This window comes from Daktulosphaira vitifoliae, unplaced genomic scaffold, assembly GCF_025091365.1.
Source record: "Daktulosphaira vitifoliae isolate Bord-2020 unplaced genomic scaffold, ASM2509136v1 Scaffold_3, whole genome shotgun sequence".
NCBI classification, from domain to species: Eukaryota; Metazoa; Arthropoda; class Insecta; order Hemiptera; family Phylloxeridae; genus Daktulosphaira; species Daktulosphaira vitifoliae.
The window spans coordinates 24,715,545-24,859,723 of record NW_026099574.1 but is presented as its reverse complement, the minus strand read 5'-3'; the positions used below and the strand labels follow the sequence as shown (position 1 = coordinate 24,859,723).

General features: G+C 27.3%; 7 protein-coding genes and 1 long non-coding RNA gene across 12 annotated transcripts in view; 7 read left to right on the top strand and 1 right to left on the bottom strand.

Moving 5' to 3' along the window:
• Nucleotides 1–19,738: 19,738 nt before the first annotated feature.
• Nucleotides 19,739–43,626, top strand: LOC126900268 (interaptin). Its single transcript, XM_050675860.1, has 10 exons — nucleotides 19,739–19,932; nucleotides 39,275–40,099; nucleotides 40,198–40,402; nucleotides 40,468–40,598; nucleotides 40,658–40,798; nucleotides 40,867–41,148; nucleotides 41,226–41,397; nucleotides 41,971–42,111; nucleotides 42,711–42,954; nucleotides 43,023–43,626. Exons 2-10 carry the CDS (start codon nucleotides 39,284–39,286, stop codon nucleotides 43,186–43,188), a joined length of 2,298 nt encoding a protein of 765 aa, XP_050531817.1. The 5' UTR covers nucleotides 19,739–19,932; nucleotides 39,275–39,283; the 3' UTR covers nucleotides 43,189–43,626.
• Nucleotides 43,627–48,740: 5,114 nt separating this feature from the next.
• Nucleotides 48,741–52,697, bottom strand: LOC126901000 (protein SPT2 homolog). The gene is made up of 6 exons (XM_050677084.1): nucleotides 52,442–52,697; nucleotides 51,994–52,270; nucleotides 51,494–51,648; nucleotides 49,864–51,416; nucleotides 49,591–49,679; nucleotides 48,741–49,188 (listed from the first exon to the last, which is right to left on the bottom strand). The coding sequence occupies exons 1-6, from the start codon at nucleotides 52,496–52,498 to the stop codon at nucleotides 49,121–49,123; spliced, it is 2,199 nt and encodes a 732-aa protein (XP_050533041.1). The 5' UTR covers nucleotides 52,499–52,697; the 3' UTR covers nucleotides 48,741–49,120.
• A 232-nt stretch (nucleotides 52,698–52,929) lies between these two features.
• On the top strand, nucleotides 52,930–55,327 carry LOC126901383 (rRNA methyltransferase 3, mitochondrial). Its single transcript, XM_050677795.1, has 4 exons — nucleotides 52,930–53,273; nucleotides 53,589–53,851; nucleotides 53,907–54,059; nucleotides 54,749–55,327. The coding sequence occupies exons 1-4, from the start codon at nucleotides 53,065–53,067 to the stop codon at nucleotides 55,216–55,218; spliced, it is 1,095 nt and encodes a 364-aa protein (XP_050533752.1). The 5' UTR covers nucleotides 52,930–53,064; the 3' UTR covers nucleotides 55,219–55,327.
• A 12,506-nt stretch (nucleotides 55,328–67,833) lies between these two features.
• On the top strand, nucleotides 67,834–103,423 carry LOC126900185 (transmembrane protein 132E). The gene is made up of 11 exons (XM_050675692.1): nucleotides 67,834–68,240; nucleotides 92,493–93,411; nucleotides 93,492–94,011; nucleotides 95,057–95,200; nucleotides 95,280–95,503; nucleotides 95,837–95,990; nucleotides 96,571–97,345; nucleotides 98,476–98,754; nucleotides 98,853–99,192; nucleotides 100,929–101,113; nucleotides 101,175–103,423. Exons 1-11 carry the CDS (start codon nucleotides 68,198–68,200, stop codon nucleotides 101,465–101,467), a joined length of 3,876 nt encoding a protein of 1,291 aa, XP_050531649.1. The 5' UTR covers nucleotides 67,834–68,197; the 3' UTR covers nucleotides 101,468–103,423.
• A 4,089-nt stretch (nucleotides 103,424–107,512) lies between these two features.
• On the top strand, nucleotides 107,513–111,084 carry LOC126901771 (uncharacterized). The gene is made up of 4 exons (XM_050678507.1): nucleotides 107,513–107,926; nucleotides 108,812–108,965; nucleotides 109,093–109,261; nucleotides 109,642–111,084. Exons 2-4 carry the CDS (start codon nucleotides 108,856–108,858, stop codon nucleotides 110,230–110,232), a joined length of 870 nt encoding a protein of 289 aa, XP_050534464.1. The 5' UTR covers nucleotides 107,513–107,926; nucleotides 108,812–108,855; the 3' UTR covers nucleotides 110,233–111,084.
• Nucleotides 111,085–113,287: 2,203 nt separating this feature from the next.
• LOC126901233 (protein scarlet-like) lies at nucleotides 113,288–121,582 on the top strand. 5 transcript variants are annotated; one of them, XM_050677590.1, is made up of 15 exons: nucleotides 113,290–113,470; nucleotides 114,033–114,243; nucleotides 117,029–117,077; nucleotides 117,144–117,193; nucleotides 117,252–117,385; nucleotides 117,451–117,571; nucleotides 117,656–117,842; nucleotides 117,909–118,068; nucleotides 118,138–118,169; nucleotides 118,370–118,475; nucleotides 119,025–119,249; nucleotides 119,307–119,430; nucleotides 119,502–119,607; nucleotides 119,672–119,772; nucleotides 121,141–121,582. In XM_050677590.1, the coding sequence occupies exons 1-15, from the start codon at nucleotides 113,462–113,464 to the stop codon at nucleotides 121,311–121,313; spliced, it is 1,788 nt and encodes a 595-aa protein (XP_050533547.1). In that variant the 5' UTR covers nucleotides 113,290–113,461; the 3' UTR covers nucleotides 121,314–121,582. The 5 variants fall into 5 exon arrangements, with proteins under 5 accessions (XP_050533548.1, XP_050533547.1, XP_050533546.1 ...); XM_050677591.1 differs by having other exon boundaries at nucleotides 113,288–113,470; nucleotides 117,451–117,842; nucleotides 119,672–119,782; nucleotides 121,141–121,311; XM_050677589.1 differs by having other exon boundaries at nucleotides 117,451–117,842; nucleotides 121,141–121,581.
• Nucleotides 121,583–127,689: 6,107 nt separating this feature from the next.
• Nucleotides 127,690–130,563, top strand: LOC126901405 (uncharacterized). Its single transcript, XR_007703041.1, has 3 exons — nucleotides 127,690–127,856; nucleotides 129,618–129,728; nucleotides 130,504–130,563. It is a non-coding gene; the product is annotated as an uncharacterized LOC126901405 (long non-coding RNA).
• Nucleotides 130,564–141,271: 10,708 nt separating this feature from the next.
• The window catches only part of LOC126902207 (uncharacterized), a 7,064-nt gene continuing 4,156 nt past the window's right edge, over nucleotides 141,272–144,179 (top strand). Inside the window, exon 1 of the mRNA XM_050679243.1 lies at nucleotides 141,272–141,359. The gene's annotated coding sequence lies outside the window, so the exon portion shown is untranslated. The remainder of the gene's footprint in view (nucleotides 141,360–144,179) is intronic.

Here is a 144,179-nt window from a genome sequence, read left to right as displayed (position 1 = left end):
AAAATAAACTTCCAGACAAAAAAATATTAAATTATTTAAGGCAATTTTATTCTTATAGTTTCTACATAAACTAAAGTTAAACTGAAAATAATCTAATTTATTCATAGAAACTATAAGTTACTTATTCTATGATGATCCAACCAAGTTAAGTTCTCATTTTTTATGAATAAATAAATTATTAAATGAATAATTATTCTACGTTGTAGATGTTCTATCTCAATTAATTAGATTAACTGCTGACAAACATTATATAAAAGAACTTTTAAACTACTCGGGCAAAATTACTTAATTCTAAAAATAACTTCTGTGATGTGCTTAATGCACAGGAAATTATTGTCGCTATACAATACTATACATTTCAATAGAGCTTTGAATGTGTTATTTGAATCAAATAATTTTTAAGAATTTAGGATCATTTACGTTAACTCTATTAATTGTATGCTTTTTAAGTAAATATCATATTGTCAAGACTTTATGGTAGTATAAGTAATTATATTTGTGTAATGAGCTGTATTTTATTAATTATTTTATTATAAATTAAGTTAAATTTGATTTATGTGTGGAGAGCACGTGTTTCCCTTTTCCTTCTAGCCAACGCTAAGGAGCGAGTGTCCAAACCGCTCCTGGTGTTTTTCATTAATTTCCGATTAACATTAACGGATTTGTTCCAATACCGTCCGTGATGTTTGTAATATTATTTTTTTTGTTTAAATATTTTATTTTATTTTTGTTGCCTCTATTTTCAGACATGGTTTTTAATATACACTCGTATTTTTGTTCATGTTTAACTTAATTTTCTTTTTTAACAATTAAATTAAATTTCCTTTATTAATTTTAACTGTAATATTTATTTTATTGCGCGAATAACTTAAGTACTCTCGTGTATTTTATCCCTGTTGCTTAATCTAGACACGAGCTACGGTATGTTTTACTTATCAACCACATACAACTTCAATTATCATAGTTGTGGTTAATAAACCACGAGGTATTATAATCATTTTATACATATAACGACATATCAACTTAAATTACACTTTTAATTAACTTAAAATTAAATTCCACCTATGATCCGGTAATTATATCTGATAGTTGTGACACCTCGCCTAGGTGGTAGGGACCCTTGTTACTATATCTAGTCGTTATGCAAGTGGCAAACCACGTTGTTATTGCAGGCCGACAAAAAGCCCACTTGCAGTAAGTCACATAAAAGAAATAATTAATAGTAGTTATCACAAAAAAAATATTATCTTCCATACATTTTTCAAAAAGTTATAGTATTATAAAGTTAAAAATATAAAAAATAATTTGTTTACAAAAATCATATTTTTTTATTAAGTTTGATGTCCGTTTTCACCATGAAAACAAACTAAAGCCCGAAATTTTTTTTTCATATTAAAGTATATTACATGAGCTTCAATTTAAGATATATTTCTTATAGAAAAATTGTATTGATCCATACATTTTTCGAAAAGTTATATAAATATAAAGTTAAATATGTAAAATATAAAATCGAGAATTTTTACACAAAAATAGCATTTGGTAGCCATTTTCACCGTGAATACAAAATAAAGTTTGAAATTTTTTTTCCATAATAAAGAATATTACATTTGATTTTATTTAAGTTTTACATAAAAGTGTCAGATTTTCCGGAACACTTTCAAAAGTTAAATTGAAAAAGTTGTCATTATGATTCCTCTCTGTCGGCAGGTAAAGGGTCAAATTTATAAAAAAAATATATAAAATGATAGGTAAATACCTTATGTATGTTTATAAGCGAAAATTATATGGATTTTGTCATTTTTAAAAAAGCTATGGCAATTTTAAGTAAAAAAAATTGAAAAAATTTCGAAAAATAGCGATCATTAAATTTGTAATTTTTTTAGAGATTTCCCCAATTTACGGGGAACGAGGGAATTTTTTTCAATTTTTGAAGGTAATTTCTTCGACTAAATACAATTTGTAATCTTTTGACGTATTGTTGTAAGAAACCGGTTCGATGAGAGCTGAGAAAAAGTGATAAAAAACACACAAAAAAAAAAAAAAAAGAAAAAAAACACATAATAGTTAAACTAATACTTTCTCAGCTTCGCATCGAAGCTAAAATAATTCAGAATCACCAACTCTTTATAGTATTTTAAATTACTTAATAAACAACCTTATAATTAATAACGAAAAAATAAAAGCTAGCTCCTATGATATAGCTAGGAATTTTCTGTTTAAATAACTTTGTACCTACTTATTAATTTGTAATTCATAAAAAAAAAACTAATAACAATTTTTTACGCATAATTATTAAAAATATCAAATGACTATATATTTAATTACTTTAATCGTTTGAAAATAATCCCTTGTTGTATAACTTATAATATACATTTAAAAAATACTAAGAAAGTAACTTTCAAGGAAAATTAAATCATTGATCACTGAAAAAAAATCAACTAAATTAATTTTTTTCAAAAATCAACTAAATAATGTTTCTTTAATTCTTCAGATACATATTATCTAAAGATTTACGTCAAAAAAATTAATTTTTACAAAGAATATTCTTTAGATCTTTTTATACGCGTATTTTTTTATATTCAGTACAATACTGATAGTTCATGTAACATAATAAAAGACAATGTTCTTTGAAACATTCATTTTTTACTAATTTCTACATTGTATACGTTCATAAAACAAGCAATTATAAGAATTTTACAATAAAGAAAATTGGAATTAAATTATCTAGAACTCATTGACTTTATTTTGTTCAACTTGTCTAAAACACATGACATCGACCTTTTTTTATCTAGAAAAGCTGTATTATAAAAATCGTTTTAGAGTTTAATTATTACCATGACAATAATGGATAAATGATTTTTCAATACAGGCAAACCGTTTTTTTTATATAGAATCATCACTACAATGTCAACCTAAAAACGTAATGCATTATAAAACAAAAAAATTGATAATCAATTGTGTAAACTAAAAAAACTCCGTATCTGTCTGAAGCTGATGATGAAAATATTGTTTTCGAAATTCCTTGATTTTTTCAAGAGTTTTTTGTGATTTTTTATATGGTAAATTTTATTTATTTTCAATTAATTAGCAACAAGTAACTAATTATATTTTTTTGAAGCTTAACTTAATTAATTATTTTTTAATTGTTTAAAATGTCTGCTCTATCTCTGACCTTACGCTGTATTCAATTGATTTTCGACTTGCAACTATTTTACGTTCCCTACAACATTTAACGAAAGCAAATCATTATACAGTCGTGTACAGATGTTTACCTATTAGGCTAATAGAACTAATGTTATTCTACTTATCATGCAAATTTAAGTTCCGATGCGCCCACATTCAAATTATATTAGTGTATTATGCACCAGTAGGGTATAAAATCAGTTTAAATAGTATTCGATGTAATGGGTAGGATAGGAGTAGAAATAAACAATATAAATTATACGATATCGGGTAGTCGACGGCCAAACTCAATTAATTATAGACTGAACAAATTATATCTTATGAATATATTCATCAAAAAACCACAATTTGATACCTTAAAAAGTAATGATCATTTCAAACATTTAATGAGATACCATTATATTTTATAAATTAACAGTTAAATAAAAACCAATTAAACCGTTTTTAAATAATCAAAATATTAAGGAATTTACTATGATGATAATAATATAGAAATCCTATTAAAAAATAATTCGTATAATATCCGCTATTGACACTGCCTATTTTTTTCCAAATTTATTAACTAATGCATTTATATGGTAATGGAAAGTTTTCAGTAAAATAGATTATATTTAAAAAATACTTCTCTAAAAAATATAAAGGTAATCGATATTTTATTCACTAGCAACATGTATATAAGAAACCTTCAAACAAATATATGACATAGTTTTGAGGCTAACGTTTTTTATAAATTAATTTTGTTTTTTAAAAATGTACTATTTTGACGAAGCAAACAGATAAAAGGTTCTCGAAAAGCTACTGTGCTTCCCAATACTTATACTGTACTTTTTTTAGTCGATTTTTGGGATTAATATTAAACTCAACTGTAATATCGTAAGTGTAATATTTCATTTGTTAGCTTTTCTTTAAATCTTATACAGAAGCCTCAATGCAGAAAACCACTTTACGATGATCAAATAGCGTTTGTAGTTTAATAATAAATACTTATCTTTAGCATAATCTTTATTCAGGGAAAAAAATAATCTTTTCATTTTTAAGTTTTTAAAAAACGTTAGATTATAAACAAACATTATGACTGAAAATACTTTTATTTTGAAATATAAGAAAGTTATGTGGGTATTTTTATTGTACATTTTTAAAACTATGAATCAAGTATAAAGTGCAAAAAATTAAAACATTAAAAAAAATTAAATCGTTAATTTTATATTTATATTTTTTTTAAATAATTGCTATTACATAAATTGAATAATTAAATGTATAAATGTGACATCGATTTCAATTTTTCTTAATCTTTATTGTTTTTCTTATCCACTAGCACTAATTTTAATACTGTGTGATTTTATATTTTTATTTTATTAAAAATAAAATTTTAAAAATTGTTACAAAGCTAATGTATATAAACAATGCAGTCGGCAAACAGTTTAACGAAAGTTTACTTAGAACAATTCTTGTCATTTATTAAAACAATATAAAAGTTTGGAGTATGTATTGAGTTGAGTGAAAATGCTTCAAGTATAACGTCTTTTCTTGATACTTATTCATTTTGATGTAGGATAGTTTAAAAGTTGTTCGACTCCCTGAAAACAAAGCATAAGTTGTAATATCTTAAGTAAGACACTTTAGTTATTTTTAAAAGATTAAAGAGTGCAAAATTTAATACATGTTCTTTAATAAAATACAAAACATAATACACACACTTGCGCATATATATATAATATACAGAATGATTGTATCTTATCGTGAATCACTTATTTAATGAGAAAGTAAAAAAAAGATTAATACTGATATATTTTTTTTCGTTTACACACACACATAAATATATTAATATATATATATTAATGGTATTAGTATATAATAAAAAAACACATGTTAATATCGATGCGTTCAAATATTTTATAATTACATTGTTTTACTGTCTAAATGTCCTAATTATTATTGTTTTAAATTATAATTAATAATTAATTTAATATTTGTTGTAATCCTAATTTTTTTAATGTATATCTGGTTACAGTTATTGGGAAACGACGATTTAATCATATGAAAACATAAATTAATCAACGTTATTTAAAAACTAATTGTCAGTTTTCTATTTTTTAAATATTAGGTATCTTATTCTAAAAAACAATAATAAAAATCCTAACGAATAAAATTCTTTACAAATTATTTCAATAGTTATTTAAATCTAAAACTAATGAAAATTAGAATTTTTTCAAAGTTCAAATGATTTTTATACAATGTGTTTTATTTATTTACTATAACCATATGATAATTGTATGAAATTGTTTTTAAAAATTATTTTAGATTGTTTATAACTTTAATTAATACTAACAACATAGGCGCTACCTGTTTCATGTTTAACATCAAGATCTTAATTAAATCGGTCATCCTCAAATTAAATTACATATTTATTGAATTAATACCCTTCGACATAGCTACAATATTATTAGTTTCCGCTACTGTAATTAATATTGGTGTTCAAGGCTTACTTTCAGTATGTAGATATTATCACGGTATTCAGTTTTAACAAATTTTAGTTAAGATGTAATCCAATTAAATCGTTTAATTAGTACATGTTTTGTTAAATTTAATTATAATATACGAAATTTCAGAAACATAAATTAAAACTTATAAAAGTGACAAATACATACATATCCAGAAAATTACTCAACGGTGATAATTATTTTACTTAAAAAATAAAACTCCGAAAATTCATCTAACAATATTTATGTCTGTTTATAAAACGGAATATGAATAACACAATTTTAAACAACGTCTACTATATGTTGTAAACTTTGTGTAATAAAATAAAATGAAGTATAAAATATCACGGATCTGGTATAAAACCAGTTTTATATAAAAAATTATGAATTTCCCGAGAAAGGATTTTAAGTTTTAAATATTAACATTTTTTTCTGTTATTTGCAATTGAATGGATATTTGCAGTAAACGTGCGTAAATTTTCATTATATACTATATTTTGAAGTAATATCGTTATTATATTATAGTAACACCATTTTATTCTAAAAACTGGGAACGGTAGCACTCCACTAAATTATTCAAACTAAAATAACGCTATAACACCCTAGTAAAAGTTTTGCAATACATTTCGAACTAAGCGATATGATACACGTTATTAAGTCTGGATTGAACTCAGACTATATGGTTAAGTACTTTTATTGTGAAATAGTTCTTTAAGAAATCTGTAAAATAAATAGTTTTCAGTTATAGCCCATGGGTATGGTTATAGAACTTAGATTCTCGTAAACTTGCGAACAAGAACAAGTATTGAAAACATGAAGTATTATAAAATTTTGTCTTCAAATTTTTGTAAAGCAATTTCATTCTACAATTTATAAGATTTTTATTTGAATAGATTAAATCAATATACTGCTACTGATCATTATATAGATTTCTTTTTAATATATATGTTACTTTAGATAATAATATTTATAATAATCTAAAAATTTTATAGTACATAATAATAATTCATAATGATGTATTATTGTAGAATTCAGAACATTGATAATATTAAAATCTCTTTAATTATTGTTCTTAATCTTCACAACTTTCTTGCAATGTAACATTTGTTCACCTGATGGTTCCTCAATAACAAAGCGTCATTACGGATGTTGACGATACTTGAATTTGTTTCAGTGATCGTTTTAACATATATTATGATATTTAGTAATTACAAAACTTAAAACGGAAACACATTTAAAATAAAGCTTTCTGTTATTAAAGGAGGTAATAATCCTTCATTTACAGACAATATAACTATTTATATAGCGATTATCCTATCTTTGGATATGATTCATTGTTGAACTTATAACTAGTGTTGCTAAACAATTTTGGGTAACATATTTGTTAACCGCATTAGTAAATGGATCACTTTTTCATATATCTTAGAACAACCATTAATACGGACAAAGCTAATTGAAAAGATGAATGAATTTATTACGGTCTCTTCAAATTTTTGAGTATGTCATCAATAACATTTAATACCTTTTTAAAAATTAATGATATTGATTCATTAATTGTACATACTAAATTAAACGCATTGAACCTATGAATCATTCTATTACATTTATAACTAATTGTAATGCTAAATCCTTTAAACAATATTTTTATCGAACTAGAAAAATATTATTTACTGCTAAAAAATTTTTCAGTTGCCGTTAACTTTGTTAAATATGTTAACATACCTAAGTTCAAAGTTTCCCAGTAACATTTACAAATTAAGTTTAAATAATTATTTTTTCAAGTAAAAGTTCCTATTTTGTAACTACACTAGGAGCAGGTAAAAGGTCGGATTTCAAAAAAAACGAAAAATAATAAAAAGGTAATACTTAAGGTATACATAAAATACCTTAGGTATTTTTTCATATTATAAATAAAAATTCATTATGGATTCCAGGATCTCTATTTACATGTGAAATTTAATAATATCACTCAGAAGAAATATTTAATTGGTAAATCTAATTTTTTTAATTTAAGAAAATTTATAACTCCCAATAGAAAAGATATTGATGGTTGGAATGAGTTGGGCTTAATACATTTTCCAGTTTAGTTTACATATATTTTTTATTGCAGAATATGCTAATAACTGAATATTTGGATATGTTATTTTTAAAGAAATAACTCATAATAGACTTGTATTATATTGCAATTAGTTGGACTATTAATAACTGGATAAAATTCTTATATTATAATTAGTAAATTTCATATTGCTATTGCGGCATATTCTATTGAATATAAATTATTAATCTGACAATAATTTTTTAACAACTATATTTTTCATCCCTAAATATTTTATAAGATTTTCAAATTTATAAAGATTTCTATACATATTCATTAATATTTAAATTACTTATGCATGGAGAACATGAGCCAACTCCTATTCTATTTGGACCTCGAAAAACTGACCTGGTGGAATATAGGGATTGGCTTCTCTTTTCTCTGACTAAGGAATATCTTTTAAAAGAGGTCGTTAAACATTAATAAATAAGTACAAAATAAAGATAAGTAGAAAGCATGTAAATATATATATATATATATATATATATATATATTATTATTATCATTGAAGAATCTTAAAGAGTTATTCGAACATGTATTTTTATTCAGTAAAATAATATTATTTTATTTTATGTTACATAAACCCACTTACTAGATTTAGTTTTTAAGTGAATCATACCGCAGACGCAATCATATTAAAACCACATATTAGCGATCTTTAATCCTCGTTGGATGCACAAAGTAATTTCTTTAATTGATCTCAATTTGTTTACTTGCCATATTTTCTGAAATGTTACTGTTAAACTTAAAAGTAAATTTTTAAGATGATAAGAAAATTTAATGTTTTATATTTTTTTTTTCATTTAACAATTATTTCTATTTAGTTTTTAGTTTGTTCAACATAATAAACATATATCTTACAATGTGCACTATTAAAATTACTACAAGTATCCAAAATTTTGCATAAAAATTGTAAAAAAATAAAAACACTAAATAAAATTTTCTTAAAAAAACTCTAATTCTCGTATAGAACGTAATGAATAATAAAACGTTAAACTTCTTTTTCTTCTTTCACCTTGACTTTATCCCAACTACTTAATGACCGGCCACCCTTATCCTAAACTTCCACCAGACACGATCTTCCACATCATCTACGCACACTTCAGTCGTCCATCACATTTTGGGTCTTCTACAACCTCTTCTTCCCTCAACATTCATTTCCATAACTGTTCTTACAATATCCGATTCCTCTCTGCACATAACATGACCAAACCATCTAAGTCTATTATCTTTCATCTTATCCACGATTGACACTACAACTATACTTTCTTACACTCATTCTCTGCTCTATTCTCTTATTAACCGCTCATCACTCTGAACCATAAATCATTGCTGATCTAATTACAGTCTTATAGAACTTACCGTTCAGTCTCATTGAAATTATCTTATCGCGTAACACATCAGACGCTTCCCTCCACTTCACTCGCCCGCACTTAATCCTATATCTTACATCCTCGTCAAAACCACCATTGCACAACTGATCACAAATATTTAAAACTTTCCACCTCTCCTAACACGTCCTCACTTCTTGTCAATGATCTCTTCATTTTACCTACCACGTGTTCTCCTTTGTCAAACTTGTAATATAAATACTGTGTCTTACTCCTACTTATTTCCTCTTATTAACACTATATCGTCAGCGAACAATATATACCACGGTACCTTTACTTGTATTTCTTTAGTAATTTCATCCATCACTATAATAAATATATAAATATAGCAGAACCTTGGTGTACTCATACTCTTACCCTAAAATCTTCTGTCACTCCGCTACACTTTTTACCCTGGTAAAGGTACCATCATACTTCCCTTCTATTATATTAATGTATTTTTACAGAACCTCTTTTTCTCAATAAAGTATATATATATCAGAAAGACGCCCCAACGGCCCGAGTACTTCATAGTTACTCGGGTCGCCTTGGATGAGGCGGCTTCTACCCCGTGGAAAGCCAGTGTAAAAGGAGGTAGGCCGAGGCTACTCATCATTCAATAGCCTAGACCCGGAAAAGCAGGAATATGGAACAAGTGAAAGGAAAGTGGTCTGGGCCTAAGGGACCCACAACTGGTGACGAGGAGGCTCCCGTGTCGCGGGGGGACGGCGATGTTCACCCAACGCCAACCCGCAATAAACTCTTTTTCTCAAAAAAGTATACTTTAAAATCTTTCTCGGTACTCAATCATACGCTCTCTCCAAATCTATAAATAGCATACATAATTTTTTCTTCTCTTCCCATACTTTTCTATTAGTTGTCTCACACAAAATAATGGCTCCATTCTTCACTTACTGGGCATAAATCAAAACTGGTTTTTAGATACTGATGTCTTACTTCTTATTCTTTAATCTTTTATCACTTTTTATACAAGTTACATTGTGAGAATCTTTAGACCATTTTTCTTATACTTTTGCAAGTCTATAGACTTCTTTTTCACCTTCTTTAATTTCTGGCCTATTATACAACTCATCATACCTCTTATACTTCGCTTTACTTACCGCACACTTGTCTTCTTTGCACAAGTATTTATAATTCATCCAATCTTCTCTCCTTTAGCTCTTTTGCCATACTTTTAACTGCTTTTTCTTACTTTTTATGATTTTTTGAACAACATCATCCCACTGTCATAATTTCATGGTATTGCAGTATTTTTAAACAACTAGAAAATCTATTCTACACATAATTTATGTTTCCCTCGGTATTCCACACCGTCTTTTCAATACTATTCACTCTTTTTCTTTATTTCCTGAAGAATTTCAATTGAATTGAATATTGAATTTAATAATTTTAGCTGCTGCAAAATATATTCATAAAATTGTGAACGAGTTAAATTTTTAAAGTGCTGTTATTGTAACAAAACTCTTTTATCGACTTTAAAAACTCTTTTTAATTTCCCCTTTCAATTTCTACAACCGGATCCTCGATTTTTCTCCTGTGATCTTTCTGTTTTTGTATATTCTCTTCCAACTACACCACAACTCCATTACCGCTAGTCTATGTTGTGTAATTTCACTCTCACCTGGAATATCATTACAATATTTTTCTTGTTCTACGCTCTTTCTCTTCCACATAAATAATCAATCCGTGATCTATTACTCTCACTCCTATAAATTATAAATCCAGGATTTTTTCTCCAACCTCATTCTTTCCACTAAAGCCATACCCTCCGTATACATTATAATATCCTCTCCTCTCATTACCTACATGTCCATTCATATCTTCACCTATCACCGCATCCTCATTGCCAGATACTCTTTGCAACACTTCAACCATCATTCTCCAAAACATTTCTTTGTCTGTTTCTTCACATCCTACTTGTGCATAAGCACTTATTATATTAAACACTTTTTCCTCGAAAATTAATTTTACAAATATAATCCTATCACTTTTCCTAGTTACTTCTACTACTTTACTTTTCATCTCCTCATCCATTGTTATCCCTACACTATTCTTTGTATTAGACTCACCTAAGTATATTATTTCATAACCCTCATTTATTTCTCTTGCATTCTTCTCTCCCTTTCACTTAGTTTCCTGCACACAACAAATGTAAACTTTTGTCCTCTTCAATACTTCTACTAGTTCTCTACTTCTACTACCGCACAAGTTATCAAACACTTTATTCTTTAGCCCTACTCCGTATCTTACTACTTTAATTCCTCTCACTTGTTATACCCGCGTACATCCGAAATGGGACAATCCGTCTAAATTCTGTTCAGGATTTTTCATACTTTTTGAAAAAATTTTACACCGGCTGTCGACCTGACGGAACCTCTTAATCGCCTCTCATGACTGGTAGAAGGGGCGTGGAAGTATTCTTACTTCCTCTCCACAGGAAAATAATAATACGTTAAAACAGTTCAATTTAATCTTTTACTTATATAAAACAAGTAGGTATAGAAAATTCTAATACGAAATTACTGAAAATAATATTTTTATAATACAATTCAAAAATCGCTGGGGTAACTATTAACCTAGATAGACCAATTGAAAGATAATTAAGACTTCACTAACAGTTAAAAAAACTAGTATAGAATCCAGTAGTAAATAATTTAATTTTGTAAGATTTTATTATTTATGGTTTTTTTCATTTTGTGCTAAAAATATTTATACAAAACTCAGTTAATAAAAAATTATTTTTTTAAAACTTACTATTTAAAATAGTATTCATATTAATTATTACTTCATATTATAGGGACGTTCTTATAATTCTTTTAGGGGCTGGATAATCCAATATTTTAATATAGTAAGCATTATATAGAATTTTTTTTATTAAAATTCCCCAGAAAAAATAAAATTTAGGCCATGTTTCGCAAATATCGTTTTCATCAAATATAAAAAGCGCTTTCAGAGAGGAGTCATCACCCCACAAAATAAGCTCTTATCGTATTATGTCTATGATATTAAGAGTTATTGTACAATGTATATACTATATTTATCGGCGGTATTCGTTATTTTGTTTAGCTTTTGGTTAAATTAAATTTCTGCGCTTTCTAAACAAATTTAACTTTCTAATTCCAAATGTATTTCAAAAGTTCAAGACCTTCTCAACTTTAATTTATTTTAAATTACGTTTGAACTCAAAATAACAGTTTATTAAATCAAAAGTACTAAGGAAATTAGTAAACAGATATTCAGCCAAACTAATTTTCCAAGTTTATATACCAAATAAACACGTTAGTTCCGAATAATTTATAATCTTTAATTATATCTTAAACTAATTATATTTGATAATATTTTTATACGCTAACTCTATTAAAATAAAGCTGCTAATATTTATTGACCTATTTATTAATCACTTTATTCCTGTTTTCATCCAAGTATCCTATTGGGCTTAACTTAAAGTATTAAAAGCTACTTCCATCATAAGATTACCTCTTGGCAATTACTCAAAATCTTTTAGTGATCACAATATATTTAAAAATAAAATCTATTTATACTCTACATAGCTAATATAAATAAATCGAAACCTCATTGTATTGGTACAAATGTTCGATTCCAGATAAATTTTTCTTCCTCTTAATCATCAACAGAAGCTTACAAAAACGTAAAAAGGTGTAGAGTCGTAGCGATACAACTTACCAATCTCCAAAATAGCAATTCTTAAATTTTTATCGTGGATTATCTTTTTTAATTTATTGATAGTCATCCATAGGATTTTTGATGTATATTTTTTTTTTTTTTTGAACTGAATTTTTATTAAATCAAAAATAAAAGTTTAAATTATTTAATATATTGACGTTAAATCTCAAACTTGATAATTAATTCATAATTGAGCAACTAAAACGCATTATGTATCTAATTTGTATCAAGATAGGCAAAATACACTGTCGGAACAATTCTGGCTTTGCATTGATTATATAGGATACTTAAAAATAAAAAAAATGACCTAAGGCGACACTATGTACGCTTATAGAACAGTCAAAATGCCGTGGTATAAAAAGAAAGTAAATAACAATAATAATAATAAAGGTACAAACAGAAGCCAATATCGTCAACGCGTTTTTCGAATTCCAAACGAAGCATCTATCTTTATTTTGGTACACAATAACATCATTAGTCATTCACCAAGAAATAGATCTGAATATCGAATTCCTGAAATTCAAATGTCAGTACACCACAAAAATGTACACAGAGACTCTAAAACACTTCAATGATCAAACTAAAAAGAAGAGAATCTTGCATAATATCTTTTTTGTAATTCAAAGTTGTACACAAGTTTAAAACTCTATAAGTTAAACTTTTCAATAAACTATAATAAATCATTAAATAACATGTACATCCGAAAGTACTTACAACGTGTTGTTTTTAAACAAATAAATATAAGCACAATCTGAACAAAATAATTTAAAGATTTAATAAAGATTAAATAATAATTATTTCTATATAAAAAGACTTGTAGTTTTCATATTATTTTTAGAAAATTCGCTAGATTTTGAAAGAATTAGGCCTTTCACATTATTACCTATATGATAAATATAAACAGTGTGATTAATTAAGAATATTACCCTCCATTTTTTAGTTGAATAACAATTTTTATATAAAATTTTACACGTTAAAACTTGATTTATAGTTATGAACCATAGTAAGTAGATTTATTGAAAAAAAAAAATATTTAGAATTTTATTAAATTATACTATTATTATGTATTATCATACGTACATATTATACTGAATTTTCTTTTGATTAAAATCCTCATTTTAATCAAGAATGATTAAAAATGTAATTATAATCTGCATCATAATGTTCTATAAAGACTTCAAAACTGCTATAAAATCACTTTTTATGACTCTAACATTATTATAAATATTTATACAATAACATCATCTACTTAATGAACTTTTTAAAAAATAATGTACAAAGTAGACAAATTTAAAAGATATGTCTTATACATAGTTTTCTTTATATAATTTGTTTACATTTAAGTAATTACTTTTTTAGTTTTAAAATTTTTTTTAAAAAGTTGCGAAATTATAAAGTTTTACGAAAATTTAATGACAAATATATATATGTATGTCTATTTTTCACTGATTTAGAACTCTATAATATCTAAAAATGAAATGTTTATTGATAAAAATAACATACCCTGCCCTCATCACCAGTTTAAATTGAAAATATTAATAACTACCAAAATACTGAGTTTAAAGTTATAACAGACTAGTTACTTTCTTAGTTAGATTATTTTCTAACATTTAATCTATTAAAATATATGTATTGGCATTTAAACAAATTAAGTTGACACCCTTATAAAGTATAAAAGATGAACTGAAAAAGTACTTGATAATTGATAAATCAAAAAATAAATTAAAATTGAAAAAAAAATTCAAAATTATTATTATTTTAGGTGAATTTTAATAGTAAACGATAAACCATCACCCTATAGTAATTAGTAATTTATAAGTATATTAATAATATTAAACTTAACGGTTAAAAAGTAAATATAAACCAATAATTTTTTTAATATGTGTCAAATTCAATTTTAAGCTTTATACTAAAACTCATTGTTTGAAAAATCAAGCATACTGTTATTTATTACTTTTATGCAATATTCCATTATTTAATTGTTAACTATGGTATGTATATATATTAAGACAATTTATTTAAAACATATAGTAAATAGAAAAAAATTAATAAAAATCTCTAGATTTATACTGTAGATTGAATTCTAAATTTACTTAGTTGATTTCTCTGCTGGATATTAAGTGTAACACAGTATAACTACAGTTTTATATTGTATTCTTCGGAAGATGTCACAATAAATCATGTAAATAACTGTAGACAACCTCATAATAATATTATTATAAAAATATATTTCCTTGGAGATTCACATCAAACTTTAAATATTACTAGGATATGTCGTTGTCTGTGATTTATTTTTTCAGGACTTCGTGAATTATATTGTTTTGTTTAGGATAAGTGTGATTACATTCAACTTTGGCATCCTTTAATATTTTTTAGTCTTTGTACAAATTACAATAAAAATCCATATTATCATTTCAATGAGAAGTAAATGCGATTTTATGATTTTTCGACAAACAACGATAATAATACTCTATTTAAGGGCATGCGTTTGGTTTGATGATAAGTTAACGAAAATATAAAGTATTCACTTAAAATTTATAAATTAAAAATGATAAAAATTTCTCAGGGACGTAATTTTTACTTTATAGTTAAACAATAGGAGAAAATAGTTATATAAAAAATAGTTTTTATTAAAATATTGCATACGATAACTATCTCGATAGAAAAATCGTATGATATTTCCAAAAAAAAACTAATTTGTATAATATGCAAGTTAATTTTTCTTACGTAACTAATTATAATTTCTCCCCAATTAAAAAATATATCTATATCAGATAATATATAGTTTTCTTAACATTTATATTTATAAATTATTATATTTATTCACAACATTAAAAAATGTATTTATTTCAAATTTTTAAATCAAAATGTTTATATATATATGTAAATATTAGTATTTGATTATCATTAAATAATTATTAGAATAATAATAATTATTGATTAAAAACTGTTTATCCTTTATTATCATAACAGTTATTATTATAACATTTTTGCATCATGAAATGCCCGAATAAAATAATACCACTAAATGTAATTATAAATATAAATTATAATTTATTTCATTTCGTTTTGTTGAGCATAACAACAGAAGCTAACAACTGTGACAGGGATAAAATTTGCATACATATGAATGCAAATTTTAATTTAAAAAAATGATCTTTAAGTTATTAGTAGGTAATAAATTATTACTTAATTATCTATAATATATTCATATAATAATACACTCATTATGAGAATCGAAAATCGTGTAGACATTTTCAATAATGAAACACTAATTTTCTATAGCAGTGTTAAAATCTATATTGAAAAAATATAATATTTAACTGAGATTTCAAACTTTGAATTCCACGCGCATTTTGCTAAAAAAAAGAAAATAATGACATGCTGTGGTCCAAAGAAACTCAAGTTTTATCTCGTAAAATATCCGAACATAGTCATCTGCCATGCCAGATGTTTTTGCTCGAGTATGTATTTACGATACACATTATATATATTGTACTAACACCTGGTTCTTTATCCATAAAATTGGTTCCCAAAATAAAGTAAATCAAATAAAATCAAATTTGTTGGTTGAAAAATAAATTCTATACTGGTGGCAGCTAATCATTATTGTTTTAAAATCAAAATTGTATTTAAAACGTTTTGTTTGTAATATACATTTCTTCTGCTAACATATAATCCTTTAATTATATAAACGAAAATATAAACTCAGATGTATCATAACAATAAAAAATGTGCATCGTGTATGAAATTATATCCTAATTGTAATTAAAGTTAATTGTTATACATAAAAGATATAAAAAAAATATTTATTTTTAAAAAATTTAGTCTTAACAAAAGAATAATTTTAGTCTTCTAATTTTTCATGTTTTAACTGAAGACATGCTATGCAATAGCAAATTGTGTTAAAATAAAATAAATGTTTGTTACCTTTACAATCATTTTACTTAGAAAGGGAAAATTGTGTATTTTACTCTCTCATAAACCTTCTCCAATATCTTTTACAACTAGTAAAAAACCGTAAAACTAGGCAAATTGTCATATTTTTATGTTATTGATAGTCATCTGGAATTCGAAAATCACTTTAATAATGAACTTTCAATCCTATTAATTAAACTTGAAAATATATAATCGGTTAACGAAATTTGAATCACCTTACACAACTTTGGATGATTTAAATTTAATGTGTAGTCCTAATAAAAAAAAATGTTTTAATTACATCTGTGTTAAGGACACCTACTTTACTTATTCAATATTTGTAGTAAATTAATTATTTATCGCTATTTTAAATTAATTGTCTTTTTAAACGGTATGGTTAGTAGTACGCCCAATTTTTATTCAATTAGTATACTAAATGACAATATAAACTTATCAAATGAAAAAAGAATATTGAATAGCACATTTTTACATGGGGAGTAATTAAGATAACATCCTGTTGACTAAACCACAAACACTTAGAATTTAAAACATTATAAATAACAGTGAGTTTCAAGATAACACGCTAAAGTTCTTTATAGGAATTCAATACGTTTTGTAAATTTACAATATTTACCAATCGCTTAGGTACCATAAATTATCTTTACATTCATAGTGATAAGTGTATCCGTAAATTCATTTGTGTATGTAAAATAAAAGTAGTTTATCTTAACTTGATTTTTTGTAAACTTAATTTTTAGTAGCATAAATTAATAATTAAAAAATTTTTCATATTGCTTTCTTAATTTATAATTTAAGTTTGTTGAACTTAAAATCTTTGGCGAATAATCTGATTAAGATTAAATTTTTAATCTAAAAGTGAATGAAAAATTGATTTAAACATATTTTTAATAATTTCAGCATAAACGTTTAGTGAATTTTTATTTTGTGTCAATTAAATAAGCGCCTTATAAATGGGTCATAACATTTTGGTATTTTTGGACGTTAAGCTTTAAAATGTTTGTTTTTTAAACTGCTTTCTTACTGAACCTAACAATTTTAAAATAATGTTATTCGTGCTTTTAAACAAGCCCTCTACATAAAACTGGTACTAGTATCCATAGCATTTAAGGGTATTGAGTTCATGGGTATTGAGAACAAATTAGTGGCGGCTCTAGAGAAAATATTAGTCTTAATATTTAAGTTAAAACATGCAAATTTCTCTCATTAAAGACTTTTTTTTGCACATAAATTACAAAAAAAATCAGTATAGTGGAGTCGCGGTATAATTGGAAAAAGTATAAATGACATCTGACATTAATTAATATCACTATCATAAAAAACACTTCGATGCGAATGAGTTAAATTTCACTTTAATTCGTATATTTATAACTTTACAATTTACGTTTCAATATTTTACTCAAAATGTTAAAAACTCTTTAAATTATTTGTATTATCACACAATATGCCTTGAAATTTTCAAAAAAATGTTGCATTTCAAAAAATAAATACTTTAAAAAAAAATGTTTTATACTCCTTGAAACCTTTTCTGTACTTAAGTTTTTCGTTAATTTTTAAAAAAAAAGCTTATTGCCTCTAGTATTCTTTATTAAAATTACTTTAGAGTCATTGTTTTTATAAAAAAGTTTTAACAGTTTGANACTTTAAAAAAAAATGTTTTATACTCCTTGAAACCTTTTCTGTACTTAAGTTTTTCGTTAATTTTTAAAAAAAAGCTTATTGCCTCTAGTATTCTTTATTAAAATTACTTTAGAGTCATTGTTTTTATAAAAAAGTTTTAACAGTTTGAAAATACTGATATGTTTTTTTTTCAATTTTCTATGACTGTAGGTTCACATAGATTAAAATCGGTCCAGTAATAGTTGAGAATTTTTATAGACAGACATAAAAAATACACACTATCTTAAGACCATAACTTCTCAGCTTCGTATAAGAACTAATAATATAAGTTTAATTAATATCGAAATAAAATTTATTGATGTCTACGAGCTAAAATGTAAATGAATATGTAAATATTACATAAATTTTTATGTAATGTTCAAAGACTCCTTTTTTTGTTGAACTGTTGTAACCTGAGTCAACTATAAATTCTTGTTTGGGGGCTTCACCTCTAATTGTAACCTACTACGATGAGTTGTATTTTAATTTACAACAATCATATATGAAGTAAATACCTAATGAAGTATTAGTATTATAAATATGAAAAATATGTAAAAATCAATTATTGATAGCATCGCAAATGATGATCCAGTAACATAATTATAGTGTTGAGTCACTAGTGGAATTATAAAGCCCCGAGCAATATTTTTAGCAAGTCAGCAAACTTAAATGTTTCATTATTCTAAGAAATTTTTTTTTTTTATAAAAAATAAATTAATACAACATAAATTGATACAAATCATAAGAACAAAATGTTCCAGAAAAAAATGGGGCTTTACTTCGTTGCTTAGATTGCATAATTTCAGTTCCGAATCAATATAATTGTAGATATAATTTAATTACGAATATTAAAATGATTATTTTTTTAAAGACTATTTTTAAGAAATTTGTAATTAGTCAAAATTAGTTAGGATAAAAATCTTTTAAGGTTTTAATGTTGATAACGTTAATTCATCTGTGATCACAGATATAGATATTATAACTTTAGTTATAGTTTATTATCAATATCTGTGGCTGTGATGGATTTCGGCAAGTGACGTGATAACCGCACACAAGGTCGCCTAGTGCCAGTTTTCATTCGCAACCACTCCGTCTATACCAAACTCGATTCGCGGTAACCGTGATAAGCATATACTTGTGAAACGGCGATAGCAGCTGTCTACAAAGAGCAATGTATATAGTAATAAAACGGTCGTGTCAACCGGCGGCCGACCAACCAACCGATTCGTCACAACATTGCTGCCGCCGCCCCTCCAACATATACACAACAACAACAAAACAACGTCCATAACGGCGACCGAGGCACCCGCATGCCACCACTGCAGTCTGTGCGGAACTATCGTGCGGTTCGTGTATGTGCACTGTGTAAAAAGTCCGACTGTAACCGCCGCCGCTGCTGCTGTTAGTGATTAATGGTGTCGTTTTCATGCAAAAGAAGTATTTACTATTCAAAAAGGATTATCAGGATAATCAAAGGCATAAGGAGTTTGCCGTTGGCTGATAGGTTTGTTCCGATTTCACAACACATATGTTTTTACTGTTAATAATTTGGTAAAACTTAAAAGACGATATGCGGTAGGCAGTGTTTCGCACAAACGACTTGAACCATGTCTAATCTTTTCGACAGCCTCCTCTGACGCTTTCGCTTAAATACGTAACACGGTCAATCGATTTGATAGGCAGCGAAAAAGGTCGACAAGACTCGATTCAACACGATTCTTAAAAAATATCGAGATTAAACTGGTGTGACGTTGCACGTGGGAGAATTTTGAATTATACAACCCCTACAAATACAAATACAAGGGCTTGATGTTACGGGTTCCTTGCCCAATATGATAAGTTCTAAGCAATAATCGAGGGTTTTCGCAAACGTGTAATATTTACGGTTTATTCGGATTCAAGTGATTAACGATGCAGTTTAACTAGTATTTCACGTTCGCATTGCCACTTTATTTTAAGTAAACTTAACATATTATTGTAAGTCTGTAGAAAACATTTGATATAAATTATGTATACGGCGTAATCGTTCATTATCAGCCGGTTCTAGTGACGTGCCCGTCTAAGGTTAATTAATCTTTTGAGATTATTAGTACTACTATTATTAATCTTTCTTTGATATTAAACATGTTGGATAAACACACAATAAACAAATGGCGGGAAAAATGCATCGTCCTATTTTCGTAGATCGTTCCTAGTTACTAAAAATTTTACAGATCATAATAATTCTAACGGAAACAGTGTTATCTTCATCGAGTTGCGCGATTGTTCTTACTTCCTACACAATCAACATAGTAAATCGTGATAACCCTTAAGCGATACGAATGGAATAAATCTGAAAGGTGGATGTTATCATTTAAAATAACGCTTATTTTCGTTGTTTTTATATAAATATTAATGAGTTCAGTGTTATTATTTCAATAGAAAAAAGAAATCGAAACCTTCATTAATTTATCGCAACCGTATCGCCAAAAAGAAAAGTGTTAAGGTTTATTATACTATCTTTTCTGGAATCGCTATTTTTCCAATGTTTATCGATTACCTATTTTTTTTTTTTCTTGACGTTAAAATACTGTTGATAGCTTTCACGTGAGATACTCTTGAATACTATCAGGTAACCAACAAATGAACATAGCATTATTTTGAACATAACTGAATGTTTTATTTATATTGGTTATTTAGAACAACCTATCGATAAATTATTACTACAATATATGTGACATTTATATTATTTGGGCCTTCCCAAATTATTGATAGTTGTAGTTTATAAGCGTGTTGTTCGTTTCACGAGGATGTAATAATTTGAAAGTATCAATAATATTTTACCGTGTTGCATGGACGACCAGCGGACAGCGCATCACAATGCATCGATGTATTTTGATGAGTAATATACTAATAAATTTATAGTTAATGGCTCGAGACGAATAACTACACATTGAAATGCCGCTTCGGTACTTGGTTATTTTAATAAAAAGAACGGACGTTGATTTTTATTCGTGTTGTTTACAAAGTGTAGAGAATAAACATGATTTTATTTTAACTGATCGATTTGTGTTTAGAATCGCTAAACATTGCAACAACTTAAAGTGTGGCGAGGGATGTAGTTATAAAATGTAATTTACTATTTTTTATTATTGACTATTGAACAAAAATAAACTCATAGTCTTATCGTTTCATTCATAACTCTTATGTATTGTAATAAAAATACAATTTTTATTGAAAGCGACTCGGTCGATGGTTATAAACTTCTATACAGTCTTGTGTCTGACGCATATATTTTTGACCCGACCCTCATTTTATACCTTCGTTTTATTTACGGATTGAAAAAGTACAAGCTCAAAAAAATATGTTAACATCCCGTCTCAACGTCGCTAAACGTTTTTTTAATTCACACTTTAGTTCAACGTAACTTTTCCTATGAATTTATTGTAAACCGGAAACGCTTTCCACGAACATATAAATCATTATTATTCGCAAACTATTTGTTGTACTCTATTTTTTGTTAAACGCATACTTCGAATTTATTATTATTATTTTGTGTGTTATGTATTTCAGCCAAAATCTATTACGTCTTACAATCATTTAGGATAAATACACATACCTGAGCACAAATTACTACTCTATGTTTCTTACATCTGTGTCTTAACAACGGTTAACCTTTTGTAAGAATTAAATTCCCTTTAGGTCTAAGTATCCAAAAAGACGCTCCCTCTTGGTTGAGGTTTTGTCCTGTTTTACAGTTGATATTTTTCTTCAATATCAATACCAAAATATCATGTTGTGCAATAATTTAAGGTTGTACCGTTTGGAACTCCTTGGTCAAATCTGTATAGAATTACCTGTTTTCTTTCTTCGTTTATGTTACAGCCTCTAACAATTGTATTTAGAATCTCTTTTAGTGTTCAGATCAACAAAATTGATTCATCGTGTCACTTATTGTTGTTGGCCGTTTTTATTCTCTGTTCGCTTGTAAAACGAAACCACTTAAAAAATTCGATATGGGTAGGTGAATAATAAAAAAAAAGTTATTATGATCTAAATTTACGGTTTATTAATTACTTGTGAAAAATATGATCAAGTTATTAAATCAGATGACAATGATGACATTTTCCCCTTTGTCATATTTTTATACAAAAAATTTCAAGTTATTATAGTTTTCACTATTTTCTGATTTGACAATCATATATATTAGTTTATTCATTTCGAAACTTTGATTTTATCCTGTATGATAGCTTTATGATAAAAAATTGTAATCTTTTTTTTTTTTTTTACTTAATTTAGTTAAAACAATATTTAATTTGTCCATACATATTTTCAAAGTCAACATCATTATTTATTTTAAAAAAATTAATTTTATAAAATTTATAATTCTCCTAAATTCAGTGTCTGCTAGAAACCCTACTTAGTCACTAGTGTATAATCAAATTATTATTAGTTTTTTTTTCTGCTCTTATAGAATTGTTTTAAAAAAAAAATTGAATTTTCTTATTAAAATAGCGTTGAATATTTAGAAATAGAAAATGTATTAAATTTGTTTTTGCCCCTCTCCTACTTTTAGTTTATTCTTATTTGTGTATTTACTGATTCAATCAATAAACCACATTTCAGTAAGTTTTTCATCCTTTCGCTGTTTTCGTGTTATCCATTAAATTAATATCATATGAGTTTTAATATGCCTATTGCGTGTTTTGTGAAATATTCATGAGATCATTAATGTGATAATAATATAGAGAGTTGTACAATAAATAGAATAATTATAACTGTCGTTATCTCTAGGGTTTTGATGTATGATTGTATCTATGTGACTTTTTTAGCTAATTTTCAACATTATCTGCCAAATAATATTATGTACACATGAATATAAATAAATAACGGTTTTGTGATATATTATACTAAAGGGAGGTATAAAACAACGAATAAATCGAATTAAATTACCTGTTCAGGACATATTAGAGCGGATTTAAGTTTCGGAAAGTTTAATGAGTGGCTTACATAATGTTTTACTGTTGTTAATTTTCAATATCGCACAAGCTTAGCGACGTATTGTTTAATTTAAATAATATAACTTAATATTATTTAACTACTAACGAGTGAATCGTGTTGAAAGTTTTTCCTTTTAGATCTTTTTTTTTTGTTTTTATGGATATATTTAAAATTCTCAGGATAACTTATAATTGAAACAAAATATTACATTATAGCAAAATAGGGTTCACGTGTGTTAAACAACTAAATAATACAAAGTCTGTATTTAATAAATAGCATCTGACACAAAAAGCTATTTTATTAAAATCTGTTTGTGTATTTCTCTGAATCCCGTTCTTTCATACATAAATTTCTCATTGCTATTGTTATGTCTTCACGTCTTTCCCGTTGGTTGTCGTTGTAAAAGTAAATTAATTCTAAGTTATAAATCGTAACGTACTACATTTTTAATTATAGTACTTCCGAAGGACACTTCTGAATCGTAGTATAATAATTGATCATTTCCTCTTGTTAATATTATGTAGATGGCTTAGTGTGTTAAACGTATTAAGTTAATAGAAGTCAAGTTTATCAAATTTCGTTGAAAATAACATAAGTGTAGCCGTGTAATTTATTTTACGTTGAAGTATATATTATTTACTATATAACTGTAAACTTTTTGAAAGGTAACAAAATTACTCAATTGATATTTTTTTATTCCAATAAATATAACTAAACTCTACAAAACTTATAAATCAACTGAAGAAATATTCCTAGAGTATTTATAACGTTAAAAATAGGTTTAACTGTCTGACACGAGAATAGATGTAATGGACAAATTCTTTAACTAGTTATTTTTTTTCCGTAAAAGAATAACCTTACTTAATTTTCCGATTTTTTTATCTGAGCGCTGATAGGAAAATTTCTGATATACATTTTACAAAATTTCTCATGTGAACTAACATTTTCCTCTCTATCCTCCATAAATGACCGGCAATTAGCCGAACCAATAGGAAGTAGTTTCAATCTTAAATTTAAATCATTTGAAAAACTATACAAAATTATGAAGGAAAATATTATTTACTTTCAATAAATATAGTGCGACTACTGAGTAAATTAGGAAATGACGTGAATTGACCCTGAACTGTTTAATGATTGTTTAAAACTATTTTATCAAATTGTAAAATTACCATATTTTTAAATGTCTATATTATTATATAGATTTTTTTTTTGATATTTAATTAATTAGTTTTAGTATTTATTTTATCATATTAAATGAAATATAACCTATATTTGATGTACAATATTTTTGAATTTTTCATGAAAAACAAAAATTTCCTTATTTTTGTTTGTATCCTTTAAAACTCAATTCAACCTAATATATATAAAATCTTAATCAAATATATTTTTTTTCTCAAATTTATTCATAGTATAAATAACTGAATAACTTTTTTAACGTAATAAAATTATATAAATTATATAAAAGCTTTTATATTTTTTACGTTACAAGAGTTACGAAAAAGAAATTGTAAATTTTCTTTAGTTGCTATTAATGTCAATATTATGAAAGTAACTTTATTATTTTGTCATTTTTAGTTCTTAAAAAGAAATTTTTAAAATCAAGTTTGATTTTTAGTTGTGTACAAATTTCTATCATAATCTTGTTCTAAAGTTCATCAAGATTTTATAAATAAAATCTTATCACTGTGTGTCTTGTCTCCGTAATTTTTTTTATTCTGTACTAGTTAAACTATAAACCTACCTATATTAACACAACCTATCAGTATTTATAAAACCTCTTCTATGTGTCCATCAAACTAATCCTGTACTATGTTTTAACGTTTCCATATAAACGTTGTTCTATGTAAATGAAAACCAGTTCTGATGGAAATTAATTTCACAAGGTATAATTTCTATGATGGCTAACAGTGTTCTTTATAATTAATTTATTGATTATGTTTTGTGGAAGAATGATTCTGAAAGCGATCATTCGTGATTCTTTTCAAATCGGCTCAAACGCATGTCAAAATAAAACGCTATTTTTAATGTCTAAAACGTGATATTTAGACTACAGTGTGATTCGTTTATCTTGAACCACTTAATAAATCAAAAATAAGAACAACATTAATATTTGTTTAATATTTTCTATTAATTCATTTAATGTTTCTCTCAATTTATCAATCGTATAGAAATTATTTTTTATGTGCATCCCTAAACCTCATAAAAGTGTCAACTTTAATTTTTCAAATAACAACACACATAGTTAACCAGCTCATTCAATAGATAATGAACTAATTATGAAAATGACTGTTCGATAAAAGCATTTGGACTAGCAGTTTGGAACTTATTGATATGATTAAAACCTATGCGGGAGGAAGAGTACGACCGGGTATTGTTTAGTTATAAAAATAGCAGCAACACTCTTCACCTTAAGTCATTACTTAAAATTATTAATAACTTCATGTGTGTGTGTGCGTGTGTATGGTACCAATTAATCAATATTACCCATCTGTCGTTTTCTTCCGTGTTATTGGGTTTAAAAGTAAGTAATCATTATTTCTCTCAAAAAAAAAACGAATTTTAGACATCTATCTTAAAGTCACCTAAAGCTAAGTCCCGACTTTCGCACGTTTTGTGTGTTGCAACAGCTATTGTCAGGATTACAATGGTAATAACGTATCGGCTGAACTGATTTCATCGGATAACAACTGCAAAGAAATGGATCGGAACGAATTGTATTTTTCCACGTCCTATGCGGATTATAAAGCTCCTGTGTTTTGTTAGAATAGTGTGTTTGTTGTACACTGCTATCCCATACGCACAAAATGCAACGTTGTGATATGGAGTACTCCCTCGTCTGTTGTTAACTGTGTAATACATTAGTTTTTTTCTAATAATGCCCCTGGCCTCTGTACGTTCTGAATGACGAGCGTGTATATATATTTATGCCAGTGAATAATAATTTTTATTATTATTTGCTGCCGTCAATCTGCGGATGCCGTAGGAAACGCACGGTCCACTGGCTGACTATCTGTTTTAGCTAGTAATTCCCCTCTTTCCTTTTATCTCCCTTCGAACCGGTTCCGGTGCTTCTATCGAGCATTGATTACATTAAAATAACAAAAACAAAAGCAACGCATTGTGTCCTCAGTCGTTCCGGAAATATTATCGAATTAAAAGCTTCTATATTAAATAGCAAATATAGTTTTGATAATGACTTTGTTACCCTAATAACATATTAATTTTTGTAAGAAGATATCTTAATATGTTTTTGAGCACTTTAACTTACACATAACTTCATTAGTTTCAGTATAAATATTTTAAATCTGGGTAATATTACTATACAATGTATGAATTGCTCACAGTATGATATTACACATGTATTATTTTGATTTAAAATATCAAAGAGGGTTAATACGGTGTGCATGTTATCGCGCTTATTATGATTAATAATAGCTCACATGTTGTGGATTAATATAACTTAATCGGTCATTTGATGTCATCGCGTGTAATTTTAACCCTTATGATTTATTAATCATACGTCAAACTAACATTTTTTGATTCATAACCACTCTACGCTTAACATTTAAACTGATTATTACGGTAAAGAGTGTCAATTTAAATTCAATTAATGGTGACTTCTTGTGATTTTTTTATATTAACAATCAACAGACATCAAGTAACACTTAAATATCGCTTTAATAATTTTTCATTAAAAAATTTGACCAATACTTAATTTTGTAGTTAAACAAATTTAATTACAGATAATGTAACATTAGTTACTGAATGAGTTTAATCGGTATCGTATATCGTCCCAGTGCGGCTAGTCAATAGCAGTTAATTATGTAATGTATTTAATTTCGAAAATTGTTATTTGTTAACTCAGAACTCATTGCCCAGGTTATAGGATATGTTTACTGTTACATAATGCGTAATAGTATTATTAAAAAAAAAAAATGTGTTTTTGGAGTTGTCAATTGACATAAAGAAAAAATTTCTTTTTGTAAAATTAATGTTCTAAAATTATATCTTAAGTCACCAACATAACTAAACCTTACAAAAAAAAAATGTTAAGTTGCTGTTCACCTCTATGCTATTTTTTTTATAAAAACTTGTACAAATAGTTATTAATATCCGGTGATTATTTAATATCTCTAACTTAATATGTCGGATTTTTTTTTTTTATTTATATACGTAATAACCACAATTAAAGAAAATTTTAGTAGATTAACTGAATGATTGAATTGATAAAACTTTAGTTTTGTACGTTAACTAATATTTAATCATATTTTCATCGAGAACAATGATTTCTGAAATCTACCTTAAAACCATAATTTCTATCAACGAGGAGTTTTGTAGTGTTACCGTAGAAAAAATGTTTTTTTATATGAGTATAATTTATTAGTTTGCAATTTTTTTTTATAGCGAAACTTAATATATTCTGTTATGTTATAAAACTTTTGGGCTACTTTCTGACTAACAATTATTAATGCAGTTTGGATGGGTTAAGCCTTAAACACAATGACCTTTACATGGCATTTTAATAAAGCTTCCAATTTAAAAATGACCCTTTCTATACTAATGTACGTACTTGGCATTCAAACTTCTTGCACGTCTGATATAATATTATTATTCTAATATTTAAAAATATTTCTTTTAAAACTGTTCAATATTTTATTATACGAGTATTTAATGGCCTTGGCTAGATCGGTTTTGACATGATGTGGTGTGCATAAGAAAGTACACGTTGATGTCAAACCATTTTGAATGCATAGTGTATATATTTTACCTGATTACTTTATTATTCGATTTTAAATTCGAATAAAATTTTAATTTAAATACTAATCAGTTATCTTTTTTTTGTAAAATTACCTTTGCGAATTATCAATTATTTTTCTAAGAAGATAAACTATCTTATTTTTATAGTTGAATTGTGTATAATTATGTTTGAAACTTTTTTGATTTAAAATTTTTTGCAATTGAATAATTTGGAAAAATTTTAGTTATTATACATTTTCACAATTTTCTTTGATAAATTGTTTACTATATAATGCACGAGCTACTGGTATTTTATTTTCAAACTATCACGATATTGTACCATGAGCTACATACTTAAAATATATTATGGCTTAGTTTTTATCAATAAGATGTAGGTAGAACATGCTTGTTTGAGATTTACAAGTAAGTGTGAACGAACATTTTGTTTGTTATTACAATAGATTTAAAGAGGTATTAGTGGTAGTGTGTGCAAACTTTTAGAATATAACCCAGACGGTAATATTAGTGAATATAACGTTAATTCAGGACAATCGGCTTACTGGTAAACCATTTCCGTTGCAGACCCTCTTCTGTAACATTTGCACAATAACTATGTATTGGCAATATTAGTTTTTACTTGTAGTCATTATTGAATTTATCTGCTCTATTTAGGGAGGTACGTGATTACTGGTTAGTGTCGGACGTTTTAACGTAAAACATTGTAAATAGATTCTATTCAACCTCGTCACATATTTCCTTTATACTATATTACTGCTAGCAGACTGTACAACGTAAACTTTACTAAAATTTAAATTTAAATTAAAAAAATTGATTCTACTGATTTTCTCAAGTAATAACTACATATTATTAGTTTGAAATATACAATCGTAGTTAGTAACTGTTGGGGTGTATACATATATTTGAAATACTAAATATTAATGGGTGAACTTAATGTTGACATTCTACTGATATTTATTTTTCTTGGATGTGTATAAGAGTGTTACAAATAACTTAAGTAGTAACAATGACTACTTTAAGCAATAGTCAATCATTCGAGAGGATATCAGTCACCATAGCTGGAAAAGGGTCGTGTCATCAAATAGACTACTTGATGATTAGTCTATCACCAAGCCGAAAATAATAATATTTAGTCCGTCAAAAGTCCCCTATAAAGCGTTTTAAAATCATCAAAAGATAATCGGAAACTTGGGTTGAGTCCAAATAAAAATATACGGCAATAACTCTTTCCTAAGGCACGTGGGAACGCTACGGAGATCTAGTGGTTTTACTGATGTATAACGGTGAAACGATTTTTCCATGTTTGATTGGACATGAGGGACACATAACAGCAACTGCTGCAGATAGTCTTCGTATTGACTCAGTTTCGTTTTGTTTTCACTCGATCGACTATAAGAGTAACGACCGTGTCGAACTCCCACGTTTGATAACGCTAATGTTGAACTTACATATTTTACCCGTTATAGTTGAGTATTATTTCTTTTTCATAGTTTTCATAATGGTAATGGGCTCTGTAAAAGTCACGTTTTTGTTTCAGAGTTTTTTTAAATAGTTTAATTAGGTAAATTAAGTGATTAACAATATTTTTACTTTGTAACTTTGTATACTATACTATTATCTCTTTTTTATGATTATATATGTATGCTGATAAACACATACATTTTGATGTTACAATTTCTTAGAAAATGGTATTTTAATCTAATCAAATTTATACTGTGGATTATTATATTATTTAATAATTCTCTATACAGAGCTTGTAACAATTACTTTCTGCGACTACATGTGCTTTTTAGCCATGAATATTTCTAATCACAAACGAAATACATTCAAATAATCCATGGTTTAAAATTGTGTACAGCGTTTTAGTATCGTTGTACCTAAATAACAGTTATATACTTAATATAATTCACTGTATTGTTTGAATAAGTCATATGAACTTGTGTAGTATTTCATATTTTTTATAAAGTATGTAAGATACTTAGCAAAATAAATAATTGGTTGTTAAACGCGTAGAAAATAGTTGTTTAAATTCCCAAGTTTATACATTAATGTTTCATTCGCTCGTCGCATCTTGAATTAATCTTCAAAGTTGCTAGTTTGTTCAAAATAAATCCCATTTGATGTTATATAAACCAAAGAGATTAATGAAACCCGTGAAATGGTTTTTTTTGATGACGTAGTAACGAAGGATTCTTTTATTTTTGTTTTGCAAGATTCTAATTCAGGTGATCAGTCTGAAATCCTAATTGAATTTCGATTCGTTATTTGTTCAAACGCTTTGTCCGCAGATTGAAAGTGTTTTAATTTATTTTATCTAAAAGAAAAATTATATGAAAAGAATTATTACTTTACTTGTTATATAGTATAAATTATAGCACTTAGTGTTAGCTGAGTATTAGCTGTATTATTGAATCATATGGAACAAGAGAAAAATACTAGCAATATAACTAGCCATAAACTAGAAAAATTAAGATTTAACCGACTTTCTTCATTTTTTCCATCTACTTTTTCTGATAAGCTCTGTTGATACATAACCATATGAACGTTTATGTTATTCAAACTTCGTTGATGTAGGTACATTGGAAAAGTTGCCTGCAACATGTACTGCAATGATTATTTATTGCGTCTGCAATGTTATACCAACTTAAACTTATACTTTTTATATGTATCATATGTTGGATGTCGACCAATAGACATTGGCAGCCGTTTGAATATATACGAAGTGGTATTTATAATAAGAGTATTATACCTAGTTGGTAAATAATTCAATCATGTTTTAAAATACTTTCGATATTTGAATTCAATATAAGCTATGAAACTTAATACAACATGAATTGTAATACTAATAGACTTTATAAGTAATTTTTTTCATTGTATTACTATTTCAAACTAAATAATACTTTGACATATATGGCTAATACATTTTTAAAATACCATATTAGTACAGTAAATACTCTTAAAATGTTATTTTATTTGAAAATTTTTAGTTACCATTAAAAGCCTTTGCATTCGAATAATTTTTATGGGTTATACTGCTAGTATATAATTTAATATCTTATCTTTCTTTACATTTACCAATTAATAGTTTATTCGGCTAAAATGTTAACTAAATAATGCACGTATATACTTTTTTTTGGTTAAAAGAAGTTCTAAAAGTTGACTCATAAATTACATAAAAAGTAGTTTTTTCTTGCTTAATATTTAATGTGAAATCGCAATGTATACCTCATTTTGGAAATCTTATTCAAGTTATTCTATTATTTATATTCGTAGATCAATTCAAATGTTCTACTCTCTAATAGTGATATCGCTTCGATAAGCTGAGTGTAAAGTCTTCAATTTCGAAGTACATGTTATGATACTTATCTGCTCTGAGATAAGTAGGTAAGTTGGTAAATAAGTTTCTTGTAAGTTTTTCCACAAAAATTGTTTATCCCATCATAATGTATTGTTATACTGAAGGACTAGCCTGTTCACTGAAGACCTGCATAAAGTTATCTCGAGGTTAATCGACCATTAGACAAAAAGGAGCAATTGTTCGTAATATTGGTATGTGCTATGAATAGCCATACACACGAATTTTTACCTTTTTGTATTGTTTATTTTTTAAAGAAAACCGGTTTTTTTAGACTAAAAAGTGAATACAAATTTAAACTAAACACCTGTAAGGAATTTTGTAAGTATTAGTATATCTAGACCGTGAAGTGCAGACAATTGAGGTTCAATATTGTTTCAATACATCTTAAGACAAGTTTCTACCTTATCCATCGGTTCCATCACTGAAAATCTTAATATTGTGCATATACGTTTGTTTGTTGACTTTGAAGAACTTTCTAGGGTAATGATAATGTTGAGTGTGTAGTATCCTTTGTGTGATATTGTCTTAATATATACATATATATTCGCGTTTTGCAACACGTATAGCTTGTCAACCCTACGGGTGATCAAAATCCTTGGTTGATCCTTTTCAAAGTCAATAATGAAGTCACCACAGCAAAGCGCCTCGGGACTATCGAGGTTTTGTTTCTCTTTGGCCTCAAAATAAACCAATTGAAATAATATAATATTATTTTGATTCTACCGGAATCAAAGAACAATAAACGTCAATAAGATAGTCTATAGGTGATGTAATATTTATACGATAATATTATCATAGTAATTGTTGGAACCTGCATAGAAATTCTTAGATAGTTCTAATTGTAAATTAAATAATGATAAGACATGATAACATCAAACGCCACATGATTTGTTCATGGCTAATTTTCAAAATACAACAATTGTTAGTACATGTACATTGATAACATCTAAATAATATGTGATTAATTTGCAAATAAATTCTAGATGTGTTAAAAACTTCAAAATTTTATTATTATTTTCTGAGATGCGTATGTCTATACAATTTAAAATTTCATTGTTGACATCCGATTCTTTATTCATGAATGTACCTATGTTTAGTTACTGACATTAGCAAATTATTTGTCTAAATCTCTGTGTGATTGTTTTTGACCGTTGTTAAAAGTATTCTAGAGTACATTAATCAAGTAAAGTACTTTGTTAGAGTTCCAGATCATTTTCAATCTAATCCGAAACAACTGAATAATGTACTAGTCGAGTAGTTTATTCTCTTCCTCACAGTACCTACGCAAAGCGCACGTGTTACACATATGTTGTGTACTTAATCGTCGCACGGCTCATTTTTTAAAGCTAAAATGCGCTATTTTTTTTTTTGTTCCAATTTATTTGGTTTTGATTTGCAACCTAAGTATAAACATAAAGTCAACGCTGGTTAAAAACATTGTGTATATTTTTTGTGTATCGAAAGTGTCAGCCTGGAGCTATTTATGTGATTAACGAGGTGGACGCAAGAAGCAAAATGCGCTACGACAATGATCATGCCATTACCCGGGCAGTAGTGGTAATTTCATCTTCGTTCTGGAAGTAATCTAGAGAAAAGTTATTACTGAGTTACAAACTGCGATTATTCAGGAAAGGCGTAATATAAAAAATATATTCATATTATAATTTTCTCAGTAAAAAAAAAAAAATTAAAAAGTAATATGAATGTTCTGCTTCACCCTCCATTCCGTTAAGCTCAACATCTCCCCTATACTGTTTTAGTACAAAATGACGATTCCACAACGTATTATTATATAAAAAAAAAAGGCAAAACTATTTATCTACATTTAAAATTAAAACCGCAAACATTTTGTTTTTGTTTAAATACTTCTACTGATGCCATATATCATGGTTTTATCTCAACTGTGTGTACACTTTGCAGATGTTTTACAAAAAATTTACATAAGCCCATAGTGTCTAAAATTCACCGGTATTACCTTATGATTAACGGACATTTAGACGAATTGTTTCTGTTTTATAAACAATGATAACTTGGAAACCACTATACCCGTGGAATATACATAATTAAAATAATAAAAATGTTAATAAAAAAAAAAGTTCTATTAATTTGTTTGAATTTCGAAGATTTACAATTCAAAATAAACTAAATCAATCAGATAAACAATATAAACAGTATTAATATAAAAATGCATACACATTATATATTTATGGTTCAAATAAATATTAAAAATTTACTCTTTACTTGCTTTAAAACCATAATAATGGTGATGATTTTATGAAATAAGTTCTAATTCAATTATTTATCACATACTGGTTGCAAATGAAAAAAACAAACGAATTGTTCTATGTTAACCACTTTCTATTTCAACGTTTTTTTTACATTTCCATTGACAAAATTAATCTTTATGCCCACGAATGAATTTCACTAGTCATAGTATGTAAAATTTAGGCGAGTGGGTGCATATAATTTAGGTCATTTCACACAATACTTTTAGTAATAGTTAAATCATTCAAATGAATGATTCATAGTTTCAAATTATTTTCCTAATCCATTGATGAAAAAATGGATTTAATATTACAAATCTTATTATAGTGATATACAATTGTATGTATGTATATATATATATATATTACCTAAATATTTAACTTGGCCTTGGTTAGTTTTCATGTACACTTTTTATATTCGTTTTCTATAACTTTTTTGAACCAACTGTTGTTACATTAAACAACGAAATCAATTTCAAGTGTTAATTGTAAACAAAACGCCTCATTATAGACAAGTAATAACGTGCAAATTAGGATTTACACGTGTCAAATTTTAACTAATTCTGTAGAACTGTTTATTGTGAATGAAGTCATCGGAGCTTAAAACAATGTTAAAATAATAAACAATAATTGGCAAGTAGATACTATTGATATTACTTAATTAAAGGGTACAGGGGAAAACAGTAATAGTCCATTTCTGTACATTTTTCAGTTGAGCAAAATCGAAATTATACCGAAACAAAAAGAGATACTTTATTATTAACATAATGAAAACATTTTTCACCGAATGAATATCCTTAATTAAGACTACTACTGTGTTAACAAATGAAGCCATAAAATTAAATTCGAAAAAAATGGGTTTCCCCTAAACCCTTCAATTGGTTTACCCGAAACAAATAATGTGTGTTACATGTTTAATTACCCAACAAGACTAAGCCAAAATGTTATTATTTGATGTTTAAATCTCTTTTAAAGGGTAAATCCCATCATTTTTTATAACTATATGACTATGTATAATATATCATAAAAAAAATATCTAAAGTATTTCATTTCTAAATAATACTATTGAAATAACAATGTACTTTGCAAAAATAAAATGAATTCTTTTAAGTTTTTGAAACTATTGTTATTAATTGTAATTATAATTGGTGTTTCGAACTTGTAAAATGTTTAAGTGTTTTTAATGAACATTTAAGTACTTCTATGGTTTTTGATAGATTTTTATGAAGTTATCGCTATGTTATAAGGTTGTCAGGTTCGAATTCTTATTATTTTTGTAGTAAGCATTACACTCTTTCAAGAACCCAACCATCAATTCGTTTCTGAAGTTTTATTGAAATTTAATTTAGTATCAGTTAAAATGCAATACAAATATTATTACAGAAAGATCATATAGTGGACTATTGTAATTATATAGAAATAATTAAATTATAATTACGATGACTTCATTACTACCTCAAATTTTATTTAAACTAATAATACAAATAATAATAATAATTTAAAACTAATACTGCAATTGTTTTAAATTTGAGTTGACTTGCATTACTTGAAGATACACTATCAGAAGTTAAACTAAATTCAGGTATACTAAAATATCCAAAAGTCAATTGTTGCCTTATGGTGAATTCTGTACATGGTTATTTTTATTCTAAATGGATCCTGAATTAGTTGTCTTCTAAATATGTTTTTAAATTCAATATTGTACTTTGATATATCCGGTATATACAGAATAGTACACGATTTTTTGCTAAATTTAATAACTATTCTATTCCACTGAATAAAAAATAAATAAATAGATTTATTGAATATTTTGCGTTATATTTTTTAAATTATTATTTTACTTTAGAACCATGGAAATATTACCAAAAATAATAATATTTAATTAAATGAAATAAATTGAAACTTTTTTATTTAAAACTAAAAAGCATGTAACTCCCCACAAGTCACAAAATATTACTAAAAAATTGCGTATACATATTTCGAGAAAAATTTAAAACGCTTACTATGACTTAAAAATTCAATCTAATAACATCATATGAATTTTTAAGTTATTTGATTTGTGAAAACTCCATTGGCTACTAAATTTCTCCTAGAATAATGATAATTTTGTAAAAAAAGAAAATTACTTAAAATTAATGCGAGATTAACATGCACACTTTATGGTTTTAATTAATAGTTACAATTGCATTATTGTTGTGATATTCGGTAGCTATTAATCAATTGTAGACTGGCAGTATTTTTACTTATAGTATTTTTTCACATGCCAAACTTTATATTTATATACTTCACGGGCTATGACTCGTGCTGGAAACATAAAACAGTTATTTTTGTTCCCTTTATACAGAAAGGATGGTATGATAGCGTTTTTGTTCTCCTGTGCATTAGGACAAAACTGGCATCTAACTGCATTTTAAGCCGTACATTCTTCAAATTAATTTCAAGTATTTAAACACTGAGTTATAATGTCTTGATTTGACTTAATTTAAATTTTTCTACTACATCAATTTAACTTTTAAATGAATAAGCTAAAACAACGAGTGTTTTAGAATAAAAAAAATCGAAATTATACGCGTTACCAGTTCAACCATTTATTTTTAATAAAGCACAATGTATTTATATAGATAAGACACATTATCATTGGTACAGGTGCTTGTTGTTTTATAATTAAATTTAAAATGACAACATAATCGTGATGTAAACATTTGACTAATATTATTTGTGTATTATATGTTTAATACATTTTGAATTATTTGGGTATCCAATAAAATATTTTAAAATAATATCAGTTTCACTTTTAGTGTATTAATGGTGTTTAACAGTTGATGAGCGTGAAAGTAAAATTGTACGAGTTTTAAGATTTTTATCAATAATAATGTGTTTTTTTGTGAGCATTGAAACTTTTTGAAATTTAAGTAATTACTTTATCCATATTATACATGCAAGTTTACGAATCGTAAAGAAGTAAAATAAGTATATTTAATTTTGCATTATCATCGTTTAAATATTTGTAATTTCTATTTAATTTTTATTACCCTTAAAATAATAAAATCAAATTAACTATGCGCCTTACTGAATTAAATAAAAAATAACCTATCTTATAGTATAATTGTAAAATAGCAACTAAACATAGTAAAAAAACTGGAATCGTTTTAGTTTTTATTCAATACAAAAATGTAAAATTTGTTACTGATTTTCTGATTTGCTCGTAGAACTTAAATAGAATTATGAGAACTTGTCGAAGTCATAATTAATGTCTTTTCAAAACTTATAAGTTAGTTTAAACCTTAAGCTTAACGATTTCACTGTGTTAAATCTGCATTTTATTTATTTGTTTTGAGATAAAAAATTACTTATACATATGTGTATTCTTTTGTTATTTTCAATCTTAAAACTTTTTCTGTGAAAAGCTATTTTCTTGCTCAAACATATTACACTGCTTGCAAACCACATCTTATCTCTTTTTATCTTTTATATCTCGTAGTTTCCATGTATTGTTTTTTAAATTGTTGGATGACAATTCATTATTGTTTAACGGTCGTCAAATTATTGCGAATTCTGTTCAAATCGATAAAACAACAATAGCATGAAGTTATTATTTAAAAGCTATACTTCGTCTAGTATTTAATATCCAACCTTATATTATATTTTCCCATGTATGGCGGCTACATATTTTACACCAAGAAAGAAGAAAATTAATTCCGTAATGAGATTTTTCTAGCGCATCGTCCTATGCCGTAAACCGTATAAATCATATGCCATAGTGTTTACGCCTTTTCTTTTTTTCTTTACATAAAACTATACGGTTCACGTGGTATATTGTCTAGGTCGTGTATGTGGGTTTGCCATTATGTAATAAATTGTACTCTGGGAAATTTAATGAAATCGTGTTGTTTTTTTCTACTAGTTTTCAGAGCATTTTGGATAGTATATCACCAAATAGAGTAACACGTGTCCTTGCCAGTATAATAATAACCTTTAAAACTTAAATCATATTTTATCGATCTACATTCTTTTAAATTACTTGCGATCTCAATCCAAAAACCATTAACGTATTTAGGTTTAATATTGTATCAAAATACCTGTGTTCATAGTGAGTCAACCACCTTCACGAATACAATGAAAATAGTAAACAACTAAAAAAAGTTCATTTGAAGTCAAATAAGTTGAAGAGAAATTTGATAATGCTCGGGAAAAATGTCCCAAGTAAAATTTGTTCAGAATTCAATAATCAACATTTTATATTGTAACTACAAATAAATTACAATTAAATTTTTTTTTTTTAACTTACGACAAAATTGTATGACATCTTATGGTTTTTGATTATAAAACCCAATTTAATCATTTAATAATGATAGATCTAATAATTTCATTAAAAAAAAAATTTCTTTATTTTTATTTTCACTTGCTAAAACAATTCGATAATACTAGAACCATCGAATTATTTTGATTGCTTTACAGATTTTATTCTTAGTTTACTGTTGTTACTATAAATTTGATATTTAATTTTGAATTCCAATTATAATTCCAGAAATTATTTGCAATAATCATAACATTGTAAACGGATATTACTCATTAGGTTCAAAACCATATTATTATTTTTGAACGCGCTGGATAGTGTTTCCAGAAAAACATTCTTTGCTCTTATCTTACTCAAAATGTAGGTTTCCGAGAATCGTCGACTGTGTTCATAGAACTTGTTCTCAAAATAGGAAATGGCGGGGGGTTGATCTTCGACCATAAAACTAATCAACTTTTAAACGTTTCTCCTCCGGGAACTCTTAATTTATTCACATAATTTATAGAGAACATCATGTTATTTACACCACAGTTTGAGGTTACAGCAAAACGACTACCCTATTTTATGTGGAACATAACAACCAGACATAAATTGGCGGCAAATATGATGTCTCGTCGACCGAATCCTCTCCTATCACATTTACGATCGCGTTGTAATGCAAAATAAACCCAGTCTGTTGAGTCATGTTTGCACGGTATTGGGGGCAGTGAGTAACACCCTGGCAGACGTCCTATAAAGCAACAAATCTCATGTCGCGAACACCCCGAATTATACCCTGTCTACATTCTATTAATATTGGCCAATGCCCTAGGGCAGTTGTTGCCGTAGCAACTCCCCTATTCAACAGGGTTTGTGCATCCCTTCACATGTATGACCGTGAAAATGGTTAAAAGTGAATCGACAGAACAGCTGTCTGAACCTATTTGTCATCTACTATTGTTAACTTATTGAAATATTATTTATACTTTAGAAAACTGATTTTTATGAATATTTTTATTGTTTCATAAAAATGATAATTTTCTTTCATTATTTAAATTATAAGTATTTGTTAAATTAAACTTACATTTTTCATAGTTTTATATGATGATTAACTTTTTAATCTATTTGTACTTTTTGTATTGAAAAAATATAACCATTTTAGTTGGGTTATTAGAAATTTCTAATAATGAAATTGTAATTTGTATGTTAATAGTTCCCAATTATGGAGGGAGCAGAAGAGGAAGGAAATAAAAAAAAACTGCATTTAAACGTAGAAGAAGCGACCTGCGGCGGTAGTGACAGTGGAGTAGATGTAACGCCTGCCGCCTCATGTGATTCCAGTTTAGCTTCTGGCTGCTATGATCCATGTAAAAGTCCTGTGGGCCCATTTAGCCCTACAAGTGCTGGACCATCTTCACTACCGTGTTATACTGCTGGCAGTTTTTCCAGTAGGCCTTCAACTCCAACATGGCGACGATCAGATCGTACTAAAATGTCTAACAGCATGTCTTCATCGTTTCATTTTGAATCCAATGGTAATAGAACTACTCCTCCTAAAACTGCAGACACCTCATCTTCTAGAAAACCAGATTTGAATGCAGTTGCCAAACAATCAAAAATCTCAACTGTTAAAAAACTTGTGAGCACTTATGACATGGTCAAATCATTAGATCGGTATGCAACATTACCACGAAGGAAGAGAAAATCTAAAGAAAACATAGCTACTGTTGTTCCTCCTGTTGCAACACCACCTAAAGAGCCTAGTCTTAATAGGGCTGCAAGCCTCAGGAGAAAACACATTGAACAAGGTGCTGCTGCAGCTGCCGCTTCTTCTCATTATAACTCGACACCATCACCACACAAGTCAACATTGCCTAAGGTTACAAGGATACCTCCAACAACACCTGTTAAGACCAAAATTTATCATGAAGTATATTCCCAAACTTGTTTAACGGGTAATGACATCACTAGTATTTTAGCTGGTAATGTACTGACACCAATTGAAAACAGGGTTGAAACCAATGATGCTCAAGTACATGTTAGTATAGCTAGTTCTAATTTTTTTTACATTGTTCAAGTTGACACGTAAACATTTATTTTTTTCAAACTTATATAGATACTTTACAAAAATTTCAGGTGGATTTGGTTTCTAAAAAAATTGATGCACTTGAGACTGACCTTAAGGAAAAGACTGAAAAATTAGACTGTAAAATGAAAGAATTAAATGAGCAACAAGAGTGCATTAAAGAGTTGCAACAACAATTAAATCAAGACAATGTAGAATCATGCAAGCAAATAGATGCATATAGCTTAAGACTGTGTAACATTTTCCAAATAAATGGTAAGATTAAAATATTGTCTTTTATTAGTTGTTAAAACATTGAAATGATTATTATTGTTTAACAGATTGTTTGGATCCAACACCATCAAATATATTACAAATATTAGAAAGACAGGCGACATCTACTACATGTATTATTAATGATCAACAGAAAGAGATTAGTAATCTTAAATGTCTTTGTAATTCTCTACATAGGGTAACACAATTTAATTGATTCAAAAAAAAAAAAAAAATTAAAAAAATGTATTTTTCTAGGATCTTGAAAAAAGCTATGCTGCTCAAAAATCTCTTTTACAAGCAAATCAGGCTGCAGAAATGGAATCATCTGAAATACAAGAATTTTTGCAAACTGAAAAATCGATGCTATTGGATACTATTAAGGACTTAGAAAAAGAAGTAAAATTCATAAAAACATTTATAAGTTAATAAAATAAAGTTTTTAATTTTAATTTCTTTCTTAACAGATTAAAGAAACCAAAGAACAATTTTCTATAAAAGAAAAAGAAGCATCTAAACATAAAGATCAATGTATACATTTAGTGAGAATATCTGAGCAACGTAGACAAGAAAATTTAACATTACAAGCCAAGCTACGAGCAATGGAAAATAAAACTCGAGAACTTTTACAGCAGCAAGATTCTACTGTGTCTGGTGCTATTGTTGGATTATCTAAATTAGGAAATCGTCTTGATTTATTATTAGACAAGCTTATCAAATCATATTCCATATCAGATAGTGATATTGAGGTTTGAAAATAAAAAAAAATTTTAATGTAATTAATCAAAAATAAATTTGTTGTTTTTTTTTTAATTATTTTATTTAGGATGAAGTTTATTTTAATGAAGCATATACAAATGGTGATAGTAATAGTGATTCAGAACAACACCTTACATCTAGTAAAACTGATTCTAAAAGTCTACTATCAGCTATTGTCTCAGCAATAAAATCTGCTCCTTCTAGTTGGCAAAAAGGAAAACCTAATAAACATTTTTCAAGTAATATTTTTTTTTATTACAAACCACACAAAAAAACCAATTTTCGAGTTCGGGAATCTGACCATGTTAACTATATGTTTTTGAGGTCACTGAATCCGAATTTGAGGTCTAAATCACCCCACCGGGTCAGGGTTTTTCATTACCTCAAAAAAACCTTTTCATTGAGTCATATAACGATAAACCTTTCACATCAAATGACATAATCTTTTAAAATCACCCCATCATACCTTGTTACTGTAAGTCCATAATCATATAACCCCATAATTCCATTGACCCCAAGGTAAGATGGGGTGATTGTGTTATGATTTTAAAAGGTTATGTCGTTTGATATGAAGGGTTTATCGTTATATGACTCGATGAAGTGTTTTTTTTTTTTTTGACGTTATGAAAAACCCTGACCCGATGGGGTGATTTAGACCTCAAATTCGGATTCAATGACCTCAAAAACATATGATATACATGGTAAAGTTCCTGAACTCGAAAATTGTTGTTGTTGTTGTTGTTGTTGTTTTTTTTTTTTTTGTGGCTGTAATTAAATTTAAATATATTTTATGTAAATTCTATTATTTTTAGGTAGTTCCAACATCAATGAAACTAATATTTACCCAGCAAAACGTTCAGTGTCTTTAAAAGAATTCCAAAATGGTGATTGTCAAATTATCAATGAAAATAATTTATCTGCCGATTTATTATCAAACAATGATTCCTTAGATGGTAATATCTTGATTTTTTTTTTATTAAGAAACTAATAAATCTTTTCATAAAATTATATTCGAATTGATCTTTGATTTTTATAACAATTAACTCTAAATATGATTTTTAATCTTTTTTTCCTCATTAATAACAGATTTATTTTGTTATATTATTGATTACTGTATTATAAATCAATAATATTAATTTATTCAGGGTAATCCCTTTATCATTCATCACTAAATTACACACTGAATATAAATGTGAAATTTTTTTTTTTACTGCTAATTACATATTGTTCTCAAATTATTTGCTGTGTAATATTTTTTTAATTTGTCTCTTATGCCTTGTTAGGGTGTCAATTTTATTTTTCAAAAGAAAGCATTTCATTACATTAAATTATTTTCTTGTTTGTAAGCTTGATAAACATATGTGTTTCCATATACTATTAACTTACAAAAAAAAGTATTTAATATGTTATATACTTTTTAATATAATCCATGAGTCATAATTAAACAATCATTCTGTATATCTTCAAATTTTTGCTATTTTTATTTGATTTATTTTATTAAACATTGAATCTATGAATTTAATACATAACATTTTTATTTAATTCATTTCAGATTGTAGTGATTTACAATCAGTAGGAAGTGAATCTCTCAATAATTTATCGGAGGCTATATTTGCTAGACAGAAATTGGAGTCTAGTGTGAATTTTGGTGTTGATGGTTTAGAATTTCTTGAAGATTTCAAACTGCCAGATGCTGATCTTCTAGATCAAGTGATTGAACTCGATAACACAGTGACTAGACTTTTAAAAGTTCTGACAATAGCACAAGGAAACAATAAAGAACAAATTTCAGAAAAGTAATTGGCTTAAATTAATAAAATATTAAGGTTATCTTTTATTAAAATTTACGTTTTGTACTCTACAGATCAGAAATAATTTATAATAATGGTATTAATAGGAAAAATAGACGATATTCCTCTCAACCTTCCCTGTTAAATGAAAATGATGAAACTAACTGCAAGTACACACCATTAGTATCTGTACAAGAACTTAATACTAATCCACATAAAACTTTAAATGGTATTATATAATACCATGTGTATTGTTAAATTATTAATGCACCATTATTGTGCAATTATTTTCATTTATATAGAATATTACATTAATATTGTTTATGACTTATTATAAAAAATAATTTAATTCTTTTAAATTTAAAGTATTGTTACCAATCATTAAAATGACCAATATTCAGTCATGTAAATAATTACTTTTTTAGTCTCTTCAATACAACTTATTTTTTTAATTTGATTATTCGGAACTAAAATATTTAAGACTTCATATCCTCAAACATTCATTCGATACAAAATTACATTTGTTGTTTTTTATAATAGTTATCAAAATAATAGTAAGCTTCCATAGTTTTTAAATGTGTCTTTTTAAAGAATTTAACACTTTAATCTATAGTGTGATTTATACATACAGTGAAATATTTGATATTTATCAACATACCTTTATTTTAATAAACACTTGTTGTTGTATAAATAATTCTTTCTGGACTTAATTTTGTTTTGATCGTTTTTTCCTATTGTATAGTTGTACTAGTAAAACAAAAAAAAATTTTTTTGTTAATGATGATAATAAATTATTTTCTTACATAAAATTGTATTTATTTTATTTTAATTGGGGTTATACTTTTTATTTCTATATATTTTTTTTTAAATTACTTATAAAGATTTAACTGAATCTTAATCATATACAAGTTTAATTTGTGTAAAATATCTATNGAATCTTAATCATATACAAGTTTAATTTGTGTAAAATATCTATAGAAATTTTGCTTGCATAATAAATTATACAAGAGACAGTCATTGAATCATATTAAAGTATTATAATTTAATTTTTAAATACTATTCATAATTAATAGTTGTAATATTGGTTTGCAAAAATAATGTTAACTGAGGTAAAAGTAATTAGAATTTATTCAGTATGTCTAGTTTATGAAACAATTGCTAATTAGGAAATATTACATACAAACAAAAAAAATTATTTTATTTTCAAATTAATAATATTTGATTTGTGAAAAATAATTTTAACCTTTTCCTTAATTTCCAAAAATGATTAATAATTTATAGATTTAGTATTTTATTAAAAATTAAATTTAACTTTAGTATTAAATGTAAATACTTTTAATAAAATAAATATAATATTTTTTTTATTATAAATACCTCAAATAAGGTGGTATTTATTATATTTCAATTAGGTAAAATACAATAAATTATATACTAAATATAATTTATTTTTCTAGTTGATGTTTGTTTACTGAGCAATTCATCAGGGGCGTATTCAGAAATCATTTTAGGAGGGTATTTAATTTTTTTTTACTTTAGTAAACATGCTATAGAAATTTTGCTAATAGTGATGATCAAAAAGTCTTCTGAGCTAATTTCTTAGATATCAGCCTAAAGAAATATTGATGGCACTGGTCTAAAAGGGGTAATCGCTTATATATATCCCTTAAATACGACACTGTTATACACAATAATTAAAAATATTCTAATTATTATAATTGTGTTAATATTATAGAATAATTACAGAGTTCAAAAGGTTATTATTATTATTCCTAGGACTAGGTCAATTTTGATAAGAATATTAATTACTGTGATTTGTCCTTGTACAGTATAATTATCATAGATGGGTCCCAATTACATGTAGACTATATCATATACGAGATAAATACTATTATTAATAGACTATCCTGTCCTGATAATGTATGTATAAACTTATATACTTACAATCGTGCTGAGATTTATATATAACTTATCATTGGTAAAATATACAAAATATATGCGCTAATGCACATATAACCTCGGCGTGGACACAAAAAAAAAAGTTCAAAATGAATAAATTATATTTGAACATTAAATTGATTATAGTGTATAAGTTTAAACAAATTAAAATATATATACCAATGAATTTGATAAAATATATATCAACAAATTTTGTATTACAAACATAATTAAAAGAAATTGATATAAAATATCTCGATACTTAATAATCCAAAAATGTAATATATAATAAATAACATAATATTAGACAAAAAGAGTTGTTAATAATCTAACTCGATCAATACATAAATGACTACACTAACTTGTATTAAATATAAATTAAAGAGAAAAATAGAATAGCCTTGAAAAATTTTATGAATTTCAAACGCTCTTAGCGGTTAAAGTATTAGTCGAATCTCGGATCTTTAGCGCTTCCACGACACGTGTAAATCGCCGTGGTAAAGTTACGAATCTAAAAAAAATCGTTTACATGTCTAATGTGTTGCAAGGAATTCGGGCATCGTCCCGAACATATAGAACGATGAATTTAGAATGGATTGAGTTAAATTATTTATGATATATCAGTAATATCTTTAGAGAGGGCTGGTGAAAATTTCAAACTATAAGTAAAATGCAATTTTCTCGTAAACGGACGAAATTCTAAAACGCTGCGGGCGAACGGCAAAAATTTCGCCAATAATTTTCCGGAATCTCGTGACCGAGTACTTTGGTTAAACAAAAATTGAAAATCAGAGCACGCTAAATAATTTTCCCAGAAAAGCTGTTTTTCCTTATTCTATTATATAATAAGATTTTCCAAAAATAACATTACACATATACGTCAGCTGTTGAATACAGTCATGAAAGTATACGGTAAAATTGTCAAATTGATAAGAATTTCGAGGCATTACCAATATTTTGTCATTACATTAAAACAGTTTCACTAACGTGCTAGATCCAATCATTTTTATTGTTTTGGCGTCGCAAAAAGAGCGGTCAACATTTCTTTTGGTGGTGGTGTTACAATGATTTCCATTAATAAAGTCTGTCTCCGAAACTATTTGTGTATCTCATAATTTCTGTCAGATAAAATATACTTTGCGCAATTTCAATAAAATAAATAATTAACATGCCATCATTCATATTTTCCATTATCTTTCTACGATACTAATTAGCGGCAAAATACATACCATATTTATCGGCATTCTATGAAGTTTTTCAAATTTACACAGCTTATCACATAAGTCAATTACTATTCTTCTGCTTTCTAAGGAGCGTACGAAATAAGATGTCTTAGTTCATCTGTTCAATTGTGGCTTCTGTTAAATTTTGTTTGTAATCATGGAAAATAATGACTACTTGATATTTTTCTTCAACAATGTCATGTTCATATTATGTTCAATAAAATTGCAAATTAATTTAATTATTCGACTTGCGAATATGTCGCGTTGATTCCAATATCTTCAAGATTTGATATCGATGCGACTGAAACTTCTAGCTGGTGAGCTTCCACAAAGGCGTAGATGTTCTTCGTTCGCTGTCAAGGCTAAGTCTCAATGAATTTTTGATTTACTTGGTCTTATATACTATTTTTTTTTTAACATTTTAGCCAACAACAAAAAACGTTGCTACAACCATTTTTTTTATACTATTTCTTTATTTCCATCATAGAATTTTTTTTAGCCAATATATATTTAATACAACGAGAATCAAAAATATTGTATACATCAAAATTATCACACGGTTGTAACTTAGAAAGCAAAATGTAGTACCGTTCCAAAAAACTTCGAATAATAAATAAACATTCAATAAAATAAAAATTTAGTTGTGTTTTTAAACATGTTTATTTTGTGTTATCCTAAGATGTTATAAAATTTATTTTACCATAATGTAAGCTCATTAAATTAAGAAAAAAAACTGTTGGCATAATTGTTAAAATAGTTAAATATTTTTTAACAATAACAGAATAATTATAATAAAACTTTAAAATAAACTAAATATTAGGAAAAGAGTTTTATTTTTGCATGAAATTAAAAATATATCCGATATCAAATACATTATGTTCTATTATTATAGTAATTATATTTTACAGTGATTATCAGTAGTTGAATTTCATTAATAAAAACGATAAACTTTAAAATTTTGTGCATTACTTCTAATTATCATACTTATTATATGCATATTTATTTATAACAAATTATTAAACAAATAAAGCTATTTTAATTAAATATACGGTAATTTAACAAAAAGAATAAACTTATAACTAGCAGGATTTAAAAGTACTAAAAAAAAATGATTGTGTGAAAAATTATATTAATATGGGAATTAAAGATTATTTAAATAAGTCAAATAATAATAAAAGTTGGATGCTATTAATTTGTAAGTATATAAATAAAATAATTTTAGGAAGTTATGTAAAAAATTTAAGTTTCATATTTTTTAATTTATTAATTGATACAATTAATAAAAAATGAACATTTAAATTCGTCAAAAATACTTCTCTTTTGTAATGCTATTAAAATTTTTATTTTTTTAACCATTTAACCAAATTTAAAACCTTTTAAGTTATTTTAATGTATTAATTAAACTTTTATGTATTCTGTACTATAATTATGTTTAATTAATATTAATAATTAAGCTGTACTTATTTTCCTTATGTGGGTGTAATTATTATTTATATTATATGTAATTTATAATTTTATTATATATATATATAAATTTTGAAAAAAATAAAAACAACTACAAAATATGACAATACAAATTGATAATCTTTAGTATTTTTATATTACCAATAGAGTTTAAAAAGTAATAATATAAAAGCAACACTAATGAAACAGCAATTGTGACTTAAATTAAAAATGACGTATTTCATTAAAATCTTTATAAAAATACTGAAAGATTGATACTATTTATTAAATGAAGTTATTTTTCAAAATATAATTATTTATTAGAATTATTATATTATTTATATCTACAAAAATTCTTGAGTATATACTTATTATTTTTAAAATGTTAAATTCTCAAATAAATAAAAAGTGTACCCTGTTAATCAATTAAAAATAATACCCTATTTATAAAAAATATGTTATCTTTGTTCATTATAGAATATTTAATATTATAATATCAGAGAAATGTATGATCTATAGATCATATATTTCTCTTGGAAACAAAATACTTTTAAGAGAGAATATACAAAAAATGTTGATGTAAATTAAGTTTTGTGAATTAATATATGATAACTTAATCAAGTCTCATTCATACAACAAGTTTCCCAACATGACTTCTGTAATAAGAAATATCTTAAGCTTGTTAGGTTAAAATTACAAAAAAAAAAAAAATTATACCACAAATATAGATTCAAGCTAACTATAAATCAATTTTACATTATTTATTTTTTGTTAAAATAAAATAATAATAATGCTTAACATTAAAAATATCTAGGATGAAAATTAATGTATTTATAGTAACACAAAATCACTTGGTTTATAATAGAAAAAAAACCAATTTTATAGCAAATTAAGTAATATTTTACTAAACTTACTATTCAAAGACACTATTTGAAGAAAAAGTTTCATTGTACATACAATTATTAAAAATGTAATAAGAACTATTTTATCAAATTTGTAACAACAATTAATCAATGATTATATCTATACAATTTGCTTTATATTTCTAAAAGTATACTTTTAGTTTTATCACAATTATTTAAGTTAACTAATTTTTAAAAATTTTATTCATATATTTTAAAATATTCTCTTAAATCAAAATTAAACCAATAAAAGTTAACGGCTAAAAAAGAAAAAAGTATGTAAACCTTAAGATTAACCTATTTGTGTTAAATGATTATTAATTGTCATTATTTGATCACGCAAATAATTATAAAGTAATTAATTGATTTTACAAATTTCATTGTACATAATTTGTAATCCAACAGTTGTATAACAAATGTAAATATTAATTAAAACTAAATAAGTTAACAATCAACTTAATAGAAAGTACATTATGAAAAAATATGAAAACTGATAATAAGAAAAACAAATAACAATCAAAATAATGAAAGTCATAAAAAACAAATTAATAAAAAAAGTGGTAACAGTAAAATCAATTTAAATGAATGTATTCATTGTATAAACAAATCAAGTGCATGATTGTAGTTTTCAAATATATTATAGTTTTTAACTGTATAAATTTATTTTAACTATAGTTTTTTCCGTTTCTTCGTCATCATTTTTTCTCTTCGAATATCTGCAAGATCTTCCAATAAACCTGTAATAGAATCAATATTTTAATTATAAATATTAATTTAAAAAAAAAAAAAAAATTATATAATAAAATGTTGATAGAAAATTCTAATTTTTAATTTACAATTAGTGACTTAAAAATTAATATTTGTTTTATTTAGATATTTATTATTGTATATGAGTAAAGGTGTTATTTATTTACCAAACTTAAAAAGACTTTATTTTTGTTACATTTAGGGAATGGAGAATGATAGAAAATTTTAAACAGAAATATATGCAAGATTAGAAAGAAACTAGTGAAGTTTTACCTCAATAATTAACTTATCTTATAAGAGGTTTACATTAAGCTACATTGTATCTTTATTAAAATTTATAATTTAATTGTTAACACGAGTTAATAATTTAATAAAAATAAAATTATATTTACCAGCTCTTGTACTACGATATTCTTCTTTTTGAAGAGTACGGAAATCTGATTCCATACATTCATCATCGTCATCATCCATTCCTCTATATCTATAAAAATATATACTAAATTTAAGTTCATTATAAAACTTAGACAACTACAATTTACAATATGTATCTTTTTATCTAGTAAAAACCTTCTAGTCAGTATTTAAATTGTTTTTAAAGATATATCTTCAAGTTAATTATTATAAAATAACTCATCATTTATAACAAATTTTTACTATTTACTTACTTATTTTTATCATATTTAAAAATTTCAGAAATAACTCTTGAATAGTCAGCTTCATCTTCTGGTCCATCATCAATAAAATCATCAAGTTCTGAGTCATATTCATCTGAATCTGATTCAATTACAAGTTGTTTACTTCGAATAGGCATAGAGCGATTATTTCTTCTTTGAACATCATCTGGTGGAAACCGTTTTGGTATCATATCTTTAGGTGGAAATTGCTTTGATATCATGTCTCTAGGAGGGAATTGTTTGGGCACCTTATCTTTAGGGGGAAGGTGTTTAGGTTTAGCTTCATAGGCAGTTTTTTTAGACTTATCAATTGTAGATGGAATATATTTTTCAGGATTTGATTTAATACTTTTATTTGAACATGATGAAGGCTCAGGATAATATTTTTCAGTAGATTGTGATTTTGTACTAGACAGATATTTATTTGAAGATCTTGAATTCTGCATTTGAGGTACATATTTTTCATGTGAACTTACAGATTTTGGTTTAGGGGAATATCTTTCTACAGAAGTATTTTTTGAGCTCGGTACATATTTTTCATTAAGTTTAGTAGATTTTGGTAAATGCTTATCACTAAAAGTTATACTATGAGGCTTAGAACATTTATCAGATTTTGAATTTTCAGAGTATTTGTTATTTGATTTTGGTTTAGGCACATATTTATCACTAGTGGAATTATATTTAAGACTTGGAGAGTATTTATCTAAAGAGTTATTTTTACTTCTAGGTACATACTTTTCATCTAGCAACATTATAACTTTAGGTTTTGGCGAATATCTTTCATCTTCGGAACTATATCGTTTTTTTTCTTTAGGTATATATTTTTCTGGAACACTTTGTGGAACATATTTTTGATGTGTTCCATTGGATTTTATCTCAGAATGATTTGGTTGTGAAGGTACATATTTTTCATGTTTTCCATTAGATATTATATAAGAATGATTTGGTTGTCGAGGTACATATTTTTCATGTTTTCCATTAGATCTTACCTCAGACTCACTTACTTTTTGAGGTAAATATTTATTCTTGTTGTTATTGAGCTCTTTATTGATTTTCAAATCTTTTGCCCAAACAGATGAACTCTTTTTAAGTTTTTCTTCTGCATGTGGATCAATCTTAGAAGATGGAAATTTCAATTTTTCTGTTGATTTTAGATCTTTAGATTTATCTAGTGAAGGTAAAATTGGTTTACCTTGTCTTCGAGCTATTCTCATGGCTTCTAACTTTTTCTCTTCTAAATATTTTTCTTTTTCTTTTTTAGTCATCATCGGAGTAGTCTCCTCTTTGACTTTTTTTTCAATAATAATTGGTTCATGCTGTTTCTTTTCAGCAATTTTAAGCAGTTCTTGAAAATTCATTGGAGGTGGTTGAGAAGGACGCTTTTTATGTTGGTCAGAAATAGAATCAGATTTATTTTTCTTCTGTTGTGGTTCACTATCACTACAAATATCATCTCCATTATCATTGTCTTTTGATTTTCTTTTACGTTTATGAGGTAACAGTTGGTCTTCTTCTTCTTTAAGTAAAGCTGCTTTAACTCGATCCTATAAAATAATATTAAAAAAATAAATCTAATATAAATGTTACACACTATAATGATAAATTAATCAAAAAAATTTACCTTAGTTCCAGAGATATCTGATGATTTATTGCTTGTGACTTTACAGCTTCTCGAGTCTGCTGGTGTGTTAACATATTTATTAATAATATTATTATAGATATCCATGGCATCTTTTGATACATAACCATAATCATCTTCATCAGGCTGTTGATGTCCTACAATAATACATATGTAAAAAAAGTATTATTTTATAAATTTATTGGACTAATTTTCTAAAGACATTAATACTTATGATTTCTTTGTATTTAATTACATGAAATATGCAAAATAGTTAGATCATAGGCACTACAATTTCTGAGTAAGAGATCAGTTAATTTATTAGTCACTATCCCTCCTCTAGTATTAGATTTATTGTCCTGTCCCAAATATACTCACATAAATAATTTGTTTAATGAAAGAGGTAGTGATGGTTTTAATTGGTTTTTAACATAAATATAAAAATTAATTATTTATACTAATTGAATTTAGTATTTAATTAGAAACAAATTCAGAAAACTTACCAGCCATAGTAACAGATGTATTAACATCATCTTTTGCATCTTCTATAACAGCTTTGTTTGCTGATTTGGTTCGATTTAACATGGACTGAACTCTTTTAAAAGACTTCCTATCTTGACTACGCAAAGATAATAATTCTTCTTTCTTTCTTCGTTCTTCCAACTTTTTTTGTTTTTCTTCTTCTTCTTTTTTAGCTAAGAATTTTTTTATATTATCTGATAACTTTTTTTCTTTAGTTTCCTTTTTTGGAGGATCCAAAGATGCTTTATAATAATTGACCTAAATTTAAAAAAAACTTGGGTATTAAGTGGATATAGATCATATGAATTTTCTTTTTTTTTATATACTGAACTATAAACTATTTTTTTATTATAGAAAATAACAAGTAACTTATAAGAATTTATTATAACAATTAAATTTGTTTCAAAATAATATTATACAAATACTCACATAGTTATCTTTGTGGTTATTTTTTTGTGCTTGATAGAGTAATGTATTAAAATCCATAGCTATCTGGATAACATTTACTTTAATTAATTTTTTTTATGTATTTTTTAGTATTTTCATATTATTAATATAACATACGGACAAATAACTTTAAAAAAAATTGAATAATTAATTATTTTTAAAACAAAAAATTAGATTTAAATATCACTAAAAACCAATTTTAATTGTTTTTTTAAATTCTGCAGTTGTGATACTACGTAAGAAAGTAAGCATAACATACGAGACGTTGTAAAAGTAATTTTCACTATCTAAAAAAATACTAGTAATATACATTTATCATTTACGCCACATGTCAGTCATAGTATAATGACAAAAACAGCTGTATAAAATGATAACAATATAAAATGACAGAGTTTCTGTGATAAAACTTTATCATATAATTCTGTAATTATTTTTCAGTATCTCTTATCAAGAGATGTGCTATTTCATTGATAATAGTACATGTGCACATAACATATTAATTTATTAATAATTTTGCTTAGGAAGGAATGCTTTTTTGATTTCTTTTGTAAACTTATTAAGCTAAAAAGTTTTGTGACTGATTTTAGTTTAAAAAGAGCATAAAAATGAAATCAGTTTGTCGCTGTGTTTTGACCACATATCGCACGATGATAATTAATTCTAGCAAAAATTTTTCATCAGAATCTAAAACATTTGAAGAAACATTACATAAACTGAAACCTCATGCACGAAGTGGAGTGTTAGGAGCTGTAAATAAAAGTGAAACAGGATTTCCTGCCTATGTCATTCTAAAAGAAACTAGTCCTATATTAAGGTAAATATTATGTTATGAAAATTCCAAAATATTATTTTGTTTATAAACAGATAGATGACTTGATATTGCCAATTAATGTTGTTTTCTTATATCATTTATACAAAATATTTTATCTCTAAAAAATATTATATTTTATCAACTATGATTTTTGTTGATTTATAGTCGATTGTTCTTTTGCTTAAAGCTAGATTAAATAACTTATTTAATTTTAATACAAATTTTTAAATATTTTTTTAAAGATAAAATAACTTTTTCAATTTTGAATAGAACACAAATTGTACTTATATGTAAATGTATTTATTTCTATAATTTCAGTCAAGCCATTATGGAAGTAAAAAATAGAAAAACACGTCAAAAGAAGGCTAGTATATTACTAGAAGGAAAACGATTAATTCAAGATGCATTAAATATTGGTGTTAAACCAAAAAAAATATTTTTTAGTCAAAAAAGAGTTTTAGAAAGTTTGTATTTACCAAACAATCTAAGAGAACTGTCAGTTATAGATACAATATTTTATCAAACCCCCTATAAAATGATGCAGCTTTTTTCAAACACTGAAACATCACAAGGAATAATGGGTAAAATTTTTTATCTATATGATCTACCAAATTGATAATATTACATGATTTATAGGAATATTTGAAATGCCAATGTTTGAAATGCCTACTTCAAAAAATTTATTTCCAATTACAGTTATCTGTGACAACATTCGTGAACCGGGTAATTTAGGATCAATTTTAAGAACTGTAACTGCTGTCGGTGTTTCAAAAATTATTTTAACAAAAGGTATAGGTTCTTTAATTAACCATTCCATTACTTTAAAAATAAATACAATTTAGAAAATAAACTTTGTTTTTTCATTTACATATATTTCTTGATTTATCAACTAATAATTACTTTTTAGAATCAACTTAATGGGGTGTCAACTTAATTTTTATAGATTACAACTAAAATGTTTAACTAGCTTATAAAATAGGAAATAATCTAATTAATAAAATAACAACTTTTAGACCAGTATTTCAGAAGTTATTCCTATTTTTATGCCTAGATAGGATGAAGAGTATAACCGGGAAGTGATTAATGATAAAAATAGCAACAACCACTCCTCACCTCCAGTCATTACAAATTGTTAATAAAATAAAGTTAACAACCCTTTAAGTTATAAAGGATATGTAACTTAAATAAATCAAAAATTGTTTTTTTTATATTGTATTTATTTAGCAAATAAACGAGTAGTTTATGATATACCAATCACTCTGTATAATTTGTCGCAAGTATGTGCTGAATTTATTGTAAATTACAATTTGTCATTGTTGTTATTAAAAATGTATGAACTTATATGTCTTTTTTAAATTAAAATTATTTTAAATAAAATTAGCCACAAATGATAAAATTTTACTATACAATTTGAATGTTCTCATGAATAATGAAGTTTATGTAAGAATTTTTTTTAAAATTAATATTGATTTTTATAGGTTGTACAGATATGTGGGGAGACAAAGTTTTAAGATCAGCTTGTGGTGCACATTTTAGAATAGACATCTCATCAGATGTATCTTGGAGTTCATTGGAAAACTTGAAAGGTCATGTATGTGTTGCTGATAATAATAACTTAAGTACAAAATATGATACAAATAAATCAGAAGTCAAAGTATTTTCTAAAACTATAAATACTCAATTAGCAATAATTCCATATCATGATGTAGATTATTGTAAAGGTACTCCATTAATTTTAATAATTGGTGGTGAAACACATGGCATAAGTGATGAAGCTTATAAATTTGCTGAAAATAGAAAAGGTATTCGAGTTTACATACCTTTATTAAATGAGGTGGAGAGTTTAAATTCAGCGACTACTGTTGGCATCTTATGCTTTGAAGCTAGAAGACAAATATTAAACTCAAGTAATATTGATAGTCAAAATAGTCTAGTATTAAACAATTGATTATCATATTTTTGCTTTTAATAAATATATATTATGTATATTTTATATTTGTAATTTAAAATAATTATTGATAATAATTGAATTATTATATTATAAGAATTATTAATTCTTCAGCAGTTCATTTATCAAAATACTGTTACACAGTAACTATTCTACACCATTTCTTCTGTATATACATGTGTACATATGACCATAATACTGTTGAATATTTTTAATTTTCCACTTAAATGTTTAAATTTATTTTTTATTTTTATAAATATTAAATATGTCAATAGAAGATGGGTAGTATAATGAATGCAAATACAGCTAAACATTAAAATTACAAAATATTAAATAATATTTTTAGAGAAACCACCCTTTATTGTGTAAAATAATCAAATGTTTTTTTTTTCTTTTTACTCATTAAGTAATGGGTTTTAATCTTTTGTAAAATTTACATTTATATAGTATGATTTACTGAGAAGACTATTCTACATTTTGTTATTACATAGTAATATTTCATAAAATTTTACAAATTAAATTTGATTTATTTTTATAATCCATGTATATTTACATGATATTTACAACGATTCATAAAAATAAATAAAATTTTAAGTAGTACATGCGTATGAACAATTAATTAACAAAAAATGGATGTTATTATTGATGATAAATCATATTGTATTTTGCTTAAGAAAAATGCATAGTTAGAAATGCAATTAAAATGAGTTAAAATGCTGAATTCTTGATAATTATTAGATTTTAAATTACTATATGTCTTCTTCTAAATTTCTGTTACCTTTTCTCATTCATTTGTTATTTACACAGTTAAAGTTATTAATTGTAATTGTATATTATTATTATCCTAAAAATATCTGTGTTCAAGAAAACTCCTGTTTTCTTTTATACAAAATTGGTAAACAAAAGCTACTGTTTTCTTGCGTTAGTATAACCAGTTAATAAACTTAACAAATTTATATGTTACGTTGTCCATTCATAAATCCTAAATTAATTCATTGTAGTTAAATAATTTTTCTTATTGATGTTTTTATTACCTCATTGAAGTTAAGTGATTGAAAAAAAATTGAATGCACAATAATAATTTTTATATATTTTTACACACATTTTATTGATATTTATCTAATTTTTCTATGTATTATTCTAATTTTTTCCAAACATATCACGATAAAAATAACTATTATTTAGTTGTAAAAAATACGTCTTATAATATAATTTTCCAGTTACGTTTAAGTAAGTATTATATTATAAATTCAATATTAATTGAATACTAACTTTATAATTTTACTATGATACGTTGGGTTTTGGTTATACTACAACTATTGTAAAATATTTTATTTCTATTTACTCTAAATTTTTATCGATTAATTTTAACTTCAATGCGAATCTGAGAATGATGTGTTTATTTTATTTTATTTTATTTTTGTGTCTGTCACTACTTTTTCTCAGCTCTCACTGGATCGATTTTTCTCAACGATACGTCAAAAGATCGTATCTAGTTGAAGACATTACCCTCCAAAATTGAAAATTTTGCCCTCGTTCCGCGTAAATAGTAAAAATCTACCCAAAAATTACAATTTCTAAAATCGATAAATTTTGACATTTTTAAAACTTTTTTCTAAAAATTGCAATAACTTATTAAAAAATGAACGAATTAAAATAATTCTTTTTTATATTGAAACCATAGATATTTCTCTTTCATTTGATATAAATTTTTTGAAAATATGACCCCTCTTCTGCCCACAGGGTAATTCAAAATAGCAACTTCTACACAAAAATTTTTATTTTTCAACTTGAAAATGTTTCGAAAACACTCCGAACTTCAAACATATACTAAAATAAAGCTAATATTATTTACTATAAGTTCAAACAAAAAATTGTCCCGACGATTTATTTCTATGTGAAAATGGTTGCCGTAGATAAAAAACATGCCATTTTGATGTTAAAATTTACAATTTCATATTTTCAACTTAAAATTACTATAACTTTTTGAAAAATGTGTGGATCAATACAATTATTTTGTCATAAATATTTTATGTTTACTTCTTCCATTTGATATACATTTTTGAAAATTTTCCGGAAATATGGACACTTTTAATTAATATTAAATTAAAGCTAATGTAATATACTATACTATAAAAAAAAAAATTTGAGGTATAGTGAACATGGTTATCATATTCTAAAATTATGCTATTTTTGTGTTAAAATTCTTGATATTGTATTTTAATATACCTTATAATGGGGTACACTGATTTTCATGAATATTATATAAAATTAATTGATATAGAATATAAAGTTAAACTTATTTCAATTTTTTTTTCTGTTGAGTCAAAAAAATTAATTTTAACATTTGAATCAGCTTAAATTGCCAATTTTATCAAAAAACGAATGCGACGAACGTTTGCCGATTCATTAAAAATCATTGTCTGTGGCAATGATTTATTTGCAATTTTTTTTAAATTCTTTTTGTGTTAGAATTTTGCTTTTGAATAATCCACCAATTTTTTAAAATTAAACACTATCTATAGATTTGCATTGAAGCGTTTCTTATGATAGTGATTTTAACCACTGTCAGATATCATCTATCCTAGTCCCAAGTATGCCACGTTCACACCGTGCTACCTTTTTTTGAATAACTCTCAATTTTGTTGAGATTTTTCATTTTGTAAGAAAAATGCAACAATTTTACAAAATATACATTGCATGTTATCTCTGTAAAAAATGTTTGTTATTTTATATATAAATGATATGACAAACACATTATTCACCCCTTGATGTTCTATAATGAATGAAAATGATAAAATACACCATACGACACATTCCAATTATCCCCTTCTCAACGATGTTTATGATGACTCAAATCATTCTCATTCGGTCAAACTTGCAACAGTCGCGGTCCTCCCTTCACTACATCCCTAAATGTAATTTTGAGCATTACTCATGTTATGGTCACACATTCTCTTTACTAAATTAAAAAAATGTCCGTTGGTTATAAAGCGTTCCTGTTCCATGTGTTTTGTATAGTTTCCATTTTCAGTATGATAACTTGAAAATTTTAAAAATATTTATGAAAACATATTTATTCACATAAATTGTATATTAAAATAATTCTAGTAAAATTACTATAATTACTGTAGAATTTACGGGACTAAAAAACTTGATTGGTGTTATGAGTTTCTTAAATAACATTAAAAAGTTAATCCTATAGTTTCAAAAATTGTATTATATTAGGCCTTGTACTTTATAAGGGTAGTTGAACTTAAAATAAAGTTTTAGTCAGATAGACCTAAAATAATAAAAAGGGAGAGTTCCCTGTCAACCCATGTTAATTCTTTAATGTTTCATTTTTTATTAATATTAAAATATTAGGAAAATAAAAATAATTTTGCTGAATATGGAAAAATAATGAGATTATGGGGATTTTAAATTTATAAAAAAAAAGACAAAAATGGTCGCATATTAATATTAAGAATGATAAAAATAAAATCTAAAAAATATTTAGGGTTAGAAATCTCTTCAAAATGTTTGTATTAATTTATTAACTTAGTCACGCATTGACCGATGAATATTTTTAAAGTAAAACTAAAATATTTTAAATTAATTAACACGTTAATATATTATTAATTAATTTAAAAAAATTAACGCCTTCTCAGCTTCACATCAAAGCTAAAAAAACGACAAATAAATAGTTAATCAATTTCAAATTAGATTATATTAAAGTAAAATAATTACTTTAATTACAAAACGAATTAATCTAATGAGATTTGTTTCACAGAAAATTCTTGTTTTCACTAATCTCTTAAATATATAAATATTTAATCTGTTCATTCATGGTAAATATTGTAAATTCAGCGTACAATTTAATAACAAATTAAACAAATAAAACGATTTTAAACATAATTTAATGTATATAAAAAATATTTTTAAAAAATGACGTCTGCTACCAATAAATTTAAATTATCCTAAAATTATTTAAGATAAACAACCTATGGCTAATGACTGTAGAAATTTAAAGCCGTATCAATAAAAAAATAAATAAGTATCAAAAACTGTTTGAATCGTATTTTTATCTGATTTTTTGAATTCTTAAGAATTGCAGAAAGATTAAAAAAGTAATTAGTTTTTTAAATTTTATTATTATCCTGAATTCTCAATGGTGTATAAATCGCTGAAAAACGAATTTGAAGCAAACAATCGATATTTTTTTATTATATCTTATGAACATTTCTTCGAATTTGTATTTCAAAATACTAAAAATAATTTCTCTTAATATAAAAAAAAACATTTTCCTTATAAGTGTGATCTCAAGTTAAATTGGTTGAAGATACATACTTCACGAAAAATAATTGATATTACATTAAAACTAGATTATTATTATTAGGTTGATGCTTATTTTTCTACTACTAATTGTTATCAATTAAACATTAAACAAGTTTCCGAATGCATGAGAAATTTCTTATAAATTGAAAGTACCTTATTTTTATGACAAAAATTATAATATCTTTTTGGTTTGTCAGAAAATCAATCTATTCTGAGATAGTTTTTTTCTTATTTGTTAGGGTGGTGCGAGTTCTTATTGAACTATTTCAAATGCTCGTCATCACTTACAAGATACAATTTCTTAGATCGATCCCCAAGAGAAAACTTGTCTTGACCCAAACTACTGCGCACCAACAAATCGTACCAGTTCTAAAACAAATTTTGTTTTATTATTTTCCTTTACAATAGAACTTTACACAGAAAAGTTTATTACATAACAGCTTGAAGAGAAACCTGTATAAAATCTGTTCATGTTCACACATGGTAAATAGATTTATTTATTTAAAAAAAAAATAAATAATAAAGCTCAATATACTTAAAAGAATTAAAATAATTAAAACAAGAAAGGGCTGTAGTTATTTTTGAAACAAATGGCCATAGACTTAATAAGATAAGTAATATGTCTTTGAAATTGATTATTGTCATTTTTTACTAAAACATATCCGATGTTCGGCAAACAAAAAATAAACTTGAAAACTCGTATTTCGAAGATAAATAATTTAAACGACCTAAAAAATGTCATGCAAATGGTAGAAAGGTAAACTTTTTGACAAAGGTTTCCTATATATTTGTCTTGAGTAAATACAATTTATATTTTTCTGCAATTCTATCCTTTGAAAGTTGTATACCAATGTATTTACTAACATTCACTGACGACCAGTGAAATTAGTTTCCCTCGAAGATATCATATCAAAAAGTGTACGCAATGTGACGATTCATAATTGCTTGTAAGATAAATATGTTTAAACATATACTATGAAAATTACACTTCCATATCATTAAACCATCTAAGATTAACGATAATATGTACAATATTCATTCTATATGTTAAATGATCTATAAAAAATTAATCATGCGTTGCAAAATATGTTTAATCGATACTTTAAAAAGGTGTATAATTTAAATTTAAATGTATATTAATTTTATTTAGGAATAAATTGATTTTGCAGTTCAAACAAGAACGACAAAATGATTTTATAGCTTAAGGGAATTTCAATGAAATTATAAATTAACTGAAACTCATAGTGAATGTTAAACTATTTTTCCAACAATTTAGTTTCTTCGTCAAATAACACAATGTTACCAACAGTAACCCACGTCAAATAGCGTCATCACTTATTAGAACAATATTGTCATCCATAACAATTGTTCTATTTTGATTGTTACTTCCATGAACCGTCGAAATTTTTTATTAATATCGAATTTAGTTGCAAAATTAATAAATAAGTTCCGGACACCTTATTGGCTTTTGTTCGTCTTCAAAATCAATAGTTGCTAAAGTGAGATATTTTTTAATAGATCCAGTGCGGGGTGATTTATTTATCATAAACCAGTTTATAAATTGAAAAATCAAAATAATTGTAGGAATATTTTTTTGTTTCTTTTAGATACATGTTTTTTCTTGGTTTATCAATCATGAGTTATTATTTATGTTTATCCCTTATACCTTATAAGGGTGTTAACTTCATTTTTTCAAATAACAATGTGTATAATTAACTAATTTATTTATTATTTAATGATCTAATTAAAATCTTCGTCTTCTTTTACTAATGGATCCTCTTCTTCGAAATGTTCTAATAAAGATTAAAGAAAATAGTAAATGTTATATTCGCATTTATAAAAAATATAGACGTAAAACTCATAAGTGAACAGAATATTATTTCGATTGAAAAGTGATCTAATATACACGAACCACTAAAAATGTTTATTTCATGACCAATATTTGGATCATTGAGCCAAAAAAACTCATCAAAATACGAGTTATCGCCTTTCGATTGCTCAATACATATATCTTCAGACGACGATATCTTCTGTGCAGGTTTCCTTATCAACCAACGTTCTTCGATTTTACATATCAATTTATCTGTTAGTTCGTTTTCCATTTCAAATAAAAAATTGCTATTTGAAATTCAACTAAATATATTTTTATCATAAATTATTTAATTTTAATATTACACAAAAATAGTTGACCAAAAAAACGTCTTCTATTAGCTATTTTATATGATAAATAAACAAATAAATAAAAAATATTGTAGTTGTTTCATTACCATACACCCAGAGAAAAACCTCGATCTATATAATAAATTCATTGTTCAATTTGAAAATATATCATTACTATTGAATCTATGATATATTTATCAATATGATAATTTTTTTTCTTGCCTTGAACAATAATTATTCATAAGAATAATTATTTTGTTCGTATTAATAAAACATTATCATAAACCCTTGATAAAATTTCTCTATCAAAATTGATTGAGGTTTTTCTTTGGGTATAGATACGTAAAATTACATTTTAAGTATTATTTTTTATTAAAACTGTTTATTTATTTTTTATTAAAAAAATTAATAATTTGTGTAATTTTTTTACGATAAGTAATTGTGCTAAATTACAAGTTTGATGTGTATACCACAAAAAGAACACATACAACGATTGAACTTTTACTAATAATTTAAGTTATTCCATAACATGAGAGTAAAAGTAAGTTGATTTTATCATAATTTTTTTTTATGAGTGAAAAAAAATTAAATAAAAGAATTTATTTTCAATTTACTTATTGACATGCGTATTCGAGATGACAACATAATACAATAACAAAAACGTATATTAATGTGGTTAAAAACTAATGTACAAAGGATTCTTTCAAAATGTTTAATATATGATCATGTTGGGATTATTTTTCCATGAATATATTCATTAAAACAATAATAAGTAGAAATGTCAACAGAATAATGTAAATTATTATTATTTAAACAAATTAATTATAATTACAATTTTAATATGAAAACATTTAGAGGGCATAATGTCATCACGTTTGTATATTTTAACTTATGAAGTCGTAAAGAAGACGAATTATTCATAAAATGTAGAGCTCTTAAAAATGTTTATCATAATTATTAAAAAAATAATTTGTTATTTTGATGATGAGTATACTATTTCAAAATTCAACTAAAAGGGTGGTAAAGTCTTTTTTTTATTAAAGCTATCAATGCTTGGTATTACAATAGCTTGGTTAAATTATTATAAAAAAAAACCCAGCACAGGGGGGTCGCGGCACAGTTGTGACGTGGTATAGTTGGATCAAGTATAATGATATCTGACAGTGATTAAAATCACTATCAAAAATAAACGCTTCGATGCAAATCTTTAGATAGTGTTTAATTTTAAAAAAATTGGTGTTTTATTCCANCCTGTTTATTGTTTTATAAATTATGAGAAAATATGAATGCATTATTTATTTGTATTTAACAATAATTAAAAGAAAAAATGAATTACATGTTCCAAGTTAACTAAAAAAGTAATAACTAAATAAAAAATATTTGGATAAGAATTTATTTTTAAAAATTATTCTGTTCAGGCTTTCTCTTAATTTTGTATGAATCCTAAAACAATAATAGTGTTTGGTATTTAACGTTTATTTTTTTTTTAATTCAAATTACAATGTAGGCACGATTTATAAACTTTTTATCAATCAAATACCAATAAAAAATTTTAAATTTGTTTAAGTATTTTTTTATTCTGTTCATTTTTTTAATGTCCTCTTTAAAAAGTTTATGTTATAGAGAAAGAGAAAATCTACATGGCTTAGCACTACAGAATCTAACTTCATTATCTATGGCGCGTTCCCAAGTACGATAACTAAAACTTAACCTTACTGAGCTATGAAAATTAAAATTAAAAAATGAAATTGTTGCATAAACTACGGTGTGTTTTAATTAAATTATTTTATTTTATCAGAATTTTTAAGTTTTATATGTATGAATGTATATGAAGTAAAGCAATAATTTTCTACTGTTGCATGAGGTAAAATGAATTTCACTGGTTCATAAAAATAAATAATAAGTATCTCAAAGTCCAATTATGGAAAAGCCGTTTTTTTTTTAAGAAACAGTATTCCTTTTTACAATACGACATCATCAAGTTACATTATTTGTCGAAATCAAGTAACACTACGAAAAATACAACAATTACTGTTGTAAAAAAAAATTGCTGAGAACATGACTGTTTTAATCTAATGACTAAAAAGTTAACACAATATTATCTCATTTTTAAATAATACAAAATTATTCGCAATTTTTATTTGTTCTCTTTACTGTCGATTTTAAAGTGTAGCTCCTTAATTATTTGTTGGCAAATTAACAGAGCCAAAAACACATTAACCAGCTCATTGGGTCAGAGCAAGTAAAAAAAATAGTTTGGTTATCATATTATTTTTCGTGAAACAATATATTATAAGTTTTGGCCAAATGATTTTGTAGGTGTGCGGGCAATGTCATATCTAATTAATAGAACACTTGCAATACCGAAATTCGAACAGTTTTCTATACTTAAATTTATTTTATACTCTTAGCTATGGTTGATAAAATGATAAACAATTTATTATCTGTACATAATTGCAACTAGATCAGCTTTTCTGGGGGTCCTAAAAACAGATATGATTTACAGACCGGTGAGGGTTTTAACATAAGTAAACTCAATGAAAACGAACACTACAATCATTATTACAATGCAATGCAATTATTATCGTTATCCACTAACGTATATAAATAGATTTAGATGTCTATGATTATCCGACAAAATGCAAGTTATTTTTCTGAATTATTCTAAAATTTTGTTAATAATGAAATTAAAAAAAAAAAAATAGAATATCAATTATTTTAATACTTGTACACCAAACCAAGAAATAAGTTATTTATTTGGGAATGCCAAAGTTGTCCTATCACTCTCCTAGTTGCGTCAATACATCAATATATATTTTGTATCTAAATTGATTTGATTAAATTGTTACTGTGATATACATACCAACTAAAGGTTTTCGCTATTTTTACAACTTGGATATTTTCCTTAATTACTAACATTCTATAGTACAGCAACATACAATCTACCATTTCAAAAACTTGAGATTTGTTAATGGTAAAATTAAGAATTGGGATTTGTGTAATGTTTGTTATGCTATGAAATGGAATGTAAAATGTTTCTGAAGGAAGACTATGCCATGCTACACAGAAAATAATAAAAATATAAGAAGAATTTATAAACATTTCTTTTCTTTGTTTACAACTATTATTCTTAATTTTTTTAAATCTTTTTTTTCTTATTAAAAAATTGAATAAACTAACTAAAAATATATAAAACAAATAACATTTTACTGAAGTTATAATTTATTTTTATGTCTTTGTATTATTTAAGAACGTTTACTATAATTTTATTATTATAATTAAATAATTGTGCACGGTAATTTTGAAAAAGCAGGATTGATTAATATTCAGAGATACAAATAATTTTTATTGTGTTTTTGCTAAATTTAAAATGTATCTTAAGACAATAAAAATAAATGTTTTAATAAAATTATGGTGTTTTTAAATTGAAATACAGGTATCACACTGACTATATATTTAAGCCTTATTATTAGCAATGACGCAACCAATAGAAGAAAAAAGGGAGTTGCAACCTCCCCAAAATTGTAGCGATTCCTGAGTAATAGACGTTTGATATTTTTTTTAGTTATTAAATTTATTTAACGTAACTATTCTTAAAAAAATTTATAAAATTAAAAAAATAACGTCTGGTTTTCCCATTAAATATAGTAATGCCAAATAATACATTTTTATTATACAAATAATTATTTTGGAAACGAATTGTTTGAATTCCCATCTGACCATACTTATCATGTGACTTATTTTAAATATTCTATTTATAGATAACAGTATAATTGACTTCTGCAGTATATTAAACTGCTTTTATTTACAATTTAATTTTAACTTTTACCATTTATTGCCATCTTAAAACCTTTTTTCTTTTATTACTTGATATAATTTATATCTATATATTCTTATGTATTTTCCATTCGAAATTCATGTATAATTTTATGTATATTATATAAATATATGAAATTATGTTGCATAACATTAGATAATTTATCACCATACATGTGACTTTTTCTTTTCTCTAACTTTATGTAAAAATATTTATGCTTAATATTATTAATTGAATATAATATAACTTATAGACAGTAGTTAAATTTTATTTTTTTCATCAGCGAGTCGTATTTATTGACACAAATTGAAAGAAATAATAGTTTAATATCATATATTCAAGTTATTTTTAAAGTAAAAGGTTCATTGGTTCTTTTTTCGTTGACATTAATTTATACATTACTTATAATTTTAAAAAAGTTTTAATGTTTTAAAGGTTTTTTTTTTGTGATTCTTTGTTTTTAAGTCTATAGTAAATAATTAACCCATAGTATTAGTGTATCCTTTATGTATATATATATATATACTGCTGAAATTTGTATTATTTTTATTTCATGTCAAGGTTTTACAGTCTATTTCATAACTTTTATAAGTCTAATCGATTTTTATGACTTGTGTTCTATCAACAATGAGAAGTCTTTCAGGAAAGGGCTGTATAACAAACACAGTGACCAATATTTGTATTGGATTTGTAAATCCACCTACGCATAGTGTCAACTATACAAATATCAATGTTAATAGTCATACTGGACAACAGTAAAGTCATCGCGGTAACGGAAAAAAAGAAACGGAGAAAATAAATATAAGTACTTACCAACAAATGTAATCATTTTTAAAGGAAATTGAACTTTTCAATAAATAGACGAGCATGATTTTTGACGTGTAAATATATGAAACCATTATTTTTACAAAATGTTTTCTTTTCTAATATTTAGCAATAATGTTTGATGATCAAAGTGTAGTTCCTTCTCGCATTTGTATAATATTAATTATAATCATAAAATTAATATAATAATAATATTTTTAAACAAATTTACAGAATAACGTTAAATGTACAAAATACCAAAATTAATCAATGCTAAAAGTGATCAAGGGAGTTCGATATTACTTTTCTATTTCCGTACTGTTGTTATTTGTAAGGGACAAAAGAATTCTTTAAAAACAATGTTTTCCGGTTTTTATTTTTGCAGCGTTTAAAAAATATTTTTTACAAACACATTAAATGTCAATGTCAATAACACCGTTAGTTTTTTAATTAAGAGGTAATGGTAACGATAACTATTCAAAACAGGATCCTTTGTAAGTAACAGTCGACATATGTGCATATGATCGATTAAGTAACCGGGTGATTTTGTCGTGGGTACGACGGCAAGAGGAAAAACTTTAGGGCGTTTGTAGATTTTTCTATTTTATTCCTGAAAATCACAAACATTCGGGTGATATTAAACTTTTGCGCGACAGCCGTCGTTCCGGCAAAGAAACGCTATGTGTTGATAATGCACCGTCGATGTTTATTATGTACATATTTGCTATGTGTCGCATGTCGTTATCGTTTGACAATATTTGTATCGGAAAGTTTGAAACGTGTAATATAAGGAAAATGCAGATTTATTATATTCTCGCTGTCGTTTCTCGACGAACCTAACAGAGCGATTAATTGCTCTTTAAATTATCCTTGTAAAGAATATTACACGGAATGCAATTGACCGTCGACTTTTCAGTTGTCGAATAAGCGCATTGTTTCGTTTTGTTCGGAATCGTGTACCCGTTAGTCTGTAGCTGTTAAAAAACGACGATATACTCGTTATGCCATTGATGACAACAATGGCGGTCACAGTGAAGTTTGCACAGAACACTTCCAAAGAAAGGCGTTACAAGTGACCAACGTGTTCGATTTGGTTGGCGAATTGTTCTGTCCCCAGACAAAACGTGCCGTCCGCGTGTGTGCCTAATCAGAACGGCGTTTACTCGACTCTCAGGTAAGTGCGCGTTACCCCCAAACGCTTATGTGTAACATTAGCCGAAGATCAAAGGTAACCCGCGTGCGTTTGAAAGTGACGAGTATCGAGATGAAAATATATTTATATATACGTGTACAACAAGTCGAAGAACGGAGATACTAGAGAAGAAAAGCGAACAAAAAATAATAGCGCCGGCAGCATAGCTATGTGTACGCTCGTGTGTATATACATTTATACGCACTCTCTTGGGTCAATACTTGATTTCGAAGGGAGCTGAGGCGGCGGGTCCAACTCTATACACTACACGCACGCACGCACACCAACGGCCGCCGACCGCTCTGCAACGCGCGCGGCAGTGTGTATTGCGCCCCGGTGCCGTTGAGTACCGCGTTCGTCTTGATCGGGACAACAGCTATCTTTTTACTAGCTCGGTAAAATAATTTATTGTGTCGATTGTGTTTGCGGGTTCACGTGTGACGACGCCGATAAGTGTTGATTGAAGAGAAATATCGATTTTCGTTAGTCAGGTTTTTTTTTTAATAACGATATGACACTGTTGGTCGCTTTCGGTTCGACCGGGCGCCACGATAGGCCGCAGTGTAAACCGGCGTAGTAATTTCGTACAAAATAACAAATTAGCCGCCAGAATATTTTGGTTGTTTTTCGTGAAGCCCCGCAAAATTACTAGTCTAAAGCAAAGAAGATTCGAGGAAAAAAGTAAAGAAATGGGATCGATTTTGTTGGCGTTGCAGTTGACTCTGCTCGTCGGTAAGACTTTTTGGGTTATATAACGTAACCCTGATTTATTCTATTAACGATAATTCAATAATTAATTTTGACCACTTGAATACATTTTTATTTCTATTACGCTATTTGATTGATCTTGACAAATCTCGACTCGTTACTTTCGTATTTTAGATTTTATTGATGTATCGTTGAGAAAATTATTTTCGTGCTAATTACATGAAAATATGAACTTTTCTTTGACGTGGGCGAATGGGATGCTCCTTCATTAATAACCAGAGTTGATCGATTTTCCATCTCCAACGTCAAAATATTTTACTCCAGCTGAATTTATTACCATATTTCCAGAGAAGTTATTATTTTATACAAAAATAGACACCCTATTCTATCGAGTAGCATTATGTTGTCGATTACACCCCCTGTTTTTTTTGTATATGCGAGTGTTCATTTTTTTTTTTACCTCCCTCCCGACGAACACTTGACCCAGTCTTGTCACGTGAATACCGTTAAACGTCGTCGTGGTGAGTTCTATCAATAGGAACTATTTCAATAGAAAAATATACCCAGTTTTCTGTAAAACAAATTCCATTTAATGGCATCGAATCCGCGAGGGATGTATTGAGCTGAGATTTCGTCACGGCTACCCTGTTTGGTTTAATCATAACCAACTCCGAAAATCCATTGCGGATAGGTAGTCGGTTTTTTTTCCTGCCGAAAAACTGTAACCGACCAGTGATTTATTGCCTAGGAAAATAGTAAACCATAACATTCGGTAGCCCACATGGTCTTACATTTTACCTATTCAACTTTGCATTATTAAAGCGTTTATTTTCGACTCGGTATCTTCTCCGAATCGTGATGTTTGCCTCTAAAATTTAATTCCGAAATCGAACGTTGAACATAATACACTCGCACATATCGATGATACTTTCTAGGTATCATTGTTCGGAAAGGGATTTGCTGTACAAAAACAAGGCAAACAATCACATCTACCCAAATGCGCCCGAATAAAGCGAAAATATCCTTTTCCAGTAACTTTGAACGCATTAGAGTAAATTAATATCATCATTGTGTGACGGCGTTTCTAAAGAAGTACAATATTTTATTGTGCTCAGACGTGTACTTAATTGATGTTATTTTAAATATGTACACTTGCTCGCATCGACTTCTCTTTTCTATGAAATACTATCGCGTTAGTTAATTTTTGTGTCGATATTCAATTATATGTTTCCAAGATCTGTGTATTCCAAGAATAAAATTGTGATTTTGATTTTTCAATTATTTCTCGGAGAACAAGTTGTACAGTTGTGTTGATACGAATGGTAAATACGATTTCGGCAATTGAAGTGTTTTCGTTGGATTTAGCCCAACGCTACATGTCATGGCAATACTAATAGATTGAACATCTACGACAGAATGGTGGCGATGTCGTTTTTACGAGCTTTTAGCGATAAAAATATTTGATTTTTTTTTTATTAAAGTGGACATATGACACAAACAGCTTATAATCGAGGGGAGCGCACTAATGTTAGCGGACTATAAACGACGAGGATGGCCAATTACGATACCTTCTAAAAAGGGGAGTTTTGAAGAGTCTATCTAAATTATTTTACTTTGCCTTAAGCGCAGATGATCCAAAAGCGTATCGGATTTACGGCCATTAACATTTTTATCCAAAGTCGCTATAAAAGTAATAGCTTTAATTAATTGTAAGAACGAGGCCGTTAACTCGAAGTTTAGAGCTTCTGTTTTTCTCCTATTTCATTTTATCTTTTTGTCACAATCGCTTATCGTTGTGTGCTTAGTAAAATAATGTTCACGTTTTCTGTGATATTCTAAATATTATGATATGACGATAATAACAGTAAAGCCGATCAAATAACAATATTTTTCACTGCGCATTACGCAAACTTAATTAACACATGAAATCTATTTAAACAGACTTTTCAGATTTTAACACATTTCTTTTGTTAATCGATTGTTGTAATTACTAGATAGTTTGATGGCGTATTTGATTTGATTTTGTTGATCCAATAATTTATTTGTTCTAAAGTAATAATTAACATTTATGCTTCAACAGTTATTAATTATACACCACATTTTTCATATTATTGTCGAGCTTTTTTATCTGTCTGTTTTATAAATATGCAGGTAAACGTACTAAATGAATTCACACAGTTAGAATTCCGATAACGTAATCGACATAAAAATACTCTTCTCTGTCTAGCAGAGTTGTTTTATTCAGTTAGGCACGCGTGTTGCTGCCTTTAGACATTGTGTTTATCAGTCACAACAGATATTATAAATAAAACTAGAATTTACTGCTCTGCATTCCTATTCATATATGTTTCAGAACTTCCGGTTTTACTTCATTAGACATTTTCTAAGGACGTTTCGTTCTCTTTCGTTGGAAAACAACGTTTTTATGGTTGTGCACGTCTGGAACAATTTTTTTTCAAATCCGATTTTGTAGAAAATTTTTCGTACGCTCAATGGACATTTCCCTTTTTAGTTTTACCGTCATTTGCATTCGGACGGTTTACAAAAAGCTCAACTATCTGTAAATGTTTACACACATAGACCCTTTACAGTGCTCATTTTAAGTCATTCTCAAGTATGACCAGTCTATTGTAACTAAACGGATCGATCGTCGGCTCATTACCTGTACTGTACGTGATTGGTAAAAATAAGTATTTTCAAGACGGTAAAAAGGAACAAGTGCAATCTGCAGAATGTAAATTTTACTAGAAAAATTCAAGTACTCGTGGTATTTTTTTCAGCGGTCTTAAATAACTCCCACACATTATTACATATTTCTGATGAGCTCTTCTTAAATGCATAAAATGAATAAAACCCACGTGCAATAGAACCGACAAACATAGTCGTGATGATTATTACATAGTATAATATCTTTTTTATTATGATTTTAATGTGTTTAAGTGTCTATTGTGATCTAAAATCAATTTAATTTGAAATAATCGTTACACAGTAGCAAAATGCGTCGTGATGTAATGTACTGCTGTCATTAAAAAAATCAATTTCCCGCATGGCGATCTACATCTCTGTGGTTGTACAGAGCTATCGCAGTAGGTCGTATATTTTACATAAAGGGATATAGAATTTACGCCGGTCATCTCGCATTATTATTTTTCAGTTTAAACATTTGTGTCGTGAGCGCATAACATTATGTGTAGAATAGATACCAGAAAAAAAAAAATCGACCCTAGAAATGCCATCCCCAACATATACAGTATTCCCAAAAGGATCTTATCCATCGCGCATCATCTATTGACTTTCAATAATAATATTATTTTCTGAAATTTCAATTTGAATATACTGAAAGGAGTACTATTTTTATATTTTTTTGCTAATTTTTCATCACGAAAACTTGCCAGTATATTTAACAGTATGGTTATATTCAATAATTAGTACATAATGTGTTTTAACCAATTCATCGATAATTTCTTCAACTACCTCGTTTATAAGCAGAGCTCAGGAATTTCAGAATTTATGAAATTCATTTTAGTCATCCCGAGTACATAAATGATAAATAGATATTCATTAATTAAAAATCTAGTTTTGAGGGACGTAAGGAGATCACTTTCTCTAGATCAAAAGATTTTCCCGTCGTACTGGATATACTTTAATTTTCCACTGAGTTGGGCGTCTCATATATAGTTTAAACAATTTTTTAAATGCATTAAGTCTGGCTCTGTTTATAAGTATATCAGTTAGATGATTTCATTAGTTCGCTTTATTTAGCAATAGTACACATGATATCCGTTCAAGTTAATTATTTATGATATCGACACAACTGAATATTTGCATCTGCCGATTGTTAAGCATTTAACGATTTCCCACAGTTTGCCCTTTATAAATCCTGGAATGTCATCGTCCAATTTGTAACCTACCGGCATGCCACCCGGGGGGTGGGTAAAGTACCGAATTGAACGATCCGAACCACTACATTATGTTAAGTATATATTTTAATAATATAGTCTCTTACGCGCACCTTGTTGCGGCATATACTCCCGCTCATGAGCACACTGAAAAATAACTACAAAACGAGTGAACAACCTAATAAAAAAAGTATCAGAATGTTCGTTCCTAGTAGTAGATAGAATTATTAATAGCTACTATAACATAACCATCTTAGTATAATACTAATGTTCATAAAATACACTTATTTAGGCCGTTGTAGTATAATATTCAAACAATTTGTTATTTATTACTCGACATTTTATAAGCCTCTGATCTAAAATTGTTATTGAGCTCTCAATCATAAAGAATCATTATTGACTGGAGTAAATATAATAAAATCATATATGCCTAAAATATAGGCAAGGTAATTTCGATTTTATAGTCAATAACAGTTACTTTTATTTAATAGAGTTAAAAAAATAATTAATCCAGCCGACCTTGTATACTTTACCAAATAAAACTATCGAATTTTTTCAGTAGCCTATCTATATGAATAAACTAAATAATTTTTTATAATAGTATTGCTTTCCAAAACAATAGAATGTAATTAAAAATGTTTATAATTGACCTGAAAAAACTAGTAGCACACCTTCCATTAAGTTACACTTTTGATTTTATTTGTATTAATGCTTGTACAAATAACATTAATTATTTTCATTGATTGTTTATTTTACCGTAATTGCCATGATGTTTTTGTTTTCAATTCATCGCTGTCCAATAAAACTTTAAAATTGATCACTTTAAAGCCAGTAATATTTGACGTATTATAGCCCAAAGATGGTTATATTTTCTGAATAACCTGCAATGGCAGTAAATGGCAATAATAAAAATGTCATCGCTACCAGTCTATTTGTTCCCGTGGGAAACTGGTGGTCTGCTACTTATCTACAGTAGTGTTGAAGTAGAATCCTGAAACCGTTAACCTTAAGTTTCGAATATAAATTTATAGCGTTTATTTTTGGAATAGTAATACTCAAAAATGGACCGGCTTGTTTTCCCATAAATATTCAATGTGTATGACGATCATCATTACTGTTAATGATCATTAGTCGCCAAGTCTATCCATGTCTAGTCACATATTATTAACCGAAAGAAAAGCGTCTCTCTAAGTTTAACTCGATAATAAATGGCGTTTACCATAACGCATTTCATTTAATCTTTATTCGAATGTAATATATTAACATCTCCCAAAATACAATTGGTCTTGAAGTGCCATTATCGAACCGCAATGGTTATGTGAAGTCATCAATTCATTCCCAGTCGGCTGGCTGTGTGGGACTACAGCTGTCGTCCAAAAGAGCGAATGCCTTAACCGCATCTCCGTAAATCTCTGCCAATCGATCATAGTTACACCGTTGGATACTATCGGCCCATAACAAAGCCTTTTTTCCATGTCAACTCATTATAATTCTGTTAACTGTAAAACTCAGTTACAGCAAATGTAATTTTGATTTTATAACAATGCTAAATATGTTATTGCTATGTTTTTATTGAACATCAAATTACATAACATAAACGTTGTGTAAATCTTGAATTTATTTCAATTAAAAATGCAATTTAGTAACCTCTAATTTAGATGAATCCTAAACGTAAATTAATATTAGTTGTATAGCTTGTAATTACAAGCAATATAGATGTAAATTAATTATTATTGAAAAAAACCATGTTTTATTTTTTCCTTGAAATACCAGTTATCGTAAGTATGCTTTATTTATTATTTAAATTAGTTGATAAAAAGTAAATGTATACACTCAGATTTTTAGAACATTCACAAGTACATTAATTTCAAGATTGATTTTAACTATTTTTCTGTACAGTTGCGACTAATTTACTTCTGAGTTATTAATAAACATCACTATTGTTCCATCACTATTATGTTTGACCTTTGACTGATGCAAGTCGCTTAAAACTTATACTTACACTAACGCATTAATCATTTAATTGTTAAGAGAATGAAAAATGCGTTTAGCCAATCCAATTCAGTGTAATTATATAGCATATTATACTGTACTTAGTAAATGATGCGTAACGGGCTGTCATGAAGGAAAGCCAGTCGAGCTGTATCAAAACACTCGATAATTAAAGGGTTAAAAGTTGAAGCTACTGATATGTGATATGCATAAATATACATACACTTGAACAGATGGGTATTTTTACTTTTGTCGAAACGAAACATTATTTAGTATGGGTCGTCGAGTATCTAGCGCTCAGTTATCTCTAGTGTTTTAATGAGTAATGAGATCCCGGTCTTGGATGACATTCAACTATTTTATAATGCTCGATTAAAACGTTTCAGTATAACATTATTTAAGAGACCGTATTGCATAGCAGCTTTTATAACAGCCATTGTTATTGTTAGTTAAAAGTTAAAATTAAAAGTGATAAAAGGTCATTTCGGATGACTTAGCACGAGCTTACGTTACCCTAAAAAATTAAGCGTATCGATGATTTGACTGATCCGACAAGGGTCATAATCGAGATTCTCGACACAAGGGGTCACGTTGAGTCATTGGAAATTTTTTGTGCGATACGAATACATGATTAATATCGTCATACTGTATACGCATCAAACCATTATCGACCTAAAATTAAATTAATCTTTATTTATAGTCACAATGTATGAATAGGACTAAACTCATAATATTAGAGAAATAAATATCTCTTTTTACCGTTTTACTGGTATCCTTAAAACTGAGTAATATCAAAAAAAAAAAAAAAAATGAACAATAATCCATAAAAAATAACGATGGACGTTTTTCCCTTAATGTTTACTAATTTTTAATGAAGTCTGAAAACTGCCAAGACATGTTCAGAAAAATATGAACAATAAAATATTAACGGTAAATTTGAAATTAATTCGTATACTTAAGAATTTAAAAATGTTTTAATGAGCAATTATGAGACGTGTGTCGCTTCTATTTAAACTCATTGAGTTTTTATGGCTTTTCTATTTCTTATGTCCATAAAAGACTTGACATGTGGTGCTGCACATCAATAACTTCAACAAGACCTTAACCGGTGTACAGCACTCGGGTTCAATTGTTATAGTTATGCGTACACTCAACTCTGGATAATCATATGGCCAAGGCATTGTCTATTCATTTTGTGCACCTGTTTACTCTTTTATTTTAGGGTTCAGTGTTAATAAAAAAGAAAGGCGTAGGGGCTTCTTGAATTTTCACGAGGGTGAGTGAATCGCTCATACCTCGTTATCTCCCCAACATTTTCTTTCCCTTTTTGATACAAATTGTACTAATAATGTATTTCGGAGTTTGTTTCCGAAATCGATAAGATAACAGTCGCCAATTCGTCTCGGAAATGAAAAAAGCACGTGCATACTGATAAATTGGACACAACGTCGTTGCAAAAACGCATTTGAAGTAAAATCCCGGTTTGATAAGTAGGGGCACGGCTATAGAGCCTCCCTAAAGAGAAAGTCATGATGTGAAGTTTAACTCCTCTAATGACGAAGGATTATCTACGAAAATATATCATAGTCGGTGCTGTTTAGTTGTCTACTTTAATAGCTGAGCAAGCATACCGCCCGTTATTTATAAGCGAAGAGAGACGTGTCCCAGGCTTAATAATTCATACGCCCCCCAGTAGCCTTCGCCGTTGTGTTGGAATACTCTAAAATCTATAGCGATTTCAAGTATAATTTTCCATTTTTCGATTAAGTTTCTTAAGCGTTTTTGGACATGTAATAATAAAAAACATTGCACTTTTCCAATGTTTGTTGAAGCTATGTTGACAGAGGCAATAACGCGAGTTAACTTTGCGTCGGCTCGCTGTTATAGTCTGTAGAACACATCGTTGTTCTATTATAATTGTTATTGTATTGTATACGGTTTTTTTATGTGTATAAACGCGCGAGGGCTAGAGACGAGATCACGTCATAACATTATTTTATGCGGCGCCGCCGCCACTGGTAGCTAACGAGTGAATGGGTTAAAATAACCAGTTTTCAACATCGTTTTTACCAATGCGTTGTGGATGCTCGATACTCTTTGATGATCTTGTCGAGTAATTAAACGGGTATTGTATACCGGCGGCACAATGCACTTGGGCAATAGGAGTGTATCTTCCCGCGTCCTATGTACAATTTTTAATTTCTTATAGGCATATTGTTGTATCTATGACATAGATACAATGATAGCACGTTAACTTCCGGTTGTTGTACTAGTAAGTATCGTGTGTATAGTTATTTTTTTTCCTTAAAATATATGCTGACGCTATCGATTTTATTATAAGCCGATTCTTCTAGTGTGTTCTGGTCGTGATAGAGCACTATTATGTTTTAAACAAAGCGTTTGTTTGTTAATTGAAAATCCTCCTTTTGCAATTTATACCACAAATAATAATTATTATGCAAAAAGCTAAGTGTGTCGCAAATAATTATGTTTATAATCATTGTAATATCAGAAAAAAGATTTATTTCATTTATATTTTTTTCTGTAAAATATAAAAATCAAATTCTGGTCAACTACAATAAATACATGTTCTACTTCAATGTAAAATCAAGTGATTTTATTTTTACTGCAGTTTCAATAACGAGGTCTTAAAGGTCCTTCAGGCTTAAATATTGATGTATAATATTCAATAATAATATGAGACGAAACGTAATGTGTTTTGTTGCATTCTAATTTTTCTTTATATTCTTTATGTTGTGCGGAGCTTGCACTGAAATTCTTCGGATAGAACTGTCGGTATTTCAAGGACTTGTCTTCTTTCATGTCTATTAAATCATTGCAATCAAAATGAAAACATACGATATCGGCATTTATTGTTAAAAAGTCCAGTAATTGTCTTTACTCTCTTCGCATTGTCTGCCAAAAATAACCTTTGATCCATTGAATTCTCATTACAATCTAAGGCGCACGGATTTTAGTGAATTCGCGCTTATGAGTTTTTAATAACGCACTTGGTGGGATATGACATATTTACTCGGATTTCGTATTCAATTGACGGGTTTTGTACACAATATCGCTTTTGTTGAGTGTTTACATAGCTGAAACTGGCCTAGAATTATTCAAACAGTATTTGGAATAATGTTACGTTCGATAAAAGAAAGTCTTTGAACGGAAAAGCAAAAGACGAAATGCGGCGCGGTGAGATTGCGTGGTATTACTTTTCTTTGATATTAAATTATTAATAAATACGTCTGACAGGAGCAAATTCGATTTTTTTGTCGCGTGTTTGAAAAATATATAAAAAGTCAACGAGACAAATGCCACGAAGAATCTATTGCGCTATGACTTTGTGAAGTATTGACATTTTATTACAAACAAATATGGTAGAATAATGTTTTTGATTTCGTTGAGCCGAGTAAAAAAAGAGGACTATACTTATTTAATTATGTCTCCCGCTTAAAAACTGTGGTCATCTCGTCGTGAGTCAAACATAGAAGTCATTCGTTTATTTTAAATAACTTTCAGCCTACTTTGATGCCTTGTAATTTTAATTGATTTGTCTTTTTAACGACTGTCCGCGCAGTCTAATGTTGCGGAAGTTTTGAATCGTTTGAACGTCACGATTCTCCTGAAGTGCATAATAATGCATTCACAATTTAGGTATTCTGTTGTCACTTGCCATACCATCGAACGTGTTTTAGCTAGGCCGACGACAGTCAAAACTACCAATTGCTGACAGACAAAAGGAAAAAATACAATACAAAACAAATATTTAAAAACTTTAAGTATTTTATTTGAAACGTTGTCATGTCACGCGATTGCTTTTTCCGCTCAGCCTTGGGGTTTTTTACGTGTTCTGCCGATACTCCAATAAATAAGTCAACTTACGCTTAGTTTACATTCCGGTAATCACATTCGTTGTAATACCTCAGCGCTGAGTTCTTTATGTACTTCAAGTAATAAGCGTCTAAATATTCCAAATAATCTGTACATTTATACGATCAAAAGGTTGAGTTTAAAACGTGCGCCGCATTTAACGATCGACGTCCAAGAAATCCACGAATATCAGAGATCATTATTATCTTGCACTCTTTAGATGTAATAGAATCGTTTGGAGCTGCAGATCAAAAGCAAATGGATTGTTTTTGTGACGAAGATTTCGTTTTGTACAGTACTAACGTTGAAAAACAATGTAATGTAACGTTATATTGTTTGTGCAATTCGTGTGGTTTAGTCGAAATGGTTACATTTTCTATGTTTTCCAGGTCGAAGTCGTTGTACGACAGTTAAAATGCGTTCCTATCGACCGTTCACTGTAAATGACGTGCTATCGGTCCGTGTGTTTGAACGACGTACAACAAGCACCCGATTAGTATGAAAATTATTATGGTCGGTGTTTTTTAATGGCCATGAAATATTAATAACGCGACTTGTACACGCGAATCGTCGGCGACCAAGACTTCCTCGGTGACTCCGAACACGTTTATAAATCTGTTGGATTGTAAAAATGACGTGATACCGTTAAGTTTATTGAAGCGTTTAAATGAAAACTTCCGGAAAAATTGACTTTTTTTCTCTTCCATTTTTTTACACAGCCCAATTGCTTTAGCTGAAACGTTTGTGGGTAAAAATACAACTTATACCAATTAAGTAATTTTTTTTAATTTTCCTTAAGACGTAATTTATCTTGGTTCTCTGAAAACCCATAAACTACAAGGCAGATCAAAAATGAATGTGTAAACTTTCCTATAATATTTAAACATATACATATTTTTTCTTCAGCTCATACTTATGTAGTTTATTGCGAATTATTTAAACAACAGAAATTTATACAAGTGTTATAACAAATAAATATCAATACTCATTTTTGTGTTGATTATTTCTTTTATATTGTTGATATTTTTTAAATCTTGACTTATGATATTTTATATAATCTCCCAAAAAGAAAAAGAAATATTTCATATAAAAGTCGAATTGCATTGGGTAAACTTTTATTTATTATTGTTTAATATTTTATTCGTTGGTGAACAAAGACTTTTTGTGTAATGCTGTTGTGTTGTACGCACTCAATAACTTTTAGAAGTTCAACTCCGGGCAATTATACTGTTTTTAATGAGTTTTGTTGCATTATAATTATAATTTTTTGAAGAGACTGGACTAGTTTTATAATCAGTTACAGAAGTAACAACGTTTCGACCAATTGCGTGGAAACTCGCGACCTTACGTTCTGTATTTTAATTGAACGATCATTCTTTTTACCGGATTACTTAAATCGATATTACATTCTATTCTACAGAAAGCTGAACAAGACGGAACAAAAATAACAACATTAATAAAAAAAATGTGTATACAGACATTTGTTTACCATGAACGTACCATTGGTATCAAAAAAACCATCTATGGACAACACAATTATCAACCTGGGGTATATTAATTACCCCTTATTCGAGACAGGGACTATTAATTAAAATTTAATTATCGTCACACATTAACACGCGTAGATACTATATTACCAACAAACAAACACAAAGCACATTACTTATTGTTGTATTTTATCGCGGGATGATTAATTACAGGTAACTTGGATATATTAAGATAGGCTTTATAATCGCTCGTGAATCGTAACAGACATAATAATAATAATAATAATAAAATCATTGTGTGTGGGCCTACGGCATAATTAAATAGTCAATGGATGGCTATTGAGTACATGGAGATTAGCTCGAATTGCAACGCCTTCAAAGAAACCTGGATCGGATCACAGGGCTCACCGACTGAGTGTATGTACTAATACAAATACCGTACCGCTTTTACTTGACGCTGGACAATATTGACCGCTGGGCTATCTGGGCCGAGTTCCAAAGCATATTTACTTTTGTGTATTGAAGACAATTCTATTATTAAAACTGGTGGCGGGTTAATAAAACGACGCGTGTGACAAAAAGCAGTTGACTAATTGGATTCAAAACATTTCATCATTCTGAAGAGTCTGCTCTACTTAACACGCGGTATAATTATACGTGCAGTAATAATTTGTCCGTTCACATTGTACGGGCGAGACAAGAGATCTTTATGAATGCACTACGAGTATTAGTAAACACACACAAAGGTGCATATTGTGTGCTTGTAAGACTAAGGGAGTTGATAATAATTTAATGACTCCCGCGGCTCGCCGAGGTGGCTATTATCGTTATTATCTTTTAAACCTTGTAAAATATTGAAGAGTCGCACGCAACTCGTGGGGTTGACTGTTTACCGCCGAGCGTCGCCTCCGGACCGTTTTTAATTGTTTTTACGCAAACAAATGAATTGCTTATAAGGTTCATTGTGAGCAATTGGGCCGTTTAATTTTTCAGTTAACAGCCTTGTCCGGATCAAGCGAAACTTTTGTACGCGTTTAAGACGCACACAATAAGATTTACAGACTTCTCGCGGTCGATTCTTTCAAAATCTTCTACACGCACTCGTGTAAAACAATACTATGTAGGCCGTCCAATTAAAAGTTTGATTCCAGTTGAAAATTGCCCGACATCGAAATCGCCCGGAGTCGTACGCCTGACTTTTTTATGTCTGTAACACATACGTTTCTGTATTATAATAACACCAATGTGCACGGATGTTATATATTTAGAAGACGTGCCCGTCGTACCCGTAGCATAATATTATGTATTCTGCGGATCCGAAATGTATAATTTGACGTTGTTCCATGCGGCAGAAGATATAACAATATGTGCATAAATAATCCACCTATTTTGCAAGTCTTTCCTAGAAAAACAAATTCAAACGAATAATTTATCTTGTGAAATATTCGTACTCGGCTTTGTCGTATACGGCATTTTAGTGTGACGTGCAAAAGTCGCTTAGACGAATACCACGTTTGTCTTTAACCATAAAGTAAAACATGAAGTATATCTTAACACCACATAAAATGTCGTCCACGCTCATATGTGCAACTGGATCGTTTTATTGCTGTGTTGTCGTTCACAACTAGAACAAACCCGATGATTATTCTGTCATACCGTAAGATTAATAATATATCTACTCGTATGGCTTTAAAAATAGTGTAGTCCTTTGAGGTTAGTCACGGGAGATAATTTGTTTAAAAACCGCGCTGGGTAACATTTTAAGTGCAAGTGAAATTTATCCGATGGGGCGATTTTGTGTTCATTAACCGAGTCGAACGACCGTCCGCATATTCTCATAATAGCATCGTATTTCAAAAAAGGGTGTTTGCTTCGGTTTATTGCATTAAAAAACCATTGACGACATTGATAAATTCCCTAAACAAATATTATCTGTATCGACTCTCCGCAGGGTAATAAAACTATAACGAACACCATTGAAATTTCATCCATTAACAACAATAGCCTATAATTATTTTGATTTTGTAAATTGGGTTTTATGTAGGCACTCAATTCACTCATCGCCCTTTTGGTTCGGATTATTTAATTTTTACGTACCACAAAAATTCAATCAATACATCTTCTCTAAATTTTGTTTTACTGAAATTAACTTCAACAGTAATAACTATTGCGTGAGCAGTAAAATTATTTATACGAATTACGTAGTCAATGTTTTACTCGGTTATTATGTCGAAATAAAATTTGGGTTTGATTCGACGTCTGCTGACAATTTGGTGACACGAATGAGGTAGTAAAAACAAAATCAATGAAGGCCTTGGCCAATTTTTTCCCCCTATTCCGGTAATAATTCTTCGGGTTTGTTTTAACCGTCGTTTTCTATTACCTCATACAACATTTAACTGTTCAAGAAAAATATTTCATTAGTGTCGGATCGATAATATTGTAATTTTTATTATTACATGTACATGCGCAGTCATAAAAAGAAAAAAACAACATAGTTGTTTTCAATCAAATCAAGTTGTGTCGGGTGCTAATGTGCCGTAGAGCTGACTCGAGTTTTTTTAGAACAACCAATCGCTGTTGTGTGTAGCTCCACGCGAACGTGAAAGTTATTTAAAATAAAATTTCGTTAACATTTTTTCACTTATCGATGGATGCCGGTTTATGTGTTTGCAAATGACATTGTTTGGGTAAAAACTAAAAAAGTACGCACAAAATTATAATGATTTATCGAATAACATAATGATGACGATGCCATCGTCTCCGAGAGCAGTCAATAGTAATTTTTCATCGTTTCCACCAACTAAAGTACAAAAAAAATAATAATGTCAGTAAAAGTTTGAAAAAAATTCGATAGAACACCGACTGTTATTGAAAATAACGTCTCGATGAAAATGTTTTCAAGTTATCACTGTGACATAATAAATACACAGAGTTTTTTTTTTTAATTTTCGTGTATCCAAATTAACAAATCATCTAAAAATGTAAAACTCGTCAAATAATTTAAGCCTACGTAAATAAATCGTTCAGTTTTCCAATAGCAGAATCGATTTCAGAATAAAGCTCTGTGTACACAAAAAATAAATATAAATCAAGAGTTGTGATAAAAAGTAACAATTGTTTAAACTTTGAAACAAATAAAAGAGAAAATAGTGCAGCTGAATCTCCACAAATTGTAAAATTTTATCAGTAATCTGGAGTAATAAAATTTATACTTGACCATTATATTTACATTAAACACGTGTCATTAAAAAACTGAAAGTTATTTAAATGAAAATTATAATTTCACTCGACTAACAGTTGATCAGAATCAAACTAAACTGATATTTTTTCTTAATGGCGTTACTAATAATTAGTAACGCCATTAAAATAATAAATTATTTATTATTATTTTATTTATGCTGTAAATCAAGATAAGAGTTATAAATTTAAAGAAAATCATATATAATTTATAATAATTCTAAGGTAAACTACAGAATACAAAGAACGATAAGATGTATTCTGGTTGTATGCATTGTTAACGATGTCATAATTATAATAGTGGTTACTATAGAAAAATTGAATTGGATAGTGAAACGATTAAATAAAATATTGTTGTGATTATGTAAACTCAAAGGACATTTTTAAACTTTTAAAAGATGTAACAAAAAAAAAATGAATGTTTAACCGTTTTCATTGTCGTTACCGAAATATTTCTTGCCAAAAGCAATAGCCCTATTCGTTTGAAAATATATTATTTTTTTTTAGGCGAAGGCGTGATCTTGTTTTTCTATTATAAAAGTAACAATTGGGAATATTAAATGGTTTTTAAGTATTCGTATTTTTCTCAACACAACAGTTCATTTCTATAATAACAACTCCTCGACATCACTTTCAAATAGATAATAGTAATAACTTGTTAATCTTGGCAATATGCTTGACAGATATACATTTTTTCAATGAGCGATTAGGTTACTGATTTCGATTTTATTCCTTTCCTTTTAGGTATATTACTTTTTTAATACACGTCAATATTTTTAAGCTGTGTAAACAAATGCATATTACTCACTACTACTAAAATGTAAACATGATTCTCCATTAATGCGCAGATAATATTCGTCGAATATAAAACTGATCCTTAAACGCAAAAGAAAATAACGTCAAATGCAAACGATTTCAGTTGAACGTCTTAAACTTAAATTTCTCCATAAATTTAAAGAGGTTCACATAGAAAAAAGATTATAGTGTAAATGACTTGAAAGAGATGGCGAATACAATCAAATGAGGCATTCTCCAATGCGCCACGAATCCCCGTCGGAAGATGTAAATCTCTCATTGCTCGGAGACCGTTATATTTAATAAAATCAAGTTGAACAATAGAGTATAAAAAAAGAAACATAAATAAACGTTAAAAATCCTAATTGCATCGGTTTGTGAGTGACATTTACGACGGCTTTGTGCATGCGCGCGCAACGTACATTATCATAAGCGTCTGTCGGTTTTATTGCATTATATAGGGACATATATAAAACTGCTGTTTATTGCCTCGTGCACTCAGCAGTTCCGGTCGATTTATCCGAAAAAATAATAATGCACTCAGGACCGAGAAAAGCATAGAGGAAATAACTGTGGCGACAGCGCTCGCACAAGTAGAATCAGATTATTTGTCCGAGCAGAGTTTATTTCAGAGTCCATAAAGCCAAACAGGATACTTCAAAGAATACTGTGTTATAATTCGACGTATCTCTAGTAACGGATAGTAGTTTCTTTAACGGGCGTAACTCGTTAATCGATACAATTGTATTTACAATGTTTCAGTGGGAACTTATTATGTTATATTATTTTAACATTACACCATTACGCCGTTTGTACGACGGTTACCTACGCAAAATTTGAACTGTAATTTAGTTTATTTGGCACTCCTTACTGAGAAACAAACAGGATATCGGCCCTGCCATTTTCGTGCACCTAATATGCGATTCAACATAGCATGTTTCATTTCGCTTTTTTCGCAAAAACACGCCCCTGAGGCAATTCCCACAATCAAGTGCCCATGAAATTGTCGAAATATGTTCACGTACATAAGTATAATACATAGTAGACTACGCTGTTAAAAGCAATAGAACGCCTGTAATGAGATGCTGGTTGCCGGGCAACTTAAAAGTTTAACTTAATCCTCTGACATATTATTATTTCATAAAAATTAAGACGAACTGCTAAGCCTCGCATCCAAATCTTTAGTACAGTAAGTATAGTACGGTGGTTGTCCAGTAAGAACCTCTGGTATCATTTCATATAATATTTCAGCAATAGGAAAGTAATTAATAGTAATTTAAGTTGGCCGTGTCGACAACATATTTTGATTAGTGAACCTGAAAACGTGTAAATTGCAATGATATTTACTTCCGACATGCGCTTTTACTTATAAAATAACTACCGTTTTCTGACGTTTGCAAATTATTCTCTTTACCTATTGTACGAATAAGAAAACGGTCGCGTAACTTTCACATAACTGGCACTTTATTCGGTTTTTATATCCGTTTAGGTCGGTATGGATATTAGGAAAAAACTTTAGAGATAACATTATGGCCACGGTAAACCCATTGAAGTTTTTATGTTGTGAATAAAAACTACTGGTCGCATTTACTGTACGCTCTTAATTAGAAACCAACGACAACCGTAACGCGATGTTGTTAAACTCGGACCGTTTTATGTTGTTTGTTTAATTTACCAAAAACAACTTTTAATAAGCCGCCTTCCGACTCGTTTTACGATTATTAGTGTATCAAATGAAGAAATCTCCGAGTAACGTCGGTAACATATTTTGTTTGAGTAGAAAATTGTATCCAACAGTAGTCTATTCGACAGATTCTTTACTAGAAAGGTCAACGATTGTCTATCTGCTCTTCATACATATGGTTTTGGCTTCCAAACTGGTTATGCGGTTTCGCAGTGTAGTAAAACGAGTATAGTCTACTTGGTTATTTTCGCGGAGAAAATACAAGAAGAAAATCTTCTTCCCGTTTGCTTAAAGATTAGACATTTTTTTTTTTTATAAAAACGGTCTTAAAACAAAACCGGGCGAAATGTGCATTGATAATCATTTTGTTACGCTGACATTTTACAGGGCGTTTGAGGATTTGAAGAAATAAACACACCTGAAGTGTTGGTCGTTACATGTTAGTATTGTGTATTGTGTGCGGTGAGAATGCCATGCGGCCAACGGAGGTGGTCGTATTGATTTTTCTTTAAGGGTAGCTAGACGCCAAAGGCGGCGACGCCCGCGGCCTGTCCTCGCAAACACGGGGGCACAACGCGCATCGCCGTCGTCGTGTCCCGTTTACAGACTTTGGCTGGTTGAGAATCTCTCCGGACCAACAACAGTTGAGACACACACATTGTCTCTGCCAAAAAATAACTCTCAGAAAAGTTTTCCATCGGCAAACGCCTGTAGAGTAAACAATTAGTTTTTAACGACAGTCGCCACCATCATTAATGTTTCTATAATAAAGTTCATAGCGCAAACATAAGCTTACCTCGCTCGCTTAGGGTCCTTACTCAACGGGCGCGTTTAATTATGCACATAAAAATTCATTATTGTGCTTACGGATTATTTAGCGCGTGTTCGACTTAATACAATTGTTGCGAAATGCTTTTAATCTGACAAAAACAATTATTTAATTTTTAATTTGTTTTTATTTTTACGTTTTGAAAATAGTAGACGACAGGAGTAGGGATTTATTTCAGCCTAGAATTCAATAAAATATATTTTACATTATTGTGTTTTTTCCAATTACAAAAGCACGGCATGTCATACCTTTTTTTATTATTATTATTATTATATTTGACATCAATTTGCTATGTGAATAGTTTCAAATATGCTAGAGATTTGTAAAGTAATACCTTTATTTAAAGTGTAGCTCGCAAAAATAGATTTACTATGACGTCTTGCATACACTATGCGTAGAACGAGAATCAACATCAAAAAATAAATGTGATGTCGTTGATGCAGTCAAAAACAAAAGTAATATAATACATTTTATACTCATGAACTGTATAATAAATCAAATACACATGCAAATATTGTCATTGTTATATGCGTTTTCGAGTAAACCGAGTTATAATTATTTCATAATTTATAGTGCTGTATAAATTATTGTTTAATGAGATGTCACTTGAAAGGAATAAGACGCGCGCGAATTTATGGGTAAAGCTGAATAAATAACTCTATTTTAATGCTGCAAATTAAAATATATAAAACACACATACTTTAGTTCCTAGTTTAGAAACATATTATTATAACAACACAAAAATGTATCCTGAAACTTCTTCAGTTATTCGTAATGGCTGATCATAATTGGTAGAATACACAGACTCTTGTTATGATAAGAGTTTTTATGTTTTATTTTGTCACTTTCAAGACAGAATTGACGTTGATTTTAATCGTGTATTTGTTGATATTAGTTTTAACATCTAAATCAGTAATGTTTATAATATACATGATTAACCAATATTTAATATATTAAATTTATTTTTTATTGACTTGCTAATTATTTTGCTCCAATAGCGAATTGTATCAAGTAAAATTTCATTATTTTTGTAATCATTTTTGTACAAACTTGTTGAATCTGATGTGAATAAAAATTTAATGTACTTTATTTTTTGAAATAATATTGCAACAGCTGAAACAAAGTTTCCTTAAGCATTTTAAAACCCTAAAGCAATCAGTCTCCGTCTAAAAATAACTGAATTAAATATTTTAAACGAAATATTTTAGTTAGAAAATATCTTGATGATTCGAAAGAGTTCACTTTTAAGTTTGTAAGTCTCTCTGTTTGTGTCAGCGGTTACTTATTTAATGAATGAAATGTAAACTTTATGAAAAATAGTACTTATCAAATTTATTATCTCAACTTTTGTGTAGAAATTCAGTCAGATTAATTAAAAACAAATCATTAAAACACAATTGTATAACCTTACGTGTATTATTTTAAGAAAATAATTATTAGTTTTTAAATGTTTATAACAATCATTTGTGTTGTATTGTTCTTTGAAACGTTTATTAATGATGTGCGTATTTAGCTGTAAGTTACACGCTCAAAACGTTTGAAATGACATTTCAGCAACACATTTCAAAAATGTTTAATTAGTTTACCTTTATCATGCCGAAACTATAAGTTTTAAATACATTTTAAGTATGGTTTTTCCATTACATGAATTAATTCATTTAGAGTTACTCAGCATCACGGAGGTAAAATTACATTATGTTGTTGGTATTTTTTTTTTTATGAGGATTGCATTAAATATCGTTCCTACAAAAATATCACAAAACATTGGCGTAAATATATTATATGAATTTAGTTACACATATTGTGCAGTTATGTCAATCGGTAAAGTTGTATACCAATTAATTGGCAAAGCCTGGAAAATGTTCAATATGTTAGTATTTTTCTTACAAAAGTTGAGTGTATGAACATTTTCAAATTATTGTAACTGGTACGAAAGAATTTATCCTAGACACGTACAAGTAAAGTTTATTACGGGAAAAAAATGCAATAAACAATATTCAAGGCGTTTTCTGTAATCTTATAAATTTATTAATTCTAAATGTAAAAAATCCGGTATTACGATTTATTAATAAACTATATCAACAACATAAAAAGTGGTTTTAATAAAATATACCTTAGCGCAATATGTGCAATTTTTGCTCTAGTAGTAGTTATAGTGTTTTTATTTTATTATTATTTTTTTTTTTTGTCGTTTATACTACACTTCAAGTGTAGTGGCTTACGGATGGGATTTTGTGCCCTCTTAAACCGAGGGGAATAACACCCACCCCCTATGTAAAGAAAAAAACACGACAGGATACCGGATGAGGGCTGTAACAAAATGCACCTTTGTTCTTTGTCTGGAATATCGTAGAAACGCGTGGAACATTTATGTGTTGTAAAAAGATTTTTTGATTATGCCAAATTTTTAATAAACCATTTATGCGAATGTTTTACAAACAATTTGATGAGCGTGTGTATAAAGTATTTAAAAATGTAAAATGTCGAGCTCAAGTACATTTTATCATATCAAAGAGGTCGCGGCTTCAATTTTACATCAGTTCGATCTTATCGATTGCGTTCCAACTCCAATCAAAAATCTGCTCAGCGACTCTTTATATTTCTCAAAATAATGTCAAGATACTATCTTTTAAGTGGAACGTCTTCGTTCTAGTACATCGACTTCTGATACGACTGTAGCGTACACCTTTAATAAATCGAGCGTCTTTATTATTGTTCTAAGAGCCTTTGAGCTGTTTTTGTACACGCAAACAGTAATGGCTGTCGCTCAACCACACCGCAGGACATTTTTGTTCTTTATCATGGCCTCTCATACTCCCAAGAAACGCATTGCCTGTAGCTAGGAATTCGTTTTTACGGTGATTTTTAACAAATACCGTCATAGTGTATTTTTCATTTTATTTCATGTTTTATCTATTCTTCAATGTAAACCCCACAGGGTCCATGGCGCCGCATATTGAAAGATTACAACGCATATGCTCTGCACTGCAACAACAATATAGTCTTTCTTGTATAACTTGGAGTCAACTGTCCTGTCGATTAATTAAATTCGGAGATCGTATACCGGCCGACAAACACCTGTTTGCTACTCGTTGGCAGGTGTTACGTGTATGTGTTACTAGTGTAACCCTTGCCCCCTTTTGACGCGTCCTCCTCTTTTCGTCTCCGACACATTTTATTTGTAAACGCATAATAACACGTTACGTACGTACAGACAAGTTCTCTATTATTATATTTTTAATCCTGTTTGGATTCACCGTTGCCACGTCAAGCCCAACCATTGTACAGTTGAATATGTAAATAATGTTATTGTGTAACAATCGAATACAAACGGTCGATAAAAATCGCGCATAGGCATTACAATAGTACTAATGGTAGCGACGTCTTTAGCTGCGTTTGGCACACGCCGCTCAATGTTGTGGTCGGTAAAAAATCACATGCTATTCTATATGTCGAGACATGGGAATAGAATTCGAATATTTCATTATGCGCTCCTCACTGAATGTTTCTTATTTCTTTTCTTTAATTCGAACGTTCTCTTTTTACTTGATAATCTATATTAAGTAGGTGCTTAAAAAGTTCTCTTTTTGTAGTTAAATTATCCGTGTCATAACGTCATTATTTTTTTAAATGCACAATCCTTGTCAATTCATTTAAAATAAAATGTTTAATGACCAATAAACACCTGTCGAATGGAACCGCAATCGACCGGTTTCAAACTTAAAAGATATAAAATATCGAGGTTATAAATAATTATATAAGAGTTCTGATTAATAATTAAATTTGAGTGATTAACATTGAAAAACAAGTTTTAATCCGGTGTATTTTGACATAATCTTAACGAACTCATTCAAACAGTGTTATATTCTACCAATCTTTTGACTGGCAAAGAATACATGATTTCATAAGTTGAATACTTCGCACATGACCCCATCGCATTATTGTAGATAAAAAATGATGTTGTCAAAAGGAATCACACGATTTTTAATGGCCATGTGGCAAATAGTACTGTTTTGTCATCTGCTTAAAGTACATATGAATGGTTGTATGTTACAATTCATTCGCAACAAAACATTCATTATGGAACATATCTTACTGATCTCGTTAGAAGATTTTTCAGTTTTGACATTTGGTTTTTTTATTTGAATGCGTACAACAGGTAATTACTAAATTCAGTAGCGAGAGTTTTGTTTATGCAATTTGTTAACATTATTTTCTCTCGGACGTTTGAAAACCTGATTGCCGAAGAGACATCGAATTAAAAACCATGTCAAACGCAATAATCGCAAAAAAAACTGGTCGCCGCAATTATTAAACAATTCGAGCCACCCGTGCGGTTCTCGTTGGTATCTAAATAGACGTGTATCATCTTGCGGATGACAATGTTTTCTTCTTTAGTGCAGATGACGACCGCTACGCTGTAGATTATATTATCTGTTATTATACAAAAAGTGTAATAGCACGACAATGATTACAACGAAAACTGTGGCACTTCCAAAAACTGTGGCGCGCGGTGTTTGTTCAACATGTCCTAAACTACTGGCAGTTGTTCCGAATAAATGTATTTCGAGTCGTTGTGCGTACCGTCTAAAGGGTTCAAGGGATATAACAATAATATAAATTATTATGTTAATATGAACTAACAACGCAGTACGTTTTCCGCAGATAATAAAAAATATGTACGCAACTGTAGGTCAATGCGATGGGATTTTGGTATAAACTAAACTATTCACTTCTGCAAGAGTAACGCTCGAGGATAATGCGGTTTGAATGTTTTTCGTTTTGCCATATGTTTGCCGCATCCTTTCGACGTTGACTAATAGGCTCATGTCTGTGTTTTATTTAAATGATATAACACAGGAAAAACACATTAGATCTTGCCTATGATACACAATAGTGTGTAATCGTTTATGTTATAAAATATCCTTGTATGTAAATTCGTGTACATTTGAATATTTTTTTAATCTACACTTATTACATTTTTGGGGGCATCTGACCATGACAGAAGTATCGAGCCCTCTGTCCCAATAATGTATATGATATTAATTCAGAATAAAGAATTATTTTGTGATTCTTAATTTTTTTACTTTAATTTATCATTTGTTCGGCCGAGTTATTACTATTTATTTTTATTTTTTTGTTTCTGGGAAGAAACAGATATTTTATCATAATGTTGCTCACTGAACAATTGAATACCTCATTCTCATTCTACTTTTTAATTTTATATAGTATTACAATATTTATTTGACCCGACGGAATAAAATACACAACAATAACTAAATAAATACAATGTTAATAATTTATTTTTGTTTTTAGTTTGCAACATTAAAATCAATTAATTACTCGTTTTGTACTGCAAAACATAACGGTGTATTTACATTTAAAACGGTAGTTGTGTTTTATTTATATTAATTTTAATTTGCATCTTAGTTCGATTTAAACTATAGTTGTATTAATTAAATTGATTCGAACCAAGTTCATCGTTCGATGAAAAAAATAATTTAAAAACGTCGCTTACAAATTCGATATCGCGCATGTTTAGACATGAGCGATGTAACACCAATAAACTTCCATCAGATGTTGGTGAGCTTTGAGCAATGTTTACGATTTTTATTTTTTTATCTAGTGGGAACTTTGGCGAAAAAGTTTATTGAGTTTTTCGAATGTTTCGTCAACTGTAGTCGTGCTCTGTTTTTCAATTGCCTTCCGCCTTTTATTAACGTGTCATCGTATCAATATAAATTTACTGGAACTCTGAGATTGCACAAACAATAATTTAGGTTCAAAAAAACAAAATAAAATTTCGATTTAATACACTTGTATTTGTAATACATATTTAAATGATTATTTTATTTTCAACTATTATCCGAACGTAAATTAGGTACAGTCGTATTATGTTTTCAAGTATACGAGTTTGTGTGGTTTTATAATAATTCTAAAATAACACCAGTTTTCAAATGTTTTCCTTCACTTACGGTTGGGTATTATAATTCGTACCACGTATGCCATAAACTTTTGGTCGATTGTGGGAACTCTGAGAATTAATATAGACTGTGCTACGGTATCAAACAAACGTACTTGTGATATTTGCCGTGCGTGCGCCAAATAAAATTAACTAAACACCCAAACCGCCCTCCGGCCTAACGTTGTGCCACAACAGTTTCTATTCGGTAAAATCCGTTCCATAAACGCACATTATCGTAACACTCCTTTTCGAACTCGATAATGGCGTTTAGTTTATACCATTGCAATATTATTTGCCAAAAGTTTAAAACAAGATCATTAAAATTGTTTCCTCCTCTATGGCACATATGTCCCCTATAAAACAACAATACAAGTTTGTTTATTATGCTGTAATCCTTGTTAGGCGTGCCTTTCGAAAACTACCCCAAAACTATTGACAAATACACGTTTGATTTTAGAATTATTTTTAGTTATTGACGCTTTATTTAATTAGGTTGTCTGTTTGTTTAGGTTATGTCACACCCGTTGAAGTTCATTTCGACAACCCAGACGGTGGCTTCTTTGTTCGTCACCCGCCGGGCAGTAGCCGCCAGCCGCAACAAACGGACGACGACGACGGCGCCGCCGGCGCTGTACTCAGTATAGACAGGTTTACTGTATTGCAGGATGTACCACAAACGTCAATTCGAGCCAGCTACGGTCCGTTTTCCACAAAGCAAACCGTACCGTCCCGTTATCTAATCCCTGGCCCCAACACGGTCATGTCCAACAATAACAACACCGGGTATTCGTCTTCGACTACGGATATCTCTTCGATGGACGTGTCCGCCCATCTTGTTCATGAACACGTGTACCGTGATAACCCTGTAGTCCGTATACTATTTCACGTTGGCTACAGTGTGGTCAGATCTCAAGCGACTGCTTCAGTTGTTATGGGTACTGGCAGCGGTACAAGTGATAAGAGCATGGCAGGTAGTAGTACTGGATTACGGTCAACTTACGGAAAACTGTGCGCTGTAGCCAAGGCCATGTTCGAAGGTTCTGACCGTCCAGTAACGGCGAGCTGCAAACCTGATCCTAAGGACGGAGTCTGCACAGCTCGTCTAGTATTGCCGGCTAAATGGTGGCCGCCATTGAATCCGCCAGACGCCAAGCCAGTGAAAACACCACAGCGACACGTGCAAATATCGTATGCATTGCTCGAGTCCGATAGCAGATGCAGCCAGTCGGATGTTCAGTTGCAGCCGTTTACCTTTATCGGACAAGCAGTTCTGGAACATGCTCAAAGACCGTATAAAGATCTCAAGACTGACGCTTACCTGCTAACTATGGTTCCATCTGCGCCACTCTACCCCAAATCGTATACTTACGTGCCTGTGTTCTTTGACGCCGGGCCAAAAGATCAAATCATTAAAGGGTTTATATTAAGGTAACATTTCATTATTGATAAATTATTTTTAATTCTATTATAATGTCGTATAATATAAATCATTTTTTTTTTTTCAATAGAGCTAAAGTGAAAAATGGATTACGAGTGTTAAGTGCCGAAAACAGCTCCCCTGATCGATGGACGATTAACTACACCTCCAACCCAAAAGGAACTCTTATAACTGTGACCGCGGTACATAAAGGACCACTCAGTAGTGGTCAAATGCCATGGCCAAACTCTAGGTACGAAGAAGTACTTCAGTGGTTATTACAAGTGGACACAGAATCGGAAGAAGTATGGGACGAAGGCCGAGTTGTATGGACTGTACAATACGTTCTGGAAGCGAATGGAAACACAACTGATTGGACGTCGGCGGCCGTACCTCCTAAAATGGATAGACACCGCTCTGCATACAAGCATCATCGTAGACAAGCAGCTCAGGAAGCCGGCCGACGTAGGTCCGCTAGACGTGCTGTCTCGGCCACTAAAATGTTATACTTAGATGGCGTAAATGGTATACTCGATGGCGTTAAGCGCAAGATTTCAGCTCGATTTGAGATACATAAAGACGATACCGAAGCGGTACTTCCCATTTCTAAGGTAAAAATTTATTTCTACTGTAGAAACAAGCGTTCTATTTTATAAAAATTAATTATACGAACGAGCAAAATAAAAATTAATTTTATTTTGTTGAAAAATATGTTTTTATAGACAACTGCAATTTATAGTGCGACAGAAGTCGTAGTATTAGAATTCTTTTATTGTTATATGTTTTTTCTGATTTTGTCATGTGTTAATAATATACACGTAACACATAGAATGTCTTTACAACCTATAATAATTAGGTATTCAGTCTTGTGTCTTTAATTTGAAACTAATTTGGTATCACTTTAAGTAACAAAAAAAAAAAACAAATATCTTTAAGAATTTTCAGTTTTTACTAAACTTATTTTACTCTAACTTGCACGTTTTGTCAAAATTGTTAAAGCAGATTTGTTCCAGTAAGAACGATAGTACTCACACGTGTGGAAAGTGCAATTAATAATAAATTCATCATAAATGTATTGAACTGTTTGGCGAGTCTCTCCGTCGTTCTGTTGCTGTATATTACTACCGTAGCTAATCTCGTCTCCCGCGTTGAATCCCCTCGAGTGTCGTAAATGCTATGTGTGGACCATGTGGTCTTCACACTCCCTGCGTATCATACCGATGAATCATGCTGTATTTTGCATCACTAGTACGAGGAAGGGTTGATAATCAGTGAATCTACATAAAATATTTTACCCAATATTTACGATCATAATGCACAAAATCAGGTAATAAAGGCACCGATGTGGCATTGATAGATCGCATTGTGAAAAACTAAAATTTGTCATTGTTCTAAATGGACTGAAAAGTTTTAAAGGCGACTCAAACTTGATATATCTATTATATGCCACAGAATGGCATGTTTGGCCGATCCTGGTAATTGGTCAGGAGGGCAAATCCGTAGGTTGTCCCTTGAGTCAAAATTAATTTATACTTTTAGAATCTCTCTATTGTAGTACGCCTACGATTCCAATGTAAAATAATAAATACAGCATTGTGCTAATTTACTTTTCATTGACAATTATTAATAAATAAATGTATTTATTTTTTTTTACAGAACTGGGAAATTATTAATACAGCTGTATTAACGGGTAAACAAATATCCCATGCCATGAAGGTATTCGTAGTGAGCTATTCTGGTAAAATTTCAGACGTTACTCGCCAGTCAACCTGTCAAATAGAAGACGACAGTGTTCTCAAAGTAAATATTGGATTATTTTACATTTGCATAATTGTTAGCTACATTAATTGACTTACTTTTCTTGAATTGTTTATTAAAGGTCACTTCATCATGTAGTTCGGTATATGTAGATGGCTCGGAAATTAGGGGATCGTCCAACGCTACCGTGATTGTCAAATATGAGACTTACACGGGTACTGCTCATTTTATTGTTTGGGTTCCAGAAATCAACGAAATGGACTTGACTATCTCTGATCAAAAATTAAATCAGATTAAGGGTTGGCGAGTACCAGCCAGCGTTGAAGCTGATGATGACGTTGACGAGTAATTATTTTTGAAACATTTAAATCTGTAGCTGACATCCAAAAACTAATATGTTACAAAAATGGGTTTTCGAGATTTTTTTATAATTTGTATAGAGGAAGATGTGATCTATACCAGAACACGAAAAATTACGATCAATTTATTAGGAACATTTGCTTTTTACACTTTAAAAATTTCAAATTCCATAAGACATTATTGGAGTTTTTAATTTGATTTGCTCTCCTGAAAAATTGTTATAAATGACATATTAACTTTTGAAAAATAACCTTAGATGTATTTATGTGAATATTAGTCTTATAGAATAATAAATTATGTATGATTATGTTTAATTAGGTATACAAATAAGCTCAAGAGGTCGGCCGACGGCAAGCGAGGTTTGAAACCTGAAGATTTCCGGCTAAATGAAATGATTACTGAAGACATGGTGGCAGATGAATATGACAGGAAGGCGAGCTGTCAGTTAAGATTCCAACAGACGTCTGTCGAGGTACTTGTCTTTTAATGGACCAATCCGGTGTTGATACTAATAAGTTTCAATGATTAAAGATAATATATTTTTTTTTAATAAAGTTTGTGTATGTAAGCCTTAATATGCGCATGAATCATTAAAACAATTGTTCGATAGAATTTATTGAATACTTCCGCTCTTATTCGAATCACTTGAGCAGATTATTATCATTGATTGAAATTGTGTTAAATTATTCGTGTTCTCTAAAAAAGAAAAAAAATAGCAAACCAAAAATTTGATTTTTATTATATAATATTCAAAAAATGTATTTATTCATTTTTATTGCAAATCAATTTATCTAAAAATTTCATTATTTTTCGTAAATATTTTTAATTTGTGAACTACTTAAAAATTAAATCGAGTTCGACAAATTATGTTCTGATAAAATTTAAGTTTTTAATCGTAGTTTTTGTGTGACTCAAGAATATTGTATGTTTTGAATTTTTTTACTATAAAAATGCTATGAGTGACTCATATAAATAGTTTGTTTTGAAACTTATTTAATATAAATTATTATGAATATTCATTTAAATATTAAAACAACTATTTTTATTTTTAGATATATGCTAGATTCAAAGCAACTGATCATGATTCGGGACGGGTGAGCTATTTTGTTAATCGTAGGACGTGGCTAAAAATCACAGACTTATTACTTCGCTATCTGCGGTCATCGGATCCACGGGTGGCTTCAATCACCGGCCAGATTGTACACGGTCACAATGTGGGCAGAACAGAGATTCAAGTGATATCGGCTCTTTCTGGGCACGTGCTCGTCTCCAAAGAGATCCGGGTGGTCAACGACAAAGTTAGTGTATCTAAGCTTGCAGTAAATGTGGTGTCCGGCTTGCAGCTAAACATCCGACCGGACACTACTGCAGAAAATAACTACATAGCCGAAACTTCGGTAACCCGCAAGTTGACGGCCAAGTACCAGGAGGGCTTACTAGATATAGACTTGTGGTTCTCGGACGACACGAAGACTCCACTGCGATCCATAGCCCTGGCCGATTATTCATTACGCGTCGAATCTACCAACCCGGACGTAGTAGCATTTGCTCCCATGGCCGCATCACCTCATCCTCGAGTTATAGCTGTTGGGTCCGGTAAGGGGCAACTGTTGCATGTTCTATTGGGTCCTCCGGAAATGTGTGCTGAAACCACAAGTGACGGCCGTAAAACTCAAATGACTCTAAGCGAAACGACTGCTGACGTTCTAGTAGACTTTTTGTTGTCGCCATACTCTGTCGAACAATTTGTGCAGAACGACGGCGGTGGCAGTGGAATACTAAATGTTGGGCCGCCAAAAGACAAAAAAGAACACAATGAATCATTAGGCATGAATTATTATTATTTATTTATTTAATAACTAAACGACTCTTTTAAGGGTTATGTGCTAAACTAGGTCACTAATTGAGAAAAGCCATAAAAATTCATTTTTGTAACCCCAGATATGTCAAATGTTTTGAAACAATTTAAATGCGCCATAGTTGATTGCTAACGATACCTTAAAGCGAACTTGGCTATTTCCTTTTCTATACAAAAGTACATTCAATATAATTTACCACCTTTGTTTCGTTTAATTCAATTAACGTTAACTGTCGTGTAGCGAAAAGGCACATCTTGACTTTCTTAAACTCATTACTGTCTTTGAATTTATGACTGTTTGTCTTCTGGGTGGCAACCATTGTTCGGAATAACTAGTAACTGGTCCGTTAATCGAATCCGTTCATACACTCAATTGAAATACGATTATAATTTATTGTGGTGCGTTGGGTTTTTATTGTATTCGCCTAAATGGTAGTCAGTCGTTATGAAATAATTAGTTTTGTACTATAAAAGAATATTAGCTCTGGAAATAACTACTATACCGTTTCTATTTATTGTTCTTATTGTTATCGTAAATTATTTCCTTGCTATATTAATCACTAATTATTGTACTCAAAATTCAGTTATAATTGTTTGTAAAACAACCGGTATACCACAATTAATAATTGAGCTTGGTGGCCGATTAAAGCAGACGCCATCACATTGTATAGTAAAACGATCCGTTTAAATAATTAATCAGAATAATCACAGATTTAGTCAGTTCATGATCGTAGAACGAATGACTATCTTAGTGCGAAATTTGATCACAGCATAAATTATGGCTTTTTTCCATTTTTATAACTAACATTTATTCGGTAAACTTCTTACGGCAAGGATGATATAATATAAAAAGCTTAAGGTTATTTATTTTTACTTTGAAAATATTCAATTTATCATGGGACATATTAATTATGGTTTTTTTTTTTTTGCTGTAAGTATAGTGTTTGTTAAATAAAAAAGTTCTGTCAAGTAAAAACAGGGAGAAAACACTATATTGTTTTCATGAAATTTTTGTTATATGGTTCACTTTTTATTTCAAAATTACAACTATTGTGGCTTTAATTTTAAAATAATTTAACATTCTTTTCAATATGTACAGGAAAAGGCGGTTTCAAGGATGAAAATAACGACGAACCGACGGTACAAGCTCGACAGCACAATAACAATATTATCAATAACAATATCGCAGGAATTGGTGGAGGTAGCACTACAGTTCATGCTCATAAAGTACCGACTCACTTGAGTCCTTTTGAGCTTGGTATGTACACTTTGCTGGCTGCATTATGTTTTGCCATTCTGGCATTTGTAATCTCCTGTGTCGTATATGCGTCAAAATATAAACAGTCATCGTTAGATATGCCAACCACTACGTTAATGAGTAAGCTTTCCTTGTTTATCAATCACTATGATTATTAACGAAAATCGCAACAATTTCTCTGTTTCACTAATTGTTTATTGTACCGTTTTATTTTATAGAAAAGCCGTTCATCGGTCACGTGAATAACGGCACTAAGGAGGGTGCAAGCTGCGGTGTAGGAAATAAGCCTTTGTCCCAAGAACAGACCATCAACGCTCATGATTGGGTGTGGTTGGGTAGATCTACGTTGGAACGGTCTTCCGGAATGCTAGTGCCTTCAATGGGTAACAAATCGCACAATAACAACACTGAAAATATGCGTATTATGCCTAATCCTGTGTATGGTGTTGACGATGTTAATAAACATTCCAAAGTTCCTCCGATCAATACGTCCACTTACAGTGTCAAAGACAGGCTTTCAGCCAATGGGAATGTCGTTTTCAACAAACTTTGGAAAGTGTGAGTTGCACTCATTGATTATATTATTTTTTTTAAATGTGTTCCTTTTCATTTAAAATTTTTTCAAGTCGGTCCAGTAAATGGAATGATAATCGAGGGGTTTCAAATAAAAGGGAAACACAGGCAAAATAGATTATTATCATGTGCCGTATATCAAACAAACAACTTTGCAATAGTACAAACGCTTATATTCTTTATAAAAATATTAGTTAACTGTTGAAAAAAACTGAAAAATAATAGGTAAATCAATCACTAAAAATCGGTGTAGTACATAGTTTGATTGGTATTTCGAAGTTTTTAATAGAATGAAGAGAAAATAAAACTGTATACGAGGAGTAGATGAAATACGAGTTATTTGATTTATGAGAATTTAAAATATGAGCGTACAAGGGCTGGTGATATTAAATGTTTTTAATTTTGCACACTGAAGTTGACTGACTACGAAGGCTAATTCTATATATTAAAAAAAATTGCTTAATATGCATAGGCCCGTATTTTCAGGCAGAAAAGCAGTGTCAATTTTAGGCAGCCATCTTGACATACGTTATATACATCATCATATATCTCTTTCTCGATAGATAAACAAAGTTTTTTAGCGGTACGAAGCTGAGAAGGTATTAATATAATTATGATGTATTTTTTTTTTGTCTGTCGCCACTTTTTCTTAGCTCTCACTGGACCGATTTCTTTCAAGGATACGTCAAATTATCACAAATTGTATCTAGTTGAAGACATTACACTTAAAAATTTTAAAAAAATTCCCTCATTCCCTATAAATGGGAGATATCCCTCAAAAATGACGATTTTTAAAATCGATAAATTTTGATATTTTAAAAAAAAAAATTGTCTTAAAACTGCCACAACTTACTTGCTAGTTAAAATAAAGTTTATGTTATGTATTAAAAGTTCAAAAAAAAAAAAGTTTGTCCCGACGACCTATTTTCTAAGTGCAAATGGATACCGTTGTTAAAAAACATGCTATTTTTGTGTTCAAATTTTTAATTTTTTTTTGTTTATTTTGTTTTTGCCCAATCCTCCAACAAACTCCTCGATAATTACTTTATTTTAATAATTTTTTTAAATATCACAGATAGTGCACTACAGACATTACCCCTAGACAAGACAATAATTTGAATGTATAAATATAATATATTTATACATTCAAATAATACATATTTAATAAATAGGTATTATATTTCTTATCAATAATCGATTAAAGATATGCTCCATATACCAAAAGACAATTGTTATGTTTTGAAATTATTTTACCTTAACGTGTATTCTATGGAGTCACTATCGTTAATTTTCGTAAAGATCGGTTGGCTTTTATGGATATATTAAATCTAAACGCATTACCTGCAATTTCAACCACCAAGTGAATTTATAACAATAATTAGCAGACTTAACCTTAATAGGTCACCCTATTTAATTGGTCCTACTCTTTTATTATCTTTTTTTCGACAGAACTGTGTTTATAGAAGCGTTATATTTTCTATGGTCAATTTTTAATTTTAATACTGACAGATTTAATAATCAATCATTAATACAAAAAAAGGCTTAAACTGGCTTTTTTGAAATTTTAGCTTTATTCAAACAAAACTTGTTTTCATCTCGACTTATCGTTTTTTTTTTCGATAATGTATCATAACTCACTTAATAGAGTTTTTTGAAATTGATGAACTCAAGTAAATTTATTAAATTATAATACATTTTAATTTGAAAATTTTATTCTTTAGGCTTCCCACACCTAATGATCAAAATTTAGAAAAACCCACTGATTACTGTCCACCAGTACCACCCCACAGAACCCAATCAAACATTTCAGCAAGAGTGACAGACACCTTAGATAATGACGAACCGGCACCATTGCCCCCTAGACGCCATCATCACCACCATCATCATCATCGCAATAAAAGTCATGGTATGTAATAACATTTAAAACGTCTGTGTAGTTATTGACAATTAAACTAAAAATATTATAGGCGGAAACAGGACTCCGAATAACACTAAAGGGCTTGAGAGAAACTCCGACCCTGTATTCGTTGAGAACTGTCATCGGAGATCGATGGACGTCAAACGAGCAGCTATAATTGGCAATCCAATGTTTACATTTGAACCTTCATCATCAACTACATCACCTGTTGGGCAACATCAAGCACAAGAACTAACGTCTGCTAGTAATACAGATACTATAAAGTTAGACGACCTCAACTTAGGTATGGACTACAAGCAACTTATGGAATACTTTGACAACCTCAAAGAGTCGAACGCTTAGTAACCTCTAAAGAAATTGTTCTCATAACTATTAATACGCGATTTGCGAATGCCTCAGTTACCAGTAATCACGTTTACCATCATGATAAAATCCGCACAAAAATTCACTTCCATTTTTTCTGCTCCTTTTATTTATAATAAATGCAAATTTCGTGTAATAAAAAATAATATAAAATAAAATTTAAAGATTTTACCGAAATTAATTATTAGTATAAACCTGTTATCTGTCTATTTTCTTAGCTTGTTAACATCAATTGTTATTTCCACCTGTGGTTGTGAATCTTTTGATAGTATCATAACATTTCTGATTAGGTTGTAATTACAGATTAATACTTTGGTTGTTACTGGTGTTCTCCAAGTCAGATTATTGACTACCAAGTTTTATTTTATCTTCTTTTTATCTGTCAGATATAATTATTAAAACATGTTCACAAAAATATAATTTTTTAAATTACATTTTTTACATAAACTTAAACTGCTAAAAAAACCTAACAGTATCCAAAGTTAAAATCAACGTTGTAAAGCTTTTGATAGATTTGATGAATAGAATTAATAATTCATTTTATATAATAGTTTATATAAAATTTTATAAAAGTTTAATATAATTATTATATTAAACTTTTATTTCCTCAAAATAACTTCCTTTTGTTGATTCTCTAAATTTAAAAGGAAAAATTCATTCATAATTTTTAAAAATAAAAATGAAAAATTAACCCTCTTATATAAACTTTCATTTTTTTCTACATTGTTCTTAATATGTTCCTATAATATAAAATTTGTATTATAATTTGATAATTAATTGACTATTCTTTTAAATAAATAGTAAAACTTAAGTATGTTGTGTTGATTATTATTATTGTTAAATATTATTGTTTATTTTTAATTTTATTTTCATTACTTTTGTATATAATATTTCAATTTGATTTATGTTTTTCACTTTTTTATTTTTATGTAGTTTATACACTTACTATAAGTTGTAAAATTAAGTAAGAAAACTCATATTTCATTTAGATCATACTACATAAATATTAAATTAAGGTACCTTTTACAGTTACCATAATTATAAAGTATAATTAGTGTAAAGATTATTTTATGATGTGAATGTAATGCACACGCTAATGCTTACAGGTACCCATTTTTTTCCTAATTACTGTAATTTTTGTATGTGCCATTTTTTGCATTTTAAAGTACAATTAGTTTGTTTAGTTTTTCTGTGATAATGTAAATAATACTTTATTTGTTTAAACGTTTTTGTTACAGACATTAATTGTGCCTATTTGTATTAGTTCTTTTTAAAATTGATAAATTTATTTTTATTTTGTTTTCCTTCAGTGTTTATTTAAGGAAACTGGTCGAGAAAAGAGCTTTTCATTATGTACCCAATAAGTGTAAAAAAAAAAATGTAATTAGGAAACTGTTTTCCTAATAGTCAAGTGTCATAAAGCCGTCCATTTAATATTTTAATGACTAATTATTATACTGTATTATTAATTACAAAAATAATATATGTTATTCAGAAATATTACAGTATCATGTTACTATTAAATTAGGAACAATCCATTGCAATTATTTTCAAAATGAGAACCTAATAATTGTTTTTAATTTGAACACGTTTATTAACTTAGTCTAACTAATATACATATTCATATCTAGTCAAATTTTTTCTATAAAGTAAAAAAATGTATACTAATACTTTTTTTATGTAAATATGAGTCACATATTATTATGCTCTTAATTTAAAGGTTGTAAAAATGTTGTTTATCCTTCTTTTGGGGCAAAACGTTCCATTTAAATGTTTGTATATCATATATATTTATTCATATGATTTTCATTATTAACATACTTATAATTGTATACTTAAATTATATATTTGTGTTCCATTTAATTTTTGTGAATTAAACAAATTTGCTGCACTTCTACGTCATATGTGCGATATAATGAGACTGTTTTTATTAGATTTTTTTTTTAATTTTCTATTATTTTATGAGCACAAATTTCATGTTTGTATAAATGTATAAGAAACATAGCTTTATAGCAATATTAGAGTCCCATCATCCCATTTTCCAGTCAAATTTATCAATATTTCCATACATATTATAATAATAGTATTGTACTAAATTTTAAGCTAAATTATATACGCTATTATACTACATATACATATATGAAAAATGTAATAAAATAAGAAAAATGATCATTGTTTTACTGTGGATCTATGTTACGATCGTAGAAAAAGAAATAATAATAATTATTATTATGTTAAGCTATATAATTTCACAGAAATATTGATTTATTATAATAAAAAAATTTATCGTAGTAAAAAAAATGAATTGTAGACAACACTAATTTTATGCATTGTTATGTTGTATGTGAGAGCAAATATTAATTTTAAATATACAGTTTATTGAACTTGACATATATTTTAGTATTCTTTTATCAATTTATATATTCTATGTCTAAAATTTAATTTAACTAACTTTTTAATCATAAAATATCCAGTATATTAACTCAAATAGTAGAAATATTATTATAAATAGTTAAAAATATTTATAAAAAATTTGTAAGCTTAATTTTCACATTATTTTACATTAAGATATCATATATCTTGTTTGTTATAAAACAATGTGTTAAATTACAAAAAATGATTGAATTTTAATTCAACTATTCAAATCATTGTATTTGGATTTCTATATCATATGCAATAAAAATTATAATTATTCTTTTTTTTTTTTAATAACCTAGGTATTTTTTATTGAAATGATTATGTATCTTAATCAATACAATTAAATGTTTTTTTATAAATATAAAATTAGATATAAATACATTAGTATATTAATTAATATATACACATACAAGTACAATATGAATAGGATTCAGACTTTACCTAACTAAGTGTAGTAATGATAAAATAATATTCAAATTTTAATATAAGTATTTATACATTTAAAACAAGTAGTATGATATGACGCGTTTTAGACATCTTAGGTCATTGAAATTGTCTAATAGTTGAATTGCCACTAGGTTTTCATGTTATTCTAACCTTATGCAAACCGAGTGACTTCATCTGCTACGATTGACAACATCATAATACAATGAAGTACATCATTTTTATCGAATCGGTAAGCCGCGACGATCGTATGAAGTGCAATAATTTGATAAGGTTGTATAACCGCTAAGTTGGACTTGCTAGCACAACCCCAAAATTGAATTTCGTAAGTCCAAATGGGTCTTACGATTAATACGAATAACAAACGTTTGTTCTCTAGTGAATGTTTTACAATTAACCAATAGAGTTTGCGCAGTTTATCTTTTATCTGCGTCTTTTCTGGTGTACATGGTGTCTCTAGTTAAGGAGACTATCCGTTGATGAGTTATTAGTATTGCAGTATCATCAGCAAACATAGTTGTTGTTGAGTTAGTGTAGGTCGGAATGTCAGTGTAGAGTAGATACAATATAGGGCCCAATACACTACCTTGTGGAACTCTAGCCATTATATTTTTTCAATCAGTTCTTCGTGTGTGTCTCGGAACTGTCTTTTAGTCAAATAGGACTCAAGAGTGTACACAAAGAGTTTGGTAATTGTTCTCATAATTTTATTAGCAAACCATTAAACCAAACTTTATCGAAAGCCTTAAGAATACTCCGCAACAATATTTTTTTTTCGAACGCGTTACTTATTACGTTTATAATACAAAAAATTTGGTCTATGATTGAACGTTTATTTCTAAAAGAAAATTTATGATATGGAATAAGTTTTTATTTCTATTAAAGGTTTTAGAGAAGCTTTTCTAAAATTTTAGCCATACTCAGGAGGGCTGATATTTGTCTATATAAAGGAGATTGCTTTTGAGGTTTGACTGGTTTCAGCAACATTATTATTTGCGCCTATTTCCATTGTTTTGGAATATAATGTGTGCATATTATAGCGTTATAAATATGTGTTAGATAGCTTTTTTAGGTAATTCTTTTGGAACACGAAGGCTATTTTTATCACAACCCGGTTTCTTTTTAGTGTTGATATTTGTATCAATTTCATGAGTAATTTCCAGTGGTGTAATGTGCCGTATTTTATAATTAGTTTGATTTGATGGTTGATACTGTACTTGGTCAAGTTCTGAGTTTATGTTGTTTAGTTAAAAAACATTTTCTAAGTGAATTGCATATACTTCTGCTTTCTCTATATCGCTACGAACCTATGTACCACATTCTTTGCGAATAGGAGATTTATAAGCTTGAGGTCTTTTAATTTTTCTTGTAGCTCTCCATAAAGAATAATCGATAGAAACTATAACAGATAATTCGCTTAAATATAACTTAGTTAATGTACTAATTTTTCTATGTCAGTTGCTATTTTCAACCGTACGAAAAGTGTAATAGTTTTTTCTAAGGCCATTCTAAAACGATCCCAACCTGTCTAATTATTTGTAAGTAAAACCTTCCGCTTTTTTAATATGACATTCGAGGTTGTTGTTAATAACACAGAAATGTCATTAGACGACAGATCTACCAGCTCTTCTGCTTAAATATAATCAAAAAAGATATCTTTAACTACGAAGAAATCTAAAAGATCAGTATTTTTATTAGTCACTTAGAACCAGTAAGTTCGTTTTCTATTAGAAATAAGCTGAGATTTATTATAATTAGCCGATTTTAATAGTGCTCGCCCTTTTGGGAGTAATCAGTCTTGATCCCCAGTGAGTATGTTTGGCATTATAATCACCACCTACAATAAAACAGTTGTATAATTTTTAGAAAAACTCATTGAGTTTAATAAAGTCAGCACCATCTCAAGGTAGGCAATGAATTGCCGAAAATGAAAAATTAGTATTTTCATTAATGACTCTAATAACAATTATGATGAAAAAATACCTCATGCTCCTTTGACGTATATAAACAATTAAATAATCGAGTCTAACTAAAATCATAATAGATTCATAAACATATTGGCATTATTCAGTTTTCTTTAGAGGGATATAGATATAAAAAGTAAAATCAAAAGAAAAACCCATCATGCTTCCATAAGTACGTTTTCGTCCTTATAAGAATGAAATTTATAGAGTATAGGTACTTATGATTTTATTTCAACCGCTTTTATTGGATATCACTGTTATTAATATTATTAAACTATTTTTTTTTCATACAATAACCAATAAACAACAAGAAGTGCAATTATACACCATTGGTATTGATTGATTGCTGTTTAAGGGATATCATTTTTCAAATGAGTATTAAGTGTTATTGATTATTTTTCTGTTGTAAACAAGAACTTAAATATTTAAAAATATACTAAAGCATACAAAAATAAAATTTATATAGAATCACCTAAGATGAAAATAATTAAATGGTAAAGAAGAGGGGTAGTTGAAAAATGTCTTATGTATATATCCCCCCAAAACGAGACCCCAAGAACGCCATTGATTTTGGAATTACTAAAACATAAATTACCATATTTTAAAATAATAACAATAAATTTTTATAATCATTTTATTTTTAATACACACTAATTTATTTTTTTTTCAATTTTATACTATTTTTAATTACATTTATTGGAATTTTATACTCTTATTGAATGAGTTTAAAATTCCACTTTATGCATGAAAATCCTTAATTTTTTTAATACTGTTATATTTAATTTAATTATTAAGACAATTTTGGTTCATATTTGATGTGACTATTATGTCCTATTTATATACCACTAGTAAATCAAACGAATTGACATTATAAGAAATATAATATAATTTACGAATACATTGGGATTAAACGCAATTGCTAACAGCATTAGTCAAATAATCGTGTATAATTTCTATCGGAGTTAAATTTTTTAATGCTAAACTATGGCACGAACCAAACGGACGAGTAAAATATTCATAAAGATTTTACAAACGCTTTAATAGGAGAATTATTAAGTAGATACTTAATTTTTGTACGAGACATAGCCCATAAGCTAAGGGTCATATGGCGTTCCCACGATTAACTCGCAACGTTTACCGGTTAAGATTAAGCGAGGGTCAAGTCACGCCTCCTCCTTTTTCTCCATTTCTTAATCTTTACGTCTACCTCTCCTGTTGATCCACAATGGTTTCAGTATTTGGTTGACGCTGTATACTATTGAACGATTAGGTAAACGTCATGTGTAGACACGAGGACGGGTACACGTGAGAGGAGACCTGACTTAAAACGCCCCTTAAACAATTAAATCCTGGCGTCGATGACGATAATGGATAAAAAAAGATAAATAAATACATAAAGAATAACAAAAAAATAATAATCAGACCCGGTTTAAGTCGTGTACGTGTCGGTTATTGGTGAGATCAAGTTTGTACATTACTGTTTGCTACTTTCAATGGTTGTGAATTTTATCAAGTAATGTTTCACAGTAAAAAAAACTTGATAGTTGCTTAAAGATGGTTAATGAAATCACTTTTGTTTTAAGTTCAAAAATGTTACTTGGTTTACAAATAGGTAAGTAAAAATAATGTACTTTAAATAAAAACAAAATTTTTTTATTTTTAATACCTTATGATTACACGCATTTTTTTTCCGTGTAATCATAGGGTATTAAATTTGTTCAAATAACATAAGTTTATTTTTTTACAAAATTCATTTTATTTGTAGACAGCAGAATATACAGAAGTGTAAATATGCTCCATGCTTAAATTAAGGAAATTATTCTACCATTTTATTTTTTGTAGTTTAATACGAATTAATCATTTAGAAACAAAACTATTACTTAGAAATTGTAATTTAATTCATTAATTTGAAAAATATCTGACAATTTTTTTTATATAATAATATGTCAAATCAAATAATATCGCTCGACAAAATTTGATCATAGAATATTTATGAAATTTTTTTTTATTGTTTTTGATAGTTTATTTTGTTGCTGATTATGAATTTGCTCTTAGTTTTGGGCTCTACCATAAATATTCTAACCTCAATTTAAGTATCTTATTTTAACTATTAGTTAAAGTATGGGCTTTTCACATAATATGTTAATAAAAAATATATTTTTTTTTTTCACTCACCATTAATTATATTTATAGTATTATGATAAGTTTGTGCAAATTTTTAAATCATTCTGTAATACTTTATCTTTGATGTGGACTTTTAAATTGAGTTTGACAGCGTTTTTCAAAAAGATAAAGCTGAACTGTTTTCTATAATATTTTTTTATTCATATTTATGTTATTATTCATTTTTATGTTCATAGAAAATGTTATGAGGATTAAAAAATACTAAATTATTGTATATTGTCACTTTTAATTGATATAATTGCTATAAATTATATTAATATATGATGATAGTGTTTTATAATTTTATTTTATTTAGTTTATATTTTTCTTTTAGCTAGTAGGTTTGTGTTTTATCGAATCTAATGAAAATCAAAACAGATGGGACTTCGTAGTTCATCACTTTCGAAAAAAAATAACGAATCGTTAACATGGGTATTGCACACAAAAAATCCTTTTGTGGACAATGGAAACAAGCAATTAAATAAAATGTAAGTAATAAAATATTCGAGTATTAAAAATTAACAATACTAAACAATATTTTCAAAAATGTAAATTGAGTCTCTAATATAAGGTGAAATAATACTGTAAATTATTTTAGTGTTTATTTTCTACTAGAAATTCACTAAATCTAGAAATTCCTGATTACCAAGAAATTAACTACAATGATCAAAAATCATTAGTAAGACGAAGGTCGTACAAACAGTCAGAAAAGGTTTTAGACTGCAAAAAAACTGAACATTCATATGGTTATGGAATAACGAACTTGGATAAATTCCTTTCAAGAGTAATTATTATTTTATATCTCTGCACAATTAAAACTAAGAGCTAAAGTACTATTGTCTAGGGAAATTTTCCACTTTTTGGCTAATATAATAACATAAATGTCTAGGAGGGCATAAAAATTGGAATAATTAAATTTCAATTTATAATATTGAATTTAATAACGGTTTCAACGAATTTTTTCGAGATATTTCTGATATCACAAACAAATTCTTATTATTTAGAATAGGCTTTAGATGTGTTAATTAAAATTTTCCGGCTATTAAGAAATTTAACCAAGAACAATCATTATATTGCCTGTTGTATTATAAATAAGTAAAATATCACTTTACGCACTTATTTATAGTTCATTATTATTAGCTTAATATTTTTTGTCAATTTTAGTCATCTATTGACCACCCAGGTAATATACCAATGGTGTTGTGTGCAAGTTGTCTATTATATCAAACCCAACATGATGATCAATACCAAACCGAAGTCGCACTCCCTTTGGGAATGGTCGTGAATGCTGTATTTAAGAATACTGACTGGCTTTACGTACAAACCCCTCATGCTGAAGAAGGATATGTTCCATACAAGTGTTGCTTGCCATTAAGTGTGATACCTTCGCTAATGGCTGACGATAAAGTGCCTTGCTGGGAGACACAATCGGATGTGTTTCCACGTCCTGTAGGCGTTCGTAAAAAGTCTATGATAACAAAAGATCATCCTAAAAGAGAATTCGAGTCAAATAAAGCCAGGGAACTTAATGGTCAATCATATCATGCTTCCACAAACATTTTATTAGTAGTCCGTCAAGATTTTCAAGGTTCATCATTAAATGGAACTCTGAGTGTATCAAAAGGAGACATCCTAACACTAGTCAATGATCATAAAGAACCATCTGGTTCACCAAGTGGATGGTTTGTTGTTAAAAATTCACAGAATTTAAAAGGGTTAGTTCCTGCGTCATTTGTTGGTTACGGTTATTTATAATTTTTGTAATTTACGAGTTAATCTCAATAACCAACAAATATCTACAAACACAAAAAAATTACATCTCCAGTGTCATTTTTTGGTTTCTTAATTTTATTTAATTTTAATTCGTTTAATGATATAAACATATTAGTTAACATTTTTACTGATAAATAAATAAAATAAATATTATTTTTGATTGATTTATTAAACATTAATTCTTTTTTTTTGTCGTAATTATTTTTTATTATTTTTACGTGATTATCTTTAACGTTCTCTCAAAGAATCTTTACTTGTATTAGTGGGAACGGGAAAACTTGTAAGATTTGGCGGTATAGATTCAACATTAATATCTGAACGGCCAGTTAGGAGTTAAAACAATAATCATAACTATCACTATAATGAACACATTTAAATCTCTTGAGTTGAAAAATAATTATAATAACTTATAAAGGTCACCTATAGTTGATTTCCCAAAATACTGACATAAGAGCTTAGATCCTTAAATATTTATGTAGTGTAACTTTTTTAGAATAATACCTCTTATTTTTTCATTAAATAATGTGTTTTTCATAAAAATGTACAAATTCAAATTTGATTTATTATTATAATTTATTATTTTTATTTTAATAAAATGTTGAGCACTGATAACGATAATATGTATCTACTACTAAAACCCAATTGATTGTTAAAATATAATTATTTTAACAACTTTATACAATGTTATACATTGTATAAAGAGGTGTCCTCAATTTACCGACTTCAAAATGCGATGGTATGTACACTTTGTTTTGTTCTATGTAGTAAATATAAAAGTTATAGTAAATTTTGAATGATCTAGGTCAACCCCTTCATATTTCTCTAATAGGTTGAAAATTGAAAAAAAGAAGTAGAAATATAGTTTTAAACGAAAAACTAAAAAACAATTATTTTATAATTTATGCAAAAAAATTTATATTTATATTTTTTTGTCAATTTCTCTTAATAATGAGAATTTATCAAAATTTTTGAAAGTTTTTCAATTTTTTTCCTTAAAATTACTATAACTTTTTTAAAAATAACCGAATCAATATAATTTTTTTTTTTATAGATGCATGATATCATTTGGTATTAATTATCATATTATGATATACCTTTCATTTGGTATATTTTTTTTTTATATGTGACCCTTTACTTGCTCACAGGGAGGAATTTAAAATGACAACTTTTTCACAAAAAATTAATTTTTTCAACTTGATTTTTAAAAATGTTCCGGAAGGTCTGACACTTTTATATATATCTTAAATTAAAGCTAATATAATATACTTTATCATGAAAAAAAAAAATTTCGGACTTTATTTTATCTTCACGGTGAAAATGGCTACCGAATGCTATTATTGTGTAATATAACTTATTGAAAAGTGTATGGATCAACATAATTTTTTTTTGAGAAATAATATTTTTTAATATTCCTTTTTTCATTCGACATACTTTATCTTAATTAGGATATTAATAATGAACTAGCAGATCATGTAGCTTTTGGTATAATCTACCAATTTTTTAAAATTAAACACTATCTAAAGATTTGCATCGAAGCGTTTTCGTTCGACCCCCCTTTGCTGGGTTTTTATTTCTATGGCTTCTTCATATTTTTTATTTCTATTGCTTCTTTATATTTTTCATTTCTATGGCTTCTTCATATTTTTTATTTCTATGGCTTCTTCATATTTTTTATTTCTATGGCTTCTTTATATTTTTCATTTCTATGGCTTCTTCATATTTTTTATTTCCATGGCTTCTTTATATTTTTCATTTCTATGGCTTCTTCATATTTTTTATTTCTATGGCTTCTTTATACTTTTCATTTCTATGGCTTCTTCATATTTTTTTATTTCTATGGCTTCTATATATTTTTTTATTTCTATGGCTTCTTTATATTTTGCTTTTCTACGGCTTCTTCATATTTTTATTACTTTGGCTTCTTTATATTTTTAATTAATTATATATTATATAATATTTATATTAAAAAAAAAAAAAAGAAACAGAAAATATTATAATTTTTTTACTTTTTACGTTTAAATTTCACTATTACAAAACCATTTGTATTTACTTTATTACTCTTATTTAAATAATAAATTTTGAAACATTTGAATATATTTAATTTATAATATTTACAATATAATATTATGAGATATTGACAAAAAATAAAAGTAAAAATTTTTCTTCATAAATTATAAATTAATTGTTTTTTTAGTTTTATGCAATACAGCCAAAGTCAATGATAAATAAATTTATATCAAAACCTTTCTTTTACTAACATACTTTCTAACAAAATTAGTTGTATACATTTTATTATTATTTTTAGTATTTAAAAAAATTCACACAAAAACAATATTTTTATACTTGTTTGTCAATTATTTACCTATTGAGGATGTTTTTTTATTTACTCCATAGAATCAAATAACGGGGTACAGACTTTTGAATTTTGAAAATCACATTGTTTATCTAAAACTTAATAAATTTTGAATAAATTTTATTCATTTGAGGAAACATAATTTTTTTGAAAATAAATTAAAGTCAGTTTTGAAAATTTCTTAAAAATTATCAATTTTTTTCTAAAGTTTGCTATTATTAATAATTTATTACAATAAATTCAAATTAGGCTACTATTGACTATTATTTAATAAAAATTGTATTATATATATTCAAAATAAGTTAACAGTCGTCCAAAATTAATCAATAATCAAATAGTTTTCTTAAGACACGGAAATTAATTTATTAAAATTTTATAAATTGTGATATTTAACTTAAGTAAGATTTCTCTAAATATCAAATAATATAAATTTAAGAGAAAATAATCTTATAATTTTATAGTTCACGAGGAGTACAAATAATATTACTATTACTTTTTACAAATTAAAATTTTTTTGAAAAAAATACATTTTTCATCTGTTTTTATTTTAGTTCTAGGTACATAATTGAATTTAGTTTGTATTCATCAATTTTCGCATGAATTTTACACACAATAATAAATAAACATTATCGTACATTTTATTACATGTATATGTGATTAGAAAATTATAAAAGTTTCCATTGTTAATATTCATAGTGCAAACGATCATCGTTTATATTAGTTCAGTCACAACTAATCTACTGACACGGTTCTTATGCTCGTAATTATTTTGTTTAAAAATCAAGACAATAAAAATAAAATTCTTGAATTAACCGAATGTTTTTTATTTATAATAACCAACCCAACTAGCAGTTTATCATGACACCGGTAACTAACAAATTTTTTAAAGAATAATTTCATAATTGTGATAAACAATAATAAAAAAAAAACCAAAAAGGTATCCTTACTACGTCAGCTCTTTGAAAAACAACACTGTTACTTTCATTATAATAATTTAATATTTTTTTATTGAAAAATGTAAGCGATTTGATAAAAATTATTTTTAAAAATTATAGTGTTAGTTTTATATTGATGAATGTAAATTTTTGTTTAAGGACATTTTAATCAATATAACATTATTTTGATTTATTACATTTTTAATTTTCACAAAATATAAGTAAGAGTGAAAAATAATTCTTTTATTTTGATCATTAAAAGTTTTACATTTATAGAGTATTTATCAATAGGTTTATATCTTCAGATAAATAACAAATTTTATAGATCAAAAACTCATCTAATTAAATTTTTTATCTATTTAATCTGATAATCTTTTTGAAATTTGTGAAATATTTCGATTTTTCGAAAAATAAACGATTTAATATTTATCAATAAAATTTCGAAAAAACATGATTAAAAATATTTTTTTAATCATTATTGAAACTTTTAACAGAAAAAAACTTTGGACTTACGATATAATGCTATGTGGAATGAATGGAATGGAAAGGCTGAGGAATTTCAAAATTTTAATTTTGAACCTCAAGTACTCCAGCATTACAGCCGTATGGTTTTATCGTGGAAACGGATAAATGTTTATTCTGCAAAAAACGTTTTTAGATTTATCAAACCTACAAAAACTACATTTAAACATATACTATGCAATAGTGAGTTCTTTGTATTAAAATTTTTGTTATTAAAGAAGTTATGATTGATAAAGGTATCAGGTAACCATTTTAAAGCTACTTTAAAATGAACACCCACTAAGAAAAGTCAGATAATTATTAACCCTCACTGATATATTAGATAAATGCGAAAAAAATTCAAAAAGCCTCAGTTATAAAATGAAAATAAATTCAGACGAATATTTACTTTACCCCAACTCCAATTTATTGTTTGGCTTATCCCGTTCGTAATACTTATCACCACGACTTAAGTTATTTTTTGTAGTTATGTCTGAGTTATAAGCAACATCAATGGATTATATTTCATTTATTTAATAATAACCACTATTTTAAATTTAATGTTTATAAAATATAAAAATGTTTGTACAAACTTTAATTAACTATAATAATAATATTAACTTTTATTTAAATAACTAATTAAAAAATTATTATCACATTCTCCTATTTCATCATCCATACAATAGCATAAAATTTATTAAGAATTTTTGTTTAGGAACTTCGAAAATTATGTTGATGTAAGTTAATTGTATTCATATCTGAATATTTAATTTTTCTGTTCATTTTTTTATTAATTAATTACATTTTCATTAATTAAAAATAAGTATTCTTAATCTTTTTTAATAAATATCACGTCACGTTTGTATCTCTCGGCGAGAGTGTTATTAATGATGATTCATTTTATAATAAATATCAAAATATTAAATGAAAATATACACAACAGTTTATATCGTACACAGTCCGTATAATTAACTTTCAAATCTATCTGAATTTGGCATAATAATGATTTTACTATTATTTTTTAGGTATAATTTTTTTTAAGCTATCATAAATATAAACATATAAAGTAAATTAAATTAATTCAAAGTATAAAGGCTCATAAAAATCGTCAATAATACTCAAAAATCTAAAAAAAAAAAAACTCAACAAAAAACTAATCATACCCGTGTATACAAAATCATTAATTGTTAAACAATTTTAGTGATCCCTAAGGTAAGAAACTTCATTAAAAAACCATCATTACATAATTAAATATCAATATCATATATAAATTTGACGTAATTCATTAAATTTGCACTTTGAAATTCTCAATTGTATATATATAAAATTGTGTTCAAAAGTCAAATGAAAATTTATTATATTACTTATGAATAGAAATATATTTATATAAAATTTAAAATAAACTAAAATAGTTTTTTTCAGTAATTGAAATCTTTTAATAAGTTTACATAGATAAATTTCAATTAAATACGCATGTGTAAATAAAAAATTATTTCAATAAACATATACTTGTAAATAACGCATATCTGTTTATCAATCTAAAAAGTTCATTAACATATTAACATATTAAAAATAAAATATATACATTTCAATTGTAGTATAGATGTAAGAATACTAAACTATTTGTTTTTTTTGGCTTCTAATAAATAATAATTTAATATAAAATAATTAACAATCTAAAAAATCACAAAATTACTTTATTTTCTTTAAATCATAGTTGTTTTGATAAACTATGATCAAACTTTTTTAGCAGCAAATAATTTAATTTTTATTTCGTGTATTTGATTAAAAAATAAAAACAAAAATTATTTTGCTCAAATAATCGAAAATTAAATATGGGTTTCGTGGACTTTAAAACTAAGTCATTTGTTGATATCGATAACTCAATGATTGTTGAAAAGACAACGTTAGTAATGTCAAATAATCAACAAAAATTAAATGCGCCATTATGTCATTTGGAACACGTAACTGATATCTGTTCACTGGCCAACATATTTAACATTGTTTTCTTTTCTAGATTTTATTCTTAAGTTAAATAGTTAAATAAAAATAGTTCCTTATATTGCATTCATCATTCATAATTCAATAACAAAGCTTAATAATTATTGTTAGTGTTGTTGTAGCATTATAAAAGAAGTTAATATAAGTTTAGTTGTGTTTATAGGCGATACAAATATCTTCATTTGATTGCACAAATACGTAGTTTAACTCGGAAATAAATTCATAAGTAAACTTAAGAGTTAATCATCCAAAATTTACTATAATGAAAATGTTGTCAAGTTTACTTTTGCAATTAATAAATGTATTATATTTGTTCATTAATAAATTCACTATAATCAGACTTTGACTAAATTTCAACCACATAATAAGAAGCGATTTGCAAACAAACACCACATTATCCACAAAAAAATGAACTTAATAAAAATTGTCTTTCTAAAGAATTTAAAATAATTAACCCAGGTAAAGTAGTTGTTGAGTTATATTAAGTTATTATCAGAGGAAGAGTTTTGAATCACTTTTATAACGCTTATTTTTAATTAAATATTTTTTCAATTATCACAGTTACACACTAAATTAAAAAAAAATAGATTTGTAAGATTCTGTTTTCACTACACACTTGAGTACAAAGACATTTGATTAAGCCTATAATTGATTGACTATGTTTTTTATAGCTTAAATAATAGTAAATTTAATAAAAATAACCAATTTTTATTATTGTTATATTTAAATTCCACTAAACTAGCATACTTCTTTATAATACTAATAATTTATATTTTTTATACAAAAAACTAAATAAATGTTTTCTTTGTGTTTTAAACGTTAAATAATTTGTAAAACTGTAACCTAATATATAAAATTATTCCCAAATAATTATTATTTAAAATTTTTATTAGTTCTTGTATAATTGCATCGCCTTTAAATTAATAATTATTACTTTACTTATTTGATTTTGAAATTATTTAAAATTTATTACCTCAATGTATTTCAGTCAGTGGTAATGTAGAAAGTGGAAATCTTTTAGGAATCATGGGGCCAAGGTAACAGCAATAATATTTTATCATTATATTCTCATAATATTTATCATTCACAATTTTAATTTTTAGCGGTTCAGGAAAGACAACGCTAATGGCTACTATAAGTCATAGAACTAAAGGTATATAATATAATTTAGTAATCATAGTATTAATAGCAATTAATTCGATATATTTCAGCAAATTTTGAGGGTGAACTTTTTCTCAATGGAAAACCTGTGTCTGAAAAAGTACTAATACAAATATCAGGATTTGTTCCACAACAAGATATACATTTCGAACATTTAACTGCATTGGAACATTTGACATTTATGGTCAGAATAAGTACTATATTATTCATTTAACAAGTTTGTTGGTATTTTAAAAGACTGATTTACAGGCCAAATTAAAAATGGACCGTACTACAAGCAATGAAAAGTTAAAAGACCGTATAGACCATTTAGTTACTACGATAGGAATGAATAATTTTTTAAACACCAAATTGATGTACTTGTCAGGAGGTGAGGGTAAAAAAGTAGCTTTATGCGTGGAACTGTTAAACGACCCTCCTATTTTATTTTGCGACGAAATCACGACGGGTTTAGATAGTTACTCAGCTGCTCATATTGTAAACATCCTCAAGAGCATAGCAAGGACAGGAAAAATTGTCGTTTGTACTATCCACCAACCTGCGTCTGGTGTTTTCGATTTGTTTGATGACATTGTACTGCTTACACACGGGCGACTGGCCTACCAAGGCCCAGTATCTTTTGTAAATCAATTTTTTGAAAAGTAGAAATATTTTACTTCGACTTGATCTATCGATTGTACAATTTCTTTTACTATCGACTTTTTTAGATTCGATTATGCATGTCCTGACATGTTCAATAAAGCGGATTATGTTATATCAATTTTAAACTCGGACGAGAAATTAACAAAATGTAATATTGACAAAATGTGCAAAATGTCCTCCAGCGATGAACAAATAGATAGCAATTACCATTCGTTTAACAATAGTGTAAGAACGATTTTCATAAAAACTAAAATTTTCAACCTCGTCCGTAACTAAATTATTTGAAAATTATAGGCACAACTGGAGTATGAGCATCTTTTGAATACGCAAGTATAATATTAGTATGGCACATTATACTTTTTCACATTAATTCAATGTAGCAATAAAATTTTAATTTATCATTGTAAAATTTATAGTTGAACTATCGTTTTTTTTTTAACATACAATTTTATATTTAATATATTATTCAAAATATTATGCTATGTACATTCATGAATATCTGTAAAATCAATTTTTTGCTTTATAGTAAAAAGCCACTTTGGATAACACAGCTCAAACTTGTCTTTATACGATCTTCTAAATCTTTTGTTAGAGACTACAAAAATCATGGACTAGAATTATTAACAATATTGGTAAGTACCGAGAACAATAGAATTAATTTTAATCGAAATATAGTATAATTATTTGTTTGTAATAATTAACTATAGTAATTATTTGTATAGATAAGTACTCGTGGCGTATTAATAATACTTAGTCATTTTAGGTACACTTGATTATCAATGATGAGTAATATGACGTGCTATACGATAGTACACAACAACCTTAGCATACATTTTGTTGTAATCGAAATGTGATTGTGGTTTTAAATTATTAAATGTAAATTTAAAAATAAATGGTGTAATGTATAGCACACATAGTCATCTGTGTAATAATAGACATATGTTTTGATATTTGTATTTAGTTTTTAACGCGAAATTACAAACATTGCATATCGATAACATATTTTTGATAAAAATTCTGTAATAAAATTCATATATTAATGAACTTTGACACAATTTTTTTTAAACAAAATTAAAAAAAAAAAAATTTTTGTTGTAAGAAAATGTAACTACAAATTTAAAATAATATTAAAAATAGCATAATCGTTATTTAATTTAAAATATTTAAAAAAAAAAAAACAGTTTTTGGGTCTTGTTATTGCAACACCATATGGAAATTTAATGTTCGATACGAGTGCTGTACAAAACTGGCAAGGATTTTGGTTCAGTTTCACCATTAACTCTATGTTCCAATTTTGTTATTCCTCAATCATAACTTACCATAAAGAATTTCCTATAATACACCGCGAAGTCAGTAACAAAATTTATTACTTGAGCGCTTTCTACGTTTCAGAAGTTCTCATTTCAGTAAGTATAATAAATACTAAGTTTTCATAGAGTACATTAAATGTTTTTTTTATTAAGTTACTGTGGACAACTTTTGAAGTATTTGTTCTCATTTTTATATCATTTCACATAGTGGGTGTCGGTTTTAAGTTTCTTCGAGTAATGACTTTCTTGATCATCATGTTGACTTGTAGAACATATGGTAATTTTTTTTCTTTAAATTTACGATTGAATTCATTTATGACACTTGAAACTATAATTATATTTTTTAAGGAAGTGTATTATCCGCCTATTTCGAAAGGATAGAAACAATAATTATGTTCTCATTGCTATATGATTACTTGACAGTATCCCTCAGTGGCGCATACATTTCTTTTAGGTAAGATAAAAATTATTTATATAATATTGATAAATGAAAAATACATGGAAAATTATCATTTCAGTTCCATACCACCATTACTAAACTGCTTCAAGAATTTTTCTTTATTTTTCCTTGGTTGTGAAGCTTTATCTATTTTACACTGGCAAGAAATACCTTTTATTCGTATGTTCAAGTAATATCAAATCATATACATTTATTCTCTGAATAGGCTTTGTTATTAATACAACGTAAAATATGTCATTAAAATATATAATTTGTTGGTGGCTGTGGTTTGAATTGTTGAATTTAATAGAAGGGTAATAATTTTAAGGATTTAGATTACACTTAGTGTTTTATTCAATCTTAATACGTTTGGGTTTTGAATATGGTCAGTTGTGTGAAATATAATCCAAACTGGTCTTATCGATAAATTAGAAGAAATCCAAAGAACATTTTTACCATTTTGGCACATACAATTAATATAAGTGGAAATCTATTGTTGACATTGAACATTACTGTAACCTGAACTCGTTAAAAAATTGACGTTTATACATGGATATACTTTATTTTTATTTAAATTTTAAATGGTTTGGTTGATAGTCCGAATCTTTTGTGTGAGTATACCAATAATCTCACTCGATACTATACTCGGCACAATAATGTTATTTCTGTTCAACATCAGTCAAAACATTATGTTTTAAATAGCTCTATATATCACATGTTAAATTTATGTAATAAATTGTGTTAATTTTAATTTTTTTTGTTGATAGTTTCTGGAAATTAAAATTAAGTGTCTTAAATGTAATGTGATTGTTAAAATTGTATACATTCTATAGTTCATTTGTACTCTTTTTATCACTACAGGATGTTACTTTTTCTAAATAAAAATTACAGATATTGAATTATTAATAATTATTTGCTATTACAAAATAATTATCTTACGAATTAACGGATTCAATCAGTGTCAATCCAGATTTCCTAATTTAAACACAAAAATCCGCTAATCTATGTTCTTTCTTGTAATCAAGGTTGGGTTAAAAAAATCTGTGAAAAACATAAATAAACAATTTAAAACTCCCTATAAGACCAATGTAAATTTTGACATTTTTGGTAATTTAAACAAAAATGTGTTTAAAACGTAACTTTTGTGCTTGTAACACAATACCAGAAAATTCTCGTAAATTATTAAGAAAATGGTGGTGTCAAGACTTGCTGAATTTTTTTAAAATAATTAATCACTAATATACTCCAATATTTTATAGCTTGCAAGCCAACCTCCTACTCTACTGTTTATACTAACTCTGTAAATATTGCAAAAATAAATAATGTACATCATGACTTATTATTGTTTTTATGCTTAAATACTTCCACTGGGAGGTTTCTTTAAACTGTTATACGGAAATATGATTACTATAATTCAGAAATTATGCTTATTGTTAAATAATAATTTTTTAAATATATATTATTAAAAAAATTACTAATAAGAAGATCAATCTTTTTAGCAAACACAAGGGATTTATTAATTTTTAATTTTGATTTATTTATGTTTAGCATGTTTCAAAGACGATTGTTTACGTAACGGAAAAGAAGTTTTATTGAGTTATGGATATAATATTCACCGATTTGAATTGGATCTCATCATACTTCTATTATTTTACTTAAGTTTTAACGTACTTGGTTATTATGGCGTATTATTAAGGGCTAAAAAGCAGCCAGCTTATTAGAGACAATTTTAATTAACCACTCCAACTTCACAATACAAATAGAAATCTCTAATATATTAGTTTTTAATTGAAATTTAAGAGTCTTTTCAGATCATATGTTTATATTTAAATAATATATTTAAGTATAATTTATGTTGCGACAATATATTTTGATATTACATTGTTAAAACATTGTAGTTTTTGTTTCGAGTATCTTGATCAATCATTTTACAATAATTGAGATAACGTGACATCAAAACTTTATAATATATCTAACATATTTTATTTAAAAATTAAATTTAAATTACTTCAGTTACCTTTATACTTAACACATTTGTAAATAGTAATATAATTCGTATTTATTATTACCTATGTTGTTTATTGTATCATTTTATACTAAATCTATTTTATAATAAATTATATATCATAATATTATACTGATGATAATTATTACTGATGATATTCAGTAATTATTTAATAAATACATAAATAAAAAACAATTTCTCAATTTATACGTTTTCTTTGACTATAGCTAAGCATTAACATGACTTATATATCATGATTAAAATTATTCTATATGAGGACAATACTCACATTTAATTAAAATTAAGTATAAACACTAAATAGATGAGAAGAGACACGATGAGATATTTAGTTTTCAAAATGCTCTATTTTATGTTTAATATTTATAAATATTAAAAAATATTTCTGTACTTTGGGTCCCGAACGATCTATCCACAAAAAAGGAAAAAAAATTCTATTTAACAATAACTATTGTAGAAAAACTAAGTATGTTGGTAATATCTTCTGAGTTATGCTATAAAAAAAACTCACATTCTACTGAAGTAAACCTAAATCATGTAGCTAACATATTTAAAAACTCTATAGTACAAGATTTTCTTCCTTTTATATATATATTTAAAATTTTTTTATTTCAATGCATTTTCAATACCATTCGGCACACATTTTTTGAAATGAATGAAAATAATTAAAAAAATGGCTAGCAACTTCGAATTTAAAATTTCAATTATATTTAAGTTCAATGGAAAAAAAAGTAGCACAGTGTGGACATGGCAAGGATGAGACAAGTATAGATGATATCTGAAAGTGATTAAAATCACTATCATAAGAAACGCTTCGATACAAAGATAGTGTTTAATTCTAAGAAATCGGTAATTTATTCCAAAAGCAACATCAACTTCTATTTTTTTAATTGTATCCTAATAAATGGTTCTTTGATTTAAAAGTATAATATATGAATATATACTAATTATAGTAATTAAATTTAGTATGAAATTGATATTCAATAATTTAATATTATAATTTATACAGCGAAATTATAAAAATAATAAACTAATTGTATATTTAATTACTTTTAACGCGTATAACAACTTAAAGGGTTAAATTATTTTTTATACTTATAAATAAATATTTATACAATAGACTACAAGAAATGTTTAGCAAAACAAAAATATACTTTTCTCAATCAACTTTTCGCGTTGTTTTGAAATCTGCAGTTTGACTTTTTCTATTACTTCTAATTTTTGATATTATTACTAACTAGTAAAAAATGAGTATTTATTTATAAAAAAAAATATTAAAACAAAAAAAAATAATTTTCAAATTATTACTGATTTTGATTTTTAAAATGTTAAAAATAATCAAAATGACATTTTTAACCTATTTTTTTAATCTTTTAAAGTCCATTTTTATAAAAGGTTATAATACAAAAAGTTGAATTTCTTACCATAATTTTAGTTTAACTTTGCAAGTTTGAAATTGATATCATTAATTAGAAAATTTTATGAGAATTATAAAAATGTTATGCATTCATATGTGGTCAGGAAATTTTATAATTATTATTTACAGTAAATTTATAAGAAAAGATCAACATTTTTTTGCATTTTAATCATAATAGATCACATAAATATGAATCATAGTAATAATTTCTAAATAATTTTTAGCGTTTAAAAAGATTTTAAAAATAAAATAATTCGTTTATTAGATTTACTTTAACTAAAAAAACAATCAAAATGTTAAAAAATATACTCAATTAAGCGTATTATAGACGTTGAATATTATTGTAAAAATTCATTGTTAAATTCAAGTGAAAGTAAAAATCATTTTTTTTAGAAATGATTGATATAGCATCATGTTAACAAAAAATTTAGAATACTATAGACAATTAGTAAAATACAAGTATAGTTAAAAAATTAATATATTACAAAGTAAAATGATTTAATTTTGTAGTTGAAACCTATTATTACATTAAGTATGATACATTAAGTAACAATAAGAGAGCTGAGAAAATGAATGTCATCCACAAAAAAACCATATAGTAAAATAACGAAATTTCAAATTAATTTTTCTCGACATAACAGAAGAAAAAAAATTAAACAGGGTTATCTTTTATGCTATTTCAATTAGATTTTAATTATATTTATGAAAATTAGTGTAGTCACCTTGTAAGATATTTTAAAATAAAATAAAATATAAAATCAAGAATTTTAACACAAAAATAGCATATTTTTGAAAACGGTAGCCATTTTCACCATGAAGATAACGTAAAATTCGATTTTTTTTTTTTTCAAATTAAAATGTATTAATTAATGTTTCATATAAAATATATATAAAAATGTCAGTTTTTTTGGAACATTTTCAAAAGTTTTGTTAATTGTTTGTGGAAAAGTTATAATTTTGAATCCCTCTCTGTAAAGAGTCACATTTTCATTAAAAAATATAACAAATGATAGGTAAATACCTAATATAACGATAAAAAAAAAATTGTTTCTATTCATCCGTTTTTCAAAAAGTTTTAAGTAAAAAAATTTGAAAAAATGTTGAAATTAACAATTTTTAAATTTGTAATTTTTTTCAATTTTTGAGAGTACTGTATTCGATTTGTTACAATTTGTGTCTATTGACATATTATTCATTAAAATCGGTCCAGTGAGAGCTGAGCATAAGTGGTTACAGACACACAAAAAAACATATCATAGTAACATTAACTCATTCTCTGCTAAAAATAATGATTTTTATTTATAATAGTTTTCTTAAAAATTATTATTTGAGTTTGATTGTAATTAAGTGTATTATTTTAATAATAACATTCTAAAACTTACAGCAACAAGGAGTCATAGCCTTAAACAGTACCTTACTGATTACTTGCAGCTTGGTTATTTTAAACATTTATTACATTCAACCAAGATATTAAGAGATCGAATTTTAAAATATTGTTATACACAGTGTTTGATTTCAGTTTAGACACTTATTATCTCAAAAACTATGACAAATTTATATTTTTGTAAAAAAAAAAATTATTAGGATCAGAAAACTGTATAACATTATATTCTCAAATCATTATTTTTACACCTCATTGGGTATAAAAATCTCGAATAAATTTTTTTTTGAATGGAAACCCCTATTTTTGACTAGATAAAATAATAGACAAAATATGACAAAAATTTTGTTTTTATAATATTTTTGTCCAATAAAATATTATAAATTTTTTTCTTTAAATACAAATTATTACTTTATAATAAAACGCAAACGGTTGATTTAATAAAAAATAAATCTAAAGAAAAAAATTATATAATAAATATTGATCACTTATGTCTACTATTATTCAAAATTAAAATTATATAAAGAATATTAATTTTAAATGTTTAACTCAAAAAACCACAAAAATCACTAAGGAAATTCTCGGATACGCATTTCCTGAACGAATTATCATTATCAATGCTAAACGCAAACTGACACCCCCCCTGATAATACCTCTTTATACCCATAGTGAACTTATCACCTAGAGACCTTATCACTAAGTAATATTATCAGTTTTTGCCAGTTTACACAAATTTTACCACTTTTTCTAAGCTATCAACAAACCGATTTCTTTCAACGATAAGTCAAAGATATCAAATCGTATCTAGTCAAAGATGTTACTCTCAAAAATTAAATAAATTTCCCTCGTTTCCTGTAAATGGGGGAAATCTCCAAAAAAATTACAAATTTAAAAATCGCTAATTTTTTCAATTTTTTTACTTAAAACTGCCATAACTTTTTTAAAAATTATCAAATCAATATAATTTTTTTTTTATAAATGCATGATGTCTTTACTTATCAATTAGTATATTTTTTTTTATATTGGACCCTTTACCTACCCATAGGAGAGGATTAAAAATGACAACTTATTTACAAAAACTTTTTCAATTTAACTTTTGAAAGTGTTCCAGAAAGTCTGACACTTTTATATATACATTAAATTAAAGCTAATGTAATCTACTTTATTATGTAAAAAAAAAATTTCGGACTTCATTTTGTCTTCACGGTGACGAAATATTAACCCAATTATTTAAAATTAATAATCTGAGTAAAGAATGATAAAGCAATAGATCATATAATTATATTTATATTTAAATTTTATTTGTTACTGACTAGTTCGTACCTTATACATAATCACATTACATGGTATTCGTGAGATGGCCACCGCCTCTTCGTTGCCTCAGTGTATTATTTCAGGTACTTACAAGTTAGATCATTTGTAATATCTCTATAGAGAAACTTTAATGATTTCTTTTTATATCTACTTGTCTTTATTGTTCTAAACCCTCGGACTCTACAACCCCGATAGAATCTCGTTGCTCCTGAATTGACCAAATCCCCAAACATCCAACATTGGTCAATATATATACAACCATCACCTAGCCTTCATCTTTTTTGCTTAATTTTTGTATTACTACAATTCTTAGATAAAGTTAAAGTCATTTTTCATTATTTGTTTTTTTTTTTTATAGTTTTCAACGAATTTTACATAATACATAAGCTAATATAATACAATTAATGATTAATGTAATTAAAATAAATAAAATTTATTTTGGTTTATCAACGATGAAATTAACTTACCAGAAATGTTTAAAATATTCAGATTTCTCAAAGCTATAAATATTTGTTCAAATTTTACTGTAGTATTGTATTATCTTAATTATGCTTATTAGTGAAAAAATTTAATACACAAAATACGTGTATTAAATAAGTTATATACATCATTGCTATAAAAATTAGAGAAAATGTGAAAATTCGACACATATTTTTGTGTTAAAATTTAATATTTTTTTAGTTTCCAGATTCCTTTATTTAAAAAATGTTTTCAGAAGGCGTGATTTCTAATTTAAATATTACCATAAGCAAAAATAAGGTAAATTTCTAAAAAAAAATAAAATGAAAAATATCCAATTTGTTCAATATTATTTAAATTTTAACGCCATAAATTTTCTAACGAATAGAAAATTTCAAACAATTTAGAAGAATTTTTAAAAAACCTCAATTAATAAAAATATGTTAATATTATAAAATCAAAAAAGTAAATAAAATTGAGTGGTTACAAAAAAACATAATATTTGTGATATCTATAGTTACTACGACAAAAAATACACAATTATAATAGTTTATTTCAGTTATTAATAATTTAATAAAATTTAGAAAAAAAAATATCTTTAATACAATTAATTTAATTTTTTTTTTTTTGTAATATTAAGTTTAAATTCGTCCGCGATAAACCGTTACTTTATAGAGAAGACTATTTTCATCAACATCCATAATTATAAGATGAAACAATTCTTTAAGTAAAATTTCAATCAGGTACTTATAGTCTTTTGATTAATTAATATAAAATTAAAAACTTAGTGATTTGTGTTAACTACTTTGATTTAACATACTTAAAAGTGTTTTAAATAATTTTAGGTAATTGAAAGTTTTTCTTTTTTTTTTACAACTTTTACTTTTGTACTAAAGGGTTCTCTCAAATAAACGATTTAGCAACAATCTCATTCTAAAATATTTCTTAATTTGGTGACATAATCGAAAGCACATCATAGTATAGCAATTAGTACTTAAAAATATTTAAGTAACCAAGTATTATTTTGACTTTATTTATCGAAAACATTAAACACCGTGATCATGTAAAATATACCCGAGTAGCATTATTTTGGTTCACGGTCGGTTGACCCACGAGTGCTGGGAGAGTTCAATAATGAACCGTGTAATTTTTATAAGTTCCAGGAAAGTTCAGAGTTCAATAAATAACCGAACAATTTTTAGTAAGTGCTGGGACCGTTCAATGTTCAAAATAATCGTACGGATTCATCAAAGTTCTTTCATTATAATAAAAGAATCGTTATAACGGTTATAGCCATTCAAATAGTTTTATTCACTTATATTGTTATTAGACATATTATCCCTTGATTAGCACATTAATAAAAAAACTTTAAAATAATAGTTATAAATTATTTTCATTGAGACTATAGCGCAAATTTAAGGTACGAACTTTTGGCGGGATAACCAGACGTGTCAGTAACTGTTGACCAACAGCTTTAGTTCGCGCGATTTTTATTTGTTATTTAATTTTTACTGTGATATTTTTTCAAATCATCAACGATCGTTTTACTCTCTTTACAAATTATGTTTTGAGACATTCGCCATTTTCACAGCGACTAGATAACTTGTCAAGACTGCTCTTTTTCCCTGTTCACTCTCACATATATATTTAACTGAAAAGTTCAATAAAATGTAAGTACATTTAATTTAAATTTAGGACTAAAATAATAAATAGTTATATTAATTAATTTTAATAATAGCATATATTATTTTTTTAAAAGATAATCATACATTTTAGTAACTACATTTATTGTAATTGTAATAGATACAAGTGGTAAATTATATATTAATTTTTCACATTTTGTATTATGATTAATTATAATTATAATACAAAATTATTTATTTTAATAAAGTACTATCGTTAGTTATGTTATTATGAAGTTATTAACGGATACCTCAAGATTTTCCATGAGCTTAAAATGTTGAACATTTTTAATCATATAACATTGCCGTTATCATCATATCCTAAGCCTTTATCCCAACTATTTAGGGTCAGCTCTAGCTTATTTTAGATCTTCTTATTTATTGATACATTTGATACAAATTACTTCTGTATTTTAATATTTAAAATGGTGCATTTTATATATTTCTCAAAATTGTATACATTGAAATACCATCTCTTAAAAAACTGTTGATTTTTAATGAAAATCCCTCTATTGTACTACTCAATAATTTAAATTTATCAAACATTTTANTCTCTATCGTACTACTCAATAATTTAAATTTATCAAACATTTTAAGTTAAAAAGAATTGCATCTATTTGAATGAAAATTATATTTCAATAATTCAAATTTTAAATAAATGAAAAGTATAAAGTTTAAGGTTTTCACCGTTTAACAATTAACAGGGTTTTACATTAAACAAGATTTTCATCACTCATTTTTGTAATTATTTGTAACCTACAAATCAACCTATAAAAGGCACATTTTAATCTATGAGGGACAGGCTTACATGTAGCCTAAGTAATTTTAAGATATAAATAAAACTATTCACAGTAGTTTCCCAAAACAAAATCTATATACCTAGGTTGTCTAAAATACCCAATATCCAAAATACAATTATTTTATAACTTAAATAATAACCAAAATAAAATACTTCTTATGAAATATTATGTTAATTTTACTTCACTATATCAAATTGTTATAATAAATAAATGTTGATGGATATCATGCTTTTTTAATTTCCAATATTTAAAAAATATGTCTTTTTTATAAGTATAATAAATATTTTACAAAGCATAGCCATGTACTTGATCAAACATTTGAATACTGTAACACTAAAAGGTTAATTTCTGTATAGTTTATTAACTGAACTTTATGTNATATAGTTTATTAACTGAAATTTATGTGTTGGCGCTTAATTGTAAATTGATATAACTCAATAAACATTTTTGAACATTGAGTTCATATTAACCGGAAGTTCAATAACTAATAATAATTTATCATTTACACAAAAATATTTGAACTCCCTATATTCTTTCTTCTCCAGAAATCTGAATAAATATCTATTGACATTTATGAAATAACTTTAAAACTTTATACTCTATTGTATTAAAATATTTTTATTTGAAATAATAAAAAATAAAAAATGTAGTATATTTACTATTATATAATAGTAAATTATAAAATTTTTTATACCCAAAGCATAGTTGTTAATTATTTTTTTATAGGTATATTATTTTAAATAAAATTATTCTTTGGGAGCATGTTTTATTTAACTTGAAAGGTTGTTCTATTGAAGTATTTTTATCTTCACTTCTTATTTATATTATTTGGGATACAATTACTAGAGCCTATATTAATACTGGTAAGATACCAACTATTTTAATAATGATTGAACTATAATTATAACATTGTATATCCTAAAAAATAATAATAATATTATTATTTTAGTGCATATACGAGGAGAACAGCATTTGATTTTTGTATGACAAGAGAAATGGCCGCAAATTTTAGTTTTTGTGACAACATCATCAAGCTTTTAATAAGCTTCACATTTTTTAGGTAATTCGTGGTATGAACATTAAACTGTAATAAAAATGCAAATTGAATATGTTAATATATTGGTAGCGCGTTAGTAAATCAAACTAAATCTGGAAGACTAATTTTGAAACTATAAAGAAAAAATAATTTTTTGATTTATACTACATTTTTCATAGAAAAACTTACTTGAATGATTTTGGGGTGTCGTGTGTACAGATCACGCTATGTTGGTTAAAATGCTGTCATTGAAGAAGCCATAAGGTTTCAAACAATATGAATATTGTTGGTGTAAATCCCAATCAGACTTACTCCTTTTTATTACAGAGAAAAAATACTGGTTATATCATAGTATAATTAGTATTTTTATTCTTTTCTAAATAGCAGTTAAAAAATGTATAAAAAGAAATGAAGATGATGCTACAACCTGTATACAGGAGTGATCCTAGTAGTAAATTTTATGGGGGTGTGAAGTGAATATTGCCGACAAAGTACTTTCATGGATACAAAATTCTACAATTTATTTTAAAAATTCCGTCTTATGATTTTAATAAACTTTGGGGGATATGACATCCCCACACTTTTCTATGAAATAGTCCCTTCTATACAACATGTTTTGCCTGTGCTCCGTCCATCTGTTGTATAGATATACTATGTTCAATAAATAAAGGGAAACAAGCCAATTGTTACGAACAATGGGAACCCTTATCCTTAATTTTTGAATCCTTGTATGTTCTATACAAATATATTTACTAGTTATCATGTATGTACTAATGTTTGATTATTTTTTATTTTTTAGATGCTATGTCTGGCCAAATCATAATACCTAAACACGAAAGAACATTTAACAAAATAATAGCTAATATTTTAAAGCATTCTGGTAATAAAGCAATAAAATCCTTTTTTTTTTTTATTATTCAATCAACATTTTATCTTTTTGTAAATGATTTTTAAAATTGATTTACTTAGAATATTTCAGTTTTTTTATTAATAGTGAAAACAAAATATAGCATTTAGGAAACAAAATAAAAACAGTAAAAAAAAAAAACATGGTAATCTTATGCCATCTTATTGAATGCTATTTATATGTTTTACTTCTTTCGTTGTACTTATGGCAATGATTTTCTTTTATTCAATTTCATGGAAATTAAATTAAAATTACTAATTGTTTTTATAAACACAGTAATATTTTTTGTTATATCAACTATTGCAATTTCACAATTTACTAATACTGTACTAATATTAACTATACAGGTTGTTCAGTAAGTCAGGAAACGGGTTTCTATTGTTCTCATTGTTTGTAACAATGAAAACAATAGAAACCAGTTTCATGACTTACTGAACACCCTGTATATTTCTTGTCTAAACTCTATAACACCTTAGTGATTAATTTATTATGATAAAATATTTTTATTGGATTTTTTTGATATATATTGTACAACAATAAATCAAACTGAGTTACAGTAAATAAATTGCTGACATTGCTAACATCATTATTTTTATTTAAAATTAATAACTATTGTTATTAATTTATATTAATTATTATCAAATTGTATGAATGGATTGTTTACAAATTATCATTTAATATAAAATAAACCTAAAATTCGAAAGTTAACTATTTTATTTTATATTCACATATAATATATTTTATTTTATACATTGTGTATATAGTAATACAATTCATTATTTTAAAATTATAAAATGTTTGAATATTTACAAAACCTATAAATTTAATTTAAAATACCGTAACTGCTAATGAACTAATGAACGCTTAATGAATCGTCGTAGAGTTTGCTTTTATTGAACTAATGAACGATTATTGAACTGTTATCGAGGGTTTTATAGTTGAACCGAGGGACGGTCTTTGAACACTTTCTGAACTTTTGTAGAACTCGGTTCACCCCATGTTAAAATCCGTATTCAAATCTCATTTTGAACTGTGCTGTGAACGGGTTTTGAACTGAGTTCAGCACCGTTGTTACTATATTAAATGAACCCAGTATGAACTCGAATTGCTACTCGGGTATTTTTTCAAATTGTAGAAAATTTTTGAAGAATAACTTTCTAATTATACGATAACGTTGAATAACGTATATTAGAGTAAAAGTATAAAATAAAAATAAAGATATACTTGTGAAGAACATATTAACTATTATATTATGATTCTACAATTTAAACCTTTCAAGACGGGCGGGACGTCTGAATCCAGTTCGAAAATTGTTTATATAAATTAAATGGTTACTATTGTCGTATAAACCGTCCGGTCGGGACATCTAAGGACCACTTGCAATAAGTATTTCAAATAAAAATGTAAACGGGACAAATAAGTGCCAGTCAAAAAAGTGGGGAAATAGGGTTTCAAAAAAAAAATTTTTTTAGTACTTATTTGCTTCATAATTAAATAGCCTGTGAAAAACAAAATGGATTATATTCATTTTTTCTGGTATCAGGGCTGAAAGGGTTAATGATTTGAAACCTAAGTGATGTCATTAATATTTACAAAATGTATAATTCTACTAAGATTATCGATTATTAGTTAAAATATGAGATTTACTAATTTCACGTGTTCATAATTTTATATGGTCTGAGTACAGAGCATATTAATTTTTATTAATGATCTGTAACCACAGAAACAATTTTTCTCCATAAAATAAATACAGATATAATTAAGAAAATTTGTATATTTATTTTACTTAATCATTTCAGTAAATTCTATTTAGATGACAATTAAAAGAAACTATATTGTCTGTAAATAAAATAATGTTACATTCTATCAGTTTTAGTTGTATCACGTTAGAATTATCAAGTACTTTGTAATTATCGCAAATTCTACGATGTACCTACAATTTTTAATGGATGTTCGTTAAGTCACTTTTAATTGATATTTTATTGCACAATACAGTATAATACGGTTAAAGTAACCATTAAATTATCAATTGACACCAAATATTGGATAAAAAAATTCTAATAAAAAAACTAAAATACTAATTAATTGGATTTTAAGTAATTCAAGCATGAATTTTTTCTTAATCTGTATAATTTTTACTTTTGGACTAAATGGGTTTCTCAAACTACCGATTTAATTAATTAATGCTTCCAAAATAAATACTTTAATCCAAAAGTCATGATTTTTCAATAATGAAAGAACATACAAAATTATAGGATTTCTATTGTCTACAAATAGTTTTTTTGAATATTCACAGCACATACATAGTATTTGTGAATTTATGACAATTTTAATATAATTAGAAGTCCTTCAAATTTCCTGAAATAAAAATGCGCATTCAATATTGAATGCACATATATGATCACTTTATGAATAATATAGTTATATTGTAACGACACAAATTCGAAGGTGGACTGTTTATAATTTTTTGTTGTGTCTACTTATTTATTTTATCGCACAAGAGAATGCGCGAATGAACCTTTTTCTGACAACGGTGTCAACAACTCATTATTTTTACCGCTGACCGTTAGATAAGGCAACAAAGGAGAATGAATATAATTAAAATCGAATAATTATTTATCGGTATTGATCTCTTCCAAAAAAACTGACCGTTACCGATTTAAAATAGCCGTTAGATCAGTGTTGGCTCATCTTCTTCTGTCATTGACTGTGCTAGATGGCACATGTTTGTTGTTTTCTTGTACCAATTTGTTCAATAATGGAATAGAGTCGTTAACGGCAAACGGTCGGGGATCTATTTTTGAATCGTCCGTTCACGAACTTATACGTTCAGATTTTATTTTATATAGGTTTATATGGCGAACATTGTTCGTGAACACGTTCGGAACGTATGAAACATCGAACGGACGACCATTTAGAACAATAAAAAACGTTCGTTCACAACGGATAATAGAAACCATCCGTTTACGAACGGTGGGTCGAACGGACAGTCATAAATAACAAAAGAAAGGTTTGACCCTTACACTTGCCTTTTAGACAAACATATTTACCTAAAATATAATTTTGAATTAAAATCGTTTTAATTAAATAAATTCATTAAACAAATCAATTATTCGTAGAAGTAGCTATAATCGGAAATAGGGAGCTAAGGCTCCTTCATGTTTGAGTGAGATTTCCTTATTAACTTATGAACATAAAAAAAATATTTAATATATATTTTTATTAATAAAAATATATTTATTATAATAAATATTATTTCAATTAATTATGTTGTTCTACAAAACATAAATTAGTTGAAAAAAATGATTGAAATTTACAAACAAAAATTTTTAGTTAAATATTAAAAATTGTTTTAAATAGAACTATTATCTAATAGTTTCCAAATTATTTCAATGCAACTTACAGCGCATCAATGATACATAATATTTGTTTACGATCTCATTAAATGCAGCGAGACCTTTTTTGAGATAATTGAGTAATATAAACAAAAATCACATTATTTAATAAAATTCACTTGAAAAATGCAACCATAAAATACATTGTATACAGAGTGATTTTTTTATCATTACCCACTCAATTACTTACAGAATAATAATAAACTAAACATTTTTATTTCCGATTATCTTTAGTTACACATTATTGTTGAATTATTAATTATGTAACACTTTAAGTTCATCCCTTATACTATTTATGTATAATATATAAGGGATTATAATTACAGGTAGCTAATTGGATTTTTATGACATTGCTGTCATAGTCACGGATTCTTTATTATCAATTATGACTATCATTAGATATACCTTGTGTGTTGTCAGTTAGTGTATTTATAAACTCACAACAATGTGCCTTACTACTATTAATAATAACAATGCTGTGTACCTGCTAATATCGATGTCATAAAAAACCAATTAGCTACCTGTATTTGTAAACCCTTGTGTATTATACATGTATATTATCTCAAAATTTTTTACCCCTATTGCTTGAACACGTGCAGAAAAAAGTAATATTTATGTTTTAAATATTACGTTGTCTAAAAAAAATGTATAAAATATTAAAATATTATATTCAGTATTATAAATTAATTTCCATTTTTCAGTTAATATGTTAAATAAATTGAAACATAATATTATATTATGATTACTCAGTAATATTAATTAAAACTCGTAATACGTGTAACAACTATTTTGTTGGTTGCATCCTTGCACCTCGTAATAAACCATCTTTTGAAAATTTACCTTAAGTTTTTTGTGAAAATTATTCATGAAATATATGTTTGTTATGTTAACAACTTTTCAAAACAGTGGCGTATTTAGGAGTAGACCGTGACCTAGGGTGTCATTTTTTCCAATTAAGAACTAAAATCTTATTAAATTTATTATTTATTTATATGTAACATAATTTATAAATTATATCAATTAATCTTAAAATGAATAAATAAAATAAAATTATATAAAATATATGTAACACTTTATTTTCGAAAATTTAAAAGTCAAATAAATACATTTTAAAGTAACGATTATATTAATACTAAAAGATGAGTCAAATCAATTTAATTTTTTTTTTCACAGAGTTCTCATAATTCCGATAAAAATTTCACCAAAGCAGTTCCTCCGAAAAATTTCCTCAAAAAATACTGAGATAAACAATACATATTATTCACAAAATAGGATCGAGGCGTTAGATTGGATCCAGAGAGTACTCGGTTTGTCCAGAAATATCAAGTTACCACATCGATCAACATTGCAAGGGAAAAATTGCGATGGACCATTTTTGTGGAGCTGGTGGAAACATTATTCAACTAGCCAAGTTCTACACCAAAGGTAAACATTATTACAATAATTTTGTATCCAATAATAAACGCCATCATTTAAGTATCCGTATAGCGTATGTTAATTTCAAAGGTTTATTAATGTTAGAAAAAATTAATTTATTTGACATAAATATCACAAAGTTACATTATTTTTTCAAAAATAACTGTTGGTACATCGGTCGAATATGCTGTCGAGAAATCGTGTTGTGATTATTCATGTTATCGTTGTGTGTTACATTGAGTTGTCGGTATTTTCTCTATGTCTGCATTGTCGCCGCCATCTTAACGCTTCTTCAGCTATAAACTCTATGGCGCTTGCAAACTACTAGTTTTGTGTTCGTTTTGTTGTAAAAAGTAAAATATCACTTTTGCGATTGTCGTACCTGTGCGCTCAGTATATCGCCGTTAGGTCTACATATTTTCTAAGATACATCACATTACCGTTCACAAAATATTGTATACATTGGTCAACTGCTTGCATTTGATTTAAATTGATTCTTTCAATGCACGAAAGTATCATCCGCCATTTCAACTAGTCGATAAGTATAATGCTTGTTCATCTATCTTTCTAAGACTTACTCACTTGTATAATTTAATATTTGTTTATATCAGCGCCTTTGTGCCATTAGTATTAAGTGTCTGTCCCCCTATCTACATTGGTGTATATACGATTTTATATTTCTTGTATAATACATTTAATTGTTATAATTATATATTGTTAAATTCATTCTACATTCAAACATACAGTCCACTCACCTTATTCCTTTCCTCGACATAGCTAAAGACTTATGACAAAATAAAACCACAAACGTTAACTAACCTGCATGAATACCACCGGGCGCTGCGTTCATTCAATAACGTTGATTAAGAATTGTGCTGATAGGGTTTTGAATACATTCCGTAAACATCTTTCATTGGTTTAATCAGTCTAAAGAATATCGAGTACCATTTCACTAAAACAATAGTTAATAGAGTACTTTTTATGATTATTGTAACTTTGTCATAAATATGGATTTTTGATATTTCAGTCATAGCGCGATCAACAAAAATCCTGAAAAAAATAGACTGACAATGCACGATGCATTAATATACGGAGTTGAGAAACATTGAATTTATAGTGAATGATTTTTTTGAATTGGCCGATCAACTAAAAGCGGACGTTGTTGTCCCCCTTAGGGCGGTCCTAATTATTCAAAAAAGAAGATATACACTTAAAATTACAAGTGTCAAGTGCATGGACATATCGGATTCAACATTTTTGAATTAGCCCGAAAAGTTGCCCCAAATGTTGTGATTCACTTGCCAAGAAATATTTACCTTTCAGAAATATGTTCTTTGACACAACATATTTATTTTTAACTGAATTTTTTATTTTTTAGTGGCAGTCTTATACGACGCCTATTAAATTTTTTAAAGTATTATTTTTTTTAAATATTTATTTTGTATTTAAATATTAGTTCTCAACTAGATTCAAGTTTTGTTAATCTCTTTTATCTTATTTTTATTTTCTTATTATAATGTTACCTTTTTCGTCGTTATGATTATATTTTTTGTACACCTAATTTAATTAATGAATTTTGTATAATCCAAATTTATAATTTTTTTCCTATTACATTTATCGTCTATGTGAATATGTCAGCAATTTTTTTCAGTCAAAAAAGTTAATTTTTTAATTCAATATTAAATGGCATTTGAATTTTTAATATAACTTTATTTGTTTATTAGATATAAACATTTAAAGTTTCAAATTTTTGAGTTAATATACATGTAAAATACACAAGGATTATAAATACAGGTAGCTAATAAGATTTTTATGGCATTGCTGTAACAGTTAAGGATTGTTTATTATCAATTATGACTATCAATAGATATACTTTCTGTATTGTCAGTTAGTGTGTTTATAAACTCACAACAATNAAGTTAGCGTGTTTATAAACTCACAACAATGTGCTTTACTACCATTGATAATAACAATGCTGTGTACCTGCTAATATCGATGTCATAAAAAACCAATTAGCTACCTGTATTTGTAAACCCTTGTGTATTATACCTATATATTAAATAAAAAAATTGAAACTTTATATGTTTATATCTAACAAACAAATTAAGTTTTATTAAAAATTCAAATGCCATTTATTATTGAATTAAAAACTCAAATATTTTATTAAATTAATAATATGTGTTACCATTTAAAAAAACAAAGTTGACACCCCTACCAGGCATAAGGGATGAACTTAAAAAGTATTACATAGTTAATAATTCAAGAATAATGTGTAACTAAAGATAACCAAAAAAAAAAGTTTAAATATATTTTTTCTGTAAGTAATTGAGTGGTTTATGATAAAAAAATCATTCTGCATAGGCGATTATTAGGGACAGACTGGCCAACTGTGCTACAACACTTCTTGAAAATCGGACGGCGGGCAAATTACTGAGAAGTGCTGTGACTGCGTTTTAATAATTGAATTGTTTATTTTGATCCGATTAATGATTGTTTTAAAAAAATTAATTTTTATTCATATTGGACAAAGTATTTAATATTTAACAAAGTATTTAACAAAGTAAATATTTAATTGACGTGTAAAATAAAAAGCCATTTTCTAGTAAACATAGCTATGCATCCCAAATCCGATAAAATTATTCAAAACAGATCAACTTTCATTTCACAGTGCTAGGTGTATAATTTACAAGAAATATGCTTTAATCCTTAAAACAAATGTTTCACTAAAAAATCTCGTTTTTTTAAATTTTAATTAAAATGCTCAATTCCATTGATTTTAATTTAGCCTATTCTGCATTTCTAAGTCTTATGCAGTAGCATATAATTGTATATTAGCCCTTCGCGACAGCACTGTTTTTAAAGTTAAGGGTAATTAGAAACTTAATTAGATTCCAAATAATCTCCTCATCATTTTTGACAGCAATTATAAATGCTTCGGTATTAAACATACTAAATATTTTTTTTAATTTTCAAAAAATACAGAAAGTACAAGGATACTTAAAAGATTAATAAATGATAGAAGAAAAATGATTCTCGACGGTCGATGAAAAACAGAGTGGTCTAATTGAAAACCAGTTGTCCAGACGCCAAAAATCAAAAATGAGCGTTCGATAGCGTCAGACGGATAGCACGTCTTTATTGAAATATGTAAATGCTTGTAAAATTACACAGTATCAATTTGGACCAGTGTTACCAGCGTAGTGTGAAAGCGGCTTTATGAAATGTTTTATTACTTATCAATAACGGGAATACATATCGTAGAGAATTCATGATATTAGTTAACTAAGAGGGTGTATGTTGTGTTAAAAATAAAATTGTGAACAATAGAAGAATTTCCGCGAAGATCGATAAAAAAAACCGTTTACTACATTAAAGTTCCATACAATTTTATTTTATCGAATAGATGATTGTTTTGCAGGTGGACAATTATTTTAAACGGAATAATATAGATGGGCCCTTAGAGTTTTATTTTACTGGCGAGTACTATTTATATATTTTATAGGATATTAAATTCTAAATATATTTTAGAGTAGAACGGCCGTACAATGTAATTCTCCGAATTATGCGTCGTATTAAATTGTTGTTGTTTTCCAGTGGTGGTAGGTCAGGGTACCATGAACTTATGTCTCAACGTTCTGATATATTTTTGTGAGAAACGATAAAAAGGACACTTAGCGGTATTATGGTAGTTTCTGAAATAATTGGAATAAATAAAAAAACTCCTTAAATGTTTTAAAGTGATTTTCAGTATATTGGCGTGTAATGATGTAAATCCAGAAAAATATGATCATGATGCAAAAGAAACTTTTATGGTGTATTTAAAATTATATCCGTGGTATAGAATTAGAGATTATATATCACGGATATTATAGGTCTTCCAAGTTTCCATAAGATTTTAATTCGTAATTATTGAACTTGTTCATTTTCCAATTAGTATTTTATTTGAGGAAAGATTATATCACATTTAGTTGCCAAAATACCCTTAAAAATTCCAGATAAGGTATCAACACTGACCTCATACTTATGCTTTGTATTTCTTCTGATCCTTTCATTATTCTTATTAGTTTGAGTATAAAAGTTAAAAAAAAAAAAAAAAAAAAAAAACCAGTACAGTGGGTTGCGGCACAGTGGTGACGTAGCATAGTTGGATCAAATATAATGATATCTGACAGTGATTAAAATCACTATTTTAAGGGAATTTTCTCAATTTTAAATCATTTTAAATCCTCCTTGTGGGCAGGTAAAGGGTCAAATTTATAAGAAAATATATCAAATGATAGGTAAAGACATTAAGCATTTATCAAAAAATAATAATATTGATTTGTTCATTTTTGAAAAAGTTATGGCAGTTTTAAATAAAAAAATTTGAAAAAATGTCGAAAATTAGCGGTTTTTAAATTTGTAATTTTTTTGGAGATTTTCCCCGTTTATGGTGAACGAGGGGAATTTTCTTAATTTTTGAGGGTAATATCTTCGACTAGATACGATTTGTGATCTTTTGACGTATTGTTGAAAAAAATCGGTTCGGTAAGAGCTGAGACAAAGTGGTAACAGACACAAAAAAAAACACATCATAGTAAAATTAATACCTTCTCAGTTTCGCATCGAATTTGATTGAAAATATGAGTTAACAAAAGAATGTTTATTAAAGTTAAATTATTTANGCTAAAAAAATATTGTGTTGTGAAGTATTTGTAGTTCCAAAACTATAACTCAAATGATTACTCTGGTAACTTGGATAGTGATTTAAGTCAAAACGAGTACATTGGTTTAATACAAAAAATATGTGTATATTATAAGTGACCTTCGAAAAAAAAGAAGTATAAATTTAATTGTTTTCACAGAGAGTTGTTTCAGTAGTAAAGTTGTTTTCTAACATATATTTCTCAAGGAAATTTTGTACTCTATTTTTTTTAAACAGTTGATTTATTTTTTTATTATTAAATACAAGAAAAAGCCCCGGATTATACTTACTTGGGTAACCAGAGTCAGATTTTTTAATTGCCTCCAAGCAGTGGCACAGCATTTTTAGATGACCATTTTTTTTTGTTCACAAAACAATTATTCTCTGAATCGCTAATTGCTAAAATATTGGCAATTAATTGCAATATTAATTTTATTGTATACATTTGACCAAAATTGAGTCATTAATTAGTTACTTAATTTAAAAAATTTAATTCATTATATTTTTATTTATTATATAAATTAAACTCGATACTTACACCATATATCTAGGAATATATTAGTTGTAAATGGACGTCCATTGTAGGGTAAGGAGAGGATATTCCCTTTAATTGATTATCCTAAATAATTCTTTTTAGATTTATCAGTTGTAATTATTATTAATTTATAAAAATATGTACAATTTCATTAACTTTTTATTAGTCCTTTCTTTAAAATGTTATTTTTACACGATATAATATTATACTTAATCACAATATATTATAATAATTTCTTAAATATTTAAAAATAAATTATTGTCACCTGGTATTTAATTTTTTTTTTAATCTTCACTTAATAAATATATATATATATATCCATAATAGACAGATATGAGTTGAAATTGTTATTTGAAGGAATTAAATAACAATGTAATAATATAATAGTACTTATACTATATTATAAATAATACTGTGTACTTACAGAAAATAGACAATTCTCGAGCCATTGGATTTAATGTATCAAATACAATATATTTAATAGATATTTTCTTTCGAAACATTAATTTTCAAACCAAGACTATATTAACACAAATGAATGAAGTATAATAAATAAATAAATAAACAAATAAATGAATAAATAGTTAAATAAAACTCAGCATAAGAGTAATAATCGATAGTTGCTAACTTGATAATCGATAGATTATGCCATTTGATTCTTCGGTCGTGTTCTGCACTAACATACTTCATTCGACGTTTTTCATTGTAGCTGACAAGTGTAAGTATTCTAGTTATCTGTTATTGTAAACTAGCCTTTTTTGTTGCGTATATTTTCAAATTAATATCTTTATTAATTTGTTAGTTATTAATATCTTTTCAATATTGTATTACTAATTGTAATACTATGTGTGTTTAATTCATGAGGCTTTACTAAAGTAAACTTTAGTGCCGGTGTTAGATATAAAGAGAGCCAAAGTAAATGTGTTTTTTGGGAGCCTTGTTAAATTTTTTGTTGTAATTGAGACCTTTTATTTTGCTTTTCCTTTAACTTTGACCAATGATTGGTTGCATTAGATCCGGTACAAAAAAACGCGTTGCCTTGTTCAAAGCAATTCTTTAACAATATTTAAAATTTGTTTTATCAAAAAAATGTGTTTTTGAGTTTTATAAAATACATACATGTCACACGTGTCAATTGTATTCTAAGACCCTTTATCGTATAGTTGGGTTGGCTAGGGTGTAACTTAAAATTTGTTAATTTTTTGATATTTCATAATTTTAGAGACTACATAATACGTTACTGCGTTTTAAAGAGCTTCATTGTTACCATAAGAAAACTCAAAGTTGAAAGATTTTGAGTTTCTACACTATTTTGTATTAAATATTTTTATTTTTCTATATCGCATACTGATTTTTAGCTTTTGTTTTTCTGTTTTCAAGGCTAATAGCGCTTTTGATAATGTTCCTAGACGAGTCCAGGCATTTTCTATACATATTCAGAAAGCTTATTAAATTTTCTGTAATTTAATATGAAGAACTAAGTGGTGAAATACGTCTGTGTAACTGAATTTTGCAAATTAAAACGGTAGAAATTACGTTTAGTAGCCTTTAAACGCACCTTTTTTCTTTCTAGACTTGCTGGATATGATACTCTTATACTTTTTAGAATTTTGTATGTTACAATTTCTGACAACAATAATTTTGGTATATTAATATGTTTATAATAATTTTTGGACATGGTTTTCTTTCTTATAGATTTATTCTTCTAGATACTTTTTATGTTTGTTTTGTAATGTATTCTTTGTGTTTAATTTCTATAATTGATACATGTTGGTATAGGATGGGTTTGGGTTAATCATAGTATACAAGTGAAAGAAGTTTTTCTTCTAGAATTTCTTTGGGTTTGATTTAATTGTACTCGTTAATAGAAGGACTAATTAATGGGGTTTCGTATCTAGAAATGCTTTTACAGTTTTTTAGAAACCATAGACAACAGTCATAGTAATTGTTTAATGTGGATGTTTCATATCATGATTCTTCATAAGCAAAGAAATAAGAAATAATCATCCTAACTGATTTCAAAACTGCTCAGTTTTAGTTGAGAATAAAGAAATATAGTAGTTGTTTTAATTTTTGAACATATAACTTTTTCAACATACAGAAATGGTTGATACAATCGTAATAGTACAATTATGTTGGTGATTTGAATGTCCTGATGATAGGTGAATATTAACCTAAGAAAGCTAGTAAAAAGCAGTATTGTTGTTGATGTGTTAATATATTCATGGATTTATTTTTGATATCGATTTATTTTTTTTCCTTTAACATAAGTAAAATAATAAAAATAGGTTGAAAAGAATAATATCATAAATAGCTATAAATCTTTTAAGTAAATTTTAAATCATAAAAATTAGTTAATTTTAACGTAAAATTATACATAATTATGATTGAAATAAATTTAAAAAGTTGTTTAAAGCTAATTTTATAATATAATGATAATTCAATTAGGTCACTCGTAAAAAATTTCATAATTTTTATGTAATATTCTAAGTATGACAATTGAAAATAATATATTTTTTGTTTTTAATGAACTATGTTTTAAATTAGTACTAAAAGTAGGTAATATTATGAAGTTAGAAAAAAATACAAATTATATATTTTATATTTTAATGAGAATTATAAATAATTAGTTATTATTAATCAAATCATGTAAATTAAAAGAAAATCATTTTTTTTTTTTAGTTATAGTAGCTAAATTAGTTACACAAGGGTATTCATTTTACTATGATGTGTTTTTTATTTTATTTTTTTGTGTCTGTTATCACTTTTTCTCAGCACTCGCCGAACCGATTTCTTTCAACGATACGTAAAAAGATCACAAATCGTATCTAGTCCAAGACGTTACTTCAAAAATTAAATAAATTTTCGTTTCCTAAAAATGGGGGATATCTCCAAAAAAATTACAAATTTAAAATTCGCTAATTTTTTCCATTTTTTTACTTAAAACTGCCATTACTTTTTTAAAAATTACCAAATCAATATAATTTTTTTTATATAGATACGTAAAGTACCTACCCACAGGGGGGAATTCAAAATAACAACTTTTTCAACTTAATTTTTAAATGTGATCCGAAAATATTACTGAAACTTTTATATATAAAATTAATGCTTATGTAATATACTTCAATATGAACAAAAAAATCTGAGATATTTTGATTTTATGGTAAAAACTGACATCAAAATTAATAAAAAAAAAAAAAAATACGAGTTTTGTAAAAAATTCTTTTTTATATTTTTAACTTTATAATGCTATAACTTTTTGAAAAATGTATGGATCAATACAATTTTATAATGATAAATACTATTTATATACCTATTTCATTGGACATACTATTTTTTAAATCGGACTATTTCCCTTTATATATTTATTCATATATTACACTTATAAATCATAAAACTTGTAATCAGGATATAAATAAGGATATAGGAGATCGTGTAGGTTTTGGAGTAAATCACCATTTTTTTTTAAATTAAACAATATCTACAGTTTTGCATCGAAGCGTTTTTTATGATAGTGATTTTAATCACTGTCAGATAT

Excerpts from the sequence above, each read along its gene's own strand:
- LOC126901233 (XM_050677589.1), top strand. Across the intron at positions 118,476-119,024 it reads TAGAATTATTAACAATATTG|TTTTTGGGTCTTGTTATTGC; the intron begins GTAAGTACCGAG and ends AAAAAAAAACAG. Across the intron at positions 119,773-121,140 it reads GCAAGAAATACCTTTTATTC|CATGTTTCAAAGACGATTGT; the intron begins GTATGTTCAAGT and ends ATTTATGTTTAG.
- LOC126900185 (XM_050675692.1), top strand. The coding sequence starts at position 68,198 with ATGGGATCGATTTTGTTGGCGTTGCAGTTGACTCTGCTCGTCG. Across the intron at positions 94,012-95,056 it reads CGGTACTTCCCATTTCTAAG|AACTGGGAAATTATTAATAC; the intron begins GTAAAAATTTAT and ends TTTTTTTTACAG. Across the intron at positions 101,114-101,174 it reads TCATCGCAATAAAAGTCATG|GCGGAAACAGGACTCCGAAT; the intron begins GTATGTAATAAC and ends AAAATATTATAG.
- LOC126901000 (XM_050677084.1), bottom strand. The coding sequence starts at position 52,498 with ATGGATTTTAATACATTACTCTATCAAGCACAAAAAAATAACCACAAA. Across the intron at positions 52,271-52,441 it reads ATAACCACAAAGATAACTAT|GTCAATTATTATAAAGCATC; the intron begins GTGAGTATTTGT and ends TTTTAAATTTAG. Across the intron at positions 49,680-49,863 it reads TTTAAATATGATAAAAATAA|ATATAGAGGAATGGATGATG; the intron begins GTAAGTAAATAG and ends ATATTTTTATAG.
- LOC126901383 (XM_050677795.1), top strand. The coding sequence starts at position 53,065 with ATGAAATCAGTTTGTCGCTGTGTTTTGACCACATATCGCACGATGATA. Across the intron at positions 53,274-53,588 it reads GAAACTAGTCCTATATTAAG|TCAAGCCATTATGGAAGTAA; the intron begins GTAAATATTATG and ends CTATAATTTCAG. Across the intron at positions 54,060-54,748 it reads AAAAATTATTTTAACAAAAG|GTTGTACAGATATGTGGGGA; the intron begins GTATAGGTTCTT and ends TGATTTTTATAG.
- LOC126900268 (XM_050675860.1), top strand. The coding sequence starts at position 39,284 with ATGGAGGGAGCAGAAGAGGAAGGAAATAAAAAAAAACTGCATTTAAAC. Across the intron at positions 40,403-40,467 it reads TAACATTTTCCAAATAAATG|ATTGTTTGGATCCAACACCA; the intron begins GTAAGATTAAAA and ends ATTGTTTAACAG. Across the intron at positions 40,599-40,657 it reads TTTGTAATTCTCTACATAGG|GATCTTGAAAAAAGCTATGC; the intron begins GTAACACAATTT and ends GTATTTTTCTAG.
- LOC126901771 (XM_050678507.1), top strand. The coding sequence starts at position 108,856 with ATGGGACTTCGTAGTTCATCACTTTCGAAAAAAAATAACGAATCGTTA. Across the intron at positions 108,966-109,092 it reads AACAAGCAATTAAATAAAAT|AAATTCACTAAATCTAGAAA; the intron begins GTAAGTAATAAA and ends ATTTTCTACTAG. Across the intron at positions 109,262-109,641 it reads TGGATAAATTCCTTTCAAGA|TCATCTATTGACCACCCAGG; the intron begins GTAATTATTATT and ends TGTCAATTTTAG.